General features: G+C 42.9%; 1 protein-coding gene and 1 long non-coding RNA gene across 3 annotated transcripts; both read left to right on the top strand.

Annotated features, from left to right (window-relative positions):
• Nucleotides 1-8,998: 8,998 nt before the first annotated feature.
• On the top strand, nucleotides 8,999-20,997 carry SLBP (stem-loop histone mRNA binding protein). 2 transcript variants are annotated; one of them, XM_075856892.1, is made up of 8 exons: nucleotides 8,999-9,084; nucleotides 10,323-10,451; nucleotides 11,793-11,900; nucleotides 13,774-13,836; nucleotides 15,246-15,377; nucleotides 15,656-15,805; nucleotides 16,703-16,754; nucleotides 17,577-20,997. In XM_075856892.1, the coding sequence occupies exons 1-8, from the start codon at nucleotides 9,047-9,049 to the stop codon at nucleotides 17,688-17,690; spliced, it is 786 nt and encodes a 261-aa protein (XP_075713007.1). In that variant the 5' UTR covers nucleotides 8,999-9,046; the 3' UTR covers nucleotides 17,691-20,997. The 2 variants fall into 2 exon arrangements, with proteins under 2 accessions (XP_075713007.1, XP_075713016.1); XM_075856901.1 differs by lacking the exon at nucleotides 13,774-13,836.
• Nucleotides 20,998-47,155: 26,158 nt separating this feature from the next.
• On the top strand, nucleotides 47,156-94,865 carry LOC142723593 (uncharacterized). The gene is made up of 3 exons (XR_012875688.1): nucleotides 47,156-47,266; nucleotides 93,879-94,010; nucleotides 94,557-94,865. It is a non-coding gene; the product is annotated as an uncharacterized LOC142723593 (long non-coding RNA).
• Nucleotides 94,866-112,535: the final 17,670 nt, after the last annotated feature.

Here is a 112,535-nt window from a genome sequence, read left to right as displayed (position 1 = left end):
CAATATGCAAAGTGTGAACATGGCTTGGGACGCTGTCCTGGTATTGTCCCAGATACCACCAGCTGCTCCCCATTGTTATACTAATTGGCTACTTCCTAATCTCCTATAGCACTAACGCTGGGGAAAAGATGATTAGTGACGAGCAGTCCAGTAAAACGTCCGTCACATTGCACCATTGCCACGTGCTTGGGTGTCCATGGACGTACAGATTTTTGGGATGATTGTTTGTCATCAGTTACATAGCAGGTTTGGACAACTCCGATCCATATGAATGTGATTGAGGGGGGTCCACATTGCTTTGTTACTCAGAGCGAAGATATCTAATTAAATTGTGTATTATACAGACGAATTGCATTTATTGCTCTTTTACAGATCTATGTGTCTCCATGGTAACAGACTACAAACGAACTCTATGCAGTCAGATTCTGCAGTCACCCCTCCATCTGTCCCTTACTTCTTGCTACTATACATTTGGTACATATGGGTGGATGGAAGTATAAGTGAAGCATCAGACTACACAGGGTTTGTTTGTAGTCTGTTACTATGGAAATTCAAAGGTGTATGTAGGAGCCATAGACAAAAAAAAAGGATTAGAAAGTTTTAAGCAAGACTATTTGCAAAGTTGCTTTATTTTTATTTTAGATGCTTTGGAGCAATAAAAAACATTGTCTGTGAAGGTCGACATTGCCTTTAAGATGGAAATTCATATTAAATAGATGTCGCCCATACCCGATGATTATTTGTATGTGGGCAACGCGTTCATTTGTACCTGGGAGATGAGCGCTGCCAGAAGTGTATGACGCTTATCCCCAATCCAAGTGTGTATGTTTATGGTGAAGTCAGGGGAGAGAGCCGTTGATATAAGTCCGTGCCACCCGCGTGATTTTCACGCGCCTCGCACAGACTTATGTTAGTCTATGGGGCCATGCAGACTGTCAGTGATTTTTGCGCAGCGTGTGTCCTCTGCGTAAAACTCACGACATGTCCTATATTTGTGCGTTGTTCATGCATCACGCACCCATTGAAGTCAATGGGTGCGTGAAAATCACGCGCACCACATGGAAGCTCTTCCGTGGGACGCGCGTGATTCGCGCAACAGCAGTAAAAAGTATGAATGAAAACAGAAAAGCACCACGTGCTACAAACATCCAAACAGAGTGTCATAATGATGGCGGCTGCGCGAAAATCACGCAGCCACGCATCATACGCTGCTGCCACACGGAGCTGTTAAGTACCTTTTGCGCGCCTGACAGCTATTTTATTTATGTACATGGCCATGTGCATTAGGTTCGGAGACCCCACTTAATCGCACCGTGACATTTGGCTACTGTGGACTATCCTCGGGAGAGATTTTCAAACCATCAGGGTATGTTCACACGCAGTGACCAGAAACGTCTGAAAATACGGAGCTGTTTTCAGGTTGAAAACTGTTCCTGATTTTAAGATGTTTTTTAAACAACTCGCGTTTTTCGCAGCATTTTTTACGGCCGTTTTTTGGATCTGTTTTTCAATGGAGTCAATGAAAAACGCCTCCAAAAACGTCCCAAGAAGTGTCCTGCGCTTCTTTTGACGAGCCGTCATTTTTCGCACTGTATTTTGACAGCGACACGTAAAATAAAGGCTCGTGGGAACAGAACATCGTAATTTCCATTGAAAGAAATGGGCAGATGTTTGTAGGCGTATTAGGGGCGTTTTTTCAGGCGTAATTCGAGGTGTAAAACACCCGAATTCCGTCTGAAAATAGGCCGTGTGAACATACCCTCATAGTTATAGCTGAGTGAAATCAGAGACTCTTTTCTATGACGACCAATGCAGCCCTTTCGTTCTAGTGATTTCATGAAGTCTCTGCTCCCGGGACCTGCGCCGGTACTATCTTCTGATCTATCTCTATGAGATATTGGTGGTGCACATTCACTGTAAAGGGTCACTGTCATTTCCACTAACTTACAACATATCAGAGCAGTATCAATGAGGTCAGTGGCTGAGACACAAGGCCTTCATTAGGGCACCATGCCAAGTCGGCTATCTTCAGGGAGCTAAATATTGGCCCTAGACAGTTTATGGCCCATATTCATCTTTCCGAGGAGCTGAAGGGACACTGAAGGTGATCACACAGAACTATTCATATTCATTATACTTGAATATACAGCATTTCTCTATCTATTTTTCTATTCCGAATAGCTCCCTTCACGGAAATAATGGGTCTGTCAAGGGAAATCAAATTCCCCGCCTTTGCCCTGTGAATCTGTCAGCAGAATACAGGCCGCCTTTTACAAGAGCCTGTATTCTGGCAATGGCACAGAAGACACGGACTGCCATAAAACAGCCTGCATAGCAGCTGCTGCTGACTAGAAGTAGATTGGGGAATTGCTATATATGCAATTCCCTAATATACAAGTGTAGATAGCCTATGGCTCGCCAAGCAGGTAAAATGTCCCACCTTCTCGCAAACATCATTTACTTGTCCTTTGTACATCACATTATCATCTTTGACATTTGCAAGGGTAAGTGACCCCCTGGGGTATTCATTTGCATTCGTTTTGTTAACTTGAAGAACTAGTGGCTTCCTCCATAAACTATACCCAGTGGGGGGTAAATACTAGCACGGCGCAAATCCGTAACATCCCACAGCAACCTATTAAACCTGTGCATTCACTGTCCGGTTTGCACTAGTTCGAAAAACTGTGTAGGGCTGTGGACCTTTTGGGGGTTGTACAGATTGTATGTGAATACCAATGTAGGATAATGCCCAAATGCTGGTGTGCAAAACTGGGCTAGAGCGAATAGGTTCAAATAGGGACACAAAATCCTACATAAAAAACAACAAAACTGTAAGGGTATGTTCACACGTACACGTCCGTTACGGCTGAAATTACGGAGCTGTTTTCAGGAGAAAACAGCTCTTGAATTTCAGCCGTAAAGGCATGTGCAGCCGCTTTTCGCTGCGTACATTACGGACGTAATTAGAGCTGTTTTTCTATGGAGTCCATGGAAAACGGCTCCAATTACGTCTCAAGAAGTGACAGGCACTTCTTTGATGCGGGCGTCTTTTTTACGCGCCGTCTTTTGACAGCGGCGCGTAAAAAAAAATGACCGTTGGCACAGAACATCGTAAAGCCCATTCAAATGAATGGGCAGATGTGTGCCGACGCTTAGGAGCCGTATTTTCGGGCGTAATTCGAGGCTAAAATGCCCGAATTACGTCCGTAAATAGGGTGTGTGAACCCCGCCTTATAGTTAAACATTATGATCCTCATGTGCCAAAACCATGTAGTGAAGAAGTGCCCTTAATGCCCATTTTTGCCACTATTTCTTTACGACCACGCCAATACATGCGATCCAATGAATGACGGTTAATTGCTGAGAGCTAAGGGTATGTTCACACGATTAACAAAATACGTCTGAAAATACTGAGCTGTTTTCAAGGGAAAACAGCTCCTGATTTTCAGACGTTTTTTGAGCAACTCGCGTTTTTCGCAGCGTTTTTTACGGCTGTTTTTGGAGATGTTTTCAATAGAGTCAATTCTTGGCACGTTAGACGCGCCGAAAATGCACCTAATTCCCATAGTCAATGGGAGTCCTAATTACGCGCTCCAAAAAAGAGCCATAACAGCGGCAAAAAAACGCGACAAAAACGCCTGTACTTTAAAAAGCGCTTTGCAAAAACGCTAGCGTTTTTGACCCGTTTACACGTCATTTTTTTTGAGCGCCGTGTGAACAAGGCCTTATTCTGTGCTGTATACATTGCAAACTCCATATGCCGCCATATATGTTCAAGAGGCCTAAGATAGCAGCGTTGCAGCAGTCGGGACTCCACCAATGTGGTGACAAGTCATAAAAGTTTTTTTTTCTTTGAGACAAACCACTCAAGTCTTACAAAAACAATTCAATAAACACTGATACCGGAGTGTCACAGGGACGCTATATGTGGCCGGCATGGATTTCCTGTGTTAGAGGTGGGGGGAAGGGGGAAGCGCAGGGCACATAGACGCCATTAGACGGCGACTATGCTGAATCTCAATTCTCGATTAAATCATGAAGATCCATCATTGTCCCCTGTGAGCTAAAGAGCCTGGACTCCGTGGCTGACATGTTGTCCTCTCACGATCTGCCAGTACCAGGCACCGGCACTGTGTCCCTGCCATAGGCCGAGCTTTTCTATGGCATTGGCTGCATTTCTGCCCATAATTAACGAGGCGTCCAGCGGCTGTAAGGCGTCCATGTTGCCAAGATGCAATTGAACCAAGTAAATGGCTCCATATGCTCTATGGCATCACACGGCAGTGTCTGCGCAGGACGTCTGGGTTAGAACTGATGGGATTCGATGTCTCCGCCCGACAAAACGCCTTATCAAAAGCATAATACAAATATGCAATGCAATATGGCCACATTGCCCACAGGGGTTGCCACACAGCTCGTCCAGAGACACTTGAATGGCAAATCCGCCTCAATAGGCATTGGTGCACCCATACTCCTGTATTGCCATATAAGTAGGTCGATTTGATAGTCAGAGGTCTGGCCAAGCTGAGTGCTGAGCTGCAATGGTGGACATATTAGTCGTCATGCCGCCTTCCTAGAAACAGGTATATTAGATAAATAAAAGAAGACAGCTCAGAGACTTATTCAAGTCAAGGATTTATAGTTAGGTTAAAAAGCCGATTAAAATGTTCCTGTCGTCTACACACAGTGCAGACACAGGGCAGCCATTTTGTGAGCTCTACTAAAAGTCACTGCATTCTGGTAAATGACTGTAAACATACAATATCTGAGGTAAAACACGTCGTCCAAAGGAGCCAACGCGGTGGAATAAGCACCGCAATAATGACACTGGCTTCTGGAAAACGTATAGGCTGCATGATCATACATACTGGCTCCATACACAAAATGGCTGCTGTCAAAGAAACTTAAAAATGATGAGCGGCATAGGTGCCCACAGGGAGCCATAAATGGGGGGCACATAAAAAAGGGAAGGAGATCGTTTTTAGTGAGGATAGGTGGCTGGGCTAATATGGTTAAATGGCGCTGGGTGGTCTGGGAGGAAGGTGAGACAGATGATTGGGGGAGAGGTGGGGATACATAGGGGGATTGAAGCAGGTAGCAGCAGGGGCTTACAGCTTGTTTTGTACTTACACTACATGTACAGGTTGGCGTCCCTTTAGGGTATGTTCACATGTAGCGTAAATACTGCAGATTTTTTGTGTGAAAATTATGCCGCGCATTACAGTAGCAGCAAAGTGGATGATATAACAACAAATCTTATCCACACACAGGCAAGAAATGCGGAAATTGACCCGCGGTTCGGATTCTCAATCTGCAGCATGACAATTTCTCTTTGAAAAACGGCCGAAAATAAGCTGTGTGCACATACCCTGAGGGCTTATTCAGACAAACGGGATATACGTCCGTGCAACGCGCGTGATTTTCACGCGCGTCGCACAGACCTATATTAGTCTATTGGGCCGTGCAGACATGTGCGTGATTTTTACGCAGCGTTGGTTCGCTGCGTAAAAGTCACGACATGTCCGTTCTTTGGGCGTTTTTCTCGCATCACGCACCCATTGAAGTCAATGGGTGTGTGAAAACCACGCATGCCACACGGAAGCACTTCCGTGCGACCAGCGTGATTCGCGCAACAGTTGTGAAAAGGATGAATGAAAACAGAAAAGCACCAGGTGCTTTTCTGTTTACAAACATCCAAACGGAGTATTATAATGATGGCGGCTGCGTGAAAATCACGCCGCCGCGCATCATACGCTGCTGACACACGGAGCTGCTATGTACCTTTTGTGCAGGCAAAACGCCGCATTTTTTGCGTGCGCAAAAAGCACACGCTCGTGTGAATCCGGCCTAAGTGTGAACGTACCCTAAAAGTAATTAATTCACATAAATGTATTTGCTGCCTGCATTTTTGTTTATGCTATACCTCCAAACCGTCCTTCAGGATGCAGATACTGTTGAATCAAATGGTGGAACAGGGAGCCGTCAGCTCCCTGCCCCACCATGCACTATGTTACGCCGGCCGTAAGCGTCTCGAAGCAGACGGGTGTGAGGCAGTGACTTAATCGCGCCGGTCTGCGCCGAGCCACTCATAGCACAGACCGGAGGAGCAGAGGGATCTCCTCCACTCGTCGTGGGAAGGGGGTTAGGTGAATATCTATTTTATTAATTTTTTGTTAGGCACTATGGGGGCATTATACTGTGGGGGGCAGCTAGGGGGACATTATACAGTATGGGGGGAAGCTAAGGCGGCATTATACTGTAGGAAGGCACTATGGGGACTATTTGAGTGAACGAGGCATAAGGTTTGGTTCAGTCAGCCCCATTAGGGCTTGGCATGAGGCTGTATATTTAGCACCAAAATCAAACCCTCTGTGAAAGGTTTTCCTATATTTCCCTGATCGATCTGATCCCTTTTTTTGGTGGTAAATATAAGGCTTCCAATACCCAAATTAGTCTCCATTAAGTATGCAAAACGCACAACGTATGTCCTTCACAGGGCGCAATATACGACACATCTTAACCTTTATCCAAAGTGTTCGGACTCCTCTGGGACTGCCTGCAAGGAGCCATAAGGGGAGCTTATTGATTGCGCTATTGATTCAGTCAAAAAAACGGAAACCTTACGTAATGGAGACAAATGGAAAGCACTTGCAACGGAAGTATTACCATTGAAACCAATGGTAATGCAAACGGAAGCTATGGTTTCCGTTTGCCTTTGCGTTGATGGGTTCTTCCGACGGAAATGTCTGACGTAACCCATCAACGGAAACCAAATGCTGATGTGAACACACCCTAAACAGCTGATCAACGGGAGTGCCAGGAGTTCCACCCCCACTGATCTGATATTGATGACCTATCCTAACCATCCATATAAAATGCCCAGAGAACCCCTTTAACCTGTGCCCGCACCACGATGTACTATTGTGTCGTGGTGGGGGAGGTGATGTTTGGAGCGGGTGTCAGCTGTGTTTTACAGCTGACACCCAGGGCTAACAGCAATCGCGCTGTTCCTGGCTGTTTAACCTCTTAGATGCTGTGATCAAGCACGATCGCAGCATCTAAGACGTTACAAACAGGGGGGCTCCCCTTTCTAACAGCTCATCGCCCCTCCTGGAAAGTGATCAGAGGTCGCCAATGGTTGTCAAGGCAGCCCAGGGGCCTAATGAAGGCCCAAGGGCTGCCTTTCTTCATCTCCTGTTAAGCTGTGTCTCTGGCGCAGCTCAACAGGAGCCTGTAAAAATGTTCTGCAATACATTAGCATGGCAGTGTATTGTACCAGCGATTTCTGGTTCAAGTCCCCCAGGGGGACTAATAAAATGTGTAAGAAAAAGTTTGATAAAGTTTTTAATAGTGTAAAAAAAAAATTATATATTAAAAGTTAAAAAATAAAACCTTTTCCCCTTTTCCCTCTAAAGTAATGTAAAAAAAAAATTAAATAAACAAATTGGTTTCGCTTCCATGTAAAAGTCCAAGCTATTACAATATAACATTATTCAACCCGCACGGTGAACGCCGTAAAAAAAATGAAAACACCAGAATCGCTGTTTTTTGGTCACTTCATATCCCACAAAAAATTCAATAAAAAGTGATCAAAAAGTCTCATGTAGCCCAAAATGGTACCAATAGAAACAACAGCTCGCCCCTCAAAAAATAAGTCCCCATACCGAACAATTGCTTGAAAATAATAAAGTTACGGCTCCCAGAATGCGGCGACAAAACACAATTTATTTTTTTTAACAATTAGTTTCTTCCTTTTAAAATCAGTAAAACATAAAAAACGATATAAATTTGGTATCGCCACAAACGTACTGACCGGTAGAATAAAGTTAACATGCCATTTTTACCTTACGGCGAAACTCGTAAAAACGAAACCCCTCAAAAGATTGAGGAATCACAGTTTTTTTCCTATTCCACCCCACAGATATTTATTCCCAGTTTCCCAATTATATTATATGGTAAAATAAATAGTGACGTGAAAAACGACAACTCGTCCTGCAAAAAACAAGCCCTCATGTGGCTTTATCGACGCGAAAATAAAAAAAGTTGTGGCTTTTGGAAGGTGGGGAGGAAAAAAAAAATGAAAATCAAGAAAATGTACGTGACGGGGTTAAGGCCAGAGCTTTACGGAATTTATACGTGCGCAACTATTGCGCAAACGCAGTCAATTGTATTGCGTCTGCGATCTCACGATTCCGAAAGAGAAAAACGTTGGCTTTTTTGCGATTATCCAATTGATGTCTCTCCTCCAATTTGCGACACATCCGTCAACATATCGCATACGCATGAGATCGCAGCGCAACACATCACAGGTTACCATGGAGCCCTGACAGGGACATGCCGTAGCAACCAATCACAGCACAGCTTTCATTTTATCATACAAGTTAAATATTGAGCATTATTGACTGGTATGATATGTAAAGCGAGATGGTGTATACACAGGAATTAAATTCGCACTCATATAGACACAGACCAAATGCATCATAGTCGTGAAATCCTTAATTAAAATCCCTTTATCAACTATTGTTTATCTCCTTTCACTTTAGCGCCAAAAAAAATTCTCGTATTTGGCGGGGAATCGCTTCAAAAACTACACGCCCACAATATACAAACAGCCAATCAGGTCAATTAAACAGAAGTTTCCGATCCGCCTACCCGTTGACTGACAGCAAGAACGAACCAATGGTCTTTCAGCTACTCCTACCGCTTACGGAACAATGCGCAGCTTTTGGAATGTTCCAAAAACATCCATCCTTGAGGGGGGGTTGTCTACCATGTAAAAAAAACGAAATAACCCACTAAAAATAAGTCTTTAAATATTGCGGCATATTCTAGTTATTTATAATATTGTCAAAGTAGCTATATAGTAGAGGAGCCGCTAGCGACTGGAAACGTTATTAAAGCGATATTATCTTGGTTATTATCCACCCTACTGTATAGTAGTGGTATATTCCGATATCGTGAGGTATTAAATGTTCTGTTTCTGGCGCGCTTCGTTCAGTAGGCGGAGAGCGGCACGTCTTCAGAGTCCTACCGGAAAGCTACAGTCATGAACGTATACCGGAACAACCGCATTAATGAGCGCCGGTAAGTTCCTTGTCTAGTCAGTGTCTGGTTTTTAACCTTTAATTCGGTTTCCATGGTTACCTCGTTCTTGTACCGGCTTACCGGACCGTATTGTGCTCGGGTTGCATAGGCCAAAACCGGTCTATACTGAACGCGAGTTATTTATTTCCAGTTATTTCAATTTCATGTAAGATTTTAACGTTTCTTGACCTCTAATTACCATTGCACTCATTTAGTAGTTAGTCTTTGATGTGTGACCTAAACTTGTGTTGCGTGTGTTTACTTAATGTTTTGTTTTCTTTAATTATTAGACCATAAATTGGCACTGGATAATTTGCTTTATGTTGGCGACCAACAACAAAACTGGCTATGGCAGAATAGAAAAATAAATAAATGGCTTTGACTTGGTAGCCACCATGTCTAGCCAACCCCTCCCCCCCCTCCTTGGCCATGTGGTTTCCCTACTTTTATCTGCATGTATAAATTATTATAACTAACACCCATGCAACATAATGTGATTATTGGACCCCCAAGGCCTTGCAATTCCGGCTTAGACTCCCGGATATTGTTTCTTGAGGGTTATTTGCACCTAGACAACAGCAATTCTCTAAAATGGACAATCCCTTTAAGGGCGACTATGCGGCTGTAATTCTGACCGGTGCTGTTTCTATATCTTCAAATTTGGGTCCCCGTTCAATCCCCTGCTGTTTAAGATTTGGCTGGGGAGTCTGGGTCTTGTGGCCACAATAATATTGAGTCAAACTGGCCGACTGAAGCCAATTTGAGGAACCTGATAAACCTTATCCACACTGGGAATGGGATTTCTAAACAGCCTATAAAAGTGGCGGTCCCATAAGCAACGATTGTCACCTATCTTACTGGGGGCCCACAGATTGTGAGAACGGGGGTAACAATCCCTCCAGGTCCTCCTCACTTTACCCGCACTCGTGCGTCCGCTGCTACCTTTACGGTCTATGTGGCTGATGGAAACAGCCGAGCGCTGTACTCTGCGGCATCCGTCAGTCTTATCGATTCTTCATGGATCGGCGGGCACATGTTAGCGCTACTGCTGTCGAGCAGTGAGGGGAACGGGGTTTGGGAGCCCCGTTTCTGCAATTGGTGAGGGTCCTGGCATTGGGGCTCTAGAGATCAGACTATTATCATGTATCCTGTGGATAGGTAATTGTTGTTTTGGGGAATATCCCTTTAACCTAAATGGGGTATTTACTATAAAAATGTCGAATTTTTTTTTATTATAGATCCGAAGCACCCAGCCGCTGGTCTCAGGGGCGTAAGCGCCAATCGGATGGGAATTTTAGACGACACAATGATGAGGAAGAGACGGTCTTTGATGAGAAGTCTTCCGAGACCTGTGAACGTCCTGATAGGTAAGATCGGTCTGGATACGTCTTCATGTGATGGGAGTTGTAGATTATACGTCTACCTCACGGGCAATATAGTCCCGGCCTTGTTTTAACTTGTGTTGTATAAATATTATTCAGAAGTTATCTATCCAAATAATATATATATCATTTTTGATGTGATGGAGATTGATCTCGTTCCTGGAACTAGAGGGAGAGGAAGTGTTCGATCCCTCCACGTTAAATTGTTAAAGCACAATAGAAGTGCTGTGTAAATGTTGATAAAACTGCAGAATAGCCCATCAACCTACAAGAAATGTGAGGTTAATTAACTTTGCTGCATAATTCCCCAACTTACTGGAGGCCACTGCTGTTTTGTATCCCATGGTCACAATTGCACGACACTGCACTATATTATTGTCCTATATTTCAAGGACTAGAAACCCCCTTTACGTGCGGTGCCTCCCCCGATTATGGGCTTAACGCCTGACCACCAGCTGTTGTGTGCACATGTCGCTGCAGGGGAAGCTTTTCACATGGCACCTGTTAAAATCAATGGGCCACTGTATAATGGTTGTGCCTCGGCCTCCATAGCAAGACATGCTTTATGCAGCAGCTCTAGATAGGAGGGAAGCTTCCGAGCGGGATGCCACAATGATGTCCGATGTCCTAATGGGGCTTATGGACTGTGGTTGTCCTGGTGGGGCTGTCACTATATGATGTCTACTTTAGAATAACCTTTTACATATACTCTGTCTTAAGAGGGTGGTCCCATCTCTTGGCCATAATGGAGAGTGGTTACAAGTGCAGTCTCTGGAGGACCTGGGACATCTGTGCACTACATGGACAGCCCATTGATTTCCCTGGGCGCTGTGTAATGCTTCATTCCCCCTGTAGTGGCGCTACAGTGAACTTGAACACTTGCTGTTTTTGCTTGGGATCCGGGCAGCAGGACACCCTGTAACCAGCTCGTCATTGGGGACCCTTCTAACAAAGGATTGTCCTGTTACGGCTCTGCCCCCTCTGTCCTCCGTTCATTGTCAAACAGAATTTAAGCCTTGGTGGATAATCTGCCCTGGGTAGAAAAAGATCTGATCTCTGGTAGAAAAGTCTCACGGGATTATGAATGGCTCGCCTCCATGCTGTTGATATCTGGCTCTATATTTATTTGCAGCTTGAGATCTGGGGTCATGTCTGCAGGGTTACTACTTGCTGACAGCTGCCTGACCTTTCAGAATGTAATATTGGATAAATATCGTAGAGCTGCTGCTTTGAAACATGCGTTATAAGCCTGGCAAAGATGGGTGGCATTACTTAGATCTGTGATTGATCTGCTAGGCTGACTTTTCGGCGTTTCTTTCCTACCAGCTTCACCACACCAGAGAGCCACAAGCCGGTGTCCAGATGTAAAGACTGGGGGACAGCAGTGGAAGAGGAGGAACTCCTGAAAGAAACTGTTGAGAGAGACTTGGCCAGGTATGGAAGAGCGGAGTATCCAATATACTTCTGTTTGCTTTTGCATTTTTTTTGGTCATTTCTTGTAGGTTTTGGTTATGTTCCTACTGCTCAGAAACGCTGTGTATCCGACCTACGACCCGCTGGGCGATCCTGCAGTCCATACTTCTTGGATGACTCTGCAGCCCATGTGACTCTGCAGCAGTCACATGGGATGAATGTCATCCCAGGAGGCCGGACTGCACGCACCGAGGAATGTGTCGCTATGACAACGCCAGGGGGTAATTATTTATTTTTCAGATTTGCGATATTTGCAGCAGAATGGCAGTGTTTCCACTACAAAAATTGTGGCATATACTATTGGCTGCAGGTTTTACCTCCCCTTTGAATTTAATGGTGAAAACCTTCAACAAATTAGCAATGTTTCCGCAGTGTAAATTGACATGCTGCAGATTTAAAAACCACACCGCAGGGAATTTTAGGACCATTTTTACAGTGTTTGTTTGCATTGTGTACATGAGATCGCTTTAAGTCTCGCCCACTTTGCCGATACTGTAAGTGCTGCAGATTTTCTGCACAGATGTAGGTTGCGGAAGCTTTGCAGCATTTACGCTACTTTGAATACCCCTTTAAGAACGGGTTTCTATCACACAAAATGATGGAATGTGGCTTGGATGTCTAGGGCAGAAAAAAAAAATCTGTATCTGGGTTTTTTCCCTAAAGGGGTTTTCTGGAAATAAACAATAATCTGACTCTCCCCTTTAAATTGCAAAAGTATGTAATTTGCATGTGACAAGGCAGCGCAATCCTGGTGTCACACAGTGGATGTAAGCGAAATTCAGGATGAGCTTCAACACCCTTTATAACTTAAAAACCAGGATAATTTACAAGACCGTGCTCTAAAACTTGAGGCATAATCTTCTTTACTTTTGAAAACCGTTTTATAAATGTGCTCTGTGTTTTAATGACCAGGTTAAAGGCTTTGTGAACCTTTGAGGGCTTTTTTTTAATTTAATACAGACTTATTAAAAATTTGTCTTGCTTTCGGAGACACAGCTGTACTGTATTCTCTATACAGATCATCTGTATCGTTCGCTCTACACAGTCAGTCCCGCAGACCTGACACGCAGGATCCACCTGTAATCGATCACATTTAAGTTATAAACAAAGCTGATTGCGGCAATCAAAATAAATAACGGAAAGGGGGACTACCCTTTGATCGCGTCACAGAAAATCCCTGTGACGTGATCGAGGCCCATAATTTGCTTGGCCAGACAGCCCAGGCTCCATTGAAGGACCCAAGGGCTGTCTGACCATATATCCTGTTAGGGCATACTGAGGTATGCCCTAACAACTGCCTGTGTATAATCAGGCTAATGTACTGGCATATAGATATTTGGCAGTACATTAGTTCAAAAATAAATTAAAAATCCCTCTATGGGATAAAAAAAATAGTAAATAAATACACAAATACATTGTTTTCCAATAAATGAAAGTTTTACATTTTGACATATTTGGTATCGCCACGACCGTAACAACCTGTATAAGAAATGTATAACATTTATGATCGGTGGATGGTGTAAAAAACAAAATTAAAACTGCAGCGGAACTGTTTTTTTTTTCTCCAAAAAAATTTCTGAAATTTATATAAACTAAAGAGTATGTATTTGTACCAAAAAATGGTACCTACGGAAGTACAACTCGTCCCGCAAAAAACAATGTCTAATATGAGCATGTCGTACAAAAAATAGTTATGAGCGTCAGGATGGTAAGAGGGAAATATAAAAAAAATAGTTCTGTCCTCAAGGCCAAAATTGTCTGTGTCCTTAAGGGGTTAAAGCAATTCCTATTTGTATAACAAGTGTTAATATTTGTTTCTTTTTACCTTTGTCAGGTACAGGAGAAAACTGCTTATTAATGAGTTTGGTCAAAGAGAGCGGAAATCCTCATGTGGAAGGTATGCTTTGTTGTATTCTGTGCTGTCTTAACCCCTTAAAGACCAGGCCAATTTGAGTTTTTAATTTTATTTTTTTCCTCCCCGCCTTCCAAAAGCCATAACTTTTTTGTATTTCTTTGTCGACATAGCTATTTGAGGCCTTGTTTTTGCGAGACAAGTTGTAGTTTTTCATGGCACCATTTATTGTACCACATAATGTACTGGGAATCTGAATCAATTATTTGTGGGGTGAAATTGGCAAAAAACAGCAAATACACAATTTTTTGGGGGGTTTTGTTTTTACAGCGTCCAGGTGGTAAGTGCTAGATATTCACCTTATTCTACAGGTTCATATGATTACGGCATTACCAAATTTGTTTTGTTTTATCTTTTACCACTTTTAAAAAGAATACAACATATTTGCTAAAAAAAAAGTTGTCGCCATATTTGGAGATCCAGAACTGTGAGGGCTTAAGCCCTTAGTGACAACCAATACGCCTTTTCACGATGGTCACTAAGGGGCTTTAGGCTAGGCCGTTGCCTTTTCACGGCTGCCCAGTCGTGGACCCCCCCCTCCCCCAATCAGCTGTTCCAGGTGCCAGAAGCAGAACGCTCCGACCACTGTATAACGGCTGTGTTGGGTGAGTGCGGCTCTGATCCTACCCACTTGACTAGGAGCAGCAAGGCCACTATAGAGTGGTCGGAGCCCATTACTTCCAGCACAGAGGCCTGCGTAGCTTCCGGCACCTGGAACAGCTGATCTGTGCGGGGTCCAGTTGTAAGACTCCCACCATCATATACTGATGACCTACCCTATGAATGCATAATTATAAAAACATCCTGGACAACCCCTTTAAGTTCTTCGGTCATTACGTGTAGCTTGCGTTTGTAGGTGTTCAATGTTTTTTGCCATCTGACCTTTTTTCCATTGATGCTTATGTCATGGTCAGTGGACTACCGTTCTAGTATTAGGCTGGAATGGGTCAGTGAAACTTCTGACCGCATCCGATGGTAATCACAGATAGTCTCATTCTTGGTGTCATATGAGGCCTGTCAGACCCCTGGGATTGTCACTGCTTAAGAGTTTTGCAGGAAACTTACAATAAATGAGTTACAAGAATCGGTAGTTTTAGGATGTGCTCTGTGTAGTCTGCAACTGGTGACACTGCACCTCCTAGCTAGGAGTTGTAGTGTCTACGCAGGTTGCAGATGGTGTACAGAATCTGTTTTAATCTAGGACTTGTCTACCCCACCCCCCTTTGCTATTGGGGTGCTGGGAGGCAGAGTCAGGACAAGGTGAATATTGCAGGCTGCTGCTTGGTAGTTCATAAAAGTCTGGGATACTTTTTTTTTTTTAAGGTGAATTTTAGCTAATTGGTTTTTATATTTTCAAGCTTTGTTTCTCATTTCTTCATTTCTTTTATTTTTAGCTCTGATTCAAAGGATTCTTCAAATCATGGAGAAATGGAAACAGACCCCTTGGTTCTTGCCAGGAGACAGAAACAAATAAGCTATGGGAAGAACACAATTGCATATGACAGATACATTACAGCTGTGCCAAGGTAGTAACTTATACCCAACAAATATGTAATACATGACAGAAGCTGTGAATATTTGCCATGGTCCTGAGTGGGTTACACATCATGAGAAGTGTGCAGTAAATACTCCAGGATCATGTATGAATAGAATAGACAGGTTGAGATTCCTCTGACAAGTTTCCTACCTGTATTTGGGTGCTGATTTAGTTTTGGATATGATGCGTGTACTGGCAGTGTATTTGTTTCCTGCTTTACTGTGTATTTAAATTACATTGTGCCGTGTACCTGTTTTTTTTTTCCAGACCAACAAGACAGATAAAAGTTCATCCAAGAACCCCAAATAAATTTAAGAAATACAGCCGCAGGTCTTGGGACCAACAGATTAAGAATTGGCGCATTGCTCTTCATGAATGGGATCCCCCAACAGAGGAAAGCAATGACCTGCAGCCATTGTAAGTAGCTTAGTACTGCTGCTGTACCTTCTACATTACAATGGCAGCCAGACACCTCTGATAACGACTTGTCAAATGAGGGTATGAAAGAGTACTGCGAGGTGTAAATGAAGTACGATTGCGCTGACCCTATAGGAATAAGATTATCAGTAGATATGCTAACTGAAATACTCGCTGCCTTGCTCTGGTAGATCAGTGGTTGTATGGTAAGGAATTGCTTTTAAAGGCGTTGGCTAATCCACTAGTATTGGATGCTCATTTATCAATGAAGTAAGATTATTTTGAACCTTGTTTGTGTAGACGTCCCCAGCGTTTCATTATCAACTTTCAATTATGATATTGAAATTCTGCTAGAGTTGTAAGTGTAACAGATCTTAGCCTATTAAAGGTTAACTAAACTTTTAAAAAGCTTTCGATTTGTCTGACATGTCAGAAGTTTTTCAGTGGGGGTCCGAGCACTGAGACCCCCACTGATCGCTGAAATGAAGTGGCAGATGTGCTCGGGTGAGCGCTGTGCTGCTTAGTTTCTGATCAGCTTTTCTTGGGGTGACCACCAATAAAAAATACGGACTCGCTATGACATGGTCAAAAGTTTTCTAAAGTTTAGTTGGCCTTTAAGGGACAGTTATTTGGTTTTGTACCTAGTGCCAGATTCAATGCTGCCAAGATCCCTGCTATTTCTAGCACACAATAGTCTTTGCAACAACCAACTGCTAGCGAGCCCGAACCACTTTGGTTGACACCACTATAGTACATACCGTTTTAACTTAAAATAATTGAGCAGGTTCAGATTTCCCAAAAATGTAAAAAAAAGATGTAAACATAAGATAATGGTATGAAAAAGAAGAAATCTTAATCTTTCTAATCCTGATTTTATTTGTTTTTTTTCATTTGCAGTTCTGAAGACATGATCTGCTCAACTTCTGAAATTAAACCTGAAGATAACCTTGTAAGTGAAATTACTGAAAGCAAATAGTTGTTACTTTGTAAATGTAATATCCTGAGGAAAGGCGAACGAGCATTCAAATGGAAGCTTGTTCCCGATCATTGTCCTGTGTAAACAAGGCAACCATAAGCCGATGAACAGGGAAACACTCGTTCATCGGCTGATCTCCTCATTTATGCACCATTAAATATGGTTGCCGGCAGCACATTTCTCTGTGTGAACTGGGAGTTGTGCTGCTGACATTATGGAAATTTGAGGACGAGCGATTGTAGGAACGATCGCTCGTACCAAAACATAACTAATCATTGCTTCTTGTGAAAGCAGCAAGTGAGCGCAGATCAACTAACTTGTTGATTGGTGCACTTTTTTACAGCCAATTTGGCCCGATGTAATAGGACGTTAACAGCATGTATGAGGGTATGTTCAGAGTTTTTTGCAGGCAGAACCTGCCTGCACTTTCTTTGCCGCGTTTTTTTGTGGCGATTTTCGGCCATGGCCATAGAGCACCGTGGGCGTAAAATGCAGCGAAAAACGTTCTTAGCATCCCATTGATTTTAATAGGTCAGACGGAACCGTGGGAAGAGCATGTTTCCCACACGCACTTACCGTTTGCGGGGAAAAATGCCTCCGCCTCTCATTGAAATCAATGGGAGGCGATTTTGGTAATTTTTTTGCGCGGTTTCCGTATAAAATTTTTCTAACAAACCCTCTGTGGACTAGGCCTTCTACTCTAGAGCTGCAGTCACAATTGCTTATGTAATAATGCGATGTAGTACATCTCCCCTGTCTATTATAACACTAATCTATTTTTTTTTTTTTTTTTAGTTTACAGGCACTCCAACCAAAGTCAGAAAAATGGAGACTGAGGGAGGATTTGATTTGGAAGCCTGCTTAAACGATGAAGATGACACTGACTTTGCTCAGTTAAGTGTCAGCTGATGGAGACGCACTCTCCTTACACCTCACGTGCACTGTATATTAGATCTTTACAAAGGGCTCCCTGTGATGGAGCTCCAAATTGCTGCTTATTTTGCAGCTTCATATAGGACTTTATGGCCAATCAAAATTCTTGTATGATATTGGTGCTGGCAGCTATATATTTTTTTGGGATGAAGCACTTGAATCTGGAGCAGCGGAGCTGTAAATGCTTTGACGGCTTAGAGTGGACGCCTCTTGTGACCATTGCTGGGATGAAGGTTATGCCCGCTCTATAACTCTGTTTATATACGTGGTCTTTGTTAATATCAGGTAACTGGTGTTGAATATTGTACAGATTTACCCGTGGAACGCTTTCATACCTTGCTTTTAATGTATAACGTTTAAATGTGGATTTTCAATAGGACTTGGCTAGCAAATATGCTAGCTAATTGGGGAGAACCAAGGCATGTAAACCATTTTCTTTTATACAGGCTCGTGAAGAAGTTAAAAACATTTAGTCCTGGACTACTATACATTTTGCTGGGTTTAGTCTGCTCTGGTATTGAGACTCGGACCGTATGTAACACGAGGACACGCTTTCTCCAAAACCCTTACACACGTCCTAACAGATGGATGCGAGACGTTTGCTTTTTTATTTTCACAATGGACCATCTGATATTGTTAGGTGAGCTGATTGAGACTTTACTGTTGGACGCTTAATTTATTAATGGAGTAAGGCTTTGTTCACATTTTCTTCGGAGGCACCATCACTTATCCATTTAAAAATGAGACAGAATATTGCAGGACGCTTCACTCATTTTATGCGGTAAAACACCATGGCAGAAGCCGACAGAACCCATTAGTCAGTGGGTTCCACCGGATGCTGATGGTGTCCGTCATGCAACGGTTCTGGTATTTTCGTTACTCCGCTTTTGACAGCGCAAAGAAATGGAAGTAATGAACGCGTGTGATCGAGGCTTAACTCACAATCTCCTTTTTTTTTCATTGGCCTCTGGAAGGTGACCTACATTGTATGCAAGTGATTTACCATTTCACATGATGCGTAACTATCTGCCAGCACAAAATAAAGCATGTTCAGTCTTAATTGCCTGTATGATTACATTTTAGCTGTGTGGGTCATGACGATGTCTGAATGTTTACCTTGGCGCTTCTGGCTCTTGGTAGCTGGGCAGTTGCAGTTAGATGTCTGGTGATTACTGAGTAGACTGCAGAGCAGTGACCCCTGCTGGTGGGAGAAATACAATGCAAGCAACTCTCCGCTTAAAGTCACATGAGTTGTAATATATAAATGGCAGGAAAGCACTCTATTCAAGTGTTTACAAAGGGGGGCTTAATTCATCTGGGCTGCTGACATTATTGATATGTCCTCTTGAAATCAAATTTAAGGGGTCTGCTCTCTGCTTTACTATTTGTAAGCTTTTGCAGAAGCCCAGTCAAGCAAATGACTGACGTCTTGCAGGAGGTTTGTGTTTTGCCTGCAGTGTAAATCTTCTGCTGCAATCTGCCTCTTGTAGCGCCCGAAATACTGGCACAATCCTAGCCAATTCACCAGGTTACTTTGCAGCCTGTGCAATGACTTTGCTTGCTGGACACTTATTTAAAACAACCGGTCATTGTAGTGGTGATCTGTTCTGAGGTTAACGCGCTTTAAAATCCTTTTTATGTTTTCTTTTTTTTGCTTGTGACTGGGTTGAGTAAGTGTCTACAATACATCGGTTCACATTTCAGGATGAGAGCTCTGGTGAAAGACATGGCTCTTGCTAGACTAGGTGATTTTTTTTTCTCTCCAAAATTACTACTTTTAGCTTATATTACATGCACGCTCCTGTTGCATTGTAACTGGTCTGTTGTCACCGTCTCCCTTGTGGCTGTATGATTAAATTATCACGTGCAGGCAGCCAAGCTGTAGCTTTAAAATGCTTTCTTGACTTTTCCTTGTTGCGTGGTTTGTATCCTACAGCAGATTGTTCAGGAGCTGGTGACTCTTGGCATACAAAGACATTAGCGGCCAATAAGTCTGAAAGGAGACCCTCAAACTGGAACCCTTGGCTTATGAAGCGCTACTTTTGAAAGAAAAAAAATTCTTGTCAATTGCTGTAGAGCAGATTTCTATTAGTAGTACAGTCACTATAGATGTCACCAGGTGCTCTGCCTCAGTGAATGGATAATTTCCCTGCATGCTACACAGGACATGTACAGGTGAGTGATCTGCCTCTGATCACCGCAAGCTCCCATACCGGCCTTCACTGCCTACAGGACGACTTACCAGTAAGGTCTTGTTCACATCTGCATTAGAGGCCTCTAACGGAGCCTTCGTTGCAGAGGTGCTATTGTTTCCGGTACAACCAGCGATGCAGACGGAAAGCCGATGGAACCCATTAAAGTCAAAGGGTTCCGTCGGCCGCCGGTCGTGTCAGTGTTGCAAGAGAACAGTTAGTCTGGAATTCCCTTCTGTTTTTCTGATGGAGCAGAACTGAATGCCCTGATGCCGATGTGAACATAGTCTAAGCCTCTTGCTGTCTGCTGCCAAGGGCCTGATGGGTAACCGGCAATGTTGTGATGTTTGGAGAAATGCCCTTTAATTTTGTTTTTTTTTGTGCGACACGATCTGTGAAGGTAGAGCTGGAATTTTTATTCTATATCCTATTTGATACTGGATATGTACTTGATAGTTTCTTGACTTGCTTTCTGCATTGACGTGTGTAGTATTACGCGATCTAGTTTTCCATTCCTTCCCACTCCCAAAACAGTGGCGTGAGACCTAGGTGGAGGTGGTTTATAGATTGAGGGGGGGGGGGGTGTAACGTGCAGTAATAGAATCTACTATAGATCAGTCCTTGCACGCAGGACAGGAGGCTTAGAAATGAACCTTGTATTTAGTGATCTCAGTAGGGATTAGACTGCAATTAAAAGCGATATAAATCAGAGCTGGAAATAGGACGACTCCTGTATATTGCACGGACTTTCCTCTCCACTGGTTTGTATAAACCTTCCACAATATCTCGACTGCACATCTCATTTTTCCATTGATGATCCATCCAAGTCGCTCACCTCCGGACAGTAGTCCAAGACTATAACTCAAACTAGAGGGGCCTAGTACCGAGGCCTGTTATAATGACCGTGTGTACGGACGTGCTCCGCAGCATGGTGTGCGTTTATACTTCTGCTGTGATTTCTTGTCGATACAAACTTGAATTTTAAAATACTCTATAAATATTGTAAATTTTCTCGTGTACATGCAGTTGTATGCCTTAATGTTAATAACCATTTCTAACAAATATTTTCTAAATAAAACAATTGCTGTTCTCTTTTGGTCTTACAATGTTTTGTGTGTTTGAAACGAGGGTGTGGGTTGGGCGGGCAGTTTTGTTACCTGGTAATTCGAGCGCTCAGAGGGCCTGTATGGGTCCTTAAATCATGACCTGTTTGGGTTACATGAGAACTACTATAGAGAAGTGAAATCCAACATGTGGGAATGCTGGGAGTTGTCGTTTTGCAAATGCTAAATAACCACCTATTGTAAAACACTACTTTTAGATAATTTGTGAACTTTTATTTCTGCCAATGCAAAGAGGACCCCCTACGTATGTGATGGGCTGAAACAGTCAATTCCTGCAAGGATCGAAGCTGCCATCCTCCGGAGCAGAGGTAAGGTTTGCCAGGTGACTATGTAGTATCTTTTGTTAACTTAAAATAAATGTATTCCATGGTAGTGACCTCCCAATATCTACATCAAAGCTCCCCCAGCTCACGTCTTCTGTGGGCATGAAACTATGTAGCATTCTGCATTGCTTTCTGTTAACAGGCCCAGGCCAGAGGAGCGCAAACTGCAGCAGCTGTCATGTCGGAGCGCTGACCGCTGCAGGGAGAGATGGATCCGAATGCTTTAAGTGACTGCATTCAGTTCCATGCATTTGACACTGGGTGGACACTGAATGTATGAAGCGCAGGAAGCAAAATCTCGTCACGGGGGCTTTTTAAAGCGCTGGTATCTACACTTTAAGGCCTTGTCCACACTGCAAATTTTACATACATTTAAGCCAATAAACAGAAGGTCTGCTTTACTGGATATCAGACCTGCCTTAAAATATGGAATGTAATTTATTCTGTTTAGATTTCAGTACTGGTTTTGGCTTTAAAAAGACATGCCAAATCTGCACTGTGAGAAGGTCGTCTTAAGGAACTGTCAGAGATTAGTAAAAAGGTCTCCCCTGGGGTTTCTTGCTGCTGCAGAACTTTCCCTCGGGCCCCATTCACACGACCGTCAAAATCGTCCGTAATTGTGGAACGTAACTACGGTCTGCAGTTACGGACCCATTGGCTTCTATTGTCCACGGACACCTTCCCATTTATTTACGGGAAGGTGTCCTGGACTAAGGCTGGGTTCACACGACCATGTTAAGTCCGTAATGGACGGAATGTATGTCGGCCGCAAGTCCCGGACCGAACACAGTGCAGGGAGCCGGGCTCCTAGCATCATAGTTATGTACGATGCTAGGAGTCCCTGCCTTGCTGCGCGACAACTGTCCCGTACTGTAATCATGTTTTCCGTACCGGACAGTTGTCCTGCAGCGAGGCAGGGACTCCTAGCGTCGTACATAACTATGATGCTAGGAGCCCGGCTCCCTGCACTGTTCGGTCCGGGACTTCCGGCCGAAATACGTCCGTCAATTAGTAATGACCTCGTGTGAATCCAGCCTTAGAAAGCTGCTGCAACAGATGCTATAAAGATTAAGTATGCAAAAAATAGAAAAATCTTTATTGAATTACATAATAAAAGCACAATAAATAAAATAAGGGATCCATAGACAGACAAACAGGACAGTACGCTGTGAATCTCACGAATAAATGGGGGAAGTACAAAAATGTACCAATGAAGCACCCTCCAAAAGAAATATATAGACCAAAATGAAGTGACCATATACAAATGTAAAAGGTTCTGTATAAGCACATGTGATATACAATATAAAGACATGTATTGGGTCTGTATAAACATGGAGAATGATTACACAAAGTGCATAAGCATATCAAAGGGATATAACACCCATAATGGATGCCGGAGAGAACTTCCGCCCCAACACGCGTTTCGGTGCTAATCACTTTAGTCTGGGGGTGACTTGTCCTAGCTTTTGCGTTACATAGACCATGCCCCCATACTCTATATGGGATCAGGACCTGCAAATGCCAGCGGCTGGCTGACGCGGACCATGCCTGCAATTTCGGGCCGTGATTACGTGCATGGGGCCTCACTGCTGCTTTCCTTGGAGAACAGAAAATAAACCGCTGTCTTAGGCCTAAGGTCTAATTCACAAGGGTTTTTTCTAGCGATTTTTCGTTGACACATTTTAAGCAAGGAGAAGCTAGACTCAAAATGCGTATCAATTCAAACCGTGGTTTTCCCCTATCTGGAGGGTTTAAAAAAAAAAAATATATAAGAAAAGAATCTGGAATGTCCAATTGTTTTCAATTACCCAAATGTATAGTGTATAGGACCTTGACACCCGCTAAGGCCTTCTTCACACTAGCGACTTGATCAGTATTTTGCATCTGAATTTGGCTTACATGTCTGGCGGATATGCGTTACGATATGGCGTGAGCCCGCACCATACGTGGCTGTATTATACAGCGGATACCTGCCTGACACAAGCAGGATAGGAGTATTGTATCAGCGATCGCATGGTAAAGTGCCCTAGGGAGATGGTTTGAAGTATTTTTTACAAATATAAAAAAAGGATGTTAAAATAGAACAGTTTTCTTATTCCCAAAACATTTAACCAAAAATATAAACCTAATTGACATTGCCACGTTTGCAAGAGTTTGAACCTTTTAAAATATCACATTTAACCTGCAGGGTGAACGCCGTAGGAAAGACATTCACCTGTTCCCCTAACAATTTAATAAAAAGACCTGATGATGACGCTGGTCCGGCGGTGAAACGCGTAGCCACTCATAATAAAACCTGTGTTTTTGATATATTCTCATCTTTCTAAACCTCCTTACCAGCAGTGCCACTACGGTTCACAACTTTTTTTAATTTTTCAAAACAGAATTTTTCTCTCCTCTACAATCCTCTCCAGCGGTGACTTTGATTAGTCTCTGGTTTTTGTGTACCTGGCTGCAGCGGTCCTATGGATTTTTCATCATTTGGATAACTGCTTTATACCCCAACCTAGTTACCTGAAGATCCGTACCATTATAGGTGCCGGGTGTTTTTGCTACTCTTTCTAATTTAATAAAAAGGGATTTGTACCAATAAAAATGACCGCTCACCCCACAAAACTCGAGCCCAGGCGCAGCTCAGTCGATTAAAAAAAGGTTTTTGATCTTAGAATATGGTAATAATAAAAACACTTTGTTCGGAAAAAAAATATTTTATGGGTGAACGCTTATTGACCTGCAGAAAGTGTTTCATTTTTACTGCAGTTATGTAAAAAAAACAACACCCCCCCCCCCTCCCAAACAAAAAAACAAAACTGGTGTCCTCCATGAACCAATGTGTGCAGTCTTAAAGGGAACCTGTCACCAGCATTTTAGCTATAAAGCCAGCAATACCTGGTGAAAGTGGGTGAAAAATCATTGTCATCTAAGCTATAAATATGTTCTAAGTAAGCTCTGTACCTTTAGTATTCCGTTTTTCAGCGGTCCCACGCCGTATGCAAATGAGCAGAAAAGAGTCAAATCTTCATCTGAAAAGAGTCAGGTTTTCATTCCTCCAGCGTCTCAGAGTGGACTCCACCTCCTTCTTTTTGATTGACAGCTCCTTAGCCAATCAGGGCCAGACAGGTGGCAACGGTGGGCGGGGTTAACCCCTTGAGTACCCAGCTCATTTTGGCCTTGAGGACCAGACCCATTTTTTCAAATCTGACATGTATCACTTTATGTGGTAATAACTCCGGAATGCTTTTACCTATCCAATTGATTCTGAGATTGTTTTCTCGTGACATATTGTACTTTAGGTTAGTGCAAAAATTTGGTCGATAAATTCATTGCTTATTTGTGAAAAACACCAACATTTAGCGAAAATATGAAGAAATTATGATTTTTCCCATTTTAAATGTATCTGCTTGTAAAACAGATAGTATTACCACACAAAATAGTTACCAATTAACATCCCCCACATGTCTACTTTATGTTTGCGTCGTTTTTTGAACATTCTTTTATTTTTCTAGGACGTTACAAGGCTTAGAACTTTAGCAGCAATTTCTCATATTTTTAAGAAAATTTCAAAAAGATTTTTTTCATGGACCAGTTCAGTTCTGAAGTGGTTTTGAGTGCTCTATATATTAGAAACCCCCATAAAACACCCCATTTTGAAAACTGCACCCCTCAAAGTATCCAAAACAGCATTCAGAAAGTGTTTCAACTCTTTAGGCGTTTTACAGGAATTGAAGGAAAGTAGAGCTGAAATTTTCAAATTTCATTTTTTTTTACAAAATTCATATGTAATACATTTTCTTCTGTACCACAGAAGGTTTTACCTGAGAAATGCAACTCAATATTTATTGCCCAGATTCTGCAGTTTTTAGAAATATCCCACATGTGGCCCTAGTGTGATAATGGACTGAAACACCGGCCTCCGAAGCAAAGGAGCACCTCTTGGATTTTGGGGCCTCCTTTTTTCAGAATATATTTTAGGCACCATGTCAGGTTTGAAGAGGTCTTGTGGTGCCAAAACAGTGGAAACCCCCAAAAGTGACCCATTTTTTAAACTACACCCCTCAGGGAATTTATCTAGGGGTATAGTTAGCATTTTGACCCCACAGGTATTTTGCTATATTTTCTGGAGTTAGTCTGTGAAAATGAAAATCTACTTTTTTTCTGGAAAAACGTAAAAATTTCTAATTTTTGCAAGAAATAAAGGAGAGAAAGCACCCCAACATTTGTAAAGCAATTTCTCGCGATTACGGAAATACCCCATATGTGGTAATAAACTGCTGTTTGGACCCATGGCAGGGCTCAGAAGGGAAGGAGCGCCATTTGGATTTTGGAGCTCTGATTTTACTGGAATGGTTTTCAGTGCCGTGTCACGTTTGCAACGCCCTGGAGGGACCTAAACAGTGGAATCCCCCCAAAAGTGACCCCATTTTGGAAACTATACCCCTCAAGGAATTTTTCTAGTGGTATAGTTATCATTTTGACCCCACAGGTTTTTTGCTGAATTTATTGGAATTAGTCTGTGAAGATGAAAAGAGACTTTTTTTTGGAAAAAACGCAGAATTTTCTAATTTTTATAAGTTATAAAGGAGAAAAAGCAAATCAACATTTGTAAAGCAATGTCTCCGGATTACGGAAATACCCCATTATGTGGTAATAAACTGCTGTTTGAAGGGACGGAGCACCATTTGGATTTTGCAGATCAGATTTTGCTGAATTGGTTTCTGGGGGCCATGTCACATTTGCAGAGTCCTGAAGTACCAGTACAGTAGAAATTCCCCAGGTGTGATTCCAATTTGGAGACTATACCCCTGAAAGAATTAAATTAGAGGTGTAGTGAGCATTTTGATCCCTCAGGTGTTTTATAGATTTTATTAGAATTGGTCCGTGAAAATGAAAACATTTTTTTTTTCCAATAACCTGTAGCTTCAGCTCAGAATTTTTCATTTCCACAAGGAATACAGGAGAAAAGACACCCCAAAATGTGTTACACAATTTCTCCTGATTACGGAAATACCCCATATGTGGTTGTAAACTGCTATTTGGACATACGGCAAGGGTCTAAACGGAAAAAGTGCAATTTCGTTTTTGGAGTGGAGACTTTACAAAATTTGTTTTTGACGCCATGTTGCATTGCGCTGAGGTACGAGTACAGTGAAAACTCCCGAGAAGTGACCCCATTTAGGAAACTACACCCCTCAAGGAATTCATCTAGAAGTGTAGTGAGCATTTTGACCCCCAAAGGTTTTGCAGAAATTAGTGCACAGTGGATGTTGCAGATTGAAAATTGACATTTTCCACATATATGCTATTTCAGTGCCCAATGCGTTGGGCCCAGCTTGTACCACTGGAGACATACGCCCCATAAATTGTTAAGCGGTTCTCCAGAGTACGGTAATACCCCATATGTGGTCATAAACCGCTGTTTGGGCACACTGCCAGGCCCAGAAGGAGCACCATTTGGCTTTTGGAGCGCAGATTTTGCTTGGTAGTAGTTTTGTTTAGTGTTTTACTGGTGTTTCAGTTTATAATGTGGGGGCATATGTAATCTGTGCGGAATACATACATTTTTTGCGTGACACACTGTCGTTTTTATTGGTACCATGTTTGGCTACGCGCGACTTTTTGATCACTTTTTATTCCATTTTTTTGGAAACAACGTGACCAAAAAAGGAAATTCTGCCATTGTTTTTTATGGTATTTTTTTTACGGTGTTCACCGTGCGGGATAAATAATATGATATTTTTTTAGGTCAGGCCGATACGAACGCGGCGATACCTATTATGTCTAGTTTTTGTCTTTTTTTTCATTTTTTTTCTAATTATAAAGGGCTTGATCAGGGAAACAAGGCGATTATTGTTTTTATTACGTAAAACTTGTATTTATTTATTTATCTAAAACTTTTTTTTTAACTTTTTTTTCACTTTTTATTTTACACATACTAGGGGACTGGAAGATCTGATCTTCTGATCCCCTGTACAATACACTGCACTACTTCTGTATGTACTGATGTAGTGCAGTGTATTGTAACTGTCACTTTACAACTGACAGTTGAGCCTATTAAGTCCTGCCTTGGGCAGGACCTAATAGGCTCCCGTACCTGGCAACCAGGAAGCCGTTGCTAGGCTTCCTGGTTGCCATTGCAACCATCAGAACCCCGCGATTTTTCGCGGGGGGGGGGGGGGGCAATGGGGTGCAGAGGGAGCCCCCTCCCTCTGTATCAATCACTTAAATGCCGCTGTCGCTATTGACAGCGGCATTTAAGGGGTTAAACTACAGCGATCGGAGAGGACAGTGATCGCTGTAGTTGCAGTGGGATGTCGGCTGTATATTACAGCCGACATCCGATGAAGATGGAGCGAGCACAGCTCCTGTGCCCGCTTCATCCTCGGCATTACTATACGCCCATTTTCGGGAAGGGGTTAATAAAGTGTTTTTTTTTTTTTACACCGCTTTCTCTGATCTCCTCACGTATCTATTGAGGGGTCAGGCGAGTTTAACAGGTAAGATGCTGATGACAGGATCCCTTTAAGGCATTTTGATGCACTGGCTGATCATGTTTTATTGCAGGACTCCTTCAGCCCAGTGCAAGGCAAAAATAGTGATCCCCCAGCTAAAGCATCGGATGTTTTATGTGGGAAGAAAGCCTCAGGCCAGGGCTACACTTTTTGCATTTCTTCGGAATTAGTTGAGCTACAGCTGAAGTCCAAATGAGTCCATTGAGTTGCATGCAATCTTGTACTGCAGCCGTCACTCAAGAGTTAAAAAATCAATTATACAGTACTACAAAAAGGTGTAGGTGCAGTCCTGGCCTTGCCCAAGTCACACTAGAGAAATGTCAGGAAGAAGCTGCTCTAATCTTAGGCCTCCCACACATGAGCGTTCGGTCCGTGATATATGGGCCATGTGTCGGCAGTATTTCCCGGACCGAACACAGGGCATGGAGGAACGAGAATGATAATTATGTCCGATGCCAGGAGTCCCTGCCTCGCTGCGGGAGAACGCTCCAGTACGGTAATAATGTTTCCAGCCCGGGACAGCAGTTCTGTGGGGAGCCGGTGACACCTAGTGTCGTAGATAACTATGATGCTAGGAGCCCGGCTCCCTGCAGTGTGTCCGGCCAGGAAATGGGCCCGACATGCGCTCCATATATCACGGACCGAACACGCTCGTGTGAATTAGGCATTAGTGACGGTCATTATGTGAGTTCGGTCTCATTCACACTTGCAGATTTGCTCCGTGTTTTAGGCTTCGTTCACATCTGCGATAGGGTTCCGTAGTCTACGGTATTAATTCCGTTAAAACAATGGAATCCTTGCACAACTCAGACAAACGGAAACCATTTGCGTCGGATTAGTCACCATTGAAATCAATGGTGATGCAAACGAAAGCCTCTGGTTTCTGTTAGTCAGGGTTCCGATCTGACGGGAAGCTGCGACGGAATGCCAGAACAGAGCCCTGATGCAGATGTGAACGAAGCCGAACATCCATTCTTAAGTCCAACCAAGGAGTAGACAGAAGATGTATTAGGGCATGACCACACATGGCGGAATTCCTCCGCAACTGTCCGCATCAATGCCGCACAGAATCTGCGTTGCAGATTCTGCAGCGGATCTGCACAAAATGTGCAGAAAATTGATGCGGACTGGCCGCTGCGGACTGCAGGAAAAGTGCTTCTCTTCTCCCTATTCAGTGCAGGATAGAGAGAAGGGACAGCACTTTCCCTAGTGAAAGTCAAAGAAATTCATACTTACCGCCCGTTGTCTTGGTGACGCGTCCCTCTTTCGGCATCCGGCCCGACCTCCCTGGATGACGCTCCAGTCCATGTGACCGCTGCAGCCTGTGCTTGGCCTGTGATTGGCTGCAGCCGTCACTTACACTGAAACGTCATCCTGGGAGGCCGGACTGGAGACAGACGCAGGGAGTTCTCGGTAAGTATGAACTTATATTTTTTTTTACAGATACATGTATATTGAGATCGGTAGTCACTGTCCCGGGTGCAGAAACAGTTACTGCCGATCGCGTAACTCTTTCAGCACCCTGGACAGTGACTATTTACAGACGTCTCCTAGCAACGCTCCCGTCATTACGGGAGCCCCATTGACTTCCTCAGTCTGGCTGTAGACCTAGAAATACATAGGTCCAGCCAGAATGAAGAAATGTCATGGTAGTAAAAACAATACGCTCCGCAGCACACATAAGATCTGCGGACTTCATTGCGGAATTTTGACTCTCCATTGAAGTCAATGGAGAAATTCCGCCATGAGTCCGCAACCAGTCCGCCACTGCTCCGCAACAGACAGAGCATGCTGCGGACACCAAATTCCGCTCCGCAGCCTATGCTCCGCAGCGGAATTGTACGCATCGTGTAAACGAACACTGCTAAATTAAAGTGAAAGTCAATGGAGAAACGGCTCCGCTGCGGATTAACGCTGCGGAGTGTCCGCAGCGGAATTTAAGTGAAATTCCGCTATGTGTGAACCCGCCCTTAATGTCAGTGCACACGTAGTGTTAATATTTTTTTTTTTTTTATAACCCCTTCCCACTGCAGCTGTTTTTTGTTCATTTTCGTTTTTTCCTCCCCACCTTCCAAAAGCCATATCTTCTAGAAGGTGGGGAATAATTTTTCCATCAACATAACCGTATGAGGGATTGTTTTTTGTGAGCAGAGTTAATTCTTTTTAAGGGAGAATTCCCATCTAAGACATTTATAGCCTATCCACAGGATAGGCCATAAATGTCTAATGTGACCCGCACCTATATAGAAAACGCGGGTCACTCGACCCTGCTGTTTCGCCAGGAGTGGTGGCCGCTGGCTGCGGGATTTAACAATGGTCTGGTAGAGCGAGGGCCGAGCAGTGCTTGCTTGGTTATTTGTGTAACTCCCATTGAACAGAATTGAGAGCCGCGCCCGGTCTCCTAGTCCCCGCCTGGATTCTATGGCAGGGGCCGCTGCACCACGCAAAACTGGTTGGGTGACCCGAGTTCTCGATATAGGTGCGGGTCCCAGAGCTCCTATGGATATGCCATAAATGTCTAAGCTGGGAATACCTTTTTAATGGCACCATTTAATATACTGCATAATGGGCTGAGAAACTAACTAAATAAAATGGGGTGATATTGAAAAAAAGACTGAATGCTGAGTTCACATCTGTGTTGGGCTTCTGGTCATGGGTTTCTGTCAGACCTTTCCATCAGTGGAACTCATGAACGGAAAGGCAAATGGAAACCATAGCTTCTGTTCGGTTTCCGTTAATGGGTTCCCCTGATGGAAAGGTCTGACGGAAACCGAACGCTGATGTGAACGAAGCCTAAGACAAAGAGTATATAGCCCTGATTATATCAGAATTGTATACAAATTGCAGTGTACTGCTGACCTCTGCTGGTAATAATGGGAATAAGTAATTCACTGTCAATTGATAATGAATGTCGTTCCAATATATTAGATATGATTCACCGCCTGAAAGAACGATTAAGAAATTGTTTATTATTAAATTAGTAAAAATTGTGGCTCAACCAGCCACTGATTCCAGACCAGGCATAAGCAAGTGATTTGCGACAAGAAAAGCGTCCAGAGTGAATGATGTCTCTCTCACACCCAAAGGCCACCTTTCCCTGCTTATAATATACATTTCGCTTTATCCTTGCCATTGATTACAATCTATCCAGATCCTACGCGTTTCATCATCAGTGTACGTGATGCTTCCTCAGGGATTCATAGATATAGATTCTTTAATTGTTAGATTCTTAAATTGTTAAATAGTTGCAATGTTTGAACACTGGATAGCACTGTTCACGTGCTGATTATAGCCTCCAGACGCATGCACGGCTCTGATACACTGGCCGGAGAAACTACAGGCTTATAAGGTTAAGAGCCCGCACTCCAAAGGTCGTCCCCGGGACGAACCACCAATCCGCATTGCACACGACAACCTGTGACGTGCCGGAGGCGGCGCCCCGCGGACCTAGCAACCAGTGAGGGTTCCTGGACGACCAACGCGTCCATAGTAACTAGAGGACGCTAAACGCGGCTCCTGTACTATCAATCGACATCAATTAGCGATATGGGTAATGATAGAATCACACACGGCACTGTAGAGGAACAAGGCCGTGTGGATGCAGAAGGAGAGATACATCGCCACGAGAGCCGTCTCAGTCAGAGACTACCTCCCGGCCATAACATATGTAGTGTCCCTACGTCTCGTCACTCAGTCAGCCTGGGGTCACGGAAAAACAGGGACATCGTCTTAAAACATCGCAGATGATGTTAGCTCCACATAAGGTACAGGGGAACAAGAAACGCGATACAAACTTGTATACAAATATCTCCCGTCCCTACTACCCACCCCATAGGGCAGCAAGCAAGGCTATGCTCGCGCTTCACAAAAATATCCCACAAAGAACATCTAGTCCCAAATAATGGGAATAACTTCATTTGCAAGTATTCGTTGTCAGCCTGGGGCCTGTGCTGAGAAAATGACCTTAAAGGGGTTTACCCATAAATATCATTGATCACCTATCCACAGAATAGTTACTAAATGTCTGGCAGAATGGAGTTTGTGGGTTCACAATACAGAAGTGTAGCACTACCGGAATATATCCTAGCATACAGTATATTCTTACTTTTCATTGAAATGTAAGTAAATAATATAGACACCCCAGGGGAGGAGCTCAGAGACATTGGTAACTTCTATTTAAGCCATTATCTAAAATAACGGGTAGCGCACAAAAGCCATCCGCGTGCTGTCCGCTTTTTGCAGATCCGTTGACAGTAAATGCCTGGGAAGTACGATCAAATGACCTTCCTATTGGTGTGGCACTCAAAATACAGATGACACACGGAAGCAACACGGCCGTAATATACAGACATATGGAACGGTTGAGGAAACGTGGTGACCCAAATACGGACACCAGGATCTGTAGTTTGCGGCCCATTCAATAGCAACGGTCACGTGCGTGAGGCCTTATGGACTGTCTGTAGTGATTCCACTGATGACCTGTTGGAGGCAGTAAAAGCTCTTTCCAGGAGAAGTGCTCTGGAGTCTTCCTGCTCGTTCTTTGAGCAGAACATTCCAGGCTTTATGACCTTCATAACAACCTTTATATGAACAGAAAAGTTTTGACTTCTTTATTGACCAGAATCTGCAAATATTTTGAACTGAGCCGACAGCTGACAGTTTGAGCAGTCAATTTTACAATATATTTTGGCGTGTCCAGGATGTGTTTAAATGTCATGTTACTCTCCATGGTGTGACCTGCCATGTATCACAGCTCTATTCCTTACAGTGACCCGGTTGATTCTTGTCCTGCAGCAAATGTGGGCCATTTTTCCCAATTTCTCACCATGTGAATGAAATCCTTCTACCTATGAGTTGCTGATTGCACTTGTATAGGGTTTGTTACAGTGTATTATAGAGCTCTCCTGTAAGTCGAGCACCTGTTTGAGTCTCTGAACTAAAGGGTTCCCATTCACTGACCGCAAAGCAGAGATCATGTAAATAGTGAGGAATTAAATCACAAAGTATGGCCACATTCAGGCACCCATAATTTGCCCACATTATCGCCGCAAGACCCAGTAAACTGCTCTGACATTCATATGGACAGTTGTGGTCATGAGACAATCTCTTTCAGTGTCATTTAAGGGTATGTTCACACGGCTTATTTTCGGCCGTAAACGCCCGAAAAATCGGAAGCAGAACGCCTCCAAACATCTGCCCATTGATTTCAATGGGAAAACAGTTGTTCTGTTGTGACGGGCAAAACGCCCACGAAAAAGAAGTGCGTTTTTGGAGCCGTTTTCCATTGACTCTAGAAAAACAGCTCCAAAAACGGCTGTAAAAAACGCGAGTTGCTAAAAAAACCGTCTGAAAACAGCTCCGTATTTTAATTGTGTACTGTATTGTAGCATTATGTATGTGTACTGTATGGCGTATGTATGTATGTGTTTATTTATGTATGTATGTATGTGTTTATGTATGTATGTATGTATGTATGTATGTGTTTATGTATGTATGTGTTTATGTATGTATGTATGTATGTGTTTGTTTATGTATGTATGTATGTATGTATGTGTTTATGTATGTATGTGTTTATGTATGTATGTATGTATGTATGTATGTGTTTACTGTGTGGTGTATGTATATGTATGTGTGTACTGTGTATGTATGTATGTATATGTGTACTGTGTGGTGTATGTGTATGTATGTGTATATATATGTATATATATATATATATATATATATATATATATATATATATGTGTGTGTGTGTGTGTGTACTGTGGCATTCGTTATGCACACTATATAATGACATTATTAATTCACATTCGGTGTCATGCACATGGCAGAGCCTGTATGGAGGTGCACAAAATCCCGTCAGCTTTGTTCTACAGAGTCATAGGCTCTCCATGTGCCCTTGTATAGGGCCTCTGCACAACACTGTATTACAAAGATGTTCTCCCCTTTCTAGACAACACTGGAATACGACATCCTATGGAAGATTTTGTGTGAACTCCGAGGCATGCGGCGGTACAGTAAGGCCTGATGCACAATATTACAGCTCCATACAACTCTTAGGGTATGCGCACACACACTAATTACGTCCGTAATTGACGGACATATTTCGGCCGCAAGTCCCGGACCGAACACAGTGCAGGGAGCCGGGCTCCTAGCATCATAGTTATGTACGATGCTAGGAGTCCCTGCCTCGCTGCAAGACAACTGTCTCGTACTGAAAACATGATTATACTACAGGACAGTTGTCCTGCAGCGAGGCAGGGACTCCTAGCGTCGTACATAACTATGATGCTAGGAGCCCGGCTCCCTGCAGTGTGTTCGGTCCGGGATTTGCGGCCGAAATACGTCCGTCAATTACGGACGTAATTAGTGTGTGTGCGCATACCCTTAGGTTTACAAAACCATGATATGGCCGTGTGCATGAGTTCTTATGATGAGGGCACTGATTGTGAATGCGTATGTTTTACCAGTCCAGTTCATAACCATATCAAATCCTGTGTCTGTCGCTGACAATCTCAGTCTCTCAGTTCACTATAAAAGTCTGCTGATGTGTGAGGACAGGCTCACTCTGAATATGAGAAAGGTCACTCAGAACTGACTTATTCATTGGTTTGTTTGCAAAGCACAAATATAATTTTCTCACCTTGAAATCTGATCCTTTAGAAAATGAAAAAAATATAGCAGAGCAGGCTGTCCTCGAAACTGAGTGACCATGCAAGGAGGAGGACACTAGTGACAGAGGTCACCAAGAGATCTATGATAACTATGAAAGGGTTACAAGTGTTGCCTGGTTGGCAGTCACAAAAGAGACGACACTGCACTTCCAAAAGAAACCTCAAACCATAGGAAAGGGGTCTATGGTCTGATTATGGCCACAAAAATACAACATCCCCATAAACCATGGTGATGGCAGCAGCGTATTTTGAGGATCCATCCCTGCAGCAGTTCAGCAGTTCCGGGAGGGTTTAAGATATGTTGTAAGAAAACCTGCTGCAGTCTACAGGAGAACTATATAACTTGGGAGATTTACTTTCCAACAAGACATCAACCCTAAATTTAAAGTGAATGTGCACCTTTTATCATCATATCATTTTGAAGTCCCAAATTCTGTTCTGAATAATTTCTTAACACATCTTGATAGTGTGGTTGGAGCTCCATTTCTCAGATACAAAGCTCCAAATCCCCTGTATAGACATAGAAATAAAATATAAAATTCTGGCTGCCTGCAGCTGCCACTAGAGGGAGCTTACTGCATACTGTCTTATTTTTTAGCCCAATGTATAACAGTATGCAGTAATCTCCTAAACTCCCCCTAGTGGTGGCTGGAGGAAGCCAGAACACTCTTTTAGTTCTATGTCTATGCAGGGGATTTGGAGCTCTGTATCAGAACAATTATACAAAAGACGCATTAGGAAATTCATTAGTGCAGAATTTTTAACCTATGAAAATTCACTAAAGATAAAGTTAGACAACAATGGCTTTTAGGGGTATTCTGATAGGGGAGGAGAATGATTTTCTATGTGCCAAGTAAAATTGTAGTTGGCAGTAGAAAGAGGAAGGAGAGGGTAACCCTTGGTTGCCACCCAGCGGTCCAAGAAATCTGACCGATGATTATTTCAGAGATTATTTATGCCATCTGTGATTTTGGTTCTTCAGCTTTTGTAATACTATAATTCCCAGCATTCCCTAAGAGAATGTATATCTGCCAGTGCATGCTGGGAGTTGTAGTATTACTACAGCTGTATGTTGCAGACCACAGTCATACTGTGTAAGTTTTGCAGCTGACTGATTCGTGACCCTGCACAGAACGTCGATGTCACGTTAGAGGGTGGACCGGAAAAACTTCAGTTGGTTCGTATGACTGGACTGAAGTTTGTGTTGTGGTTATCAGGAATGTGAGAAGGGAGGACAGGGTAGGGCGGTTACTGGACATTTAATATTTAACCTCTTCACTACCACAGGCCAGTGCCAAAGTTGCTTCTTCTTCCAGAAACAGGATCTCTTGTATTATTACTCCCTCTGTATTGAAATGCGGGTATTGTGTATTTATACACTATCAGCAGCAGGAAGATGGCAGACGGGACCTTGTATATTTAGAAGACGTGCACTATATATGAGGGGATCGGTATCTAGAACCTATCACCTAGTATTGAGTTTATATCTAACCCGGGGCAAAATATTGATAGGTTTAGGAACTTGATATTGACCCCACTAATGTATGGTTTCGATTGTACGCCAGAGATAGGGAGACATTGTGTGCCCTACTAGGGGCTAGGGCTGATGAGTTGTAACGAGGCTTCATCTGCCAGCGCCTCCGTTCCCTCCAGCTACGCCGCCGGATGTAGATAAATATGTACTCTGTACAGAACTATCGACTGTGACATCATTACATAAATAGCGATATTGTTGTCCAGTATGGCAGCTGAGCTATATTCATATGAAAGCTGCAATACCAGACAGAGCCTATGGATAAGGGCGGCGCTGTTACTGGAATAAAGCAGCCATGTTTTTCTAATCTCCTACAACCCCTTTAACTTTTCATGTTAGTTTATTTCTGTAAGTTGCTTTGAGACAGTCATTTCATGATGCAAAACGACGCCTGCCCAATGTGCAAAACAAATCTGCAGCGTTCAGATAGATTGTCAGCTCTTATCACCTTTCACCAGAGCAGATGTCCTTATCGTCTGTAGACTCAGTGACACAAAAAGCACAGAACCTGCAAAATACAGATGCACTTCTCCATTATATTATGTTTCATCATGCCCAGGCTCAGGGTGGTGGAAGTTTAGCTCAAGAACTCATCTGGGAAATGATGAGTTTAAGGAGTTGGCAGAAGGTCTGTAAATAACACTAATATAACTGAGCAATTGATGCCCTCTAATAAAAGGCAGTCCCTGAGCAAGGATCTTGGGGACTATGCAAGAAGAATTGTGGGAGGGGGATTATCCCACCATTGCCCTATGAGTCGGTGAGTAGAATATGGACCTCCATGTGCTCTATTTGATTTGACCACAACTGCCCTGTGGATCAATTCTATTCCGGATCCGGAGGCTCCTAAAAAAAAAAAAAGTAGGGGTCCCTATTTTTTTTTTTTTCCCGAAGGAACGGAAGTTACACAAGTATATTAGAAAAGTGATTTATATCTCTCGGATTATTTTTGTAATATACAAATGTAAAAGAGCAGAATGAGAGTGGTATGGGCCCTATGCAATAATGGTCATGGGCCCCTTACCATCCTCCATTGTAATACACTTGAGCAATGATCTTGGGTACTGGAAGAAGAATTGGGGGAGGGGGATTACCCCACCATTACCTTATGAGTCGGTGAGAAGAATATGGACCTCCATGTGCTCTATTTGGTTTGCCCACAACTGCCCTGCGGATCAATACTGTATTCCGGGTCCGGATTAAAGTCTGGAGACTCCAAAATATTGTATGGGGGCCCCTACTTTTTTTTTTTTTTTTGAAGGTACACAAGTATATTAGAAAATTGCTTTATATTGCTTATATTTTTTTGTAATATTATTTGCAATATACAAGTATAAAAGAGCAGCATGAGAGGGGTTTGGGCCTCAAGCAATAATGGTCATTGGCCCCTTACCATCCTCCATAGTTGAGCTGGGTTGGCACAATGCCTTTGAGCAGAATTTATCTCATATATGTCTTGATTTTGTCTATTCTTGCGGACACTTGAACCATGTATCATCTGACTAAGGGGCTATCGGCCCATGGGCACTCCCCCAATGGTCAGTCCACCCCTGCAAGTGTCCATTCATTTGTGTATTAGGGAGTTGAAGGACATCTAGTTACTCTGTTATTGTAGTGATATCTATGAAATCCTAAAGTATCCCTTTAAGTGGAATTATATCCAGCAATAGTTGGAGTATAACAACGTGATACCATATGTGGGCCCCTCTGGTAACTGAGTAAAGGTGTTACCTCAACTCTCTCAAACAATCTCATAAAAAGCTCCGTACATCAATGCCAAGGGGAAGAATTGAGAAGCAGTGAATTAAAGGATTACATTGTAACAAGCCTCCGTATGATTAAAGGCATAGTTAGACTACATGGGATACTGAGGATAGACTCAGATGAGTATAGCATGTCCCAACAGACACGCAGGTATTATGGGCAGACAATGACAGGAGAGTGCTGCCTTGTATAGTTCTCCGTGCCATGCTGTAAACTTACCCGTAAAACTTTTTACTAACAGCTTCTCAGAATTGTTCCAGGGGGTTCCCAAGCAATTCGATCTAAGGAGTGTGCAGCTCTTATTCCGTCCGATGAGGGTATAAGCTTTTCAAAGGTCAAGCAAAATACCATAGATATAAAATGATTTATTACATTATAAGATCTGAAGTACTAAAATGATTCACCTTCAAGGCATGATTTAGTGAAGCCGGCAAATCCCGGGATTCTAGAACTCCACCAGATGCCACCATCAGGGGTCTAAGATGCACCTACCATAGAGACAGTTAATGCAACTGCTCTGGGGCCCATGAGATGAGGGCCCCTTCTTAGTCCTCTTTACTATGGGCTTTGTGAACCCGCATAGGACTCTCCTCTCCACAATCACGGGGTTGAGAATTGGTGGTGGTGGTGGGGCAACAAGTTCTTGAGCTATGCCAGTACGAAGGTGTGTTATAGTTACATAGTTACATAGTACGGCTGAAAAAAGACACATGTCTATCAAGTTCAACCAAGGGAAGGGAAAAGGGAAGGAAAAATTTCTACACATAGGAGCTAATATTTTTTTGTTCTAGGAAATTATCTAACCCTTTTTTAAAGCCATCTACTGTCCCTGCTGTGACGGCTCCTGCGGTGACTATTCCATAGATTCACAGTTCTCACAGTAAAGAAGCCTTGTCGCCTCTGCAGCTTGAACCTTTTTTTCTCCAGACGGAGGGAGTGCCCCCTTGTTTTTTGAGGGGGTTTTACAAGGAACAGGATTTCACCATATTTTTTGTATGTGCCATTAATATATTTATATAAGTTAATCATGTCCCCCCTTAGTCGTCTTTTTTCAAGGCTAAATAGGTTTAATTCTTTCAATCTTTCCTCATAACTTAAATTCTCCATGCCCCTAATTAGCTTCGTTGCTCTTCTTTGTATTTTTTCCAACTCCAGGGCATCCTTTCTATGAACTGGAGCCCAGAACTGAACTGCATATTCTAGATGAGGCCTCACTAATGCTTTGTAAAGTGGTAATATTACATCCCTGTCCCGCGAGTCCATGCCTCTTTTAATACACGACAATATCCTGCTGGCCTTTGAAGCAGCTGATTGACACTGCATGCTGTTATTGAGTTTATGATTTACAAGTACACCCAGATCCTTCTCAACAAGTGAATCCGCCAGTGTAGCTCCCCCTAGGACATATGATGCATGCAGGTTGTTGGTACCCAGATGCATAACTTTACATTTAAACATTAAACTTCATCTGCCAAGTGGACGCCCAAACACTGCCTGTAATTCATGAACATCTTCCATAGTCTGAACATTATTACATAGCTTGGTGTCATCTGCAAAAATAGAAATAGTGCTATTAATCCCATCCTCTATATCATTAATAAATAAGTTGAATAATAGTGGTCCCAGCACTGAACCCTGGGGTATACCACTTATTAACGGGGACCATTCAGAGAAGGAATCATTGACCACAACTCTCTGGATACGGTCCTTGAGCCAATTCTCAATCCAATTACAAACTATATTTTCTAAACCTATAGTCCTTAATTTACCCATTAGGCGTCTATGAGGGACAGTGTCAAATGCCTTTGCAAAGTCCAAAAACACTAAATCCACAGCGGCCCCTCTGTCTAGACTTCTGCTCACCTCTTCATAAAAACAGATCAGGTTGGTTTGACAACTTCTGTCCTTAGTAAAACCGTGATGGCTGTCACTTATAATACTATTTTTTGTCACATAATCCTGTATATAATCCCTCAATAGCCCCTCAAACATTTTCCCCACGATGGATGTTAAGCTTACTGGTCTATAATTACCCGGGCAAGACCTAGAGCCCTTTTTGAAAATAGGCACCACATTTGCGCTGCGCCAGTCCCTTGGCACTATACCAGTCACTAGAGATTCTCTGAATATTATGAAAAGGGACAGAAATAACTGAACTAAGCTCTTTAAGAATTCTATGGTGTAACCCATCTGGTCCCGGGGCCTTGTGCACATTTATTTTATTTAATATAGCTTGGACCATCTCTACCTTCATCCAATTCAGTATATCAACTGATATATTAACAGCACCGGCACCGGCTACATCAGCTGCTCCTTCTTCAGTTGTATATACAGAGCTAAAGAACCCATTTAGTAACTCTGCCTTCTCTTGATCCCCTGTGATCAACTCCCCAGTACCATTATCTAGGGGTCCTACATGTTCAGACCTTGGCTTTTTGCATTTATATGCTTGAAGAATTTTTGGGTATTTGTTTTACTATCCTTGGCCACCTGCCTTTCATTTTGTATTTTTGCTAATTTTATTATATTTTTACAGATTTTATTAAGCTCTTTATATTTTACAAAGGCTACAGATGTACCCTCAGATTTGTATTTTTTAAATGCCCTTTTTTTGTCATGTATTGCCCCTTTCACAGAAGGTGTAAGCCATGTGGGGTTTAATTTGAGTCGTTTATACTTGTTACCTATAGGAATACATTTTGCACTATAATAACTCAAAGTAGATTTGAAAATCTCCCATTTATCATTTGTTCCATTATTTGACATTAGTTCTTCCCAGTCTATATCCTGAATTGCAGCCCTCATCCTGGGGAAATTGGCTTTCTTAAAATTAAATGTTTTTGCCCTCCAAGCCTGCGTTTGTTTTTTACAGTATAGGTAAAATGTAACTATATTGTGATCACTGTTACCGAGGTTTTCACGAACATTGACATTCCCAACAAGATCTGCATTATTAGAAATGACCAGATCCAACAGAGCTTCACCTCTAGTCGGGTCTTCCACAAACTGGCCCATAAAATTTTCCTGCAACAGGTTGAGGAAATGTCTCCCCTTTGCAGTTGAAGCCGAACCATGACACCAATTAATATCCCGGAAATTAAAATCTCCCATTATCACTACAGTACCCGCCTGTGCAGCCCGCTCCATCTCTTTATATAGCTGAACTTCCATCTCCTCAGTTATATTGGGGGGTCTATAGATTACACCAAAAGTAATTTTTTCAGTGTTTACCTCTCTTTCTAGTTCCACCCACAAGGTTTCAACCTCCTCACAATCTTCACCCACTATTGTCTCTTTCACACTCGCCTTCATATCACTTCTCACATACAGACATACACCACCACCTTTCCTATTTGTCCTGTCTTTCCTAAACAGTGTAAAACCCTGTAGATTTACAGCCCAGTCATGTGAAGAGTCCAGCCATGTTTCAGCAACACCAACTATATCTATATTTTCTTCCAGTATCAAGGCCTCCAGCTCCCCCATTTTGCTTGCTAGACTTCTGGCATTTGTGAACATACACTTTAACTTGCCTGTCAGTTTTTCACTTTTATTATCAGAAATGTGATTTGACATTAATCGGGCCTTTTTATTTACACTGATGTTTTGTAACGAAAGGATCTCCTTATCTTGTTGTCTAGTCCTCTCCCCACATTCTGTTTCTCCCCCCACCAATATAGTCTGACCCCTCTCTAACCCCTCTCTAACCCCTCTCTATAGGGGCCACATTTTGGTTTTTGCTCTATACAACACCCCTGTTCAGAAGGTTTCCTCAGGACTAGAACTCTTAGTGGCTGTAGAGAATAACGGGATCCGTAGAGTTCTTGAGGTCCATTGTGTTTTTTAGGGCCTTGTGTGGGAGCGCCATTGGGTTAAGGCTTTCTGAAGCAGATAAATGTGGGTATTCTAGTTTTTATAGTACATCTTGGGGCAGATGAAGTAAAGGAAGTTGACCAAACTGTATTTTGGTATATTTAGTTTATCTTAGTGGGATAGAGTATCTGCTTTAGGCATGCTTTTAGGGCATGTTTATGTGACAGATCACCTAGTATAGACTAAAGCCCAGTGCCACATCTAGAAGAGCCTTCAGCACCAGATGTCTTCTAGCTTACTTATTGTAAACCATAGCGGCGTAGACATAGGTGCTATTGTTATGCTTTGTGCATATAGGCATAAATAGTCACCCTCTTGAAGACCGTACTTGAAAAAAATCTGGAGCCATCGTCAGATTGACTGGACAGCAGAGCCAGAGGGTCCTCTGGATGGCCCAGGCACTGACACCATAATGTGACAGGCCCTCCATATTTAGAAAAGAGGGAGTCCCACGTGGACAACCCCTTTTCCAAACGAGGACCCACTGGCAATCAGCTGATAGCTGCCGATCCGACTTTTCTAAACCCTGTCAATCAGCTGTTATTACATCAGGTGGGAGCACAGTGCTTCAGTACAGGTGTCAGTAAGATGTATCCTATTCTAAGACAAATATTCTGATTATTTTTCATTATTGCTGCTTGACAAAATGCAGGGTACTTGGTTAATGATCTAGTTTTTTTCCATAAATATGGCTGACCAGATAAAAGAAGATATATTATTACATTACATCATATTTGGGCAAACCAAAAAAAAACAACATAATGGAAAATAATGGCTGTGGTAATGTTCAAAGAAGAATTGTCCATGTGGTAGATAGATGGAATATATTTTAATAACCGCTCGGGACAACCCTTCTATAAACCAGAACAGACTACTGCGTCTATTGTGGACCTGATGCGTCCATGTATGATATTCATCTTCGTGGTCACATGTAATAATACATTTCCCCTGTAGTGCCCACTGCAGAGAAAATGAGCCGTCGATGGCAACTTTTCCTGGCAAGATCAGCTGTTTGGGAGCCAGACCTCATATTAAAGGGGTTGTCTGTGATGAGACAACTGCTTTAATTATTATGACGGGGTTGTCTCTGCTCAATATCTGGGTCTGACGGAAACAGCCGAGCACTGTACTCGGCTGTTTTCGTCAGTTCCATAGACTTTAAATAAAGCATCAGCGTACATGCTCGACCGCCACTCCATTTAAAGTCCTCCTCACTGAAGTCAAGCAGTGATGAGGAACAGGAGTCTGAAGGGGTCTTAGCAGTGAGGCGCCCAGTGATAAGACAATTATCACCTTTCCTGGTACAACCCCTTAAAAGTCTAGACGCCTTTAGCACTGATTATTTTTTTGGGTTATTTGCTTCCTAGATACAAATTTAAAGGGGTTATCCCACCAAAACAACTTATCACTCATCCGCTGTATTCGGCTATCTCAGTTAGTCCCATAGAGAATAAATGGAGCTGCAGTGTGCATGCATGACAGCCGCTCCATTCATTCAGGATACTCGGGATAACCCTTTTAAACAATTTTCTAAAAAAAAAATCATAAATTTGTTTACATTGACCTCTTTTCTACCCTAGACCACCAGGGATGTTGGTATTATCCTTTTCAGTACACTAGATCACAGGGATGTTAGATAATAAAAAGTTTATGTGTGAGACCATCCCCCCTTCTTATACAACTGGTATTTTCTGGTGGTAAAGGTGGCAACCCTAGGCCATGTTCATAGAAGGGACCGCCCTCTAGGCTTTTTGTGATGTAAATCCAGCATGGGAAGTAATTTTTGCTGTATTATGAGGGAAAGTGGAGGAAAAGGAAATCCTTTTGCTCGAATTTCATATTGTGACCTGACTGAAGTCCTATGCCGGACATCACAAGTATCTGTCTAATGCTAATCATACTCCTTTTCAGCCCTGTAAGAAATTAGAACAGTCCACGTTTGTGTAGACTTAAGGCCCTTTTACACTGGCCAATTATTGGGCAAACGAGCGTTCACAGAATGCTCGTTCCCGATAATTGTCCTGTGTAAACAGGGCAGTGATCAGCAGATGAACGAGCAAACGCTACATCATCTGCTGATCGTATCGTTTTAAAAATGAAAAATATTATCGATGTCGGCAGCACATCGCCCTGTGTAAACGGAGACGTGGTGCCGACATGATAATGTATGGGGACGAGCGATCGGAGTAACGACCGCTCGTCCCAATACTAGCTCCTTGTGAAAGGAGCAAAAGAGCGCCGATCGACGAGCTGTCTCGTTGATCGGCGCTCGTTTACACAGCCCAGGACGGGCCATGTAAGAGGAACTTAACTCTTCCAGATCCTCGATGACACTTCCTCAAACTTTATATTTTACTTTTGTATTGTATTTGCTGCTTTTGTAGATCTTTTCTAAGCAATTCCGAATATAACTATAAAACCGTTATTGTTTACAGTTTGTTATGTTCATCTATGCCATAAAATCCACTTCTGTGTGTCTCTTATGCTAATGATAAATATATAAGGCAGTTTTACAGTGAACTTTACAAGACAGACTCATTACATCACACAATGTTCTTACAGTTCAATGGTCTACAAGCTTGTAAGATGCCTACTGATACCTATTGAAATGCTGGCTGACATTTATTGTCTATATGGGTGGGGAAATGTACAGCCATGAGTGGGAGAGGGGGGGGGGTAAACTATGCCATGAGGGGAGTGTAATACATGTGTAGCTACACCATTGGATGTCTCCATGTGATGTGCAATTCTACCCGCTCTTTCTTCAAAGGGGTTGTCCAGTTTAGAAAACCATTGGCATATATCCTATTAGTGAATCTTGAGTTATTAGAGGGGGGTCCTTTGTTCAGGATCCTCATCTATTGACCAGAGTAGAAAGCGGTTACAAAAAGTATTTCTTGCTCTGGAGGACCTGTCCTGTATTACACAGACAACACATTGATTTGAATGAACTCTGTGTAATGCTTCATTTTACCTGTGGTGGCGCTGCAGGGAAGTTGAACACTTACTGCCAGGTTTTCCCACAGATTACAGCTGATCAGTGGGGAGGGGATACTTTGTGATCAGCTTACTCTCAAGGGACCCTGTTAACAAGTAGGGATTATCCAAAGTGGAGAACCCATGTAACCTGTTCAGGATCGGCATATTCTGAGCCTTCGGGACTAGACACAGTTTAGCCATATTTAGCACCTGTTAGTTAAATGGCTATAACTTTTTCATTTGTCGGGCTAGTGACTGGATTTTTGTGGGGTTTTTTTTTTGTGAGCAAGGCAGGATTATTTTTATTTTTTTCATTTTCATATTTCATTTTTATGCACATAATTTTAGCTTTTTTTTTAGGCTTAGTTTGTTCTATTTTTTTAAAACAATGCTTTTTTTACATTCTAGCTTATTTTTTCAGATAATACTATAGAGTTACGCTAAAATAGACTGTTTATTTGTGATAGTCATTGTCTATTGTCAATTTTTAGATATGCGTACATACCCTCGATCTTTACTGTATCAGTTTTTGTCTATTCTACACACGTCTTTGGAAAACCTCGTACTATGGAATGTGGTTTATTAGGGTAATGTAACACTTGTGGTTGGCAGTACACAGAGGAGCTGGTTGATGCCGGAGAAAGGTGTGTGCATACCTACAGATCGTGTGTGGGTGAAAACAAATATGACCTTATGTGTCACAAAACTATGTCTATTCACCTGCTAAGTTGTAGCAAACGGAAATGTCTGTGCCGTGTGACATGCAGAACATCAAAGCCTTTATCTACTGTAAACATGTCAATTACCTGACCATCTAAGGCTTCGTTCACATCTGCATCAGGGTTTTCCGTTGTTCTGCTACGTCATAGGAGCAGAACAACAAAAAATGCAATGTTAGATGGAGATGCATCATATTTAATATTTTATATTTATACTGTTGTACCTAAACACAGCAGCCCATCCGAACAAGCAGAACTGCAGTGTAAAGTATGGTTGACAGTCATCCTTTAGACAATGCACCCAAGCTATAGTAATTGATCATAGTTGCGTCTTAATGGAGCAGAGCTAAAAAGCATAGCTTCCAGAGGAGTATAGGCAATACAATAGGGATCCGTAGGGACTCCATGTGCCGCCATAAAGGGTCCATGCACAAGGGAATTTGCATGTACCCTAAGGTATAAAATTCTATTATTAATAATAATAATAATAATAATCTTTATTTATATAGCGCCAACATATTCCGCAGCACTTTACAGTTCAGGGGGTACATTGTACAGACAATATCAGACATTACATAGTGACAAAACTAATTTACAATTCAAACCAGAGGAGTGAGGACCCTGCTCGCAAGAGCTTACAATCTATGAGGAAATAAGGGAGACATAAAATGTGAAAAATGCTTAAGTACAATGGTCCAGCCATCTTTTATACACATGGGGCAGTAACATAAAGCTGCATGAGCCGGTCACCAGCCAGTGTCCGTGTATGACGGACAAGTGTCTTAAGGTGCAGGGAGTGCGGGGGATACTGCTGAATAAGGGGGCCTCATGACTAATGTAAAAGGGGGGGGGGGGGGCAGGGAAAGGCAGGGGCGTAGCTAGGGGGGGGGCAGGCGGGGCCCCTGTAGATATAACCCCCCTGTGTATAGCCCACCCCTGTAGATTTAGCCCCCCTGTGTATATCCCAGCCCTGTAGATATGGTCCCCTTGTAGATATGGTCCCCCTGTAGATAGCCCACCCCTGTATATAGTCCACCCCTGTAGATATAGTCCCCCTGTAGATATAGCCCACCCATGTATATAGTATCCCACAATTAACTCCCCCTATAGTGCTCCACAGAAAGCCCACCCCTGTATATAGCCCCCTTGTACATATAGTCCACCCCTGTATATAGTATATACAGGGGTGGGCTATCTGTGGAGCACTATATACAGGGGTGGACTATCTAGTGGAGCACTATATACAGTGGTGGACTATCTAGTGGAGCACTACATACAGGGGTGGACTATATGTACAAGGGGGGGCTATATACAGGGGTTGGCTATCTGTGAAACACTATATACAGGGGTGGACTATATGTGGAGCACTATATACAGGGGTGGGCTATATCTACAGGGGGGCTATATACATGGTTGGGCTATCTGTAGAGCTCTATATACAGGGGTGGGCTATATCTACAGGGGGCTATATACAGGGGTGGGCTATCTGTAGAGCACTATAGGGGGAGTTATTTGTGGGACACTATATACAGGGGTGGTCTATATGGGGGCACTATCTACAGGGGGCTCTATGGCAGGCACTATCTAGAGGGGGCACAGTGTGTGTGTGTGTGGGACATGGTGTATGGTGCTATTATAATTAGAGGTGCAGTGTATGGCGCTATTATATTTAGGGGCGTAGTGTGTGGTATAATGATAACTTTATCTTTATTTATAGGTGTAGAAATGTTGGTAAAGTGAGAAGCTGAAGACATCTGAGCGGCAAACTGCAGAAATGGGCTGTGACTGGGAGAAGTCATCATAGAGGTCTGGACCGGATGGAGAAAAAGAACTAGAATCTGAACTAGAATCTGAGACGTCACTGGTGAGTCACTTAATGTAAATGTTTATTCTGCCTCTAATCAGCACTGTAGTCACTGTATGATCTGCAGCGAGATGATTATGATATGATTTATTTTTTGTGAAACGGCATCTCCCAGCATATCCTCACCATTGTTCAGGCCATGCTGGGAGCTGTAGTTTTACGCCGTACATACCTATACAACAGGGGTTGCACTAAATTGAGCTGTATTTGTGCTGGTGTTGTATATATGTAGTGAGCTTGGTTCTGGTGTTGTGTATAGAACTATATTGCTTGTGAAATGTACAAATATTTTTATGCTCGTGTTACATAAAAAGAAATGACACGTCGATTGGTAGAGAAAACAAACACAGCGGGGGGAAGGAGATGTCGGGAAAGAGGTTGGGGGGGGGGGGGGGGGCGCCAAACTGAATCTTTGCCCCGGGTGCTGGAGAACCTAGCTACGCCTCTGGGAAAGGAGTCACATTAGGGGATGTTATAGGCCTGTCTAAAAAGATGTGTTTTCAGGGCACGTTTAAAACTGTGGCTGTTGGGAATTAATCTGATTGTCTGGGGTAGCGCATTCCAGAGGACAGGTGCAGCACGAGAGAAATCCTGGAGACGGGAGTGGGAGGTTCGGATTATGGAGGATTTTAATCTGAGGTTGTTGGTAGAGCGCGAGTAGGGTGATAGACCGAGATGAGGGAGGAGATGTAAGGAGGTGCAGCACTGGGGAGAGCTTTGCGGGTGAGAATAATAAGTTTGAATTTTATTCTGAAGGGGATGGGCAACCAGTGCAGTGACTGGCACAGGGTAGAGGCGTTGGTGTAGCGGTTGGTCAGATAGATGAGCCTGGCTGCTGAATTAAGGATAGATTGGAGAGGGGAGAGTTTAGTGAGGGGAAGACCGACTAGTAATGAGTTGCAGTAATCAAGACGAGAGTGAATCAGAGCAACAATGAGAGTTTTGGCGGTTTCCTCAGTAAGAAAATGGCGGATTCTGGAGATGTTTTTGAGGTGAAAGTGACAGGAGCGTGAAAGTGATTGAATGTGAGGAGTAAAGGAAAGATCTGAGTCAAAAATAACCCTGAGACAGCGGGCGTGCTGCCCAGGAGTTATGGTAGTGCCACATACAGAGATGGAGACATCAGGTTTAGGTAGGTTAGTAGATGTTAGTAATTTTCATATACAATCATTGGAATATCCTATTTAAGGTCAACAATGGAAATTCAATTTCCAGTACCAGAATTACATTCTGTGACCCATCCGTCATACACTACAGGCCAAAGTATGTGAACCCCCACCCAAGGGCTGCTTTCCACAGGGCTCGGGTGATTTACTTCTATCCTAAGCAGTAATGGGAGATGTGTGCAAGTCTATGGAATGGCTGTGGGTAACCAGTGTCACAAAAATATTTCAATTTTTTCAAATAATTGGTATCTGTGCTTCAGGCACTAACAGAAAACTAGTATGAAAGCATTTATCAAAAGCTGACAAGTAAATTACTGAAAGGGTCCATCTCATCTTGTAAACTCTTTCCATATACTTTATTAGGACATATGGAATTCGGATTCAGATAATCGTCCTGGCACTGCTGGAGGCGATGTCTGTTCACTGTTCCGTCGCTCCGGAGAAGAACCTGCAGGAGGAAGTGATGTCACAGCGTGATCTCGCGAGATCACGCTGTGCTGTGGACGAAGCTGGGCTGGAATGAAGAGAAGTGTATGACGCTGATTGGCGAGCGGCATAAAGTTTTCTTTACAACGCCCACTTGGTGAAAAGTAAAAAAACACCCAGTTGGGCATTAAGAACAAATTTGCATAAATCTTAAAATGTTCGTATCTAAAAATAAACGTTTTTAAATAAATAAAAAAAATACAGTAGTTATCTACATTAAAGCGCCTATTAGATTAGGTAGGAGATAGGACAGTTCTAAACTGGTGACAGGGCCTCTTTAACCCCTTAATACCGAAGGTATTTTAAACCTTAATGACCGAGCAATTTTGTACGTTTTTCCATCGTCGCATTCAAAGATCTATAACTTATTTGTTTTTGCGTCGACATAGCTGCATAAGGACTTTTTTTTTGCGGGACAAGTTGTATTTTTATAACAGAACCATTTTGGGGTACATATAATTTATTAATTTACTTTTTAATAATTTTTTTTAGTGGGGTACTGGAAAAAGCCCAGAAATGTTGCCATTTGTTTTGCGTCTTAATTTTACGCCGTTTACCGTGTGGTATAAATAACATAATAACTTTATTCATCGGGTCGTTACGATACCAAATTTATATGGATTTTTTTATGTTTTACTATTTTTACATAGTAAAAACACATTTTTTCCAAAATTATTTGCTTTTGTGTCGCCATATTTTTTTTATTTTTTGACCGATGCAGCTGTATGAGGGCTTTTTTTTGCGGGACGACTTGTAGTTTGTATTGGTACCATTTTGGAGTAGATGCAAAGGTTTGATAACTTTTTATCAAATTCTTTTGAAGGCAGGATGAACAGAAAACAGCAATTATGGCGTTGTTTTTTATTATATTATTTACGCTGTTTACCGTGCGGGTTAAATAATGTAATAGCTTTATAGTTGGGTTCGTTACGGACGTGGCGATACCAAATATGAGTAACTGTTTACTTTTTTTCATAAAGTATTTTGTAAGGGAAAAACAGTGTTGTTTTTTTTGTTTTTTTTTACTTGGGACATTTATTTATTTTAAACTTTATGTAACTTTTTTTACTTTATTTTTAGTCCCACTGGGGGACTTTACTGTGCAGACTTCTGATCGCTATTATAATACACTGCAATACTTCTGTATTGCAGTGTATTATTGCCGGTCAGTGTAAAACTGACAGGCACCTGTTAGGTCATGCCTCAGGCATAGCCGAACAGGCAATCACTAAAGGCAGACCTGGGGGCCTTTGTTAGGCCCCCAGGCTGCCATAGAACGATCAGCATCCCGCGATGCACGCGGGGATGCCAGTGGGATGAGAGGGGGAGCCCCCTCCCTCTAAAATCACTCAGATGCGGCGCTCGCTATTCAGCACCGCATCTGAGGGGTTAAATATGATCGGAGACCACGGCTAGTGGTCTTCGATCGTTACTAACAGCCCGGGCTTCAGCAGCACCCCGCACGATGCGGGGAAAGTTCTTCTGAAGTGCCGACGTGGAAACGCGTCGCTTCAGAAGAACTACACTGAACGGCCGACGTCTAAACACTATACGCCGGTCATTAAGGGGTTAAATAAAAAAAATGTAATTGAAAAAAAAGAATAATAATTACACTCTTCTTCTCCCATACGGGTCCTCTTATCACTCCAGTGCAGCTCATACAGCATACTGACAATGCAGCACTGATGACGTTGAAGTAGTGCATCGCATATAAGGCCCTGATGCTGTTCGGCGTCAGGACCTTACATGAGCTGCGCTGGAGGGATGAAGGGACACGGAAGGAAAGGTGAGTATGATTTTTTTATTTTATTGCCAATATAGGGGGAGTGGATCGCACATGGCCGCGGTCGTTGCTCCACGATTGTGGCGCCCGGCCCAGCCTAAAGTTCTGACACATTTACTAGGAGGCGTTTTAGCCTCTTAACAAATCTGTTGCAGTTTACTCCAAACTTTCTGACTATTAAGACTGGCGTATGCAGTGGCGGATCCCCATAGGCCTGTTATGGGCGGCCGCCCGAGGCTCCCAGGGGACCCATGGCCGCCCAAAGCCCACATCCCAGTTTTGTCACGTTTTTGCTGATAATCGCGGCAAAAACCACAACAAAACGGAAGGCCCCTGGACCCAATTGTATTCGCGTCCATTGGACCCGAATACAATTGACATTGCTGGCAATTGACATAGCTGGCGCTATCTACAGGGGGGTGGCACTATCTACAGGGTTGTGTGTGGCACTATTTACACTATTTACATTGTGTGTGATGCTATCTACAGGGAGTGTGTGGCACTATCTATGGCAGGTGTGGCACTATCTATGGGAGGTGTGACACTGTCTACAGGGGGGCTGTGTGGCGCTATATAGACGGGGCTGTGTGTGATGCTATCTACAGAGGGTGTGTGTGTGGTGCTATCTACAGGGGGGCTGTGTGTATGGGGCACTATTTACAGGGGTTGTGTTTGTGATGCTATCTACAGCGGTGGTGTTGCTATCTACAGGGGCTGTGTGAGGTAACTAACGGCAAGGTCACTGTGTATGTGGTGCTTTGCTTTACAGTGTTTGGCACAATTATATTCAGGGGCACAGTGTTTGGTACTATTTTATTTAGGGGTGCATTGTATGGTTATTATTATATTTAGAAGCACAGTGAGTGGCATTATTAGAATTTTATCTTCGTTTATAGGTGGGAAAATGTTGAAAAAGTGAGGAGCCGAAGACATCTGAGTGGCAAATTCTGCAGAAATGGCCGGGTGAAGTCGTCATGAACTCTGGATCGGATGGAGAAGAAAAAAGGAAATAAAACTACTAGAATCTGAGAAGACGTCACCTGTGAGTAACTGGATTTATAGAGAATTTGTCACTTCTCCTGACATTTTATTACAGGAAATCCTTGTATTCCACATATAATGTCTTTGTGTAGTCCAGGACTGATAGACAAATGGGCGTTACCATTCCCCTTGTCAGGAGAATGTGTCCCTGCACAGTGTGATACTGTCAGTGATGGTTGGAGACTGTCAGTATGTAGGGACACAGCCCTTTGACATGGGGAATCATACGGTGTGGCAGGGCAGCGGTGGAGGAGGGGGGTCCAAGTTTGGGTAACAGCCCAGGGCCTATGGTCTACTTAATCCGCCACTGGGCGTCTGAAACTCCATTCTTAATAAATTGCCCCCATAGAGTTAAAGAGTAAAACTTTGGCTGTCTGCGCCACCACTAGTAAAATTCTGCAGGAAAATGCTATATCGGGAAGCAGGTGTGCCTCTACGGAATGTACACTATTGCTCAAGAGTAATATAAGAGCTCTGATTTGCTGACATGTAAACAGATCTAGTGTTGCTAGACCTGACACTGTAGTAGCCTGGTCTATGGATGCCAAAATACCTGGACCCCTCACTCATTTACACCTAGAATGAGATGATGGAAACAAATTTGCCACAAGGGTTGGACTGGCCCAGCAGAGTGCCAGAGGACCGTCTAATGGGCCTGTGGCACAATATTGGGTACCAAAGGTCCTTCAGAAGACAATCCCATTAGAAGATGACTTTAGAACCAATTACTTGCCATTATTCTTTGATTCACAAATAACATATTAGACCTTATTGATGATATGTCCTCTATGTAGTTGTAAGGTGCGGGAAGAAGGTAAGAAGATGGTGGATACCCACCAAGGATGCCACGGAGAAAATGAAATGAAGCAGTTGTTATAGTGCCAAAATGTGAAACTTTACTTTCACGTTAAATTATATTCAATTCTTATCTGCGCTAATGGTGCACCCGGCCACAGGGTTTTTTGACAATTCTTCCTGCTCAAGGAGGCACAAACTTAGTTACGGCTCAGGGTGACAAGATGAGTGGCTTGTTCTGTGTAATGGGCAGACAGGGTCATGGACACCCCTCGTTGATACAAGGGCTATCTGCTTTGGGCCTAGTAGGCCTCAAGAGGTTGGCTTCTAACTGTATTACTTCAGGTCTAGTGACCCTCGAGATGTTGGCTGGAGGCTGCTTTGTTAAATGCTCTGCAAGCCTAAAAATGGACAGACTCTCAACCCTTTCACAAAGTCTGGTCACTTACCTGTACACCTCTCTGACTATCTTAGGTCACGTCTTACTCTCACACGCCCTTTACCGCCCAGCCCATCAGTGGTCTGCCACACCACCCATGCTCGCTCTTCAGGACCTGTCACCACCCCAGGTCCAATAATAGATAGTGATGCAGTACGGTCCTCACCAGTACAACTCAGGCTCCTCAGTTTCAGCTCGTCACAGTCAGTCTCTCTCCTTCCATTTCCTCAGCAGGTTTTTCCACTTGCAACAACACCTCATAATGCAGAGCTCAGGTCACGCCAACTTCCTCCCAACACTGAACATAGTATTGCAGCCTTACCACTTTTTAATACTATTAGCGACGCCCCAGGCACGCATGCACGCTTGCTCATGCATCCACCATCACCCTGTTACAGAATAATACATGCAGCCTTAAAATGGCGTCCAGGCCATGCGCTGTAAATGAAGATGTGAACAAGCCAAGCACCTTGCCTTGCCTTATACAGTCAATGAACGCAACAGTATTCAAAATGTGCACAACGTCTTCGGTGGCCGGATTAGCCACCCGCTTCTCCGATATATAATATCGTAGCATATCTCCACCCATCATTGCCAGACAGTGGACGGTTTCACCACTGCACATCTGCCACCTAGTGGAGGGATAAAGAGGACAGCAACAACAAGATATCAGTTCAACAACACTTTACTGATGACGAAATGACATCAGCACGAGAGGGCCGAAATACAATGACAACAGTAAATACAAGGTTCATCTGTAATGACGGGGGTAGGGAAACAGACAAGTGAGCCCTAATCTACCCGCCACTCAGTCCCTGCCTACTTGCAACGACCCGCCCTAGGCGACGGGGTACAACTGGGCGACGGTCCCTACGCTCAATAAGTGCACGACAGACAAACAGACAAGGGAACACAGAAGCTAAGGGAAATGGGGCAGTTGCCCACGGAAACACCGTGAGCAACAAGAGAAGTGAACGAGCCGAGTCAAACCAGGAGTGTACGAGGTACCAAGCGCAGAACAGGAGAGTAGTGAACAAGCCGAGTCAAACCAGGAGTGTACGAGGTACCAAACGCAGAGCAGGAGAGTAGTCGGTAAGCCAGGGTCAATATGAAGCAAGGACAAATAGTTCAAGAAGCTGCAGGAGGGCCAGGAAACCAAACGAGAAGAATCACAAGCAAGGAGGAACAGGAAAGGCAGGTATAAATAGACAGAGGGCGGGAGCTAGCTCCGTCTGGCCAGGCTGTGATAGGCTCTCCCACTCCTAAGCCTGCCATCCTGAGTGGTGGAAGATGGAGTCAGTCTCACAGACATAGAAGCAGGTGCAGACTGATTACCTATGGGCGTTGATACAGAAGCTGTGCCTGGCAGATCCTTTACAGTACCCCCCCTTTTATGAGGGGCCACCGGACCCTTTCTAAGTGGACCTGGTTTATTGGGGAAACGAAGGTGGAACCTCCTGACCAATATCCCAGCGGGAACATCCCGGGCGGGTACCCAAGTCCTCTCCTCAGGCCCGTATCCTCTCCAATGGACCAGGTACTGGAGGGAGCCTTGGACCATCCTGCTGTCCACAATCTTGGCTACCTTGAATTCTACCCCCTCAGGGGTGAGAACAGGGACCGGAGGTTTCCTCGAGGGAACCAAGGACGGGGAGCAGCGTTTAAGGAGGGAGGCATGAAACACGTCGTGTACTCGAAAAGATGGGGGCAACTCCAGTCGGAAGGAGACAGGATTGAGGACTTCAATTACTTTGTACGGCCCTATAAAGCGGGGAGCAAACTTCTTGGACGGGACTTTAAGGCGCAAATTTTTTGACGATGGCCACACCAGATCCCCGACCATAAACAAGGGGTTAGCAGAACGTCTTTTATCTGCCTGAGTTTTTTGTATGCTCTGGGATGCCTCTAGGTTCTTCTGAACCTCGGCCCAGACTGTGCACAGTTCCCGATGAACGACCTCTACCTCGGGATTGTTGGAACTACCAGGTGAAACGGAGGAGAACCGTGGATTAAACCCAAAATTACAGAAAAAGGGGGAGACCCCTGACGAGTTACTGACCCGGTTATTAAGGGAAAATTCGGCGAGGGGAATGAATGAGACCCAATCATCTTGACAGTCAGAGATAAAACACCTTAAGTATTGTTCTAGAGACTGATTAGTCCTCTCGGTTTGGCCATTAGTTTCAGGATGGAATGCAGAGGAGAAGGACAGATCAATCTCCAACTTTTTACAGAAGGCTCTCCAAAACAATTAAACAAATTGTACCCCTCTGTCAGAAACAATATTGACAGGGACCCCATGGAGACGCAGGATGTGTTTGACAAACAAGGTAGCTAACGTCTTAGCATTGGGTAGTTTCTTGAGGGGCACAAAGTGGCACATCTTACTGAAGCGGTCTACTACAACCCACACCACCGACTTGCCTTGAGATGGAGGCAAATCGGTGATAAAATCCATGGAGATATGGGTCCAAGGTCTCTGGGAAATGGGCAAAGAACGTAGTAAGCCCGCTGGTCGGGACCTGGGAGTCTTGGACCTAGCACAAACTTCACAAGCGGCGACGTAGGCCTTAACGTCTTTAGGCAACCCAGGCCACCAATAGTTTCTGGCAATGAGGTGCTTGGTACCCAGGATGCCTGGATGACCAGATAGTGCGGAGTCATGATTTTCCCTAAGTACCCTTAGCCGGAATTGCAGGGGAACAAACAGCTTGTTCTCAGGAAGGTTCCCGGGAGCTGAACCTTGATCAGCCGCAATTTCAGAGACTAAATCAGAATCAATAGAGGAAATGATTATACTTGGAGGCAAAATACAAGCAGGATCTTCCTCCGAAGGAGGGCTGGCCATGAAGCTACGCGACAGTGCATCAGCCTTAATATTTTTAGACCCAGCCCTATAGGTGACCAAAAAGTTGAATCTGGTAAAAAAATAACGCCCATCGAGCTTGTTTCGGGTTTAGCCTCCGGGCAGATTCTAGGAAAACCAGATTCTTGTGGTCGGTAAGGACCGTTACCTGGTGCCTAGCCCCCTCCAGGAAGTGGCGCCACTCTTCAAATGCCCATTTAATGGCTAAGAGTTCGCGGTTGCCAATATCATAGTTACTCTCAGTGGGCGAAAACTTCCTGGAGAAGTAGGCACAGGGGCGGAGATGGGTGAGGGACCTGGTACCCTGGGACAAGACAGCCCCCACTCCCACCTCGGACGCGTCAACCTCCACGATAAATGGCTCCATTTGGTTGGGCTGAACCAGCACTGGGGCCGAGATAAAGCACTTCTTAAGATCCTCAAAAGCCTGGACAGCCTCGGGAGGCCAGTGGAGGAGATCAGCACCTTTGCGAGTGAGATCCGTAAGAGGCTTAGCTATGACCGAGAAGTTAGCAATAAATCTCCTGTAATAATTAGCGAACCCCAGGAAGCACTGTAACGCCTTCAGGGAGGCAGGTTGGACCCATTCCGCCACAGCCTGGACCTTGGCGGGGTCCATGCGGAATTCATGAGGAGTGAGGATTTGACCCAAAAACTGTATCTCCTGCACCCCAAACACACATTTTTCGGTCTTAGCAAACAGTATGGCCATAGAGTCGGGGATTCCGCTGCAGAAGTGCGTGACTTCGCTGTGTCCATATATGGACAGTGTAGTCACTCACTTCTCCTGTAGCGGCATCCCCGGCCATAGAGTCGGGGATTCCGCTGCAGAAGTGCGTGACTTCGCTGTGTCCATATATGGACAGTGTAGTCACGCACTTCTCCTGTAGCGGCATCCCCGGCCATAGAGTCGGGGATTCCGCTGCAGAAGTGAGTGACTTCGCTGTGTCCATATATGGACAGTGTAGTCACCCACTTCTCCTGTAGCGGAATCTCCAATCCCCGGCCGGGGATTGGGGATTCCGACTCCTACAGCGAGCAATAAAAGACCCTCCTCCTCACATGCACTCTGCACTGTAAGGAGGAGGAGGAGGAGGAGGAGAGAGAGCGTGAGCGACAGTAGACCCGGCCATCACTCGGGACACATTCCGGCGATGGCCGTGTATTAACCGGCCCCATAGACTTCTATGGGAGCCGGGCGGCCGGGCACCCGGCCGAAAATAGAGCATGTCCTATTTTTTGACGCCCGGTTTACCCGGCCGTCAAAAAATCGGTCGTGTGGGAATAGCAGCGGAGATGAGAGGTTTCCCTGATCTCCGCCGTTTGAGCAGGGCTGCGGCTGTGTAATACAGACATTGTCCCGCTCCTGACAACAAGTGTGCGTGCGGTCAGCATGAGGTGATGTGGCCGGCACTGCACTAATGAGCGGCGGTGCTGCCACTGAAGACAGCACATAGAGTGTTTGGCAGTGCACCTGCCATGTTCTCTGTCTTCAGTGCCGGCCTTCATTAGTGCAGTGCCGGCCACATCACATTATGCTGACCGCACGCGCACACTTGTCAGGAGCGGGGTAATGGCTGTATTAGACACCCGCAGCCCCGCTCTGACTACATTCACGTGTTACAATACTAAGCTGTGCGGCCACTTCAATGTGCACGACATCGAAATAGTATCGATATTTCAATGCAATATGCAACCATAATGCGTACAACTAAAGGTTGTAAAACATTACGTAACCATTCACAGTTTTATTAAAGGATTAAATTCCCAATATTATTGGGCACAGAGAAGGGGGGAAGTTGATATGTTTGGATTTTGGAAAGTCTATGGAAAATTGGAGCAATGTGAAAATTGGCACATAGATATCCGGCTTGATTTTTATTCAAAAGGCCCAAACTAACGCCTTCACCGATGATGGTATTCACAACGCTGCTGAATGTTGGAGTAGGATCCATGTCACGTTTTCCATAAATTGTTGTGTCATTTAAGATGTTTAAAACCATGTCCCTATACATAGTCTTCAAGGATCACGATTCTTCCACTTTTGTCGGCCATGAGATTACTATTGCGTTATTGTTTTTAAGATCCGTGATCGCTTTCATATGGCTTATTATGGCTCATATAACGTCATCACGATCAATGACTGAACATGTCTACAAGAATCTACCTAGGTTTCTTTGAAGGAAATCCAGGCCATGGTTGAGGAAGTTTCCATATGTAAATAACAAGCTAGCTTTAGAAACAGGATAATCTCATAAGGATCGGGGAATGGAGGCGTCTTACTACTTTATTTGATAACTATTACTGTAATGTGCAATTACTTAAGAACTATTCCCTTTCTACTAATTGCACTTCCTTTGAAGAACTTTCCAAGTCTCTCAATAATAAGAGAAGGCATTGTTCAGACTTTTTTTTATCTCGCCACGTCAACTTGGTCTTCTTGTTTATACACTGTGCATGTAACAATACCGTGTTTGTTTTAACATTACAACGTGCATGTTTATTGATCGTGGCCACATCCCCAATAACTACCATATTTTTCTCAAGAAAGTAAGAGATCTGGAACAATGAGCTTTTTGTATCCCTTCTTGGATCGAAGAACAATTTTAAAATTTTTAGTTTTTGGATTCTTACCCGCCGGCCCTTCCCATCGCTGCGGCAGTTTTTTATACTACCACAGAGTAGACCACATTTGCATGACATGCACCGATGAGACTTGGAGTGGAAATAGAAATAACGTAATTATTAGGAAGGTGGTCACATGAAGATCAAAGATCATAATGGCTCTTGGAAAGTACTGATTTTTCTTGAGGAGAGGCATCTGGTTGGGAGTTCTTAGGGCAATGCTCTCTGGGGAAAAGTATGCAAAATAGATGTCCTCTAGAAGAGAGGAAACACTCTAGTGCCACCTATAGGTGGCCACCATGAAAGTACATGTTCAACCCTTTAAAAAACTTTTAATGGGAATAGTAGCCAAACCAGAGACCTCTGTTTCGGAGTTGTTGCTCCTCCTCAGTACAGAATAGTGTTATGTAGCTCATGCTGTCCGCATTGGACTGACTTATATACGTGTTTGAAATTTTGCATTATAAGAAATTTAACCAGAGAGCACTAAGACCATATGAGATAAATATAATAGCCAGGAAAAGATGAGGAGATCTACACGTAGCCCCATACATTAGGTTGTGTACATAGGATTAGGATTCCTAAAGAGGAATATTGGGATGTGTATGTTTGTATGTGATGGAAGAGATGAAAATTGTCTATTCAACTGTAGACATACAAGCAATGCATGAACTGCTTCCTCGTATGGTTATTGTTGCTATTTGTACACATGAGCTACCATACACTGAAATGTAGTCATGTCTGAATTTAACCCTTTCGCGACCATTTAACCAATTTTTTCCTTTTTTTTTCTTCACTCCCCGCATTCCAAGAGCCATAACTTTTTTATTTTTCCATCAATGGAGTGGCGTGAAGGCTTCTTTTTTGCAGGAGGAGTTGTAGTTTCTATTGGCATTCTATTTAAAATACTATATAATCAAGTGGGAAACGAAAAAAAAATTCTTTGTGGGGTGGAATTGGAAAAAATGGCGATTCCTCCATTGTTTTTTGGGTTTTGTTTTTACAGCTTTCACCGTGCAGTAAAAATGTCAACTTAACTTTATTCTGTGGCTCAGTACAATTACGGTGATACCAAATTTATATAATTTTTTTTTATTTTTTTATATTTTACTACTTTTACAAAGAAAAAACTATTTATTTAAAAAAAACTATTGTTTTGTTTCACCACATTCTGAGAGCCATAACGTTTTATTTTTTTCGTCGATTGAGGGGTGTAAAGGCTTATTTTTTCGGCATTCACAGTGCAAGTTAAATAATGTTACATTGTAAAATTTCGGACTTGCTTGGATGCAGCGATACCAATTTTGCTTATTTTTTACATTACTTTAGAGGAAAAAACGGAAAAGGTTTTTTTGGGGAATTTTTAATATTTAAATTTTTTTTCACTACTAAAAACTTTATTAAACTTAAAAGAGGTAGAGAAAAAGCAGACCTGGGGGGCTTCATTAGAACCCTTAACTGCCATGACAACCATTGGCACCCCGCGATCACCCCCGATTTCTAACAGTTTAGATGCTGCAATCGCTATTGACCGCAGCATCTAGGGGGTTAAATGGGCAGGAACAGCGTGATCGCTGTTCCCGTACATTAGTCCAGGGTGTCAACTGTAATACACAGCTGACAACAGCAGCGTATGGAGCGGCCTCAGAGTATGAGCCCGCTCCATACATCAAACCCCACACCAGGACGTGCTATTACGTCGAAAAAAAATAATAGCAAATAGCACAACTCTCTGGAGGACCCGGCACATCCAAGCATTAAACAGATAGCCCATTGCGTTCAATGGGCACCATGCAATGCTTCATTTCCCCTGTGGTGCGGTTGCTGGGAAATTAAGCACTTGCTTCCAGATTACAGCTGATCGCTGGGGTCCCCAGCAGTTAATGGGCACTGCTAATTAAAATATATTGTTCAAAGCAGGCAATCACTTTAAGATATATGTAGGTTAATCAGCTGTACGGTAAAGATTTATGAGGTATATTACAAAACTTGATTTTACTAAGCTAAGAGAGTAGACCGAGGGCAACGTCTGCACAGAGTTTGTAGGTTCTCCCCCTGTTTTTGTGGATTTCCTCCAGGATCTGTGGCTTCCTCCCACACTCCAAAAACATACTGATAGGTTAATTGCTGCCCTGTGAAATGTGCCCTATGATATGTATCTGAGATAGGGAAATTAGATTGTGTGCCCCATTCAGGACAGGGACTGATGTGATGGGGTTTATATGGGTAGGTCCAGACTTTTGTACCAAGAGGGAAACCTCTGGCTAGATCGGAATCATATATGCTCTATATGCACTGGTAAGGCTCCCACCAATTCTTGGTAGGGCACAGCTAGGGAGGAAGTTTTGACGAACGTGATCGCATGCTGCACAGGTCTTCCTCTGGCTTCGCCCATCTCTGGTTTAGCCAAAGGCGTACAAGCAGGCCTTATGTGGTTCCTTGGCAAGAGTAAGCTTAGACTAAGTTGGTCACATCTCCATTGCTATTGGGTGGCAAGTACCTGGGCAGGACTCTTCTTTACATAGGAACTGCATTGTTGGCAAAGACAGGGTTGGGAATTGGCCAAAGAGTCCTGAACAGGGCATGGAAGGAAAAACAACCACCAAGCCCTTCTGTCCTGGGTGACACAACCCAGGAACATAATGGGACCCCCTCTCTTCTATGTACGTCACTGGGTTTAGAAACGTAATTGACTTGTTATACTGGGTCCAGGAGACAAATTGACATGGCATCGACTTTGACCAATGGTGGAGTCTGGGCAACACCTTGTTTTGGCTGGTAAGGCCACCATAGAAAAAGGTTGGGAAGCCCTGCCATGTAGAAACTAGATCTGCTGATTGTAAGGGAACAACAAATGCCATAGGCTTAGTCATAAATTCTTCAAACTCTAAGTAACACTATCTGAGCAAAAGCACTGTAAAGTGTTACACATATGGGAGTCATATCAATACCCTCATACAGGAGGTCTACAAACAAAAATACAATTGTGATGGTCTGTAAAGTTCCACTACATGAAAAAGCGACTACGTTCGAAACCACCAACCACATACACTGACTGCAATACATGTACCAACGTGAAACTTACACTGCTTACATCGTATACTAGGGGAACCATCAAACAGAGAATTCTCTATATTCGACCCTGAGACCAAACACTCTTTTTAATCTAAGCAAACAGTAAGAGGACGAAGAATTCTTGTCATACTCCTGGTAACCAACTGAGTAATAAAACAATATAGTAGCTCAGTGTTACGTGAGAGATGCCTGGTATATTATACCCTCCTCTGACATCAGCTCTGCTGGCCCATTCATTTTGTTATGTAAGTTTTCAAAATATTTGCCCGAGCCCTTACCGCAACATCAAAGCCAAGTATATGAGAAGTCTTTACTAACTATTTATTTTTCTTAACTTGGAGGTTGATGAGACCAACTATTTGCAGTGAAAGGGTCAAAGAATTTGCTATTGAATTTCCTTCCTTCAACCGAGGGTTTAGATCTCGAGTTACCATAATAACAATTATCTCTGAAGACCTTTCTAAAGCATATTTACGACTTTCTGGGCAACGTTTCGAGTTGTTGTAAAATTGAGGGTAAATAATGTTACTTAAAAATATTGCAAATCCCTTGATGCTAAGCAGTGATGAACATTTTTTAGTTTCTAATTTTAATTTTTGCCACTCTTTTGGAAATGAAGCTATGTACTTTTTATGTCGGTTTCACATGACCGTAATATAGCATGCGCATTACAGTGGCAGCACCTGAACTCCCCGGGCTCTAATCAACCAAACTTAGATAGTCAGAGAGCCCTCAGCTGTCAGGGCCTGCTGGGAGTTGTAGTTTTACATCAGCTGGAGAAACAAAGGTTATAGACAACTGGTGTACTGCATGAAGTAAATTATGTTGGAAGGATTATTTCGGGATTAGACAAAGTGGATCATGCTAGTATGACTTTTAATGAGAGACTCATCTGTAGACAGCACTGTTTTGGACTTGTTTTTCCTCATCAGTAAAGAGTAGGGTTCTGGTAGGCTAAACGGGTGTCTCTGGTTTGACTTTTTTGCATATGTATATACTAATGGACTTATTTTATTTCCGGTGAATTAAGTCATGTTTGGGAGAACTTTTATTGTCTATTTGTTACAATTGTGCTAGTAGAAGTTCTATGGAATAAAGAATATGATATTATTGTGTCCTGGGTGAATGGTTCCTATTAGATGGTCTGCATTTTTTATTGGGTGAAAACAGAGACCCAAGGGGAAATCAATTGACATGGCTTCTCAAGTTCCCGTCATTTCATTAAAAGTTGGGTTTAACATTTGGCTGATACCATTGAGTGTATACATTTTTTCCATGTACAATACTGTTCATAGAAGTGAAAAACATTACCAGTTCAGCCACAAAGACCAACTGGTCATTGAACTGATGTACAGGTAGAACCTATATGTTCCCACTTGAATGATGCCAGCTACTCTCCTACCTCTCGACTATAACGTCACCATCCCACAGATACAAGAACATACCTAATCCGACATCCCTTAAAGAGGCTCTGTCACCAGATTTTGCAGCCCCTATCTGCTATTGCAGCAGATAGGCGCTGCAATGTAGATTACAGTAACGTTTTTATTTTTAAAAAACGAGCATTTTTGGCCAAGTTATGACCATTTTTGTAGTTATGCAAATGAGGCTTGCAAAAGTCCAAGTGGGTGTGTTTAAAAGTAAAAGTCCAAGTGGGCGTGTATTATGTGCGTACATCGGGGCGTTTTTAATACTTTTACTAGCTGGGCGCTCTGAAGAGAAGTATCATCCACTTCTCTTCAGAACGCCCAGCTTCTGACAGTGCAGATCTGTGATGTCACTCACAGGTCCTGCATCGTGTCGGACACATCGGCACCAGAGGCTTCAGTTGATTCTGCAGCAGCATCGGCGTTAGCAGGTAAGTCGATGTAGCTACTTACCTGCAAACGCCGATGCTGCTGCAGAATCATCTGTAGCCTCTGGTGCCGATGTGTCCTCTCTCGTCTGACACGATGCAGGACCTGTGAGTGACGTCACAGCGTGATCTGGCAGAAGCTGGGCGTTCTGAAGAGAAGTGGATGATACTTCTCGTCAGAAAGCCCAGCTAGTAAAAGTAGTAAAAAGGCCGCGATGTACGCACCTAATACACGCCCACTTGTACTTTTACTTTTAAACACACCCACTTGGACTTTTGCAAGCCTCATTTGCATAACTACAAAAATGGTCATAACTTGGCCAAAAATGCTCGTTTTTTAAAAATAAAAACGTTACTCTTATCTACATTGCAGCGCCGATCTGCTGCAATAGCAGATAGGGGTTGCAAAATCTGGTGACAGAGCCTCTTTAAGACCCTTTGACACAGGCCAATTATCGGGAAAACGAGCGTTCACAGGGTAACAATAAGCCAATGAACGAGCAAGCACTCGTTCATCGGCTGATCGTATAGTTTATGCAGCCTAAAATATAATCGTTGTCGGCAGAACATCTCCGTGTGTAAACAGGGAGACGCGCTGCCGACATGATAATAATGTATGGGGACCAGTGATCGGAGTAGCTGCCCCCACAGTATAATGACACCACACAAAGTACAATGCCCCTCATAGCTGACCACCACAGTATAATTCTCCCCATAGCTGCCCCCACACAGTATAATGCCCCAATAGCTGACCAGCACAGTATAATGCCCCATAGTTAACCCCACCGTATAAAACCTCCATAGATGTCCCCCACAGTATTATGCCTCCATAGCTGCCCCCAAAGTATAATCTCCACATAGCTGCCCCCCATATAATGCCCCCACATTATAATGCCCCCCAAAGCTGCCCCCACAGTATAATGCCCCTATTATTGCCCCCACAGTATATTGACTACTCGTAGCTGGCACATACAGTATAATGCCCCCATAGAGTATAAAGCCCCCCATACAGTATAATGCCCTCCATAGCTGCCCCCACAGTATAATGCCCCCATAGCTGCCCCCACAGTATAATGCCCCCATAGCTGCCCCCACAGTATAATGTCCCCCATAGCTGCCTCCACAGTCTAATGCCCCTATTGTTGCCCCCACAGTATATTGCCTGCCCATAGTATAATACCCTCCATAGCTGCCACATACAGGATAATGCCCCCATAGCTGTTCAATACAGTATAATGCCCCCATACAGTATAATGCCCTTTCAGCAGCTAAACATATGAGCCCCGCCATACCCAGTTTAATGCCACCATATGTATGTACCTAATAGAAAAATAATAACATAATTACTTACCTACCCCCGTTCCCACGACGGGTGGAGAATCCTTCTCCTCCGCTGCACTGTGCTGTGAGTGACTCTGCGCAGACAGGCGCGATGATGTCACTATATCGCGCCTGCCTGCGCCGAGCCGCTCGCGGCACAGTGAATGCTGGAGGAAGGCTCCAGCATTGAACCCAACAGAATGTGCGCCATGCGGACGCAGATTCAGTTGGAAGCGGGACCAGTGCGGTCAGCGCTGTGTGGCAAATGGGGCCCTGCGGGCTCCCCATGCTTAGGCACCTGGTCGCAGTTGCAACCCCTATAGCTACGCCACTGGTTCACTTTTCTATGCAGCCGGACATCAGGTTACACATAGATACTGTAGATACAGAATAGGATATAACATAAGCATTTTACACATGAAGAGCTTGGTTCTGCAGGCTAGCTGAGAGGAGCAGCGGAGCAAGAGGAAGGGTCAGTTTAGGTAAGCACTGTGTACTTAGTAACTAATAACCTTGCATTGCCTGCATTCCTTGCCATTCAAGTCCCCTTGATTAGGTTTCCATTATTCCTATCGTGAGCTCGGTATGTTTATTTTTAGAAGGCGCGGGCTCAGCACATGTATCTGCTGTTGTTTGACTTAGAAGATATGACTTTGTGTCCTATCATTATATTTCAACCCTAGAGATAGCATAGTCATAGCTGTATTTACCATATAGGCAACCTGGGCATGTGCATAGGGCGCCACAATTTAAAGGGGTTGTCCTCTTTGAAAAATCTATTTTATGTTGAGTTCCACGATGATGTACGTCTCATTACAAGACATGGCTCTGATAACTACCATGCACCTGTGTGTCCATTACATGACTAGGACAGATTTTTATCCACAAGTAAACAATGAAGGTTCCTATTGAATAATTGCAAGCAAAAATCTTGAATACTGTGAAAAATGTATACAGAAAGTATATTGGAAAATTATTCATTATACAAAGCATAAGATTTATTTTCTGAAAGCAAAATATCTCTTTAAACCACACCCACAAAACAGACAGATAATTTCCTTTTATGCAAATGAGCATATGCCACACCCTCTTTGAGTTCAGTTCGCGGACATTGCTGCAAAAAACGGGACTGATGTTTGGTTTGGAAACAGAACTTACAATGAAACAGATGAATATAATTTTTAACAAGGCCCCGAGGCTGTCAGAAAATGCTGGGAGTTGTAGTTTTGCAACAGCTGGAGAGCCGCAGGTTGGCGACCACCAGTCTAGACCAATTATTTCAACATTCCTAAGCCAAGTACCCCATCTAAATTAAGTTACGTGAAAATACCACCAGGGCTACGATCATACACTGTGTTGCACCAATTAATTGCTTAGCATGAGGATCGTAGAAGTACCCCCTAGAGACATGGCCTGTACCTCCTGGGGTACTGCAGTTTGAGAACATAGACTGGATACAATAGTAACAAACTCTTACCTGTGAGAAGTATTGGGTCTGTCAAAGTTTAGAGCCTCTGGATACAAACAAGATTGTTTTGATTCACTGACAGTAAGCAGAGATCTTGAAATTGTATAGAAATTAAGATACAAAGTATATTAAAAAGTTGCAGAACTTTCTGTTGTACAAATATCAAAGGGTTATTCCATTATATAAAGTGATGGCATATCGCTAGGAGTTGGTGGGAATTTCCAACATCTGGGACTCCCACCGATCCTGAGAACAAAGGGGCCACAGCATTGATTTAGCTCTTCGCCCCCATATACATTTTCCCTGCACAGCAGCGCTCCCGACCAACCGACTGTTCAGGGAACTGCAGCCGCCCTATTTACTCGAATGATTCTGGGCGCCGATGTGCAGGGAAAACAGTAAAGGCGACGTATTGCTGAAGCAGCGCTGCGGCCCCTCCATACTCAGGATCAGTGGGGGGTCCTATAAACTATATGTTATCACTTTATAAGATAAGAATAACTCTTTAAGCTGTTTTCACATACAACTGGAAAACCATTTTAATATTAGGTAAAATATAGTCAGAACGGGCTGACAGATACGGTGTAGTCATTTTGTACACCTTTGAAAAGTTTTTTTGTTTTAATAAAAATGTCTATCAGTGTGTTTGGTGCAAATTTGTAATGACATTTTATTTGTTTTTACTTTTTGAGATACAGCTGCTTTATATCCTGTATACAGAGCAGCTGTATCCTGCACTGAGACCTGAATCCATCAGGTCAGCGGCACTGACGGGTTCAGTGACAGCAGGACCTGCGTGTTGCTTTTTATATTTAAAAAAAACGTTTTCAAAGGAGCACATAGCCTTTAAGCCTGGCTGGCAATAGGATGGGGTAGACAAAAAGATACGTTAATATTTGCGGAAGTGGAGGCTTCCTCTGCTGCTTTGTCTTGTAAACAGCCAAGAAAGGCTTTTCAGTGGTTGTTCTTGCACAGGAGCAGTGTACGTATAGTGAAATGACTCAGCCTGCTGATATTTGCATGCTTTGCACTTCTTCTATGGAGGCAGCCAAGTATTTGCTTGTACCTGTTATACATAAGGAACTGTATGCAAATTCCTCAGATCCTACAACCAGGACTAGCACAGCTGTCAGTATTGCAAGAGAATTTCCAGGGACCGTGCGCTGCTGAGCCAGAGTACCAAAGTCATATATCCTATCAGGGGCGGACATACTATATGTGCGACCTGTGCACCTGCACAGGTGCCCAGCAGCTTAGGGGGCCCTCTGCTACCTTGATAGCAGCTAGCAGCATCCTACTGTCTATTAGATTATATGTAAGGGAATAAGCTAATGAATTTCATATCTGACAACTATTGGAGGTTTGTTGGGGAGACATAGGGGGGTAGTCTTTGATAAGGGGGTTGTTATATGATTTGAGAGCAAGCGACCCATAAACGGTTCTTGCACCGGGGCCCTCTGCTGCCTATGTCCGCCCTTGTATCATATGTGTGATTTATTGTCCCTTACAACCATCCAGTACTACATTCAGTTGTGGTCGGTCCTTGTGTCCACCAGAAGAATGTTTCTTAAGGGCCACCCTCCAGCTATACAGAACATGTGCACGTCCTCTTTTACTTATATCATACAAATTGTTATCATTGTACACACAGGACAGATCATCAATAAGGTCTAATCGGTAATTTCTGAATCATCATATAAGAAATATACGCTAGTGGCAAGTGATTGATTCCAAAGTCATCTCCAAATGGGGATGTCTTCTTCCAATGCAATCCATATGTTACAACTGCCAACCTTTTAGCCCCCTAGTGCTAACTAATGGGGGTAGGACCCTCCTATTAGGTAAGTATGACCCTTTTAAAACTGTGTCTTGAGACTAGAAACCTTTAAAGTGTAGGAGAACCTTTAACTATGTACTGATATGGGGTTGAGTTCGGGAAAGGGGGGCATTTATTTATCTTCAACTTCAGGATTTTTCTAGATGTGTTGACTGCTGTCCTACAGAAATCAATAGGACGGTAACATCCATGTGCAGCTCAGTCCTTCTGATTTCAGTAGGAATGTCCTCAATATAACTTGGAGACACAGAAATTAGCAGTGAACTTATGATCGGCAAGGCTCAATGAACCCATGTCTAGATCCGCTCAACACCTTCTCAAAAATAAGCTGCTATTAATATCAGTTGATCCCCATAGGCCCAACTGCTGATAACTCAGGTGATCAATACTTATAACCAGGTGAAGCGCCCATTGCAGGTCAAATGTAGTATTGCATATCACCCAATCAAATTAATGGGTGACCATGTAATATACGGTCATGCCGGGAACCTCTCTTTGCAGCGCTCTACTATGATTATTAGAGGGGGATTCCAAATGGAAGACCCTCTTCTATGATGTCCAATTGGGATAACCCCTTTAAAGGTGCACATACCCTTTAATGGTCTTCATAACCTCATATGATCTTATCCTATTTGACCCAAAAACTTCATCAGCATGAATTATGAAATTGCCTCTCATCCTGTAAACACATTGACAACCCTTTGGTTGATGAACATTTGAATAAATTCCGAGTTGCAGTGTTTACTGAACGACAAACTGTAGAGTTTCAGCTCCACCAGCCCTAAACGTTGATCCTTTTATCAAGGACCCAAGAAATGCACCTGCTCTGTGGTATCTTCAGCAGTTCAACTGATGGCACCTGTGCAGGATAACCTATTTACTATGACATAAGGTCGCCCAGTGTACCCAAGGCGTAGTGCTATCCTGTAGGTCTGCACCATCTGTAATGTCCTAGTTCCTCTTTTGCAGATCGTTCTGTTTGCTTTTTGTTTTCATCATTTGCAGAGTTGGAGTTCAATAACCTCTGTGGATTTCTGTACAGTGTGTAATGCGGATGCTGTAACCACCCATGTAACAACAAAACACCAACATCAGTGTTTCTCTACATTTAGTGTTCAATTTTTTTATTAATTTTGCAATACTGGAAACACAACCAACATACAAAATAGCCACCTCAATGACCAACATGTCACTGCAGCGGCACAAATAAAACATTCTAGTGTCAAATACTATTAAAGATGCATCATCACGACAGAACAGAGAAAGTCAATAAATACATTGGTACTAGCATCTCACAATTCAAGCATGAAAAACGCGGAATATGATGCGTCAGCTCATGACCAGCAATAAGCCGGATACACCCGTAAACATAGGTATGCGCTTAGTTGTGCAGTAAATAAAATAAGAACCTAACAGTAGAAAAGGAAAAGAAGGAGGAAGCACCGAAAGGGAGGAAGAAAGGAAGACAGAAAGGGAGAGGGAGACAGGGAGACACACAGGGAGACAGAGAAGGGTACATTAAATGGCCAAATATCGTTTCCATGGAGCCCAAGTCTTGTCGAATTGGACCTGTCAATCTAGGAGCTGACTGTGAAGCTGATCATTAATCCATGATAGTTGATTCCTAACTAAGTCCATAGGGACCGTGGCGGTACGCCAAGATCGAGCAAAAGCCAATTTGGCCGCCAACAGTACATAACGAATCAATCAAGGTGTCCAGACATTGGGGGCAGTGAACCATTCAGTAAAGCAACAGAGACATCCACTGGGACCAAGCTGTTGGTTAGAGACCCAATAAAATCAAATATCTCCATCCAAAAGCCCACTATAGGACAATCCCACCAAATATGGAGGAAGGTACCCTCATGTCCACAATGTCAAAAGCAACCCGAATCATAAGAGGGATGGATCTTAGAGAGCCTGGAGGGAACCATGTACCATCGAAGCAGAACCTTATATCCAGCTTCAATTAAGGAAGTATTAATGGACATTTTAGACACCTGGAACGCCATATCCCACCATTGATTAAGATCCAACTCCCTCCCAAGCTCCGACTCTCATCTAGTCATATAAGATAATTTAATACTGGCAGTAACCAACCCTGAATAAATAAACGAGATCTTACCTCCAGAAAGAGGAAATAGGCATAGTCTCTCTAGGGAAGTCATAGTGGACACGTCCTCAAATTTAGTCTTCCATGAAAGTAAGAAATGTTGGAGCTGACGATGTCTGAAGAATTCAGAACCAGGGAGGGAGTGGGTCTCTTTGAAAAACTCCAAGGTCTTCATATAACGCCCTACAAAAAAGTCTCTAATCCTTTAAAATCCTTTGTTTACCCACCGCTGGAACGTTCGCATCTGTAACCCCGGAGGGAAGTCAGGATTACAACAGATGGTTGCCAATGGAGCATGTGGTGACTTTAAGCAATACCTACCAGCAAGTGCGTCCCACAATCCAAGCATTTGTGATAATATTGGTGCCATTATTGGAGGTCTATCCCGAGGGTGGAGCCACAATAAAGTCTCAAGCGGTATATGCCCGCATGCAACACTCCAGCTGCAGCCATTGAGGACGGTATGGTTTCATATAGATGTCCATCATTTGTGCCACTCGAGCTGAATGATAATAATGTAAAAGATGCGGAACTCCCAATCCCCCCGCCACCCTAGGAGCAAACATCGTACTTCTAAGAATATGGGATCTCTTGTTACCCCAAATGAATGCCATTATTTTGGACTGTATGACCTGTATATCTTTATAAGAGACTCTAATCTGGAGTGTGCGGAAAAGATAGAGTATTCTAGGCAAGAGAGTCATTTTGACTGAAGCAATTCTACCAAACCAGGACAATGGGTATTGAGACCAAGCATGCAGATCGGCTTCTATGCGTTTATAGAGAGGTAAATAATTAGACTTGTAAAGGGTATCCATGGACGGTGTAAGCTTAATTCACAAATAAGTGAGGGAGTGGGATGCCCATGCAAAGTCAAAATTTAATTGTAACAACTTTACTAATCTATCTGGAAGGGACAAATTTAAAGCCGTGTTTCTCTACATTTAAATGGGAAGCTTTGATCGTAAGATAACAAGCGACACTGAAATCCTGGTTCACATGGTGCATTTTTTTGGGCTATTTTAGGCTTGTTTTCTGCAAGAGGCACTTCTCTTTTGCATAATAGTTGGATAAGGATTGGCCTGACGTCTATATGAACCCCATTGCAGGGGAAAAACTTGTATGGCCATATGCTACAGGTGTCACTGATAGGCTGTACACATGCCACGCGCGCACCACTCACATATAGGACACATACCAAACATGCGGCACTAACACATCGGACGCATGCTGCAAATGCCCCACTCATACATTGACACATGCCTCATACAAACCACTCACACACTGGACATATATTTCAAATGCCCCACTCATATTATAGGACACATACTTCAGACATGCCACTCACACATAGGACACTTGCCACACACACCACACTCATACATTGGACCCATGCTGCACATTAATATAGTTCTTTTTATGTTTTACTACTTTTTTACAAAATAAAAACATGGTTTTGTGCAGCCATATTCTGAGACACATAACTTTTGGATGGAGCAGTGTGAGGGATTGACTTTAGCGGGACGAGCCGTAGTTTTTATTAATATAATTTTGGGGTACATTCAACTTTTTGATCACTTTTTTCCATAGTTTTTGGCAAGGAAACTAAAAACAGCAAATCTGGCGGGTTTTTTTTGTTTTTTTTTACAGCTTTCACCACGCGGGATAATTGCATTATATTGTAATAGTTCAGTCTTTTATGGATGTGACGATAACAATTATGGTCATTTTTTTTAAATTGTTTATATTACTTTAAAGGAAAAGTGTGAAAAGTATGTCTTTTGAACTTTTACAGTATTATTTATTTTTATTTATACCCGAAAACTTTTTCGGTCCCATTAGGTTGGATCATTAGATCGCTTGCACAATACACTGCAATATTTACAATATGTATTTCAGTGTATCGTGCTTTTTGCTGTCTCCTATTAAGCCATGCCTCTGGCCTGCTTATTGACCGTGGCATCTAATCCATTAGACAGAGAATGGGCCCCCTCTGTCATCCCATTGGGCCCTCACGACACGTTTGCGGTTAGCATGGCAGCTCGAAACTGAGGAAACTCTATTGGCTGGGATTGGAGATAATATTCTACAATAGCCCGTGAGCTCCACACTCCCCGCTCATCCCACTTTTACTTCAAATGTCGAGAAGGGGTTAAAGGGGTTGACTAACTAAGGCTTTTTTAAAAAAAAACGGCACAGAGATCCGGCCTCTCTATTCCCCAGCGATCACCAGGGGAAGCTGCATTTAGACATACATTTTCCCTGCATACCAGCATTCAAATGAATGCCCGGGACTGCCCCCTATACAGCAAAAAAATATTTTTTACTTCATATTGTTATTTGAAGGGGGTTCTCCACTTTGGACAATCCCTACTTTTTAGAAGAGTCCTTTGGCTATAAGAAGATCACAAAGTGCCCTCTGGGACCTGCAGCGATCAGCTGTAATCTGTGGGGAAACCTGGCAGTAAGTGTTAAATTTCAATGCAGCGCCACCACAGGGGATATTAAGCATTACACAGTGTCCATACAAATCAATAAGTTGTATATTTAATGCAGTACAGGACAGATCCTCCAGAGCGAGAGACGCTCTCTATAACCGCTCCCCACTCTGGCCAAAAGATGAAGATCTTGAACAGAGGACCCCCTCCCATTACCTTACAATTTCTTTACAGAGTATTTTAAAATTGGTTTTCTAAGCTGGACAACTTCTCTAAAGAATGGGAATCTCTGTTATATGAGAATGGTGAAATGTGAACACCGCAGTCTGCTTCAGGTCTCATTCACACGGCTGTATCATGGCTCTGTACAACCTCCCAGTTAGGGCCCCAAATATACCTCCATTTACCCCCTAATTTCATACATAGGAATCCAATAGAATAAAAACTGCCGCATGCTCCATCAGATTATTTATGTATGTACGGAGGCATTCTACATAATATCTCCATATGTATGGCACCTGGCTGCAGTATAGGCTCCATGCAGATGGCTCTCATAGCTCTGCTGTATTAACAGCCGATCGGAGGTTATAGAAGGTGTGCTCTTTTTGTTTTTCTATCGATCCTATCGATCAACGGTACATTCAGATGACCAATGTGAGGACCAGTTTAAAACTCAAGTCTACGGTTAACTAAAAGGAGTTGTCTCTTTTGGAAAAAATAAAAAATAAATGTTGCAAAGATCAGCGGAACTCAGCGTGTCGAGCTGCTGGAACCTCCTGGCAATTTTGATCAGAAATGTGGTAGCATTGCATGACACCGCTATTACTTAGTAGTTCCCACTTTTTTTAATGGAGGGTCACCATCAATAGCATTAATAGAAGCATATTTGGGAAAGTCTATATATGCAGTTGCCCAATAGATGTTTGCTGTAAGGTGAATCCACCTTTGCTGAGACATGTCTTTAACACGCTGATGCATAAAATGATGAGCTCTGCAAGAACAATGCTGTCCTATAGGGCTGGGATAGATCACAAGAAGAGAAAACATTTATCAAGGTCAGAAATCCCTGAGGATCTCGGAGAGTTTTGCCTTTTCTGCAGTAACTGACACTCGTCTCACATTGACTTTTGTTTCAGTGGCCACTGCTTCAAATTCCCATTTCTCATGTCACCCCATAACCTTTCAGTGACTCCTCTTTTCAGGGCCATTTTACTTAAAGAGGCTCTGTCACCAGATTTTGCAACCCCTATCTGCTATTGCAGCAGATCGGCGCTGCAATGTAGATTACAGTAACGTTTTTATTTTTAAAAAACTAGCATTTTTGGCCAAGTTATGACCATTTTCGTATTTATGCAAATGAGGCTTGCAAAAGTACAACTGGGCGTGTTGAAAAGTAAAAGTACAACTGGGCGTGTATTATGTGCGTACATCGGGGCGTGTTTACTACTTTTACTAGCTGGGCGTTGTGTATAGAAGTATCATCCACTTCTCTTCACAACGCCCAGCTTCTGGCAGTGCAGACACAGCCGCGTTCTCCAGAGATCACGCTGTGTCGTCACTCACAGGTCCTGCATCGTGTCAGACGAGCGAGGACACCGGCACCAGAGGCTACAGATGATTCTGCAGCAGCATCGGCGTTTGCAGGTAAGTCGATGTAGCTACTTACCTGCAAATGCTGATGCTGCTGCAGAATCAACTGTAGCCTCTGGTGCCGACACGATGCAGGACCTGTGAGTGACGTCACAGATCTGCACTGCCAGAAGCTGGGCGTTCTGAAGAGAAGTGGATGATACTTCTCTTCAGAACGCCCAGCTAGTAAAAGTAGTAAACACGCCCCGATGTACGCACATAATACACGCCCAGTTGTACTTTTACTTTTCAACACGCCCAGTTGTACTTTTACTTTTCAACACGCCCAGTTGTACTTTTGCAAGCCTCATTTGCATAAATACGAAAATGGTCATAACTTGGCCAAAAATGCTCGTTTTTAAAAAATAAAAACGTTACTGTAATCTCCATTGCAGCGCCGATCTGCTGCAATAGCAGATAGGGGTTGCAAAATCTGGTGACAGAGCCTCTTTAAGCTTTTCTTACTGGGATGTCTTTCTATACATTCTTCTATTTTAATCTGGGGAGGGGGCAGGTGTCATGATCAGCAGGTCAGTAAACTGCGATGGTCTGAAGATCTCCTGACACCCTGAGGCCATTGTTGTAAATATGACAAAAACAGTTCATCCAATTGAGGGTGACTGGGGTCTCTGTAACAAAAAAAGAGGGTCCTCTAATTAAACAGGTTTGTTTTATATGATTTATGTGATTTCTATGGGAACTTTTCTACCACTTATTTACCAAAATATTGACCAATATCGACCCTATAAGTCATTGGAGTCCAGCCTGTGCCCCTATAGCTGTTGGGAAACTACAACACATATCATGGCTGTCATGACATGCTGGGAATTGTAGTTTCACACCACTGCTCCATGTGTGCCTATTTGGGAGGTTCATACCGCTCAAGTGGCCCCTCTTTTACTATAAATTAGCCAGTAATTTCTGAGCTTCAAGCACGTCCACAGTTAGTCAAAAGCTGTTCCCGCTCTGTAGAGAGAACCATGGTAGTATAATTTATAAGGGTACTGCGCCTGGTACTTATGGGGACTCTGGATGCCCCATTTGTTTATGGGATCATTGGTTAAAACTTATGGTAATTGCTTGAAGCCTATAGGGGCTCTGAACTCTTTGGTTGGCACTAATGCTCTTATCGGGTATTTTTGCTTGCTCTATTAGGGGGCACTGTGGGGGCACTCAGAAAGCCGAAAGTTTGTTTGGGGACCAGGGAAATGTACTTATTTTTTTAAATTCAGAATCTTAAAGGATATGTAATAATCGTGGGCATACATAGAGGTTAGAGGGCCCAGAACAAAGATTAAAATGGGGTTCCCATCTGCTGGATAATACTACCACACTCATATCCACCTGGGATGGGAGGACTTGGTGCTCGTTTGACCCATTTTCTTTCCATGATCCTTGGATAATCCTTACACCACTGTAGGACCTATGGGGAGGGTTTCCCCCTAACACAGATTCTCTCAACCCATTGAAATACAGGGGGCAGCCAACCTGGTCTTGGCCTCCTCCAGGGGCCACATAAAAGCTTCATTTTCTGTCTCAATGATTCCTATGCCCTTGTTTATAGTAATGATCAGAGGTGAAGCCTTCAGCTACTGGGCCTCAATGCAAAATCTGTACCAGGGCCCCCCAATCTTCATGGTGTCCTCCCTATGTGATAGGGGCCAGAGCCAGGCTGCAGATAAAGCTTCTGCACCCCTATAGTTGAGTCACTGGTAATGACTGGGCCACATGACGACTGCCCATGCTTTTTTCTTGGTGGCTGGTGTAAAGTGATATTCTCTTATTGGTTACCATTGGGTTAAAACTTGGTCATCACTTACCATAACTTGACTGTAGCAAACCTCCATTATATGGCCGAAATATATGGCCAAAGCCTTTATCATGCAACACAAACACTACCGCGGTGGGTTCTCTTCACTAGTATAAAACGAACAAGGATGTGACCCTTGGTAGCTGGCGGGCACAATATACATAAACACAGAAAGGAGCTGCCTGCAACAGCCAAACCCTATTTCCCAGCCACCACTAACATACAAAAGAATTACAATTTTATTTAGCTACTTATAGCTGGACAGACCACAATTATGATTTAAAATTATCACCAGCCGAGATCGGACATACAAGTGTATAACCTGATTGACCAGGCATATATGTATGTAACATAGGATTGTATCTTCCCTATCCAGTTAAATTGTTAGCAACTAGTAAGCAGCAGCAGGTCCGGTCAACGGCAGTGTCTAAAACATTAACAGCCCCCCCGACATGTTTCGCTACTAAGTAGCGTCCTCAGGGGTACACGGGGCTAATGGCGGCGCGGAGTAAAGGAGATCCTAATATAGACACGTAAAATGACGTGTCTGAAGGTGTGTCGGCCCAGATGGCCTATGGCAGTGAGGGAGACACAGAGGCCTCTCAGCTGTGTTCAGCCAACGAATGAACGACAGGATAAGGTGCTTCAATCAGAAAGGGGAGGCGACGCATGCGCATAAGGGTGAAAGAACGACTTAGTGCACTTAGCCCGATTCAAGCCGCGAATCGACTAGCGCCTGCGCAGATGCACAGAACAGCGACTTAGTACCAGGGAGGCTCGTTCTGGCTAACGATGTTTAGCATCATATGTATTGGTACCCCTTGCTGTCTCTGTAATAGGAGCGACACTTAGCAAATATGCATACACCAGTAACGCCGGTATACAAGATACCCAGATAGGAGGAAGCCCATAGTCTATTAAGACAGATATAGGGTGATGAAGCTAGCATCGATACGAGCCGACAAGGTAATATGACAAACCAATAGGGGAGGGAACCCTTCAGTATCCCTCCCCATATAGTCAAAATGTATATCCCTGACAGTCAGTTGCTATATTGCAATTTAAGTCACGGACTAGGTTCATAAGCCAAGGGCTACTAAGTCCAGTTAGTATCATAAATTAGGGCACACGTGCATCAATGTAAGTCAAACTTAAGGGACAACCTCCCCATGCGCAGACACACATCAGAAAACATAGTGATATCCCACAAAAAGGGAGGGGGGGAGAGGGGGAAAAAAAACAAGGGGGGGGGGAAAGGGGAAAACTGTCATTCACAACTAAAAGGTATCTCCAAAATCCCCTCTTAGGGATATGCCATACTTTTGAGGATCAACCCAGGATCAATAAATATATACATATAATATGTCAGTGACAGTAAACCGCCTCCATCATGTGGTCAAAGCCATAATTAATGTAGATAGGTGGATTAGTCTAACCATTTGATTAGAAATGATTATCATATTGTTACATTATTTTATTATTTGTATTATCTGGGAGAGTTCTCCATAATGCTGTAAAGAACGCAATGGCAGATAAGTAATGTTCACATTATAAGTAGTCTTTATATGTATATACGTAATTCCCAGAGGTCCAATGGTATGGACAAAAACAACAACGATGGAAATTCTCGATGTCCAACTGTGGAATTTAGAGGAAAGCACTGAAGGTAAAACCCTCGTTCAGACCTAATGGAGACATGGTATTAAGTCGGTGAATCCACCTCGCTTCCTCCTGCAGGAGTTTACGGTCCAAATTGCCCGCTCTAGGTCCCATTTTAACCTGGGCAATACCCCAAAATTTAAGCAACTTGGGATTACCTCCATGAAATTTTACAATGTGTCTAGAAAGAGCGGTATCCTCATTGCAGGTCACCGCACTTATGTGTCTAGACACACGTCTTCTCAATTCCTGAATGGTTTTACCCACATATAACTTGGGACAGGGACATTTAGCAATATAGACCACTCCACTGCTCTGGCAGTTTAAAAATTGTTCGATTCGATATAGCCTACCGTCGACAGGATTGGAAAAGTTTTTAACAGTCGGCATTAAGGGACAGAAGGAACATCTGCTGCACGGGTGGAAACCCTTCAGAGGTGACTTAAGCCAAGTCGACGGGGTATTAGATTGTTTGGAATAATGGCTATGTACCAAGAATTCCCGTAGGTTCCTGCCCCTACGGTAAGTGACACTTGGATTAGCCATTACTGCATCTCTGAGGTCGGGGTCAGCCGTAAGAATAGCCCAGTGTCTTTTTAGAATTTGGACTACCTGAGGGGAGCAGGCGTCAAAGGTGCCAATGCACCGAATGATTCCAGATGACTTTGCTTTAGTAATTTCGCCTCTACTTGACAATAAGTCCCTCCTCTCAGAGGCCCTTGCTCTAGCATATGCCCTATGTAGCCACTCTTTAGGGTAGCCACGCGCTGTAAACTTGTTAAAAAGACCATCGCACTCAGTTTGAAAGGCTAATTCGCTCGAGCAATTGCGTCTGGCCCTCAGGTATTGGCCAATTGGTATGCCCCTTTTGAGGGCAGAGGGGTGATAGCTCTGCCAATGCAGAAGACTATTGGTCGCAGTAGCCTTACGGAAAACGTCCGTTTGGACACCGCCCCCAGGATCCAACGATATCTTGAGATCGAGAAAATTTATGGTATGATCATGAATTTCATACGTAAATTTCATGCCAATGTTATTGGCATTGAGCATAGACATGAAGTCACGGAAAGTGTTGACATCCCCATCCCAGAGGATGAGGATGTCATCAATATATCTCCCCCAAAATGAGATATGTGAGGTGAAGGAGGAGAAATTATCAGAAAAAACTATAGTGTCTTCCCACCACCCTAAGAAAAGGTTTGCATAAGTGGGTGCGCAGACCGTACCCATCGCCGTGCCTTTTATTTGGTGATAATATTTATGATCAAAAATAAAATAATTGTGAGTGAGTAGGAAACGTAAAAGTGACAGAACAAAATCATTGTGACGTTGGAATTGAATGCCTTTAGTGTTCAAAAAGTGTTTGACAGCAGTGAGTCCTAATTCGTGCTGAATATTGGTGTAAAGTGACTCCACGTCTATGCTCGCTATCATTGTGGTAGAAGTAACGTTGATCTCATGGATCCTGGTGACGGTGTCCTTGGTGTCCCTAAGGTAAGAGGACAGAGAAGAAACAAATGGTATTAACATTTCGTTGACATAGAGGCTGATGCCCTGTGTCAGGCTGTCATTACCCGACACAATGGGTCTACCAGGGAGAGGAGAAGTTGCCTTGTGCACCTTTGGCAGCGCATAAAAGGTCGCCAAAGTGGGGGTGGAATTGTAGAGGCGTGTACTTTACAGGATAAAAAGTCCAAGGTTAAGAGAATGGCCACAATCCTAGGGCATGGACGGTAGAACTAAAAGGTCTTCTTCTACCATATCCTGTATTCTCTAGACTTAGGATCTATAGTTAGAAAGTGATTTTTTTTTTGGCCTAATAATAACTGTCTTGTGTATTATTCAGTGGCTCAGATAGTAGGGTGGAGCTGTGATATAAGTGATGTATGGACCCGTAATGGACACCAAGGTATTCTATATGATGTAGTATGGAATTATATGACAGTATACAGACTATATGATGTAGCATCAAGTTATATGGAAGTATACATGTTATATGATGTAGTGTGGAATTATATGGCAGTATACAGACTATATGATGTAGTGTGGAGTTATATGGAAGTATACAGACTATATGATGTAGTGTGGAGTTATATGGCAGTATACAGGCTATATGATGTAGTATGGAGTTATATGGAAGTATACAGGCTATATGATGTAGTGTAGAGTTATATGGAAGTATACAGGCTATATGATGTAGTGTAGAGTTATATGGAAGTATACAGGCTATATGATGTAGTGTGGAGTTATATAGAAGTATACAGGCTATATGATGTAGTGTAGAGTTATATAGAAGTATACAGGCTATATGATGTAGTGTAGGGTTATATGGAAGTATACAGGCTATATGATATAGTGTGGAGTTATATGGAAGTATACAGGCTATATGATGTAGTGTAGGGTTATATGGAAGTATACAGGTTATATGATATAGTGTGGAGTTATATGGAAGTATACAGGTTATATGATATAGTGTGGAGTTATATAGAAGTATACAGGCTATATGATGTAGTGTAGAGTTATATGGAAGTATACAGGCTATATGATGTAGTGTGGAGTTATATGGAAGTATACAGGCTATATGATGTAGTGTGGAGTTATATAGAAGTATACAGGCTACATGATGTAGTGTCGAGTTATATGGAAGTATACAGGCTATATGATGTAGTGTAGAGTTATATAGAAGTATACAGGCTATATGATGTAGTGTAGGGTTATATGGAAGTATACAGGCTATATGATGTAGTGTAGGGTTATATGGAAGTATACAGGTTATATGATATAGTGTGGAGTTATATGGAAGTATACAGGCTATATGATGTAGTGTGGAGTTATATAGAAGTATACAGGCTATATGATGTAGTGTAGAGTTATATAGAAGTATACAGGCTATATGATGTAGTGTAGGGTTATATGGAAGTATACAGGCTATATGATGTAGTGTAGGGTTATATGGAAGTATACAGGTTATATGATATAGTGTGGAGTTATATAGAAGTATACAGGTTATATGATGTAGTGTAGGGTTATATAGAAGTGTACAGGTTATATGACGTAGTATCGAGTTATATAGAAGTATACAGGCTATATGATGTAGTGTGGAGTTATATAGAAGTATACAGGCTATATGATGTAGTGTGGAGTTATATGGAAGTATACAGGTTATATGATGTAGTGTGGAATTATATGGAAGTATACAGGCTATATGATATAGTGTGGAGTTATATGGAAGTATACAGGTTATATGATGTAGTGTAGGGTTATATGGAAGTATACAGGTTATATGATGTAGTGTGGAGTTATATGGAAGTATACAGGCTATATGATGTAGTATCGAGTTATATAGAAGTATACAGGCTATATGATGTAGTGTGGAGTTATATAGAAGTATACAGGCTATATGATGTAGTGTAGAGTTATATGGAAGTATACAGGTTATATGATATAGTGTGGAGTTATATGGAAGTATACAGGCTATATGATGTAGTGTGGAGTTATATAGAAGTATACAGGCTATATGATGTAGTGTAGAGTTATATAGAAGTATACAGGTTATATGATGTAGTGTAGGGTTATATGGAAGTATACAGGTTATATGATGTAGTGTGGAGTTATATGGTAGTATACAGGCTATATGATGTAGTGTGGAGTTATATAGAAGTATACAGGTTATATTTTGTAGTGTGGAGTCATATGGAAGTATACAGACTATATGATGTAGTGTGGAGTTATATAGAAGTATACAGGTTATATGATGTAGTGTGGAGTTATATGGAAGTATACAGGTTATATTTTGTAGTGTGGAGTTATTGGTAGTATACAGGCTACATGATGTAGTGTGGAGTTATTGGTAGTATACAGGCTATATGATGTAGTGTGGAGTTATATAGAAGTATACAGGTTATATGATGTAGTGTGGAGTTATATGGAAGTATACAGGTTATATTTTGTAGTGTGGAGTTATTGGTAGTATACAGGCTACATGATGTAGTGTGGAGTTATTGGTAGTATACAGGCTACATGATGTAGTGTGGAGTTATATAGAAGTATACAGGCTATGTGATGTAGTGTGGAGTTATATGGAAGTATACAGACTATATGATGTAGTGTGGAGTTATATGGAAGTATACAGGTTATATTTTGTAGTGTGGAGTTATATGGAAGTATACAGGCTATATGATGTAGTATCGAGTTATATGGAAGTATACAGGTTATATTTTGTAGTGTGGAGTTATATGGAAGTATACAGGCTATATGATGTAGTGTAGGGTTATATGGAAGTATACAGGTTATATGATATAGTGTGGAGTTATATGGAAGTATACAGGCTATATGATGTAGTATCGAGTTATATGGAAATATACAGGCTACATGACGTAGTATCGAGTTATATAGAAGTATACAGGCTATATGATGTAGTGTGGAGTTATATAGAAGTATACAGACTATATGATGTAGTGTGGAGTTATATGGAAGTATACAGGTTATATGATGTAATGTGGAATTATATGGAAGTATACAGGCTATATGATGTAGTGTGGAGTTATATAGAAGTATACAGGTTATATTTTGTAGTGTGGAGTCATATGGAAGTATACAGACTATATGATGTAGTGTGGAGTTATATAGAAGTATACAGGTTATATGATGTAGTGTGGAGTTATATGGAAGTATACAGGTTATATTTTGTAGTGTGGAGTTATTGGTAGTATACAGGCTACATGATGTAGTGTGGAGTTATTGGTAGTATACAGGCTATATGATGTAGTGTGGAGTTATATAGAAGTATACAGGTTATATGATGTAGTGTGGAGTTATATGGAAGTATACAGGTTATATTTTGTAGTGTGGAGTTATTGGTAGTATACAGGCTACATGATGTAGTGTGGAGTTATTGGTAGTATACAGGCTACATGATGTAGTGTGGAGTTATATAGAAGTATACAGGCTATGTGATGTAGTGTGGAGTTATATGGAAGTATACAGACTATATGATGTAGTGTGGAGTTATATGGAAGTATACAGGTTATATTTTGTAGTGTGGAGTTATATGGAAGTATACAGGCTATATGATGTAGTATCGAGTTATATGGAAGTATACAGGTTATATTTTGTAGTGTGGAGTTATATGGAAGTATACAGGCTATATGATGTAGTGTAGGGTTATATGGAAGTATACAGGTTATATGATATAGTGTGGAGTTATATGGAAGTATACAGGCTATATGATGTAGTATCGAGTTATATGGAAATATACAGGCTACATGATGTAGTATCGAGTTATATAGAAGTATACAGGCTATATGATGTAGTATCGAGTTATATGGAAATATACAGGCTACATGACGTAGTATCGAGTTATATAGAAGTATACAGGTTATATGATATAGTGTGGAGTTATATGGAAGTATACAGGCTATATGATGTAGTGTGGAGTTATATAGAAGTATACAGGCTATATGATGTAGTGTGGAGTTATATAGAAATATACAGGCTATATGATGTAGTGTAGAGTTATATGGAAGTATACAGGTTATATGATATAGTGTGGAGTTATATGGAAGTATACAGGCTATATGATGTAGTGTGGAGTTATATAGAAGTATACAGGCTATATGATGTAGTGTAGAGTTATATAGAAGTATACAGGCTATATGATGTAGTGTAGGGTTATATGGAAGTATACAGGCTATATGATGTATTGGGGAGTTATATAGAAGTATACAGGTTATATGATATAGTGTGGAGTTATATGGAAGTATACAGGCTATATGATGTAGTGTGGAGTTATATAGAAGTATACAGGCTATATGATGTAGTGTGGAGTTATATAGAAATATACAGGCTATATGATGTAGTGTAGAGTTATATGGAAGTATACAGGTTATATGATGTAGTGTGGAGTTATATGGAAGTATACAGGCTATATGATGTAGTATCGAGTTATATAGAAGTATACAGGTTATATGATATAGTGTGGAGTTATATGGAAGTATACAGGCTATATGATGTAGTGTGGAGTTATATAGAAGTATACAGGCTATATGATGTAGTGTAGAGTTATATAGAAGTATACAGGCTATATGATGTAGTGTAGGGTTATATGGAAGTATACAGGTTATATGATGTAGTGTGGAGTTATATGGAAGTATACAGGTTATATGATGTAGTGTGGAGTTATATGGTAGTATACAGGCTATATGATGTAGTGTGGAGTTATATGGAAGTATACAGACTATATGATGTAGTGTGGAGTTATATGGAAGTATACAGGTTATATGATGTAGTGTGGAGTTATATGGTAGTATACAGGCTATATGATGTAGTGTGGAGTTATATGGAAGTATACAGGCTATATGATGTAGTGTGGAGTTATATGGAAGTATACAGGTTATATGATATAGTGTGGAGTTATTGGTAGTATACAGGCTACATGATGTAGTGTGGAGTTATATAGAAGTATACAGGCTATGTGATGTAGTGTGGAGTTATATGGAAGTATACAGACTATATGATGTAGTGTAGGGTTATATGGAAGTATACAGGTTATATGATGTAGTATCGAGTTATATGGAAGTATACAGGTTATATTTTGTAGTGTGGAGTTATATGGAAGTATACAGGTTATATGATATAGTGTGGAGTTATATGGAAGTATACAGGTTATATGATGTAGTGTGGAGTTATATGGAAGTATACAGGATATATGATGTAGTATCGAGTTATATGGAAATATACAGGCTACATGATGTAGTATCGAGTTATATAGAAGTATACAGGCTATATGATGTAGTATCGAGTTATATGGAAATATACAGGCTACATGACGTAGTATCGAGTTATATAGAAGTATACAGGCTATATGATGTAGTGTGGAATTATATAGAAGTATACAGACTATATGATGTAGTGTGGAGTTATATGGAAGTATACAGACTATATGATATAGTATGGAGTTATATAGAAGTATACAGGTTATATGATATAGTGTGGAGTTATATGAAAGTATACAGGCTATATGATGTAGTGTGGAGTTATGTAGAAGTATACAAGTTATATGATATAGTGTGGAGTTATATAGAAGTATACAGGTTATATGATATAGTGTGGAGTTATATGAAAGTATACAGGCTATATGATGTAGTGTGGAGTTATATGATGTAGTGTGGAGTTATATAGAAGTATACAAGTTATATGATATAGTGTGGAGTTATATGAAAATATACAGGTTATATGATATAGTGTGGAGTTATATGGAAGTATACAGGCTATATGATGTAGTGTGGAGTTATATAGAAGTATACAGGTTATATGATGTAGTGTGGAGTTATATAGAATTATACAGACTATATGATGTAGTGTGTAGTTATATGGAAGTATACAGACTACATGATGTAGTATCGAGTTATATGGAAGTATACAGGCCACATGATGTAGTATCGAGTTATATGGAAGTATACAGACTATATGGTGTAGTATTGAGTTATATAGAAGTATACAGACTATATAATGTAGTGTGGGGTTATATGGAAGTATACAGACTATATGATGTAGTGTGGGGTTATATGGAAGTATACAGACTATATGATGTAGTGTGGGGTTATATGGAAGTATACAGACTATATGATGTAGTGTGGGGTTATATGGAAGTATACAGACTATATGATGTAGTGTGGATTTATATGGAAGTATACAGGCTATATGATGTAGTGTCGAGTTATATGGAAGTATACAGGCTACATGATGTAGTGTCGAGTTATATGGAAGTATACAGGCTACATGATGTAGTGTCGAGTTATATGGAAGTATACAGGCTACATGATGTAGTGTCGAGTTATATGGAAGTATACAGGCTACATGATGTAGTGTCGAGTTATATGGAAGTATACAGGTTATATGATGTAGTGTAGGGTTATATGGAAGTATACAGGCTACATGATGTAGTGTCGAGTTATATGGAAGTATACAGGCTACATGATGTAGTGTCGAGTTATATGGAAGTATACAGGCTACATGATGTAGTGTCGAGTTATATGGAAGCATACAGACTATATGGTGTAGTCTGGAGTTACATGGAAGTATACAGGCTATATAATGTAGTTGCTACGCCACAGTTGGTTTCAAGACCGCAACACCAGACAATTGATATCACATTGGTAAAGCACGCATTAATACTGAAAGAAAACAAAAGACAAAAGTAACTCACCAGTGGTTAAGCGGAACCGAATACCGAGGCAGTGGAAGATGGAGATGATGCACAAATGGAGTGGATGGCAGATGAATAGCATGCAAGCAGGTAATAGGTGAATAGACAGTGGAAAAGAATTAACAGCACTCATTGACCCTATCTGAATACTATCCCACAGCAGGGCAAGACAGCAGCTTGGCAGTAGGCTAAATCCACAGGAAAGGCAAACAAACCAATGGAACTACTGATCCTAGGATACACACAAAACCTGTTAAGGATCTGCCAGGCACAGCTTCTGTATCCACGCCCATAGGTAATCAGTCTGCACCTGCTTCTATGTCTGTGAGACTGACTCCATCTTCCACCACTCAGGATGGCCGGCTTAGGAGTGGGAGAGCCTATCACAGCCTGGCCAGACGGAGCTAGCTCCCGCCCTCTGTCTATTTATACCTGCCTTTCCTGTTCCTCCTTGCTTGTGATTCTTCTCTGTTGGTTTCCTGGCCCTGCTGCAGCTTCTTGAACTATTTGTCCCTGCTTCGTATTGACCCTGGCTTACTGACTACTCTTCTGCTCTGCGTTTGGTACCTCGTACACTCCTGGTTTGACTCGGCTTGTTCACTACTCTCCTGCTCTGCGTTTGGCACCTCGTACTCTCCTGGTTTGACTCGGCTCGTTTACTGCTCTTGTTGCTCACGGTGTTGCCGTGGGCAACTGCCCCGTTTCCCTTTGTTCTGTGTTTCCTTGTCTGGTTGTCTGTCGTGCACTTACTGAGTGTAGGGACCGTCGCCCAGTTGTACCCCGTCGCCTAGTGCGGGTCGTTGCAAGTAGGCAGGGACTGAGTGGCGGGTAGATTAGGGCTCACTTGTCTGTTTCCCTATCCCTGTCATTACAAAACCACTATACAAAAACTAGATCTCTCAGAGGACCAACAGGTACAACAGTACAAACAAACACATAGACAAGCATGGAGTTATTTGGATGTATACAGGCTATATGATGTAGTATGGAGTTATATGGAAGTATACAGACAATATGATGTAGTGTGAAGTTATATGGACGTATACAGGCTATATGATGTAGTATGGCGTTATATGGATTTATACAGACTATATGATGTAGTGTGAAGTTATATGGAAATATACAGGCTACATGATGAAATGTGGAGTTATATGAAAGTACGGTGGTTGGAGTAGCCTAGGGTTAATACCAGTAAGGCAGTCAGAGTTGGGTAGAAGGACCTGGAGAGCAAATCACAGTCAGGGACAAAGCTGGGGTCAATACATACAGATTACAGCAGAAAATTTGGTGCAGATACAGCAGGGAAGTATGGGAACATAGTCAGTGCGTAGTAAAATAATAACTGAGAATCAGAATGCACAAGTTCAAATACAATAAATTGAGATTTAAGCGAGGTCTGGAGGGTGATGTTCCGCTCTTGATGACATTTGTTCCCACTAAAACAGAACATGGCTTGGAATGGAGAAATGGATGACGCTGCTGAAGTTTAGCAGCTCAACGCTGGAGCGGAGGAGGAGAAGACAGCCGTAGATGGGGAACTGGAGTGCAGTGCTGGCCTGCAGAGAGATATAATAAATTGGTTCGATGGATAATGTTCAGTTGCTTGAATAAATTTTATACAGGGGATGATGAAGGCCCCCTCGGTTTTCTGGTTAGTGGGGGGCTGTATGTGCTCCAGATGCTCAGTGCCGGGGGTGTCAATAAGACACTCTGTTTTGTACATGGTATTTATATGCAGGGCTAGGGCAGTGAACTGAATCTTTGCCTCATGCGAAGAAAAGCCTAGCTACGACAATTGCCCCATTTACCCTCCTAATAGTCCAGCCCGGCTTGGTTATAGAAATTCAATTGAATCAACCAAACTCAATAGGTTTCATACTTAGTGCTAAAAATAAACATTACTCAGTTAATACTCAGGGAAACATGCTAGAGCCCACATAGAAACCACTACAGCCTGACTGGCATTTACCAGCAAACGACACTTTTTATTGGGAATACGGTCACCCAAGTTGAGGGTTTGTTACATAGTTACATAGTACGGCTGAAAAAAGACACCTGTCCATCAAGTTCAACCAAGGGACGGGAAAAGGGAAGGAAAAATTTCTACACATAGGAGCTAATATTTTTTTATTCTAGGAAATTATCTAACCCTTTTTTAAAGCCATCTACTGTCCCTGCTGTGACGGCTCCTGCAGTGACTATTCCATAGATTCACAGTTCTCACAGTAAAGAAGACTTGTCGCCTCTGCAGCTTGAACGTTTTTTTCTCCAGACGGAGGGAGCGCCCCCTTGTTTTTTGAGGGGGTTTTACAAGGAACAGGATTTCACCATATTTTTTGTATGTGCCATTAATATATTTATATAAGTTAATCATGTCCCCACTTAGTCGTCTTTTTTTCAAGGCTAAATAGGTTTAATTCTTTCAATCTTTCCTCATAACTTAAATTCTCCAAGCCCCTAATTAGTTTCGTTGCTCTTCTTTGTATTTTTTCCAACTCCAGGGCATCCTTTCTATGAACTGGAGCCCAGAACTGAACTGCATATTCTAGATGAGGCCTCACTAATGCTTTGTAAAGTGGTAATATTACATCCCTGTCCCGTGAGTCCATGCCTCTTTTAATACACGACAATATCCTGCTGGCCTTTGAAGCAGCTGATTGACACTGCATGCTGTTATTGAGTTTATGATTTACAAGAACACCCAGATCCTTCTCAACAAGTGACTCCGCCAGTGTAGCTCCCCCTAGGACACATGATGCATGCAGGTTGTTGGTACCCAGATGCATAACTTTACATTTATCTACATTAAACTTCATCTGCCAAGTGGACGCCCAAACACTTAGTTTGTTTAAATCTGCCTGCAATTCATGAACATCTTCCATAGACTGAACTATATTACATAGCTTGGTGTCATCTGCAAAAATAGAAGTAGTGCTATTAATCCCATCCTCTATATCATTAATAAATAAGTTGAATAATAATGGTCTCAGCTCTGAACCCTGGGGTACACCACTTATTACCGGGGACCATTCAGAGTAGGAATCATTGACCACAACTCTCTGGATTCGGTCCTTGAGCCAATTCTCAATCCAATTACAAACTATACTTTCTAAACCTATAGTCCTTAATTTACCCATTAGACGTCTATGAGGGACAGTGTCAAATGCCTTTGCAAAGTCCAAAAACACTATATCCACAGCGGCCCCTCTGTCTAGGCTTCTGCTCAACTCTTCATAAAAACAGATCAGGTTAGTTTGAAAACTTCTGTCCTTAGTAAAACCGTGCTGGCTGTCACTTATAATGCTATTTATTGTCACATAATCCTGTATATAGTCCCTCAATAGCCCCTCAAACATTTTCCCCACGATGGATGTTAAGCTTACTGGTCTATAATTACCCGGGGAAGACCTAGAGCCCTTTTTGAAAATAGGCACCACATTTGCCCTGCGCCAGTCCCTTGGCACTATACCAGTCACTAGAGATTCTCTGAATATTATGAAAAGGGGGACAGAAATAACTGAACTAAGCTCTTTAAGAATTCTAGGGTGTGTTGTGTTGTGGTTTGTTGTGTAAATGCCAACGTGACACATTATACACATGCCTTAGATTTCTGCCCTTTACAACAATGATCTGTGGTCTCTGGACGGTGGTCTGTATATAAGCGGGACACGAAACCTTTATAAATTAGGATCTGGTGTAATAAAAAATTACAATGGATCTGAAACAGCTAAAATGAAAAAAAAAACAGCTCAATAAAATAACATAGAGCGTCCTGACTACAAGAGCAGTAAGTAGACATAGACACCGTCAACATGGATGGAGCTATCTATCTATCTATCTATCTATCTATCTATCTATCTAGTGGTGTAACCAACGCCGTAGAAGCCGTAGCGGCTGCTACGGGCCCGCGGCATGAGGGGGCCTGTGTCGCCCGCCGGCACGGGCCCCCACAATGGCCGGAGGCTCCGCTAGCAGCCGCTACGGCTGCTACAGCGCAACGCCACTGAACACTACGGCAGAGCAGGGAGGTATCTCCCCGCTTTGCCATTAAACAAAAGACATGTGATACATGTGTTAAACATGTGATACATGTGTTAAACATGTGTTAAACACAGGACAGGGGATACATGTGTGATCGCTGGCAGCGATAAGGAGAACGGGGGACTGAAAGTCCCCTGAAGTTCTCCATCACAAACCTCGGACTTCCGGGGTCTGTGTCGGCAGCTCCGTAGAAATGAATGGAGCGCCGGTCGCGCTTGTGCGCATGTGTGACCAGCGCTCCTTTCATTTTTATTGAGCTGCGCAGACGCCGGAAGTCAGAGGTTAGTCATGGAGAACTTCAGGGGACTTTCAGTCCCCCATTCTCCCTATCGCTGTCAGCGATCACACATGTATCCCCGACTCTGCATGGCATTACCTACAGGGGGGGGGACTCTGCATGGCGTTACCTAGAGGGGGGGGACTCTGGATGGCGTTACCTACAGGGGGGGGGGGCCTCTGCATGGCGTTACCTACAGGGGGGACTCTGCATTGCGTTACCTAAATGGGGGGACTCTGCATGGCGTTACCTACAGGGGGGACTCTGCATGGTGTTACCTACAGGGGGGGACTCTGCATGGCGTTACCTACAGGGGGGGACTCTGTATGGCGTTACCTACAGAGGGGGCTCTGTATGGCGTTCTCTACAGAGGGGGCTGTAAAAAAGGCACTATCTACAAGGGGGGGGGGGGGTTGTGTGACACCCAGGGGAGGGGGGGCCCCAGTCAAAAGTTTGCTATGGGGCCCAGTCTTTCCTAGTTACGCCCCTGTATCTATCTATCTATCTATCTATCTATCTATCTATCTATCTATCTATCTATCTATCTATCTATCTATCTATCTATCTATCTATCTATCCATCTATCTATCTGATAGTGTGGATTTTATAATACAGGGTGATTAAAAAAGGATGGTGCAAAATTATAACTGCGAGAACATAACACAATTTTATTAACATGAAAAGACACTATCTATCCAAGTTTTATCTATACACTGCAACAAATGTTCAAAGTGATTTCCATTGGTGACAGGGCAGATATCTAGGCGGTAGTCCAGACGCGTGCCATCATATCCTCGGATATGGGCTCCACTGTTTCAGTGATGTGTTGTCTCAGGTCGTTCAGATACTGTGATTGGGGGGGGGGGGCAGATACACTGAGTCCTTCATGTAGCCCCACAGAAAGGAGTCGCAGGGTGTTAGATCTGTCCAGCGCAACATTGGTGAATCATTGTTTCTGGCGCGGCCAATCCAACGTTACGATAGTTTCATTTAGGTATCGGTGAACATCCAAATGGAAATGTGGAGGTGCACCATCCTGCTGACAGAGAACGATCTGCTAAATGTAGTCTATCTTTGGCATAAGCCATTCCTTTAACATGTCCAGGTAGGGGTGGCCAGGAACAATATCCTCGGCAAAAAAGAAGAGACCGTAGACAGAATACAAAGCAGCTGTATCTCAAAAAGTAAAAATAATTTTTAATAAAATGTAATTTAAAAGTTGCACCAATCACATGATACATATTTTTCTTACATTTTATTTTTTTTCAAAGGTACATAACATTAAATAGTTACAATGCCTATGGCAGCATCAACTTTCTGTGTGGCTGCACATTGTTTATCTTACATTACAGGGGAACATACAGATCATGGGGCACATTTATAAAACTGGCACAGATAGTATTTTAGGGTATATATGGCGTACATAAAAAAAACTAAGTCCAAGTAATTTCTCACTAATATTCTCTTGTTCGTTGATACTATTCTGTCTCATGTTGCAATCAAAACTGTGAGAAAAAAAAGAATTATCCTCTCTGTCCCAAGAGATCAGCCATTCCTACCTCCTTCCTCTCACAAACCTCAGCTCAAAACTTTTTCCTGGCTGTAAGGCAAATGTTTGCAGCAGGAGCCCTCCCCCACTTCTCTGTCTACAATAGTAGACCAGGCATGTTAAACCCTGGCCTATTGGTGAAATGCCACCTTGCTCCCCTAGTTGCCTGCAAACTAAAAATGGAAGGGATCAGAAGGAAATGAACCCCTGTGTTCTCTGCAGAATTCCCACACTTCTAGGTGCATTGTTTAGCCCTCACAGTAAGGCACCTTTCACACTGGCCAATAATCGGGCAAATAAAAATATATAATATCATATAAACGCTCGTTCCTGATCATTGTCCTGTGTAAACAGGGCAACGATCAGCCAATGAACGATTAAACGCTCGATCATCGGCTGATTGTATCGTTTATGCAGCCAAAAATATTATCGTTGTCGGCAGCACATCTCCCTATGGAAATGTATGGGGACGAGCAATCGTGGTAAGGATCGCTTGTCCCCATACATTACTGATCATTGCTCCTTTTGAAAGGAGTAAATGAGCGCTGATCAATGATTTGCCTTATTGAGAATAGGCCATCAATTTTTAGGGACTGGACAACCCGGGCCCCAGCAGACTACTTACCCTCCTTTTCAGCTCCAGCCACAGCGGAGGTTTCCTGATCCCATCCAGCATCGTAAAGTCATGCGCGGTGCACAGCGTTTTGACGTCATGACGCAAAGATTCGTCAGAACCTCCTCTGCGCTCCGGAACAGGAGGGTAAGTACTATCAGTTACTATAGTAACAGGGGCCCGTGTCATTTATTGCGACCGCTGCGACCCCTATAGTTATGCCACTGACCACGGCTGTGTGCCATCCATTTTCCTCTGTTCCTATTGAACATAAAATAAAAAGTAAGCATACTCCCCTCACCGCTCCTCTTCTCCCCTCCAGGTCACCTCGATCTCCTTTAGTGTTCGGTGGCTCATATAATGTTCTCCATACAATTTCTGGGTTTTTGAAGAAAAAAAAATTACAATTTAAGTATCGGTAATGAATTTGCTTTTTGAAATACAGTAAGCGGTGGAAACTTTTTTATACATTGAATTTCCTCTGGAGTTTATGCAACAGAGCAAGCATTGTATCTGGAGCAATTTCCTGTAGTGAGTGTTCTGTGCGTTTTATGGGAGCACAACCCTCTCCCCCACATCTCTTGTCACCGCGCAGCTGGAATGTGAACACTCTTTACACTGTAATCTCTGACTGTGAACTTAGTCTGTTTTTGTTCACAGGCCGTTCATCCATTCTGTTTATAGTTTCTCACTATCCCCCCCCCCCCCTATATTACAATACTGGGCTGCTCTAGATCCAGCAGAACAGCATGTGTCAGTGATTTGTCTTGGGGTCACAGATAACATATCGTTATCCATATGTTAACGTTTGGCCTTGCAGATATAAACATGCACTTTTGACACATTTCTCACCCATTTGCAAAACTTTTGTAAGACTTCCCAAAAAACTATTCGACTAAGACCCCATTCACACATTCAGGATTTGACAAGGATTTTGGCACGGATTCCGCAAACACTCTGCCTTCTATTCAAGTCAATCGAGTTTCCGCAAACCTGTTCACACATTTAGAAAAACTCCAGTGCGGATTTCATTCCGCGCCGTGGATGAGAAGAGTCACATGATACTTATTTTTGCACCATCCCTCCATTGACTTCAATGGAGACTCTAAAATCCGCTCGTGATCCACAGTGGTTCTAAAAACTTGTAGATTTGATTCAGGATGGTCTCTGGATTTTAGGCCAGGAACTGGAGAAACACTAAAAAGGGGTGGACAGGAAGATCAGACATTTTCTCCTCGTTGTGAAGTTGTGAGGAAGCATCCCCAGAGCAGTCATGGCCTGGTTCTTCACGGTAAATGTAAAAAAAAGTGACCGAAATTTTGTTTTTCAATATCAGATGTGTTTATCCCGGTTTATATTTTGTTGCATGTAGCTGTTTTCTGAATGGCCATGCATCGTACATGACAGAGCATGCGCAAATGTATCAAAAAGTATAAATTCATTAATCAACTAATGTGGAAAAAGTGTAACGTCCCCACAAAATACATTTTAAAAATCTATTTTTTCTTTTGTATTTTTCAGGTGGAAGCCCACCCACTCTATGGGACAAGAGCTGTGTCGGATACATTGACCGAATTCGTCCCGTCTAAGCTTGGATCAACATCTGTGAGGCGCTGTTCCTGGACTGGGGCAGATCCGAATAGGGGGTTATTGGTGAGTATTACGCTGTACAAAAAAAACATTATTTCCTTATGTGTTTTTTTTCCTACAAGAATCAATCAGTGTAGCATGTCTACACTGCAAGGTTCAGTCGACATCGCTGTCTTGAACGGGCGTGAAAAGCATTGCAACCATACTTGCAAACACAGGTCTGTATTTATCATGTCCTGTGTTTGCCGGGGACGCCTGTTTTGGCTCCTCAGAGGCAGGCACATTCAGCTCAAAAGTTTATTCAACCAATAGCGTTGTCCGAACAACTGAAGCTCAGAGAATCTTTTTTGCTAACTGAAAAATAAACATGTATACAGCTTTCACATGGTTTGTCTTTCAATCTAGATAAGGACATCAGGAATCGTTGTGGGACCGATTTTTCAAGCACCTCTGTGCCCATGTATGAAGTGGGTGCTCTCCCTACCGGCAGCCGAAATATTTTTTTTTTTATGACGAGCTGCTCTTCCACCGCCCATAAATAAAAAGTGCTTTGAATCTACGTTTATCTGTTTGTTGTACTTAATACTAATTATATATTTTTTTCTACAGATCTGAAGGCAATTATCGTCTTAGAGAAAGCCTGGCTGAGGACCCGGCTGCACAAACGGGAGCAGCAGCAGCAGCAGAGGGAGTCCACTCCTACACCCTCCAATGGGTTTACCGAGGAACCGGATGACCAGACCATTGTGGGTGACCACACTACCTCAAGCGCCGGCTGTTGAATAAGCAGCAGCAAGAACGACAGCAGGAGAAACACCAGCAGACTTCTCACCACTGAGGCAGGCATATTGCCAGGGCACGGCACCTTCAGTACTCATTAAAGTAGTTCACGAAGGTATCTCTCACCTGTACATCATAGTTGGATGGCTGACCAATGCCCTAGTTGACTTCAGAGTCACCAAAAGCTACCTGTGTCTCCACTTCCATGTCAGGGCTGTCATAGTCCAGTACATAGTTGTGAAGAACACAGGCAGCTTTGATGACCACATTAACTGTGGCGTCATCCAACTGCAGTGCATCGATGAAGACCCTCCACTTACATGACTCCACTTCAATGCAGAATCTGTAACAGGGCCCCATCTACCATGTGCGATTTATAATACTGGTGTCTTCTTATGTGGCAGAGGGGCTTGGGGCCACCTTATGCACCAAGACCCTAATTAGTGGCTACCTCGGCACCCTCTATAGCTACACCCCTACCAAGGCCTCATGAAAACCGCAAAGCCTGTACAGTATCATACGGATGTTGGCACTCTATGTGCAGCTATATAAGTAATACCTCTGGAATACAGAAAGTGATGGAACACGGCACTATTTGTTTTCCTTATGGATTCCGTATGAATCTATGACAAAAAACCTCTGTGTGTCTCTGCATGAAATCAGACATTTTGGGCCCATAGATTTCTATAGTAATGCAGTTGTGTGCATGAGGTCTAACCCAGACAGGTGTCAAATCCAAATGCTGCTGTAAGAAGACCTATCAGCTCTCCTGACAGAATTCTCACTTTGCAATCACTGACGTCTTGACTCACTAATCCCTGTTCTTACCTGTAGAAACATAAATTTTCCTGTAAAATGAGTCACATCGTGTCACAACATGGATTCAAACCGTAGGAGTGCACACAGTTCTACAATTATGTCAGTGCACCTTTTTCATGGCCACAACAAAATAGCAGTTTGACTATGAGTTTCCTCTATATTTAAGGAGTGCTGGATATGTTGAGGGCTAGACTCCTTTATAGATGGGGGGTGGTGATTACATTGAGGGTTAGCCTTCTCCATATATTAGGGGTGGTGGATACAGAGAGATATAGCCCTATCTATATAAAGGGGATGGTGGATTGATTGAGGGTTAGCCTCCTCAATATATTAGGGGTGGAGGATAGATTGAGGGTTAGCCCTATCTATATAAAAGGAGTGATAGGTACATTGAGGGCTAGCCTCCTTTATATATATGTATATATATATATATATATATATATATATATATATATATATATATATATATATATATATAGGTGGTGGATACATTGAGGGTTAGCCTTATATAGGGGTGGTGGATACATTGAGGTTTAGACTTCTCCATATATAGTAGGGGGCAGTGGAAATATTGTGGGTTAGCCTCCTCTTTATATGGGGGCAGTGGATATATCGAGGGTTAGCCTGCTCCATATAAAGGGTGGTGGAAACATTGACAGCCCTCTCCATACTTAAGGGGTGGTAAAAACGCTGAGGGTTAGCCTCATATATATATATATATATATATATATATATATATATATATATATATATATATACATATATATATGGGTGGTGGAACATTGAGGGTTAACCTCTATATATTGGGGTAGTAGATATATTAAGGGTTAGCGTCCTCTATATATAGGGAGTGGTGGATACATTGAGGGTTAGCCTCCTCCATATATAGGGATGATGGATTCAATGAGGTTTAGCCTTCTATATATATATAGGGTAAGTGGATATATTGAGGGTATGCCTCCTCCATATATAGGGGTGGTGGATATATTGAGGGATAGCTTCTTCACTATATAAGGGGTGGTGGATATATTGAGGGATAGCATCTTCATTGTATAAGGGGCGGTGGATACATAGAAAGCCTTATGGTAATAACATTTTTGCCATCAAATTCCCATGTGTCGCAAGATCTTTTATCCATAAGTATCCTGAATGAGGGCGCAGTTGCTATTTCATGGGTTACTACCTCTGCATTCCTCTCTTTAATAGCTTGATAATATAATCACAAGAGTAATGCTGATGAACCAAGGGTCACGTACAGGAATCTTCAACTGAGGTCTAACATTTCCAGTTCTCCGCCGCTTACATTTTGATTGAAAAGATCAAGAAGTAGCCGGATGCAGGGCTGTGTCTAAGTTATGTACTAATGAATTCATATGTTGGCGCTATAGAAATAAAGATTATTATTATAAAATGTCTACTGCAATATTTTACAATACAAAACATTCATTCGCCAATTAGTATCGTACACAAGATTTTGAGAAGGGATGTGGATAAAAACAGCACATACAGAAAATAAATACACAGATATGCACACATACACATACATAAATACATACATATACACATACATACATACATACATACATCCAGAGGCGTAGCTAGGTTCTCCAGCACCCGGGGCAAAGATTCAGTTTGGCCCCCCCCCCCAACCTCTTTCCCGACATCTCCTTCCCCTTCGCCGTGTTTGTTTTCTCTACCAATCGACGTGTCATTTATTTTTATGTAACGCGAGCATAAAATTATTTGTACATTTCACAAGCAATATGGTTCTATACACAACACCAGAACCAAGCTCAGTACATATATACAGCTCCAGAACAAATACAGCTCAATTTAGTGCAACCCCTGCCGTATAGGTATGTACGGCGTAAAACTACAGCTCCCAGCATGGCCCGAACAATGGTAAGGATATGCTGGGAGATGCCGTTTGACAAAAAATAAATCCTATCATAATCACACCACCCATCATCTCGCTGCAGATCATACAGTGACTACATTACTGATTAGAGGCAGAATAAACATTTACATTGAGTGACTCACTGGTGACGTCTCAGATTCTAGTTCTTTTTCTCCATTTGGTCCAGACCTCTATGATGACTTCTCCCGATCCATTTCTGCAGTTTGCCGCTCACATGTCTTCAGCTTCTCACTTTTGCAACATTTCTGCACCTATAAATAAATATAAAGTTATCATTATACCACACACTACACCCCTAAATATAATAGCGCCAAACACTGCACCTCTAATTATAATAGTAGCATACACCGTGTCCCCCACAAACATACTGTGCCCCCTGTAGATAGTGCCTGCCATAGAGCCCCCTGTAGATAGTGCCTGCCATAGAGCCCCCTGTAGATAGTGCCTGCCATAGAGCCCCTTGTAGATAGTGCCCCCATATAGACCACCCCTGTATAGTGTCCCACAAATAACTCCCCCTATAGTGCTCTACAGATACCCCACCCCTGTATATAGCCCCCTGTAGATAGTGCCTGCCATAGAGCCCCTGTAGATAGTGCCCCCATACAGTCCACCCCTGTATAGTGTCCCACAAATAACTCCCCCTAAAGTGCTCTACAGATAGCCCACCCCTGTATATAGCCCCCTGTAGATATAGCCCACCCCTGTATATAGAGCTCTACAGATAGCCCAACCATGTATGTAGCCCCCCTGTAGATATAGCCCACCCCTGTATATAGCCCCCTTGTACATATAGTCCACCCCTGTATATAGTGTTTCACAGATAGCCCATCCCTGTATATAGCCCCCCCTTGTACATATAGTCCACCCCTGTATATAGTGCTCCACTAGATAGTCCACCCCTGTATATAGTGCTCCACAGATAGCCCACCCCTGTATATACTATATACAAGGGTGGGCTATCTGTGGAGCACTATATACAGGGGTGGACTATATGTACAAGGGGGCTATATACAGGGGTGGGCTTTCTGTGGAGCACTATAGGGGGAGCTATTTGTGGGATACTATATACAGGGGTGGGCTATATCTACAGGGGGACTATATACAGGGGTGGGCTATATCTACAGGGGGACTATATCTACAGGGGGACTATATACAGGGGTGGGCTATCTACAGGGGGACCATATCTACAGGGGGACCATATCTACAGGGGGACCATATCTACAGGGCTGGGCTATACACAGGGGGGCTATATCTACAGGGGTGGGCTATACACGGGGCTATATCTACAGAGGGGGGCTATATACAGGGGTGGGCTATATACAGGGGGAACATATCTACAGGGGGGCTATATCTACAGGGCTGGGCTATATACAGGGTGACTATATCTACAGGGGGGGCTATATACTGGGGTGGGCTATCTATGGAGCACCATATACAGGGGTGGGCTATATCTACAGGGGGCTATATACTATATAGCCCACCCCTGTATATGGTGCTCTATAGTCAGCCCACTTCAGTATATAGCCCCCCTGTAGATATAGTCCCCCTGTATATAGCCCCCCTGTAGATATAGTCCCCCTTTATATAGCCCAGCAGATATAGTCCCCCTGTATATAGCCCCCCTGTAGATATAGTCCCCCTGTATATAGCCCCCCTGTAGATATAGTCCCCCTGTATATAGCCGAGCCCTGTAGATATAGTCCCCCTGTATATAGCCCTGCCCTGTAGATATAGTCCCCCTGTATATAGCCCAGCTCTGTAGATATAGTCCCCCTGTATATAGCCCAGCCCTGTAGATATAGTCCCCCTGTATATAGCCCAGCCCTGTAGATATAGTCCATCTGTATATAGCCCAGCCATGTAGATATAGTCCCCCTGTATATAGCCCAGCCCTGTAGATATAGTCCCCCTGTAGATATAGTCCCCCTGTAGATAGACACCCCCCATAGATAAAGTCCCCCGTGTAGACAAAGTCCCCCCCGCAGATACAGCCGCACACTTCTATTACAATTTAAAAAAAAAATATATATATTCAAACTCACCTTATTCCCGCTCCCACGCCGTCCGGCAGCCATGGAGACCTGCTCTCTTCTGCGCAGGTCTCCTGGGGGTTGAACACAGCGTCTATGAAAGGCGCTGATTGGCTGGGCAGGATGACTTTCCCTGTCAGTCAGCGCCTTTCATCGACGGAAGCGTCACTGGTACAAAAGGTACAAGTCGCTTCATTCGTGGAAAGGCGCCTGAATGGCCGGGCACGGAACGTGCCCGGTCATTCATTGCTTCTAATTGTACCTGTGTCCTTGCGACACAGGTACAATTATAGTGCAGGAGGAGGTGGCGCTGGCGCCCCCCTCTAAGCTGCGCCCGGGGCACATGCCCCGCTTGCCCCCCCTAGCTATGCCCCTGAATCCATCCATCCATACATACATGCAGACATACTCACACATATGCATACACACAAATATGCACACACACATGCACACACCCGAGTTGTACAGAGCGATAATGCGGTGTACGAGTGCATCGGCAGCTTACCTATACCTCCCAACCGTCCTGGATTCAGCAAGGACAGTCCCGGATTCATGGAGGCCGGTGGTATGTCCCGGTGTCAACTGTATCTGTGTCCTCAGGACGCAGATACAGTTGAATCCAATGCTGAAGCAAGGAACCGACAGCTCCCTGCTTCAGCCTTTACTGTTCACTAGCAAAGGACTCCCTGTGTACAGCGCTACTATAAGCGATAAGCCTGGGGAAGCCCTTGACGTCACTGTCCATATATAGACAGTGACGTAAGAGGCTACTTCTGGAGCGGAATCCCCAGCCAGAGCGTTGCCGACGTTCTGTCAGGGATTCCGCTCCTGGAGAAACCCCTGGCGTCACTATCCATATATGGACAGTGACGTCAGGGACAAGTCCTGGAGCGGAATCGCCAGCCAGAACATTGCCGACACTCTGGATGGGGATTCCGCTCCTGGAGAAGCCCCTGGCGTCACTATCCATATTTTACGTCTATCTCTTGCATCCTTGCCTCCTTCTGTGATTCTGTTACTGCTATAACCCACTTATTGGCTTACATAATTTTTCCGTTACTGACTGATTATGTGTTCAGCCTTCCCACTATCCACTTATTAGCTTACATTCCATTTGATTCACATATATTTTCAATTCTATTACCTTGCTTTCGATACTAACCATGCACAGTATATAATTTCATATAACACTTGATACGCACATGATAGGATTATGTGCATTTTCTTAGAATGTTATTTATGTACCTCTTGTTTAGGTTGATTGTTATTGTGTCATTTGGTGTCATATCCCACTGACACTCACTGGAATTTTATTTTACTGATTCCTTATTTTATTACTTTTTGTTATGATTTACCCTCATATTTTTTTAGATATCTGTGTAGTAATAGTTTATTTTTGTTTACAGCGACTTGGAGATTAAGGTCCGAGAGGACTGAGACATCGCTTTATACCTTGACATCTTGTTAAAATCCTGCATGCAATTTTCTCATATTTTGTATTGAATAATACAATAAAAACCACCTTTGGCAAATCTCCGAAGAGTGTGCCGTGAATATCTCTCTACTATCCATATATGGACAGTAACATCAGGGGTTATTCCTGGAGTGGAACCCCCAGCCAGAGCATTGCCGACACTCTGACCAGATATTCCGCTCCTAGATGGAGCCCCTGACGTCACTGTCCATATATTTTTTTAATGTCTTAGAAGGAAGTCTGCATCTCTAGGGATATAATTATAGTCCTATACTGAGAAAAGGTCCTCAATGTTGTCATAATATTGACATGTTGAGTTCCTGGTTTGCTCCTTGCCCCAGGCTGTTGAGAAAATGGTGCAGAGGCCAAGCTATATTTTATAGTAAAGTGTGACAAAAAGCACTAAAAATAGCTAAAGAGGCCAATAAAGTATCTTGAGTATAAGAAGATTACAAATGATGGCTCGAATGACCATAAAAGTTGTAGAACTTGCCCGTTGCAATTTAGTCCATTCTTTATCTTACAGATCATTATCTCAACATCACTGTGACATGAGTATGTCGAAAGTTAAATCTGGAAGTGTCCAGAATGCGCCCTTCATTACAAGATGTTATCTTTTCAAACAAGCTGAACTTATATCTACAAATAACCACATTTTTTTGTACGTCTTGAGTAACACCAATCAGCTGCGACTCACTCAATAAATGTCACAATAAAAAATTTTTGGGGCCAATCACTGGCTGCCAGACACCTCTACTGTAGCTTATCTTCCAGGCAAACAATAAAATTATATAATCCAACCTGTCTGATCTACATTCCTCTTAATGACAGCTCTCGGGGGAGGGACTGCAAGGCCTCATAAAAATTACATTGCCTGTGGACAAGTGTAGGGGGAGTTTAGGAGATTATTGAAGACAGGTTCCTCATTGAGCTTGATAGGATACAAATCTGTCTTTAATAATCCCCCTAGTGGTGGCTGCAGGCAGTTACATAACGTAACTATAACGGGATTCCAGCCACTTCACATACCTGTGCCATCCTCTCTATAGATCCACGTGCGAGCTCTGCAATAACTTGAAATGACAGGCCTATGCCTTTGGCTGATCACAGCTCCGAGGTCTGACCGTAAGAGTAACTTTAAAGGGGTTGTTCACTCGGGTCAATCCCTTTTTGTTAATTAATTGCTCGTTGTTAACCTAAACACACGATGTCCCACTGCTGGACCTTCCAGTGAGCAGCTGTAATCTCTGGATACACCAGGCGGCAAGTGTTTAGTTTTCCTGCAGTGCCACTGCAGGGGAAATGAAGTATTACACAATGCACATTTAAATCAATGGGTTATAATGTAACATGCTTGGTCCTCCAGAGCAAGATACACTCTTTATAGTTGCTATGAATTATAAAATCTTATATGAAGGCTATTGTAGGTGTCTGTATCAGTTAGAAGACTAAATTCATTTTTAATTAAGCTAAGTTAGATGAGAGGGAACAGCCGTTATCTACTGTACAATATATTGCTGTTTCTGATTCCTTTCTCAGCGGTAAATGTAACTTTGAAGGTGAAATTTATGTAATGCAACACTGATCACCTGCAGCCCCTGAAGACTCGCAGATATGTAACCGACACAGAGCAGCAGGTGTTTCTTATATAAACTGAAATTGGAAAAAATACACGTTGACTTTAACCCATTAACTGTCAAGATATGGATATTGTGAGAACATTGTATTTATATGAAGATATCACTCTCATCATGGCTTGGTCTTAAGACTGTAAAAGAGGCCATACATATTATACAGCTGTCAACTTAAAGGATATTTCTGGTTTAGAAAATCATTATTCGAATACTCTATTAGGCAATTCCGAGTTAATATATAGGGCAGTTCACCCATTTAGGCCCCTGATCTATCAGCTATAGGGGAGTGTGGCTACAAAGAGCATCTCTCACTATGGAGGACGTGGTCTGTCTGTGCTTTACATGGACAGCCCATCATTCATTTTAATAGGAACTGTGTAATGCTTTATTTCTCCTGTGGTGGCGCTGTAAGGGAATTGAGCAGCTTTTGCCGGGTTCTCTCAAAGATTACAGCTAATTGCTGTGGGCCCCAGCACCAGGACACCACTGGTTATTACAGTATCCGCTTGTATGAGACTGAGCTGCAATATCAGACACTGTCTATGGACAAGAGTGCTGTTTCTTGAAAAAAATAAATCTGACTCCACTTATTTCAGGGGGAAAAAACAGGATCAGGCATGTACGGTCCAAATTTGTCCGATTTACATTTCTCCCAACAGGAGATATTGGAGAACTGTCTAGCAACTCTAAGAAATAAGTTAAAGGGGTTATCCAACTTGTATAAAAAAATTAAAAACAGCAGCAAATGTTATAAATTATAAAAAGAATCGGTACTCACCTCTTCTTTCCCCCGGGGATTCATCGAGCCTCCCAAACTTTGTTTATCTTTGCTAGTATATGACAGCCTCAGCCAATCAGAGGCCTCGTGATCTTCTGCCGTATTAGCTGCAAGGGACATCTCTCCTAACCCTGGTCCTCCCTTTTCTTCTGTCAAGCTCAACCCCTAACCTGCCACACATAGAAACCCTGAAAATCTTTTTACAATTCCTTGTATGTCTTCTCCTGTCTCTTTTAACTGTGCTCTCTGGTATTCTCGCTCTGTATGCAACAAACTCACCTTTATTCATGACTTATTCCTTTCTAACTCTCCCAAACTCTTGGCTATTACAGAAACATGGCTACTCCTGTCTGACACTGCTTCCCCTGCTGCTCTGTCTTGTGGTCTTCATATCTCTCATGCCCCCAGACCTGAAAACAGGCAGGGTGGAGGAGTAGGCATACTTCTTTCCTCACACTGCACTTTTCAGGTCATTCCCCCATCCCCTCACTCACATTTCCCTCCTTTGAAGTCCACACCCTCAGACTCTTTCACCCTTTTTCCCTCAGAGTGGCAGTTGTCTACCACCCCCCGGGCTCACCACGTCAATTCCTGGATCATTTTGCTGCCTGGCTTCCACAATTCCTATCATCTGAAACACCCACTCTCATCATGGGTGACTTCAACATCCCCATTGATAACCCAATCTCCCCATCTGCCTCCCAATTTCTATCTTTTACCTCCTCCCTAGGTCTGTCACAACTTACTAACTCTCCTACACATGAAGACGGCCATTCACTTGACCTGGTCTTTTTCCGGCTCTGCTCAGTTTCTGACTTTATTAACTCTTCTCTCCCGCTCTCTGATCCCAACCTTCTCTCCTTTACTATCAAATATTCTCTGCCTCCTCAGGTCATGCCTACGTATCAGACATACAGAAATCTACATGCCAGTAACACACAGCAACTCATAGACAGTCTACAGTTTACATTATCTCTTCCTTCTCCTGTCCCAATCTGGCCGCCAAACATTACAATAACACTCTGAAAAATGCATTGGATGAAGCACCTCCCACCCCTACACTCCGAACCACCCGGCAAAGACGTCCACAACCTTGGAACACACCTAGATCCCGCTTTCTTTAGCGGTGCTCGAGATGTGCCGAATGTCTGTGGAGAAAATCGCAACTTGTCAGCAGACTGCCTGCATTACAAATATATGCTGAGAACTTACAACTCTGCCCTTCACCGCGCCAAGCAAGTCTATTTTACTTCTCTCATCTCCACACTATCTAATAATCCAAAACGCCTCTTTGATACTTTTCACTCCCTCCTTAGTCCTAAAGTGCAGACGCCAATCACAGATCTCAGTGCTGAAGACGTGGCCACTTATTTTAAAGTTAAAATTGACAACATCCGGCATGATATTATCTCCCAATCCCCTAGTATCATCAATCCTCTTCCCCCCCGCAATCCCTCTTCTTCACTTTCAGCATTTGACCCAATCACAGAAGAAGAAGTCTCTAGGCTCCTCTCTTCTTCTCATCCTTCTACCTGCCCTAGTGATCCTATCCCCTCACACCTCCTCCAGTCCCTCTCCCCTCACACCTCCTCCAGTCCCTCTCCCTGGCTCTCACTAGTCACCTGACAAATTTTTAACCTCTCTCTTTCTTCTGGAATCTTTCCCTCCTCTTTTAAACATGCCATTATAAACCCATTACTGAAAAAAAACAACTCTTGACCCATACAGCGTTGCTAACTACCAACCAGTCTCTAAACTCCCTTTCATCTCCGAACTCCTGGAACGCTTGGTCTACTCTCGCCTTATCCGCTATCTCTCTGCCAACTCCATTCTAGACCCCTTACAATCTGGTTTCCGCACTCTACACTCCCCAGAAACTGCCCTTACTAAATTCTCAAATGATCTCTTGGCGGCTAAATCTAACAGCAAATACTCTCTACTGATTCTTCTGGATCTCTCTGCAGCCTTTGACACTGTAGACCACAAACTCCTACTTAACATGCTCCACTCTATTGGCCTCAAGGACGCTGCTCTCTCTTGGTTTTCCTCTTATCTCTCTGACCGCTCGTTCAGTGTGTCATTTTCGGGGTTCCTCAGGGATCAGTCCTAGGTCCGCTTCTCTTTTCTCTCTACACAGCCCCTATTGGACAAACCATCAGTAGATTTGGCTTCCAGTACCATCTCTACGCTGATGACACCCAATTATATGCCTCTTCCCATGACATCACCCCTGCTCTAATACAAAACACCAGTGATTGTCTGTCAGCTGTCTCTAACATCACGCCCTCTCTCTATCTGAAACTGAATCTTTCTAAAACTGAGCTACTTGTGGTCCCACCATCTACTAACCTCCCTAAACCTGATGTCTCCATCTCTGTGTGTGGCACTATCATAACTCCTGGGCAGCACGCCCGCTGTCTTGGGGTTATTTTTGTTTCCGATCTTTCAGATCAGTTTTAAACGTGCCCTGAAAACACATCTTTTTAGACAGGCCTATAACATTCCATAATCTGACTCCTTTCCCTGGCCCCCCCTTTTACATTAGTCATGAGGCCCCCTTATTCAGCAGTATCCCCCGCACTCCCTGCACCCTAATGCACTTCATGTCCGTCATACACGGACACTGGCTGGTGACCGGCTCATGCAGCTTTATGTTACTGCCCCATGTGTATAAAAGATGGCTGGACCATTGTACTTAAGCATTTTTCACATTTTGTCTCTCCCTTATTTCCTCATAGATTGTAAGCTCTTGCGAGCAGGGTCCCCACCAGGGATGTTGCTAGCACCGGACCTCCGGGCCCAAGCCCCGGATCTTTGACCGGGTGCCACGGATTCCCGGGCGACTGCCGCAACAGGGATCGCAATTGTGACCAGGCCGCGTCTATAGCAATTTACTATAGTAATGTCATAAAATACATGTGCCCCTGTTACTATAGTAACGACACAGGCTTACCCTCCTTCCCAAGCGCAGCGGAAGTCCTGACGTATTCTCGCGTCATGATGCTGTGCGCTGTGCATGACGTCACGACAATGGGTGGTGTCTGGATATCCACTGCACCTAAGAGCTGGGTAAGGGGGGATTCACACGAGCGTGTATTCGGTCCGTGCGGGCCGCGTGGTTTTCACGCGGCACGCATGGACCAATACAAGTCTATGGGGCAGTACAGACAGTCCGTGCTTTTTGCGCAGCGTTTGTCTGCTGCGCAAAAAGCGCGACAGGTTCAATAACTCTGCGTATTTCGCGCATCACGCACCCATTGAAGTCAATGGGTGCGTGAAAATCACGCGCACCACACGGAAGCACTTCCGTGGGACGAGCGTGATTCGCGCAACAGCAGTGAAAAGGATGAATGAAAACCGAAAAGCACCACGTGCTTTTCTGTTTCCGAACATCCAAACGGAGTGTCTTTGCGATGAGCGAAGCCGGACAAGCGTACCGAACTTCACCGGGTTCGGCCAAACTCGTTTTGGCCGATCCCGGCAAAAAAATTATCGGTACGCGACGTCAGGAGATAGTCACTGTCCATGGTGCTGAAAGAGTTAAACTGTTTCAGCACCATGGACAGTGACTTGCGATCCCAAAATACATTAACCTGTAAAAAAAAAACGAAGTTCTAACTTACCGATTACTCCTGTCTCCTTCCTGCAGTCCGACCTCCCGGGATGACACTTCAGTTCAAGTGACAGCTCCAGCCAATCACAGGCCAAGCACAGGCTGCAGCCAATCACAGGCTGCAGCGGTCACTTGGACTGCTGCGTCATCCAGGGAGGTGGGGCCCGATGTCAAGAGAGGCGTGTCACCAAGGACGCGTCACCAAGGACGCTTCACCAAGGACGCGTCACCAAGGACGCGTCACCAAGGCAACGGCCGGGAAGTTCTCGGTAAGTAGGAACTTTATCTTTTTTTTTTACAGGTTTTTCGCTGTTGTGTTCGGCATTCACTGTCGAGGGTGCTGAAAGATTTAGCTCTTTCAGCACCTTGGACAGTGACGGGCGTTGACAAGCCTCATCTCTATGATGCCGGCTGCGCGAAAATCACGCAGCCGCGCATCAGACACGCATGACACACGCAGCTGTCAAATGGTTTTTGCGCTCGCAAAACGCTGCGTTGTTTGCGCGCGCAAAAACGCAACGTTCGTGTGAATCTCCCCTAAGTGTAACATCATTACTGCCTGCTGGGGACCTGTATCTAAGCCTGCCATGCGATAAGCTTAGATACAGGGTCCAACAGACAGTATCACACATGGGCTTAGATACAGGGCACATGTGTGATATGGTCTGTTGGACCATGTAGATAAGCTTACCACAAGGCAGGCTTAGATACAGAACCCCAGCAGACAGTAATCTTATACAGTATAAAATTACTGTCTGCTTGGGTCCTGTATCTAAGCCTGCCTTGTGGTGGTAGGCTTAGATACATGGTTTAACAGACAGTATCACACATGGGTCCTGTATCTAAGCCTACCACATGTGTTACTAATGTGTTTTTTTTTGGTTTGTGTTTTTTTACAGGTTCCGTTCTTGGACTACGTCGGATTCGAGGACTACATCGATGAAGGCTTTCTTATTTACAATAAAATGGTTAACGAGGGTTGTGTGGGGGTTTTTATTTCAATAAAATATATTTTTTCTATTTTTGTATTTTTTTTTAACCCCTTAGTGTCTAAGCCTGTTTTGGCCTTAAGAACCAGACCATTTTTTTCAAATCTGTCACATATCATTTGAAGTGGTAATAACTTTGAAATGCTTTTATTTTTTCAAGTGATTCTGAGATTGTTTTCTCGTGACACATAGGACTTTAAGTTAGTGGTAAAATTTGGTCGACACATTCAGTGTTTATTTATGAAAAACACCAACATTTTGATAAAAATTGAAAAACTGTGCATTTTTTTACATTTAAATGTATCTGCTTGTAAGACAGATAGTAATACCACACAAAATAGCTACTATTTAACATTTCCCATATGTCTACGTTATGTTTGCATCGTTTTTTGAACATCCTTTTATTTTTCTAGGATGTTACAAGGCTTAGAACTTTAGCAGCAGTTTCTCATATTTCCAAGAAAATGTCAAAATACTTATTTTAGTGACCGGTTTCGTTCTGGACTGGTTTTGAGGGCCTTATATACTATAAACCCCCTATATATCACCTCATTTTAAAAACAGAACCCATCAAAGTATTCAAAACAGCATTTAGAAAGTTTATTAACCCTTTCGGTGTTTCACAAGAATTAAAGCAAATTAAAGGTGAAATTTACAAATGTAATTTTTTTTGCAGAAAATCAGTTTTAATCCATTTTGTTCTGTAACACAAAAGGTTTTACCAGAGAAACGGAAACACCAGCCTCAGAAGCAAAGGACCACCTAGAGGATTTTTTTGGGCCTTATTTTTATTAGAATATATTTTAGGCACCATGTCAGGTTTGAAGAGGTCTTATGGGGCCAAAACAAAGAAAACACCCCAAAGAAGACACCATTTGGCAAACTACACCCCCCCAAAGGAATCTATCTAGGGGTATAGTGAGCATTTAGACCCCACAGGTCTTTTGCAGAATTTATTGGAATTAGGCCGTGAAAATCAAAATCTACATTTTGTTCCACTAAATTGTAGAATGTCTTCATTTTCACAAGGGATACTGGAGAAAAAGAACCCCAAGATTTGTAAAGCAATTTCTCCCGATTACGGCAATACCCCACATGTGGTCATAAACTGCTGTTTGGACACACGACAGGGCTCAGAAAGGCAGGAGCGCTATTTGGCATGCAGATTTTGCTGTATTGGTTTTTGGCCACCATGTCGCATATGCAAAACCCCTGAAGTACCAGAGTACAGTGGAAGCCCTCAAGAAGTGACCCCATTTTGGAAACTGCACCCCTCAAGGCATTCATCATTTGCCTGGACAAGACAGGGCTCAGAAGTGAAGAGCACCATGCGCATTTGAGGTCTCTTTTGGTGATTTTCACAGCATTGGCCCACAATTGTAGGGCCCTGAAGTCAAATAGCAAAACAAACCCCTAAGTAGTGACCCCCATATTGGAAACTACACCCCTTATGGCATTTTAAGAGGTGTTGTGAGCATTTTGACTCCACAGGTGAATCTACGTTAGAAATTAGTGCCCAGCGGATGGTGCAAAGTGACAATTGCAATTTTCCACTGTTATGCCACTTTAGTACACAATATGTTGTGCCCAGTTTGTGCCACCGAAGACAAATATCTCATAAACTGTTAAGCGGGTTCTCCCGGGTATGGTGATGCCATATCTGTGGACCTAAACTCCTGTTTGGGCACGTTGTAGGGCTCAGAAGGGAGGGAGTGGCATTTGGCTTTAGGGAGCGCAGATGTTGCTTGGTAGTAGCTCTGGCGTTTTGCTGGTATTTTGCTGGTATTTCAGTTTATAATGTGGGGGCATATGTAAGCTGTGCGGGGTACATCAGGGGCATAATAAGAGGGTATAATAATGGGGTAAATAAATAATTCATAGATGTGTGGCTAGTGTCGCACTGATAAATGGTGCCCAATCTTATCCGCTTTTTCGTCCTCATATTCTGAGAGCCAGAACGTCTTTATTTTTTCTCCACCGGAGCTGTGTGAGGGATTATTTGTTGCGGGACAATCTGTAGTTTTCATTAATACCATTTTGGGGTGCATGCGATTTTTTGATCACTTTTTATGGCATTTATTTGGCAAGCAAGGTGACCATAAAGCAATTCTGACAATGTTTTTTTTGTTGTTTTTACAGTGTTCACCGTGCACTATAAATGACACTTTTACTTTATTCTGCGGGTCGATATGATTACGGCGATACCATATGTATAGAGTTTTTTTTATGTTTTACAGCGTTTGCACACAAAAAAAAAAAATTTTTTGAAAAATAATTTATTTTTTGTGTCACCATATTCTGAGAGCCATAACTTTTTTATTTTTGCATTCACAAGGCTATGTAAGGACTTGTTTTTTGCGGGACGGGATGTCGTTTTTATTGGTACTATTTTGGGGTACGTGTGACTTTGTGATCACTTTTTATTCTATACTTTAGAAGGGATGGTGACCAAAAAAATTGTGATTCTGGCATTGTTTTTTTTTTTTTTTTGCGGTGTTCATCGTGAAAAATAACATTATCGTTTTATAGTTTTGGCTGTTACAAACGCGGTGATACCAAATATGTGTACTTTTTTAACGGTTTCAATTTTTTTCCTATAATAAAAGACTTATTATAGGAAAAAGGCCATTTTACATTTTTTTAACTTAGAACTTCAATTTTTACACTTTAGCTGAACATTTTTATAACTTTTTTTGTCCCACTAGGGGACTTGAAGACCTACACCTCTCATCTTTATTCTAATACATTGCACTAGTCACGTAATGCAATGCATTAGAGCTCTCAGCTATTCACTGACAGCAAGCCTATTAGGCTCCGCCTCCAGGCAAGGCCTAATAGGCTTCCGTACGTGGCAGACCAGGAAGCGACTGTTAACCTCTGGTTCCCATAGCAAAGATCAGCATCCGTGCGACCATATCTCAGCGATGCCGATTTCCTGGAAACCACTAAGATGCCGCGATCGCTTATGATCGCGGCATCTAATGTGTTAATGGCAGTGAGCGGAGCTAGCTCCATTCCTTGCCGTTACAGCAGGATGTCAGCTGTTCCATACAGCTGACACCCTTCGGCTGATGGCGCAGGCTCAGCAGCTTCTGAGCCTGCCGCCATCTTTCATCTGCGTCCGGAAGCCTTTTAAGCCCCGCCTCCAGGCGGGTACCTAACAGGCCGCCGTACTTGGCAGACAGGGGGCCATTGTTAGGCCTCCTGTTGCCAACAGCCGATCGGCTAGCATGGCTACCCAGCTCTTTTAGCCTGGTAACCATGCTGCAATACTGTGATTGGTCAGTCACTACTGACTGACCAATCACAGCGATGGCTGGCGGTGCCGCGCCACGATTGTTCCCCTGACGAGTCACAGTGACTATCGGCTGTCTATGACAGCCGATGTCACTGTTCTGTCACCATGCCTTAATGCAGGACAAACCATGACGTACAGTTGCCTCAAGGTGCGTTAAGAGGTTAAACTTCATTACTAACTAAGGCAGGGCTTAGTGTTAGCCGGTGCAGAGACTAACACTAACCCCCATTATTACCCCGGTACCCACCGCCTCCAGGGGTGCTGGGTAGGTGGCGGTGGGTACCAGGGTAATAATGGGGGTTAGTGTTAGCCTCTGCACCGGCTAACTCTAAGCCCAATCTTAGTAATGGATGCTGTCAATCAGCCAGCAGCTATTAATAAGGCGGTAGTAATAAAGTTTAAAAAAAATACAAGGATATAGAAAAAATATTTTATAGAAATAAAAAAAAAAACACACAACCCTCGTTAACTATTTAATTGAGAATAAAAATGCCAGAATTAAGTAGTCCTCGAATCCGACATAGTCCAAAGACCGAACCTGTAAAAAAAAACAAACACACCAAAAAAATGAGTAACACATAAAAAAGTAAAGCAATTCTTATACTTACCTTTCCTGGGTCCAGCGCTGGAGCCGCAATGTCAGCGACCTGGGCCCTATACCTAATCCTATCAAGTGTGATACTGTCTGCTGGGGCCATGTATCTAAGCCTACCATGTGTGATACTGTCTGCTGAGACAATGCATCCAATTCTATCCAGGGGTGTAGTTATAGGAGCCTTAGTCTTATAGATATGCTATCACCGATATGTATGTAGACATTTTTTTTTTCGGGGGCGATATATGTCTTGTGCCCCTGATCTTTTAAGACTGTAGCAATGCCCCTGGTCCTGACTCCTCTTGTTTTAATTGTGAATTAGTTTTGTCTGATATTGTCTGTACAATGTACCCCCTGAATTTGAAAGTGCTGCAGAATATGTTGGTGCTATATAAATAAAGATTATTATTATTATTATTAGTATTTCAGGTATCAAGGCTCCCATCACTGATCGGTGATGCCAAGAGTACGGCACGTGACCGCTGAGGCCACTGATTCGCTGCAGTCGTCACATGCTGGCTGGTTGTAAATAAAGACAAGGGGTACAGCCTGAGCGTCAGCGCTGGATCGCTAGGCGGAAAGAAGAGCTGAGTACTGGTAATTTATTTTATTTTTATAACATTTGCTGGCTAAGTTGGCTAACCCCTTTAACATCCC

This window comes from Rhinoderma darwinii, chromosome 1, assembly GCF_050947455.1.
Source record: "Rhinoderma darwinii isolate aRhiDar2 chromosome 1, aRhiDar2.hap1, whole genome shotgun sequence".
In the NCBI taxonomy this organism is placed as follows: domain Eukaryota; kingdom Metazoa; phylum Chordata; class Amphibia; order Anura; family Rhinodermatidae; genus Rhinoderma; species Rhinoderma darwinii.
The sequence above is the reverse complement of the archived record's forward strand: the minus strand, read 5'-3'. Positions and strand labels throughout refer to the sequence as shown.

Excerpts from the sequence above, each read along its gene's own strand:
- SLBP (XM_075856892.1), top strand. The coding sequence starts at position 9,047 with ATGAACGTATACCGGAACAACCGCATTAATGAGCGCCG. Across the intron at positions 10,452-11,792 it reads ACCTGTGAACGTCCTGATAG|CTTCACCACACCAGAGAGCC; the intron begins GTAAGATCGGTC and ends CTTTCCTACCAG. Across the intron at positions 11,901-13,773 it reads GTTGAGAGAGACTTGGCCAG|GTACAGGAGAAAACTGCTTA; the intron begins GTATGGAAGAGC and ends TACCTTTGTCAG.